Consider the following 144,179-nt stretch of genomic DNA (forward strand, 5'->3'; position numbering starts at 1 on the left):
CCAGACCCCTGGAGAAACCGGGCCCAGTAAGTAGCTGGGTTCTGGGCGGGGGTCGTGCATGGGGCACGCCAGATGGGGCCCGGGTCGCGGGACTCTGGGCCCCGGGCCGAACTGCGCATAGCACGCCAGACCCCTGGAGAAACCGGGCCCAGTAAGACGCTGGGTTCTGGGTGGGGGTCGCGCGCGGCACACACCAGCCGGGGCCCGGGTCGTGGGAACCTGGGCCCCAGGCAGAACAGGGCAGATCACTCTGGACCCATGGGGAAACCAACAGGGTTACAGTGCTACTGAGTGCCTGATCCCACTACCTCCTCAAACCACATATACTGTCTTCTCTTATTAAAAAAAGAACAGAAAAAGGAAAAGAAAAATATCGGAGAGGAGGTAAGAAAGCCGTTATGGATGCCAAGACACTGGAGATGCAGACAAAACTTATCTAAATGCACTGGAACTTATGGAAAAATTCGCTGTGAAAGAGGACTGCTATTTCTCTATATTGTTAAGAATCTTAGACATCACCTTTAAGGAGAGAGTTTAGCGGAGACCAAGGAGAAATGCGATGTTGAAAGAGTTCTCCGCGATGGTGGTGGAGACTTGTATTCAGGAGAAGCAGAAACCGGATCCTACCAACTTTATTTTTTTGGAGAAATTACACCAAATGTCAAATGCTACCATCACGCATGCTTAGGAACACTGGACAACATTCAGAGTGGAAAAAGAGCCTGGGAAGGATTTGAAATGGTGGGGGCAGTGGCAATGCCAGTGGCCAGTACTCAGGGGAGGCAGAGATCTGATACATTACACCTGGAACCTTTGAAATAATAACCACAGAAACAGTGATCAGAACCTGCTGAGGGGTTAGGCGGGCGCCGGGACCAGTGGCCAACATCGGAGCTTGCTGTGAGGCAAGGCCACTACTGAGGCCTCCGTGGCCAGGATTGGAACCTGCCGAGGGGTTAGACTGATGCTGGGGCCAGCGAGGCCAGCCTTGGGGCCTGCCATGAGGCAAGGCTTGTGCTGGGGCCTCTGAGGTTGGGTCCGGAACCTGCTGAGGGGTTAGGCCGGTGCTGGGGCCAGCGAGGCCGGCATCAGAGCCTGCCATGAGGCAAGGCCGGTACTGGGGCCTCCGAGGTCAGGATAAGAGCCTGCCGAGGGGTTAGGCCGGTGCTGGTGCCAGTGAGGCCAGCATCGGAGCCTGCCATGAGGCAATGCTGGTACTGGGGCCTCCGAGGCCGGGATAAGAGCCTGCTGAGGGTTAGGCCGGTGCTAGAGAAAATACTCAAGGAGATTAACTACAAAGAAGAATTAGGTAATACATACCAGAACCAGAGAAACAAGATTTTCCATCCAGCAGACAACTAAGCAAAAAAGAATAAACAGTATTTCAAACAAATAAAATCTTAACATGTTAGGAATTAAAAATTATCTCTCAATAATAACACTGAATGTAAATGGCCTCAATTCCCCAATAAAAAGACATAAAGTGGCAAAATGGATTAAAAACCAGAACCCATCCATCTGCTGCTTATAAGAAACACACCTTACAAGTAAAGATAGGAACAAACTCAAGGTAAAGGGCTGGATCAAGGTAATTCATGCTAACAGAACTCGAAGGCAAGCAGGAATAGCAACTATGATATCAGACAAGTTAGACTTCAAACCCAAACTTATAAGAAGAAACAAAGAAGGTCATATTTTACTGGTAAAAGGAATAATCCACCAAGAGGAAATAACAATAATCAACATTTATGCCCCAAACATAGGTACAGCTACTTTCATAAAACAAACTCTTTGTGACATGAAATCATACATAAACCCCAATACAATAATACTGGGAGACGTCAATACACCTCTCATAACATTAGACCGATCTTCTAGACAAAAGGTCAGTAAAGATGCCTCAGACCTAAAGAACACCATAAATTAAATGGACCTGTTGGGCACATATAGAATATTTCACCCACTACAGTGGAGTTTACATTTTTCTCAGCTGCTCATGGAACCTTCTCCAAAATAGATCACATCCTGGGACACAAAATGAGCACTAGCAAATTCAAAAATATGTTACATACTTCCCTGTGTCTTTTCAGACCATAATGGAATGAAACTAGAAATCAACTATAAGAAGACCCAGAGAAATAACATAAACATGTGGAGACTGAATACCACACTTCTGAATGAAGAATGGGTCATAGAAGACATAAGAGATGAAATCAAGAAATTTCTAGAAACAAATGAAAATAAAAATACAACATATCAATTCCTCTGGGACACTTTGAAGGCAGTATTAAGAGGAAAATAAATAGCACTGAGTGCTTACATAAGAAAAACAGAAAATCTTCAAATAAATAACCTAATGACACGCCTCAAAGCCCTTGAAAAACAGGAACAATCTAACCCCAAAGCCAGTAGAAGACAGGAAATTATTAAAATCAGAGCAGAAATTAATGTAGAGAATTAAAAAAGCAATACAGAAAATCAACAAAACAAAAAGCTGGTTTCTCAAAAAAAATTAACGAGATAGATAAACCACTAGCCGACCTAAATAAAAGAGAGAGAGAGAGAGAGAGAGAGAGAGAGAGAAAGAAAGAGAGAATATCAACCCAAATTATGAAGGTAAGAGTTGAAAAAGAGACATTACTACTGACAGTGTAGAAATCCAGAGAATTATCAGAAACTACTTTGAAAAACTATACTCCAACAAAATGGAAAATCTGAAGGAAACTGACAACTTCCTAAATAGATACAACCTTCCTAAACTGAGTCAAGAAGATATAGAACACTTAAACCAACCAATAACAATCAAAGAGATTGAAACAGCAATAAAGAGCTTACCATCAAAGAAAAGCCCAGGACCAGATGGTTTCCCAAGTGAATTCTATAAAACCTTTATAGAAGAGCTAACCCCAATACACCTCAAACTATTTTGTGAAATAGAAAAAAGTAGGATTCTCCCAAATACATTCTATGAAGCCAACATCACACTAATACCCAAACTGAATAAAGACAGTTCAAGGAAGGAAAACTACAGGCCTATATCTCTGATGAACTTGGATGCAAAACTATTAAACTATAAAACAAAATACTAGCAACACACATTCAAAACCACATACAGAAAATCATACACTACGACCAGGTAGGGTTCATCCCAGGAATGCAAGGCTGGTTTAACATATGAAAATCAATCCATATAATTCATCATATAAACAGAATCAAAGGCAAAAATCACATGATTATTTCAATAGATGCTGAAAAAGCATTGGATAAAATCCAACATCCATTTATGATAAAAACACTGCAGAGAATTGGAAAAGAAGGAACATACCTCAACATCATAAAGGCAATCTACAATAAGCCTACTGCCAACATCGTATTAAATTGGAAAAACTTCAAGAATTACCCCTAAAAATAAAAACAAGACAAGGATGTCCATTATCACCACTTCTCTTCAATATAGTACTACAGACTCTAGACAGAGCAATAAGGCAAGAAAAGGAAATCAAAGGAGTACAAATAGGGAAAGAAGAACTCAAACTTTCACTATTTGCAGATAACATGATACTATATTTAGAAAACCCAACAGACTCAACCAAAAGGCTTATAGAACTGATCAACAAATTCAGCAAAGTGTCTGTATACAAAATCCATCTTAAAAAATCAGAATCGTTTCTGTATTCCAACCATAAATCCACTGAAAAAGAAATTCAGAAAACACTTCCACTCAGGATCTCCCACAAAAAAGTAAAATAGAAAAATCTTCCATGTTTATGGATTTGCAGAATAAATATCATTAAAATGGCCATCCTTCCAAAAGTGATCTACAGATTCAATGCAATGCCCATTAAATTACCAAGATCATTCCTCACAGACATAGAAAAATCAGTCCTTAAATTCATTTGGAATAACAAAAAGCCCAGAATAGCCAAAGTAGTTCTCAGCAACAAAAACCATGCAGGAGGAATCACAATACCTGACTTTAAACTATACTACAAAGCTATTGTAATGAAAACAACATGGTACTGGCACAAAAACAGATACATAGACCAATGGAACCGAATAGAAGACCCAGAAACAAATCCACACACTTACAGCCAATTGATTTTTGACAAAGGAGCCAGAAACATACACCGGAAAAAAGATAGCCTGTTCAACAAATGGTGTTGGCAAAACTGGTTAACCATATGCAAAAAATTGAAAATTAATCCCACTTTCTCACCCTGCACAAGAGTCAATTCAAGATGGATCAAAGACTTGGAAATTAAACCAGAGACCTTAAAGCTCCTTGAAGAGGGCATAGGTCCAACACTGCAACACACAGGCACAGATAAACACTTTCTCAACAAGACCTCAAAGGCACAACAAATTAAAAGGTGAATCAATATGTGGGATTGCATGAAACCGAAGAGCTACTGTTCAGTAAAGGAAACTGTCAAGAACCTCAACTGAGAGCCAACAGAATGGGAGAAGATTTTTGCCACCTACACCTCTGATAGAGGACTAATATCTAGGATATAAAGAGAACTCAAGAATCTCAACACTAAAAAAACAAATAATCCAATTTAAAAAATGGGCAAGTGAACTAAATAGAAACCTCATGAAAGAAGAAATTCAAATGGCCAATAAATGCATGAAGAAATGCTCAACATCATTGGCAATCAGAGAGATGCAAATCAAAACTACCCTGAGATTTCACCTAACTTCAACTAGAATGGCCATCATTCAAAACACAAACAACAACAAATACTGGCGAGGATGTGGAGAAGTGGGAAATCTAAGACATTGTTGATGGGATTGCAAATTAGTCCAACCACTTTGGAAAACAGTATGGAGAATCCTCAGAAGAATGGGAACAAATCTACCATTTGATCCAGCAATACCACTTCTGGGTATCTACCCAAAAGAAAAGAAACCAAACTACCAAACTAATGCATGTGTATCTATGTTCGTAGCTGCACAATTCACCATAGCCAAACTATGAAACCAGCCAAGATGTCCACCAACAGATGAATGGATTACAAAACTGTGGGATATGTATGCAATGAAATTTTACTCAGGCATTAAAAAAACTCAATTACATCATTTTTAGGGAAATGGATGGAACTAGAGGACATTATGCTAAGAAAGATTAGTCAGTCACAAAAAATAAGAAATCAGATGCTTTCCCTAATATGTGAAAGCTAAAGAGAAATGGGTCATAGGAGGAACTCTAGATGAAAAAGGAAATCCTATAGAGGATCAAACAAGACAACCTAAATGAGGGGATGGGAGGGGGAAGAAGGAAAATCTCTAAAACATACAATGTACTTAAACATATTGAAGTCAACTACTAAGCCAAGCATGGGAAGGAGGGATAGGGAGGGAATGGGGTGGGAACTGTGTAGGGGCTAAATGGGTGATGTGTACATGTATGTGCACAAAAGTTTTTTTTTTACCCCAATATAATGCACCAATAAAAAATTTAAAAAATTAAAAATTAAAAAAGAAAATGTATGATCAATGAGACACGTATAGAAATCTACCTTTCAGAGAAAGATTTATTTAGGGGCAAATAGATTGAGTTAAAAACCACTGGCTGGAAAGCTGGGTGTGGTGGTGCACACTTATAATCCCAGCTTTTGGGAGGCTGAGACTGGAGGATTGTGCTTCACAGACAGCCTCAGCTACTTAGTGAGGCCCTCCTCAACTTAGTGAGACCCTTTTTCAAATTAAAGAATAAAAAATAAGGCAGGGGTTGTAGCTCGGAGGTCGAATGCCCCTGGGTTCCATCCTCATACCTGCAAAAACAAACAAACAAACAAACAAGCAAACAAAACAAATGAAACAAAAGAAAAAAAAACCACTGGCTGTCAGGCATAGTGGTGCACACTTGTAATCCCAGTCCTTGGGAGGCTAAAACAGGAGGATCCAGGTTTCTGGCTATTCTCAGGTACTTAGTGAGGCCCTCCTCAACGTAGTGAGACCCTGTTTCAAAATAAAGAATTAAAAAATAGGGCTGGGTGTGTAGCTTGAAGAGGTAGAATGTACCTTGGTTCAATCCCCAGTATGAAAGAAAGGGAAGGAAGGAGAGAGAGAGGTCGGGAGGTCCGAGCATGGCTCTGGTGCCTGGCAAGGACCTTGTGTTGCTTCATCCCATGAAGAAAGCAGAAGAGCAAGTGGGTGGGTGTGGAAGGGAGAATGTGATGTGTGGATCCCTTCCTAACAACCCACCACAGGGGTGACTAATCCAGTCCCCGAGAACTACATTCATTTCTCTTAATGGTCCCATCACCCCTGACGGCTCTTGACACTGTTACATTGGAAATCAAATTTCATCTTGGGTTTTAGAGGAGGCAAACCACAGCAAGCTACTTTCTTGGTGCCAGGCTCGGTTTGTAGAGGCTGCTGTTTCAAACTGATTCTTTCCTAATTTAAAAAGTATTTATTGAAAATGGTTTCTCCCTCACAGAGCTGACAGAATAGTGTGGGAGATGGACATTCATCCAGTCATCTTCCAGAGAAACAGCACACTGCCCTGAAAAGCAGTGCTTGCCCTGACAGCTGTGGTGAGGGGAGAGTGGCCTGAGCAGAGTCCTGTCCTCCGAGGGTTGAGAGGATGTCAGAGTGGCCGGAGCTGCGGCCTGTGGCGCTGGTCTCACAGCCTTGCTAAGGAGTTTGGTCTTTGTCTAAAGGGAGACACTGAAGGGCTCACACGGCTTGACAAAAGTGAGGCTTGCCGGGCGTGGTGGCGCACACTTGTAATCCCCGTGCTTGGGAGGCTGAGACAGGAGGATCGTGCAGGTTCGAAGCCAGGTTCAGCAACTCAGTGAAACCCTTTTTCCAAATAAAATATAAAATAGGTCTGGGAGTATAGCCTGGAGGTAGAAAGCCCCTGGGTTCCATCCCCACTACCACACACACACACACACAAAGTGAGGCTCTGGCAATGATGAAGACGGGAAATGAGTATTAGGTACACAAGCTACAATGCTTACAGAAGCTCCTTAAACGGTACCTACCCAAAACAGAACTCAGTATTTCCCACTTTCAACTCTCCCAGGCCTGCTTAGGGTTCACTGTGTCCCACCTCGCTGAGTGACCTCACCATCCATTCATCAGCTCGACCTGAACATTTAGGTGGCATCCACGATGCCACCCTCATTACCCTTCTACCCGGTAACTAACCCCTGGCCAGGTCTCTCTGTTCTACATCTTAAGTATCTCTGGAACTCACTGGGTTCTCCGTCTCCACCATCAGACTCACTTGCCTTCTGCCTTCACTCAGTAGTGTAATTTGTTCTCCACACAAAACAATATTTCAGAATGCAGATTAGCTCATGCCTTCCCTTTGCCTCAAGTCAAGAGATACAGGGTAAATTTTTTTTTTTTTTTCAGTACTGGGGGTAAAATTCAGGGAAATTCCACCTCCAAGCTATACCGCAGCCCTATTTTTTTATTCTTTATTTTGAAACAGGGTCTCTCTGGGTTGCAAAGGGCCTCACTAAGTAACAGAGGCTGTCTGAGAACCGTGATCCTCTTGCCTCAGCCTCCTGAATGCTGGGATTACAAGCAACTGCCACCATGCCCTGCTCAGGGTAAATCTTGATTAGCCCAAGCCAACCATGGCACACAGATTCTTCCAGTCTTTGATTGCTTCAGTGGTGTGGTACATGCTTGTAATCCCAGTACCTGGGAGGCTGAGACAGGAGGATCACAGGTTTGAGGACAGCCTCAACAATATAGTGAGACTCTCAACAACCTGTCTGTATTAAAACAAAACAAAAAAAATAAATAAAAATTAAAAAGGACTGGGGATGTACCTCAGAGATAGAATGTCCCTGGGTTCAATCCTAGTAAACATACACTGCTAGTTTTTCTTCTGGGAAGTTTTTGGAAGAGGTATTCTTGTACTTCACTACCTTAAGAAAAGGATATTTTTATTTGATGGACACTGGATGTGCCTGAATGGCAGCAGCCATCTGGCTACCAGCTCAGCATTGCAATTCCAGAGACTGCAAGGAAAATGGAGCTTGAAGTCCAGGGGCACCCTGGAGCCTGCTTGCTATGTAAGCCAGTCCCAGCGGGTTTCCTGGTGTGCACAGTCAGAAGCGCTTTGATACAAGTATGTGTTTTGGGCATCCAGAGCCCTGTGTGTGGCTGGGTACCTGTGTCTGAAGCTCAATGGAGAGGTCTGAGCTGGAGAACTCTGCATGAAAACTCAAGCTTGGGGGAAAGAGATAAAATCAGAAAAATCTTGGGGGAGGACAGTGAGCCCGCATAGAACACTGGAACTGGGCCAAAAGGGGGGCCTTTTTTTGTGGCCAGGGGAAAAAAAGGACATCCAGCTTTCCTTCCTTATATTTTAAGACTAATATTAAGGGCATTATAACATTCCTAAGTATATCCAAACTGGATGAAAGGAAATGGCTCAGGGCTGTTTTCAACTGGGGAGGAAGTTGGATTTGAGAACAACCCTGGGGATTAACATCAGGAGAGTCTGGCTTCCTGCCATCTAATAAGTAAGCCATTTGCCAGAATTTCACAGACAACCAAAAATGGAACAAACAAGCTGGTTGGAGATTTTCCTCAGTGTAAGATACTGAAATTAGATTGTGCCAAAGACAAAAGTCAGTGCCACTGATGAATTAGAGAAGAGGCAGAAACTGGTTGGAGACAGAGTGGCCAGGGTGTTGAGGGGTGGAGGGTCCGAGGGCTATCCCACTGGGAGGCACCAGTAAGAAAAGTCTTGGAGGCACTAAGGCCGATGGCAGCTCTTACAGAACTAGGTGGAGAGAGCATTAGGAAAGGAGATGGGGCTAAGGGAAGGAGGCTGGAATAAGGTGTGTCTTGAAAGCCAGGCCAAGTTTGGGTTTTACTAAGCGGGAAGAGGGCCCTGTGGGAGGATTTTAAACAGAAAAGGGTCACAAGAGGTATAAGGTTTCAGTCAAAGTACAACCTGGAGTTAGGGGTTTGCACGCTAGCATCTTCAAGGGAGAGGGTCTCAGACTTAGGGGTGCAGCAGATTAACAGGGGAACTTGTGATAAATGTAGGTAGATTCCTGGTGATCACCCCGCCCCCATTCGGATTCTACCAGTGGGGCCAACCGGTTCCTTTTTTTTTTTTTTTTTTTTCCGGTACTGGGGATGGAACCCAGGGGCATTCTACCTCCGAGCTACCCCTCAGCCCTATTTTTTTATTCTTTATTTTGAAATAGGGTCTCACTGAGGCTGTATGAGAACCCGGATCCTCCTGTCTCAGCCTCCCAAATGCTGGGATTACAAGTGTGGGGCACCACGCCCGGCTACTCCTAGCCTCATCCCCGCCTCTTTTTTTTTTTTTAACTTTGAAACAGGGTTTCAAGTTGTTGAGGGACTCGCTAAATTGCCGAGGCTGGCCTAGAACCTGCGATCCACCTGTCTCAGCCTCCCAAATTCTGGGATTACATGTGTGCGCCACCACGCCCGCTCCATTCAGTTTCTAAAAGCCGCGCGCTGGTGCCAAGGGATGGCTTGTTTAGCCACCTCTCCACCTCTGAGGCGGCAGTGGGCGTTTCTCAGCTTCCAGAAGGCGTTCTTCCGACTCGACAGCTCCCTCGCCCTCGGGTTCCAGCCTCTGGGACCCGGGTGGGCCTGACGTGGCGGCCCCGGCCTCGCCTGTCCAGGACCAGCGCAGCGCCGGGCTGAACAGACCTGCAGTCACAGCCCCTGAATGGCGGCGGCGGCCGGCTGGCACAAAGCTGGGGGCGGGTCTCCATGGTGACCGGCGGACGCCGTGCCCAATTGCGTCGGGTCCCTGGTTTGTTTCCTCCTCAGCCCTCCCCAGGGGCTGACACTTCCTTGACTGACAGTTCGCTCCCGGCGCTGTTACGTAAGGGGAGGGTCAAGTTCGGCCCCACCCTAGCGAAGCTGATTTGATTGGCAGGACACGGCGCCGTCGTCCCAACGCCCCCGGAAGAAGGAGCTTGATGGACAGGTGTGGCGGCCACTTGGCGCCGGGAGGCTGGGCGGAAGCGTCGGGGCAGGGGCGTGGGCAGGGGCGGGGCCCGGCTCGGAGGGCAGGGCGGGGCGGGGAGCGGGCAGGGGCCGGGCTGGCGCTGCGGCCAGAGATGCTGTCGGGCCGCCGCGGCGCTCGGCGGCGGGGAGCTCTGCACTGAAGGCCGGGGTCAGGCGCACTGTCCAGCCGACCGGTAGGTACGCAAGGGCCGAGGAGTCCGTATCCCGGGCCGCCAGCGCCCTCGGGCCCGGCGTGCGCCCGCCCTGCGGGGCGCTCGACTCCACCGCGACGGCAGCCGCGCTGGGACACGGGGGCGGGGCCGGGCACCTGTGCGCGTTTGCAGGCACCTGCTGCGCGGAGGGCTCGGAACCTCCTCTGCCTTTGGGGGCTGCGGGCGAGCTGGGCCCGGCCGGCCTGGAGGAGGGAGGCGGGCCCGGCGGGCTCGAGCGGTCCGGGGCCTGCCGTCCCAGGCCGGGCCTCTGGCCCAGCTCCGACCGAGGTGGGGGATGGAGGGTGTCCCCGAGCCCGGAGGCCTTCAGTCCCCCGCCGAGAGGCTCGCTGGGCTGGCTGCGAGGCTGGGATACAGCCCCCGCCTTGCGTCACCTCGAGACAGGTTTGTCCAGATTCCCTGCGTGCATGGAGACGGGTTTTTGCCCCCAGGCGAGGGTGCTGGTCCCAGCCAGCTGCCTGTCGCGGCTGTCCCCCAGCGAGCCTGTCCGGGGCCGGACCTATTTTCCTGGGGCCCTGCCCTGTCTCAATGTGAAATTTCTTAAGCCCCTTTCGGGCTGATGTTTTATTAAGTTAGTACCTCTGGAGGCACTGTGGTACATGGAGGGGGGGGGGATAGCAGCACCCCATCTAGTTTGGGCTCTCTTCTGTTCGGATCATTCGCATAGGCCAAAGATAGAACTTCTCAGCTGTATGAAATAAAGGAAAGCAATCATTTTGTTCTCAGAGCCGAACTAGCAGAAATACTAAAATTGCTTCGTGATGAAAAGGCTGTACCCTGCATTGTACTTCCTTCTCTGTCATCCGCATAGGAGCGTGTCATATTGCACCTGTTGTTAATTTCTGAAAAGTGTGCTACAGTTTTTCGTGATTGTGTTGATGCTGGAATTATTGGTTTTAAATCATAAAGCTAGGCAAAGCTAGGCAGCAACAAATACTTCTTAAAGACAGGAAGAACTGGGGGCATGTTTTGTAGAATTCTGAAAGGCAAAGACAGAATCATAACGTGTAATACTTAATAGGGACTTTATTGCTCTCTCCCAGTTAATTTGTAAGTCTGGGCCCACCACTGTATCCCCATGAGTGTGAGTCCTCGAGAATAGTGGAATGCTAAATCTGAAAAATCAGTGTTGTCTTCATTTGGCCCAAACAGGAATATGTGCCCCCCACTTTTTGTGTGTGTGTGTGGTACTGGATGGAACCCAGGGATGTTCTACCCCTAACCCTATTTTATTTTTTTTATTTGAAATAGTGTTTTGCCATGTTGCTAAGGCTGGCTACAAACCTGCTCTCCTCCTGTCTCAGTCTCTCAAGTAATGGGGTTACAGGTGTGCACCACCACACCCTGCTGCCCCCACACATTTTTTGAGGTGCTGGGGATGGAACCCAGGAGGTTCTACCTCTGAGAGACACCCCCAGCCCTATTTTTTATTCTTTATTTTGAAACAGGGTCTCACTGAGTTGCAAAGGGCCTAAGTAGCTGAGGCTGTCAGTGAACCATGATGCTCCTGCCTCAGCCTCCCAAATGCTGGGGTTACAAGTATGCGCCATCACATCTGGCTCCCCCCCCCATTTATGATGCCCATCTATTTTCATGTCATAGTCAACTTGAAAGGCAGAATTTGCAGAGCTATTGCTACTTATTGGTTGTAAGTCAACATGTTAGTAGAAGAACTAGGTCTTTATCCTCTGATTTAATTACTAGGTGGCCTTTATCTCTTGAAAAGCAAAACAGCAATAATAGGCACTGGCTGGACATGGTAGACCTGATACCCACCCTTGGGTATTGTAGCTCATTGGAGAGAAAAAAAATTATATATATAATTTTTTTTTTTTTTTTACGGCACTGGGGATAGAACCCAGGGACATTCTACCTCTGAGCTTCTCACTCCAGCCCTATTTTTATTCTTTATTTTGAAACAAAGGGTCTCACTAAGTTGTGGAGAGCCTCACTAAGTAGCTGAGGCTATCTAACCACGCTCCTCTGGTCTCAGCCTCCCAAATGCTGGGATTATAAGCGTGTGCCGCCACGCCCATCATAACAAATTATTTCTGATTAGGGATAATTGGAACATGATTTGCTTCTTAGGGATTTAAGACACTATTGCCAACTTTTGGCCCTTTTCACCGTCAGCCTTTTGATTGGTGCAAATAGGAATTCAGAGAATGAGTTCTGCTTTAAATACAGTGTGTGTGGGGGGGTCATCAGAGCAGAGATGTTGCTGTTCTTACAGCTAGGTTGGCTGCTTTTCCTTTGCTTCCTCATATTTTTAGTAAATGACCCACTGACTTTGTGACCTTTGAGATACGCTTTCTTATCCATGATCCGAAGCTTTGAGTGGAAGATTTGTGCTTGTGAAATGTTTCTTTTGCACTTGTCCTTGCATTTGTATGTATTGCATGATAGCTTCTTAAATGTCCAGTCACAGAGTTTCCATTTTTTGCAGCTTAAAAAATGCAGTTCTTGCTGGGCGTGGGGGCGCACGCTTGTAATCCCTGTGCTTGGGAGGCTGAGACAGGAGGATCACACTGGTTTGAAGCCAGCCTCACTGGCTTAAGAGACCCTGTTTCCAAATAAAAATATAAATAGGTCTGGGAGTGTAGCCCGGAGGTAGAAGGGTTTCCAGGAACCCCAGTACCACCAAAAGAAAAAAAAAAAATGCAGTTCTTGCTGGGCGTGGTGGCGCAGGCTTGTAATTGGGAGGCTGATACAGGAGGATCGCGCAGGTTTGAAGCCAGCCTCAGCTAGCTTAAGAGACCCTGTTTCCAAATAAAATATAAAATATAAAATAGGTCAGGGAATGTCGCCTGGAGGTAGAAGGTCCCTGGGTTCCATTCCCAGTACCACCAAAAAAAAAAAAAAAAAAAAAAAAAAAAAAATGCAGTTCTTGGGGTGATCCTGACAGAACTCAGCCCCTCCCCACACTGGGTACGCTCTGTCTTCCCCGTTTTTTATTTCCTTGGCTAAAAGTTTTGCTACAGCTCATTTAAGACACTCTTAGATGGTTGTCATTCATTCCTTTGACCCTGGAACAGTAATAGGACTTCTGTGTAGGTGGGTACGCTGCATTCTGAGTCTGGCTTTCCCATTAAAGGACTAGATTTTATGCTAGTAGCAACTGTTGTAGTCCATGTCTTCAAAATTTCTGGCATTAAAGCTGAACCGTGCCACTGAATATTCTGAATACTAGCTAGGGTCCTCATGCACAGATTCTTGTAGACATCTAAAGGTGCAAAAGAAATTTGAGCCAGAAAAGGGCATATAGAAGGAAATTACTTCTGAAGCTGCCTGAAGACACCTTAGGCTTTTATAGCTATATATTATGTAATGTATACTGTATTCCTAAAACACCAGATTTATTTTCTAACCTTTTCAGAAGTTGTAACCCCTGGCATTGGTATGTTTCTGTGTTTTCCTTTCTTGTTTTAAGGTAAAGTGAATGCTGAGGACAGAAGAGTTTGATGACACAGACCACTGCACTTCTCTGGAGTACACGTTATGAACCCTTTCTGGAGCATGTCTACAAGCTCTGTACGCAAAGTAGGTATAGTTAGTAAGCACAGTGAGGAAGCCCATTTGCTTCTTTTTCAGAAAACAGGGTCAGAATGAAGGCTGACCCATCTGTAATCTTAACACAATTACCTGGTTTGTCTAGTTTAGGTTTTAGTTTGGAGAAATAATTATTGTGCCCATTTAAGTCAGTTTCTGTGGCCAAATTGCATGTCAAGTAGAAATTCTGGTAGTGGTAATTCTAAGATTATTTTCATTTAGATTGTATTCATACATGATGGACCTTGTGATACATCACTGTAGTTGTTTCTCTATTAAATATCAAGAGTCACTCAGTGCTTAGGAAAGCTATTAGAAAGGTCAAGCAAGTATGATCAAGTCAGACTTGAAGGGTATTAATTATTTTTTTATGTGTGGTACTGGGAATGAAACCCAGGGGCATTCTTCCTCTGAGCTACACTCTCAGCCTGACTTTATTTTTTTATTTTGAAATGGTCTCACTAAGTTACAGAGGTCCTAAGTTGGTCGAGTCTGGTCTCAAACCTATGATATTCGTACCTCCACCTCCCAAATATTGGGATTAAAAGCACGAGCCACCATTGCCAGCTTAAATACAATTTTAAAAATACACTTTCAACCAGGCATGGTGGCACACACCTGTAATCTCAGTATCTGGGAGGCTGAGACAGGAAGATTGCAGGTTCAAGGCCAGCATCAGCAAGTTAGTAAAATCCGGTTTCAAAATTAAAATAGGACTGGGGGTATAGCTCAGACATAGAAGAGTCTCATTTCAATTCCCAGTTCCATAAAAAAAGCTGAACAAAAAAATCTTAGGGAAGCTTAAAATATATCAACAGCAAGAAAATAAAAATAACTCTTAATTCTAACTCTTAAGCGAAAATCATTTTCTGAGCATATGGTGTACGTTTTTTATATAGCTATTTAAACACCTTTGATTGTAGTTGAGTCAAGGAAGTACTTATAGTGGTTTAATTTCTGACTCATTTTGACCTTTTTTTCCTTCCTTTCTTTCTCTTTCTCTTTTTTTTTTTTTTTTTCCTGTACTGGGGGTTGAGCCCAGGGATATTCTATCTTTAAGCTATACCCCTATCCATTTTTATTTTTTATTTTGAAGCAGGATCCCACCAAGGTGTTAAGGATTTCTCTTGCTCTGTGTGTGTGTATGTGTGTGGTGCTGGGGATTGAACCCAGGTGCATTCTACTTTCGAGCTACACCCCAAGCATGATTTTTTATTCTTTTTATTTTTTAATTAATTATTTATTTATTTTTGATGGTACTGGGGTTCCTGGAAACCCTTCTACCTCCGGGCTATACTCCCAGACACCTGTTTTTTATATTTTTATTTGAAAACAGCGTCTCTTAAGCCAGCGAGCCTGGTTTTGAACCTGCACGATCCTCCTGTCTCCACGTGGAGATTACAAGCGTGTGCCACCACGCCCGGCCTATTTTTTTTATTTTTGAAACAGGGTCTCACTAAGTTTTGAAGGGCCCCACTAAGTAGCTGAGGCTGGCCAGGAACCTGAATTTTCCTGTCTCAGGCTCCCAAGTACTGGGATTACAAGTGTACCACTCCCCACTCAATAATAATAATTTATGCTGCTGATATTCCAAATGTAGAAATTCATCCATTATGGAAAATATCAAAATCAGACCCAAGCAAATAAAAGAATAGCTTCATTCTTTGCTTCTATCTAAGTGCTGACATCGGGTGGTGACTAATTGTAGTCATCCACCATTTTGAACTTGGTGCCTGCCCTAGTGCAGCATTTAAATGTGCACAGGGACTTTTCTACTCTTATTTGGTTGTCTGCTGGCTTAGTAACCCTTTGTCTCTTCTTGGAGCCACCAGGAGAGGCAATTTATTTCTCTGTCCCATTTAATCCTGTAAATATCAACGGTATTGTCCTTATATGATGTGGCTAATAAAAGAGTTTTCTAATGCTTGGTCTTGGTTCAGCCTTGTTCACTCTTTATATGACCTGGCCACTCAAAGAACTTTCAAAACATGTTGACTGTGGTGTTAAAATGTCCATTTGAAAGACTAATTCCAGCTTTTAGGTCATGGTGCTGATAATATTGTATTCTTGTGATTTAAAAATTATCTTAACAAATATTCTCGCAACTTCATCCTGAACAGCGATCTGATGGCGAGGAGAAGACATTAACAGGGGACGTGAAAACCAGTCCTCCACGAACTGCACCAAAAAAACAGCTGCCTTCTATTCCCAAAAATGCATTGCCCATAACTAAGCCTACATCTCCTGCCCCAGCAGCGCAGTCAGCAAATGGCACGCACGCTTCCTATGGACCTTTCTACCTGGAATACTCTCTTCTTGCAGAATTGTAAGTTATTAACAGGTTGTTTGATTCAATTCTGAATGATCCTTGAAGGTGAAGACTGAGATTTATTCTGATGGACTTATAAATTAACTTACTATTAGATCTGTTTTGGAGAGCACCAATACAAAGAAACTAAGATTTATGAAAAATGTATAGTAAATCAGCAACCCATAGTCGACTAGCAACTTTATCTTAGTCTTCCTTTACATGAGGTAAGGCATTCATCTCCTGAGAGGTTTTAGTAGAGGGAGGGACAGTGGGTAGGTGGCAGTATTTTCTTTCTTGGGTCAGACCCATCCAGAAGACTGTTCTGCTATGGTTATCATCTTTGGGAGGCATCACCTCATCTCCTGACTGAGATGGTCCTGGTAGGGAAGGGTCAGGAAGCCAGTGTAGGGATCAGCATTAAAGGAACTAGACCTGCTGGCTTGGAGAAGAGAAAACTTGAGTACTAATTAAGGTGATATCCATGTGTTTGAAGATCTCTTATTAGATGGGATTTGACGTATTTTGTATGAGCCCCAAAGGCAGGACTGGGCAGTTATAGGGATCTAAAGATCTGGGCTTCATGTAGATAAGAACTGACTTAGACACAGAAGTCTTCCCTTGCACTCTCGTTTTCCCTGTCTGTAGAGTACAGGAAGCTGTGTGCTTCTGCTGAGTGCTGCTAGTGGTGGCACAATGCTTGGCACACAGAGTGATTCAGGTGGCATTATTTTATTCATTTGTTAAAAAGGGCCACGTGTGGTGGTGCGCACCTATAACCCCAGTACTTAGGGAGGCTGAGACAGGAGGATCCCAGGTTCACTGCCAGCCTCAGCTACTTAGTGAGGCTCTCCACAACTTAGTGAGACCGTGTTTCAAAATAAAGAGTAAAAAATAGGGCTGGGCTGTAGCTCAGAGGTATAATGCCCTGAGTTCAATCCCCAGTACCGGAGGGGGAAAAAAAAGAGGTGTGGTACACACCTGTAACTCCAGTCCTTGGGAGGCTGAGACAGGAGGATCATGGGTTTGAGAACAGCCTCAGGAATTTAGTGAGACCCTCTCTCAAAATAAAAATAAAGCCAGAGCCGGGCATGGCAGTACACACTTGTAATCGCAATACTTGGGAGACTGAGACAGGAGGACTGCAGGTTCATGGCCAGCTCCAGCAATTTAGTGAGGTTCTCTGCAGTTTATTGAGACTTTGTTTCAAGCTAAAAATAAAAAAGGCTGGGGATGTAACTCAGAGGTAGAATGCCCCTGGGTTAAATCCCCAGTAACAAACAAACAAACAAACAAACAAACAAACAAACAAGAATTCCTAATGTCCAGCATTTAAAAATTCCTTTGTATATGAAGTTATTTTAAAAGCATCCCGATCCCTCCTTCAGAGTTAAAATGTTGTAAGGGTCAGAGGCTCTGCGGTCCCAGTGTAATTGGCTGGGTGTGATTTAGTAGCAGTGATCCCTTTACTTTTATAATGGAGGACTTGTTAGAGGCTAGGCAGTGGGTTGAACAAGCTTCTGTTATGGTGACTAAATCTTGTGTGTCTTAGAACACAAAATTGTGTTTTATGGCAAACCTCAGTATGGTGGATACATCTGCCAACCACGCTGCTATCGACATGCTGAATTTTAGTGACTTAAAATGGAACAGATAACTTAGAAAATGATTAAACTAAATACAGCACTTAGGTCATAACAATAAACGAAGGACCAGTAAACTACTTCTTGATAAAGTTGAGGATTGGCAGACAACCATGCATTAAGCCCTAGATGAACATTGCTCTTTCAAGCTTAGAGCTACAGACACAATCGACAGAGCAGAATGGCTTTTGATGGGGCACTGGGTCCCAGAAGAGTCAGGGGCGCGTCTGGCCCAGTGTACTTGTCTCTCCTCTTCAGTGCTTACGTGTCCAGCTCCTGAGCAAGACCCAGGGGTATAAGGGTCTGCACTGGGAGGGGGCTGTGTAGGAGCAAAGTACCGTGTGAGAGCTCACACCCAGGCCTGCCTGCTCCACGCAGCTCTGCACATCCAAACACTGCTCTCTGCCAGGTAATCTGGCAATTCAAACTCAGGACAACCAAGTGACAGTTTCACAGAATTTTAACTTCTTAATCACTTAAAATTGCATTTTAAAAAGTTTTTTAGCTGGGTGTGGTGGCACATGCTTGTAATCCCTGCACTTGGGAGGCGGAGACAGGAGGATCACAAAGGTTCAAAGCCAGCCTTGCTGGCTTAAGAGACCCTGTTTCCAAATAAAAATGTAAAAAATAGGTGTCTGGGAGTGTAGCCCGGAGGTAGAAGGGTTTCCAGGAACCCCAATACCACCAAAAAAAAAAAAAGTTTTTTAAATTGATTATCTTAGCCAGACATGGTGGTGCACGTGTGTAATCCCAGCATTTTGGGAGGCTGAGACAGGAGGATCACAGTTCGTGGACAGCCTTAGCTACTACTTAGTGAGGCCCCTTGCAACTCAGACAGACCCGTTTCAAAATAAAGAATAAAATATAGAATCTGGGCATGGTGGCATATGCTTATAAAACCAGCATTCAGGAAGCTGAGACAGGAGGATCGCAGTTCAAAGCACAGCCTCAGCTACTTAGGTCCTCTGCAACTCAGTGAGACCCTGTTTCAAAATAAAGAATAAAAAAAATCGGCCTGAGGTGTAGCTTGGAGGTAGAATGACACTGGATTCCATTCTTAGTACTGCAAAAAATATATATAAATAAATAAATAACAGGGTTGGAGATGTAGCTGGAGATGCCCCTTGGGTTCTATCCCCAGTATTGCAAAAAAAAAAAAAAGAAAAAGAAAGAAAGAAAAAGAAAAAATTATCTCATATTCTCATATCTTTTTTTTTTTTTTTTTTTTGGTGGTACTGGGATTCCTGGAAACCCTTCTACCTTTGGGCTACACTCCCAGACCTATTTTTATACTTTTTTTTTTTTCTGGAAACAGGGTGTCTTAAGCCAGTGCAGCTGGCTTCGAACCTGGCGATCAGGACTCCTGTCTTTGCCTCCCAAGCGCGGGGATTACAAGTGTGCGCCACCACGCCCAGCTTATCTCATATAACACTTTATTTGTAGCATTAGTGGTAAAAACAAATGTGTGTGGTTTTTTTTTTTTTTTTTGGTGGTACTGGGGGTGGAACTCAGAGGCTTTCTACCTCCAGGCTATACTCCCGGACCTATTTTCTTTTTTATTTGGAAACAGGGTCTCACTAAGTTGCTGAGAGCCTCACTAAGTAGCTAAGGCTGGCTTTGAACCTGTGCGATCCTCCTGTCTCAGCCTTCCAAGCGGGGGGATTACAAGCATGCGCCACCACACCCGGCAAACAAATGTGTTTTAATAGTAAAAACAAATTTAAATGTGTATGAGAGCTATTGTACTCTCATTTACCTCAAATTTAATGTCCAGAACTTAAAAAAGGTTGTAGTATTGAGAGCTACCTACAAGCTGGTTTCTAAGATGTTTCGGGAAGCTGATTTCTGACAGGAAAACTTGATTCTCTCTGTACCCGTTTGGCTTTCTTAATCTGGGCCATTTGTTGATGTGAGAATTTCTCTGACCTTGGAAGCTAGTGAGTGGGTAGTGATCAGGACGGTACTCGGGTGAGAGACTATGATGACTACACTCAAAGTCAGCTGCCTCTTGAGGAATGATTCCTACACTCGAAATGGAGTGTAAGAGGGTATCCTTGACATCGGTACAAATTAATTATTATGCTCCTTTTGTTTTAGTACCTTGGTTGTAAAGCAGAAGTTACCAGGAGTCTATGTGCAGCCATCTTATCGCTCTGCATTAAGTAAGATAAAGATTCACTCTTAATTTATAGCATATTTGGTTCCTGATACACGTTTAGGTCTTAACTGTGTTTATTTTTCCCCTAGTGTGGTTTGGAGTAATATTCATACGTCATGGACTTTATCAAGATGGTGTGTTCAAGTTTACAGTTTACATCCCTGATAACTACCCAGACGGGGACTGTCCAGTAAGTAGAAGATACAGTCTGGATTCCTCTTTGGGCTTCATTCTTCAAGAGGGAATTAAAGGGCCTGAGATTTCTCGGTGCTCTTCCTGGCCATTTGTCTTCGCAGTGGCCTTTCAGGGGGCTTTTGGTGCCTTGGTGCATCTGCTGTCATGCAGTCCTCTGCCTTTAGCTTCCTGCCTCTCTGCTCAGTGTGCACGTGAGGCTGGAGCTGTACTGCGGCACTTACGGGGTGAGTGGTGATTGTCCTGCTGCAGTGGAGGAGTGACTATCCCCCCTCACTGCAAAGTTTAGTGTTACAGGTAAATGGTACAAGTGTCCTTCTTGTGGCAGCTTTGTGGCTTTAAACAACATGACTGCTATGTTGTCCTCATGCTCCTTTTGTGACTATCTAAGGGTCTAATAAGCTCTACGTTTCCATTAAAGGACATATTTCTTTTTAAATGTAGCGCTTGGTGTTTGATATTCCCGTCTTTCACCCGCTAGTCGATCCCACCTCAGGTGAACTGGATGTGAAGAGAGCATTTGCAAAATGGAGGTTAGTACGCCAATGTTTCTTCTACTGACACAAGTCACCAAGAGCAGACTTGAGTAATCATGCCGTGTTTCCCTTTTAGGCGGAACCATAATCATATTTGGCAAGTATTAATGTATGCAAGGAGAGTTTTCTACAAGATTGACACAACAAACCCCCTAAACCCAGAGGCTGCAGTACTGTATGTGACTTTTACTGACTTTTATTCTGTTATATAAGATAAATTTTTACAGGCAGCTAAGTAGATTATGTTGGTAACTTTTTTATTTAAACTTTTAACACAGGTATGAAAAAGATGTTCAGCTTTTTAAAAGTAAAGTGGTTGACAGCGTCAAGGTGTGTAGTGCTCGTTTGTTCGACCAACCTAAAATAGAAGATCCGTATGCAATTAGGTAAGTGGAGCACTGTCTAGATGAACTGTCCTTTGCAGAACTGCACCTCTGTTTTCCAGGTGGCCTAACAATGAAGATCTAGCAGGAACTTGTCTGGTCTGTTAGCCTACAGCCTTGGTGTCAGTTCACCTTTGACTGCCTCCTGGCTCTTCCCTTAAACAAAAAACTTCACGTGGTCTGCATACTGGGCCAGCAGCAAGATAGTATTTGGCTTCCTAAGGCTTCTTTTAATGTGCTAAATCATTCAATTACGAGGGCTTTTCAGGTGGTAGTTCTAGTTGCTGCCTCCCTTAAAGTGCCGTACTCTCACCAACGCTCAGATTGAGTATGGTTCTCTAGCACAGTGATACTTGAGCTTGGATAAGAACATCGGGAAGAGTTTGGAGAACTGAAGAATTGGTAATTTAACTCTGTGAGGATTAACACTGCTAGGAAGGCAGTGTGGTATAGCTGTTAAGAGTATCGTCTTAGCAGATGAATGGTTGTACTTTTAGCTTTGGTGACCTAAAGCAATTACTTGATTTTGCTGTCTTCATCTTTAAATAATAGTATTTTAGGGGCTGTGAGGCTTAAACAGATATAATAAAGTTGTTTATATAACATCTAAAACATACATGTTGACAACTGAAGAAAGATTGCTCTTTAATAGTACTGTCAAATTTTATTAGAACTGGTTTACTTATTGAAAGTGGATGTTATACACATTTTCAAGACACCAAATATTTTTAATATGTTTCTGCCCCTTAAAAGCTTTTCTCCTTGGAATCCTTCTGTACATGATGAAGCCAGAGAAAAGATGCTGACTCAGAAAGTAAGTACATAACCATCTCTGACATGGTTTTCACGGTTTCTTTTCTAAACTGTCTTCATTGAAGATCACTAGTTAAATATAAATAACTTTTGGGGAAACAAATCTGTACAGTGCTGACCTCTCCTCATCAGTCATTTTCCTTAATGTCTGTTTTTGATTGTGCCTAGAAGAAGCCTGAAGAACAGCATAATAAAAGTGTTCATGTTGCTGGCCTGTCATGGGTAAAGCCTGGCTCAGTACAACCTTTCAGTAAAGAAGAGAAAACAGTAGCAACTTAAGAGATGGTGAATCTGGTGCACCATGCACTTTCCTGCTGGACTCTGGCCTAGTTAAAGCTGACTGATGGCAAAGGACTGCCTGAAGAGTAAACCGTGTGAACAGTAACTGGCTATCAGTGTTTTCCATGTATGTGTAGGTTCTAACAGCAGGTTTTGGAAACCTCTCTTTAAGTAATGCATTACTTCTGTCAGAAGTGTCTTAGAGTGGTTTTATCTAGTTCAGTACTCCAAATTATTGGGGACCTCGAGGCTTAAGTATTTTTCTGACTATAATGTTAAGGGTAAGTTGCATTCATTTAAAGTAACAGAGCAGTCCGAAATCAGCACTATTTAATAGTTTTTAAATCAGTGGTTTCATTGTACATACGTTAGGATATGGAGAGGACAGGTATAGAAAGAGCAGATTTTAGAGCTCAGCACTTTCAAGTGGAAGATTATTCCAGTCTTCAGCCTACTGTCTTACTGACTTATAAACTACTATCTCTGATAAACATTTTAGAAGAATGAGAGGAAATCAGATGCTTGTTTGTAGTTGGTTTTTTAAAAAGCAAATTACTTACTGTATTTTTATGGCAGGAGGGAGAAAGTGTTAAAACGGTTTCTAATGAAGTCAGATATTTAAATGACGAATGACTAATGTGTTTAGTAGAGACAAAATAAACCAATAAATGATTGTGCTTTGTCATTTATGCAGGAAACTAAATACCCTTCCTCAATATAACTAAACAAAGACTAATTTATAAATGTTTTATTGAAAAATACACTTATTTTCATATAAAGTTACAGTAGCAGTATCTTGAGAGGTTTTATAAATATTTTTGCAGAACACTATTCTATGAATAGTGTAAGTTCCATATTTCTTTTAGAGCAATCTGAAGTTACCTAGTAACTTTGTTTATACTGATTCAATTTACAATTGAATTTTCTCCCTAATAAGATTATTCAATTTGAAGACTGCTGGAACAATAGTGATTAATAAAGGTATATATAGATAATTCATTAGCTGTTAAATAACATTTTCTAATTTGTATAGATGGTACCAAGTGCTAATAAAAACCTAAATTCTCCAACCTATTTTTTTAAACTGCCAGGAACATACCCAGATACTTTACATGTTTTTGGATAACTACCTCCTGAAGAATGAGGTCATAATTTTTTCATATTAATTCCCTCAATAAAACTTGATTTAAAAATGTTTACTTAGCCAATTGATCCTTATAAACAGCAATAAAATAAAAACCTGGAGAATTAAAAAAGCATGCCCAAAATGTGGCCTCTAGGGCATTAATAGTTTTAAAAAAGTACAAAAGCATTAAAGAAAATACTGGCTTTTTAGCCTAGAAGTTTTATAATTAATTAAGTTCACATTGTAGAAAGTGCCATCACAAATATACAGCAAAATACGGGTTACAAAATCATGCATTTTACAGTCCTAAAGTGCTGCCACAGGTTCATTCAGACAGTGCACAACCAAATAGTCAAGCACTTTCCACACTGTACCACACCTGCTGGGGAAAGGGGAGAAGTGCACAAGCGGAGCAGGAGACTTGAGCTAGTGACCTGGGACCTCAGATGGGGTGATCTCCTTTGTTGTATTTCATGAGTGCCAAAACCTCATACTTCTACCAAGTGTTTTAGAACAAAATACGTAAGTTTTGTTTTACTTGTCATTAGGTCTTAGAACTTACCACAAACAGATAGGAACGAATCTGAAATACAGTTCCTCTGCTGGAGCATGGCAACAGGGACCTCTTAGTTTTACGAACATTCTGTTTCTTGAAGTATGTGTAATGGCTTTGCCAAAGAGTTAAAAATCCAGCTCTGGATTCTAAAGAGTGTTGATGGTAAGCACTAAAGGTAGGGGGAAAGGCATTGGGATAAGTAAACATATCCTAAGGATATTGGAAAGTGTCCAATTTCTCACAGAGTGTCCTTTCCTATTTCTAATAGACTCTACTTAATTGGTTAAATTAAGGAAAGGGCTCTATAATCTAGCATGCATTAAATGATGCTGCCAGACAGTTTGTGAAAAGATGGTGTTGATAGCGGAGACTGACCTCAGTGGGAGCCCCGGTCATTAGCTACATCTTGCAGACGGCGCAATAAGGCAGAATGACTTTCTGGGCAAATCCTTTTCGCAGGTGATTCACTTCCATCTTCCAAGAGAATCCCTCTCTTTTTAGTTGGTGTTTCTCCTGTCTGTATCATACTGTTAATTTCTCTCAGTCTCTACAGTAGGGAAAAAATAGAATTAAAAACTTTAAAGTGCTAGCCGGGCGTGGTGGTGCACGCTTGTAATCCCCGCGCTTGGGAGGCTGAGACAGGAGGATCGCGCAGGTTCAAAGCCAGCCTCAGCAACTTAGTGAGACCTGTCTTCAAATAAAATATAAAATGGGTTTGGGAGTATAGCCCGGAGGTAGAAAGCCTCTGGGTTCCACCCCCAGTACTACCAAAAACAAAACAAAACAAAAAAAACTTTAAAGTGCTAATATACATAATTCAGTTTTAAGTCAAAGAATCTCAGATTAGTTTACCTCTAAGAATTTAAACACCTCTACAAAGAGAAAACTAAATGCTCTAACCTTCCAACTTCTCAGCTGGCTGAGACGGATGACTTTTTGGGTAGGGACAGAATATTTCTATTTTTGACAACCTTTTTCTTTTCCTTTTTTCTTTTCTTTTTTTTTTTCAGTACTAGAGATTGAACTCAGGGGCATGCTATCTCTGAGCTATACCTCCAGCCCTGTTTTCTATACTTTATTTTGAAACAGGGTCTCTCTAAATTGCAGAGGGCCTAAGTAGCTGAGGCTGGCTGGGAGCCCGAGATACTCCTGTCTCAGCCTCCCAAGTACTGGGATTACAAAGGTACACCACCATGCCTGTGGATATACATGTTTTTACAAATTTATGGGATTGTTTTTATAGTAGCAGTAGAGCATCACACTGCTATGCCACATGTAATTACTTTTGTAGGTACACACCCACTCTCCTTTTTTAAAAACATAGCCTGACTTTATACAATATTGTGCCCTTTTTGTCAGTGTAGCAGTAGTCATCTTTTTTGCAACCCTGCTCAACCAGGATTTCAGTAGAGAAGTAAGCTTTAATTTCCTAAGGCATCCATTATTAGTAATGAATTAGTAAGTTGTAACAGTTGTAAATAATTATATATTATACTTTGGAGAGCTGAGAAAAGTTATTCAAGTTATTTTCTGCGTGTGTGGTTCAGATGGGGACCCCCGTGGAGACAGGCATTGCCAGAATGCTAGGCAGGCGAGCTCTTTTCAGGGCCGTCAGTACTGATTGATTACTCATTCTCTGGTAGTTTGCTGCTTGTAATTTTTGTTTCATGTGCTCTCTTAATACCTATATAGTATTTTGTAGTATATCTCTATGATAGAATAATCCTCTATTGATATATTTATTTCCTCCCATGTTTACTTAATTATACTACTGTAATTAAATATATAATTCTTGACTAATTCTTTAGCAAGCTGTACCAGTCTGCCAGGTGTGGTGATGCACTCAGTACAAGGGAAGTTGAGACAGGAGGATTGCACGTTCAAGAACAAGCTCAACAACTTAGCAAGACCTTCATCAATTTAGCAAGACCATGATTTCAAATAAAAAATATAAAATAAATAAGTAAAAAATTAAAAGGGCTTGGAGGTAGAATGCCCTTGGGTTTAATACCTGGTACAAAAACAAAGAAACAACAAACAAGTGTCACTAACAGTGAATCTGTCTGAACTGACTTTATGTGATACTTGATTTTCCCCTCCTGGTAATGGCAATGTTATTATAGGTTGGCTATATACCCAACCTACTACTTGCTTTGTAATATTCTCCCTTGGCCTCAGCTATCACCTATTAAGTCATGATGACAAATCTTTTTCTGCCTACCAGTCTGTCACTTATTGAAGGAACTCCCAACACTGTGCTGGGATTTCTTTTGAAATTTCCCCAGGTGATACTACTGTAGAGGCAGGATTGAAAGCACTAATCTGGGTGTTTAACCTTTTTTTAAAAACATAAAATACTGTTTTTTCCCCTTTTCTTTAAGGTTTACATACATTAAGATCTCAACATTTTTTGTTTTTCTTTCTTTTTTTTTTTTTTAGTGGTACTGGGGTTCCTGGAGGCCCTTCTACCTCCGGGCTACACTCCCAGACCTATTTTTACATTTTTATTTGGAAACAGGGTCTCCTAAGCCAGCGCGCGTGGCTGGCTTCGAACCTGCGCGATCCTCCTGTCTCTGCCTCCCAAGTGCGGGGATTACAAGCGTGCGCCACCACGCCCGGCTTTTTATTTTTTTCTACATGTTTGGACAGATACCTAATTGTATAAACACCACAACAGAGACAGAAAACATATCCTGTTCTCCAAAACTTCCCTGCATTCCTCCCTGTAGTCCACCTCTAAGCAACCACTGAGGTTTAGTGTCCCTTCAGTTTTACTTTCTCTGGAAGGACATAGAAATGCAGTCCTGTAATAAGTAGACTGCAGAGGATAGTGTCTTCAGCATTAATGCATTTGGGATTCATATATGTTGTTGAGTGTCTGTGGTTTCTTTTTTTATTGTGAAGTAATAGTTCATTATTTGCTGCACTGCAAGTTTATCCACTAACTAGCTGAAGGATATTTTGGTTGCTTTATATTTTTTTTGGTGATTAGGAATAAAGTTGCCATAACATTCACATTTATGTTCCTGTATAAATCTAAATTTTCATTTCACTTGGGTAAACACATAGAAATGAAATTACTGGTTGTATGGTAAGGGTATTCAACTTTAGCAGAAACTACCAAACTATATTCCAAGGTGGCTATACCATTCTGCATTCTCACCAGTAATACATAAAAGTTCCAATTGCAGCTGGGTGTGGTGGCACATGCTTTAATCTCAGTACTTGGGAGGCTGAGACAGGAGGATCCGGGTTCAAGGCCAGCCTGAGCTACTTAGTGAGGCCCTCCATAACTTCATGAGACCCTGTTTCAAAATAAAGAATAAAATGTAGGGCTGGGAGTGTAGCTCAGAGATAGAATGCCCCTGGGTTCAATCCCCAGCACCACACACAAAAAGTTCCAATTGCTCTACATTAGAACTTGTTATTGTCATTGTATATATTTTAGCCATTCCAAAATGCAGGTAATGGGTAAAGTATATTTAATTAAATCTTTTGCCAACCTTTGGTGATATTTTTTCCCACTAAATTTTGAGAATTTCTTGGATATTGTAGATATATAATCCTTTTATCAGATAGAGATTTGTAAATATTGTCTCTTAAGTCTGGCTTTTTTTCATTCTCTTTTAAAAAGCAGACATTTTTTGTTTTGATAGAATGTAATTTATATTTAATGGATTGTGCTTTTTGATGCATCTGAAAAATCTTTCCATAACATATTCACCAGGATTTTTTCGTTTGAGTTAGCTTTTACATGTGGAACAAGGGTATATATCCATATGGTATATAGATAACCAGTTATGTCACCATCACCTGTTGAAGTAGCTCTCCTTTCTCTAACAAACTGCCTTGGCTTGGTTAAAGATCAGTGGGACGTCGACACGTGGCTGCCTCGATGCTCCACTGATCTTGGCTCACTTTCACAAGAGCACTACACTTGTCTTGATTACCATAGCTTTAAGTCTTGAAATGAGACCTTGTGAATCCTCCAACTTTTTCAAATTTGTTTTGGTTACTGTAGTTCCTTTGCCTTTCCATATACAATTTATACAAATATATATGCTTTGAGTTTAAATTATAGATCAATTGGGAGAAAACTGGTATCCTGTTTTCCCATTCATGAACATATTTGTCTATTTTCTTAGGCTTTATTTTTTAATTTTTATTTTTTTGTGGTACTAGGAATGGAACCCCAGGGGTATTGTACCTCCGAGCTATATATACCCTCAGCCCTGTTTTTTATTCTTATTTTGAAACAGTGGCTCACTGAGCTGCAAAGGGCCTCACTAAGTTAGTAGCTAAGGCTGTCTGTAAACTGCAGTCCTCCTGTCTCAGTCTCCAGAATGCTGGGATTACAAGTGTGCGCCACCACACCTGGGTAGGCTTTAGTTTAAACAACAAGGTTTTGTAGTTTTAGGTCTCACCCCTATTTAATTTAATTAATTAATTTATTTTTTGCAGTACTGGGGATGGAACCCAGGGGCTTTCTACCTCTGAGCTCTACCCTCACTCCTATTTTTTATTCTTTATATTGAAAGATGGTCTCATGGAGTAGCAGAGGACCTCACTATATAGCTGAGGCTGCCCGCGAACTGCGATCCTCCTGTCTCAGCCTTCCCAAATGCTGACTACAAGTGTGTGCCACTACGCACGGCCCTATTTAATTTATTAAAAAATTAAAGTTAGCCGGGCGTGGTAGCACATGCTTGTAATCCCCGTGCTTGGGAGGTGGAGACAGGAGGATCGCAAAGGTTCAAAGCCAGCCACGCTGGCTTAAGAGACCCTGTTTCCAAATAAAAATATAAAAAATAGGTCTGGGAGTGTAGCCCAGAGGTAGAAGGGCTTCCAGGAACCCCAGTACTACCCCCCCTCCAAAAAAAATCAAGTTACTTATGTTGTTAATTTTTTTTACCGCTGATTGTTCATTACTAGCATTTGGAAATACATTTATGCATATTGGTTTTATAACCATCCTAATCTTATTAGTTCCAGTAACTTTTGTAGATTCTTTGTGATTTTTCTATGTACATAATCCAGTCTATATCCCTTCTTTTTTATATGCTTTTATTGGTGCATTATAGTCACATCCTAATGTAAATCATGTTGATAGTGACATACATGCACACAGTTGTATGCCTTCTTTATCTTGCTTTATTACACATGGTCTAGTATACAGTGCTGAATGGGCGAAGTAAGAGTAGGCATCCTTACCTTATTCTAAACCTTAGAAGAAAGGAAAGGCATCCACGTTTCGGTACTGGGATTAAACCCAGGCGCATTCTACCTCTGAGCTACACCCCTGGCCCTTTCTATTTTGAAACAGGCTCTTGCCAGGCTGATGTCAGCATCAAACCAGTCACCATCTTGTTTTGGCCTCCCAAGTACTAGGATTACAGGTGTATACCAGCATGCCCGGCTGGTGCTGTCTTTCACCATTTGGGGTGATGTTATCTCTAACTATTGGCAGATGTTCATTATCAGTTTCTTTCAAGAAGTTTTCAGTTTTTCATAAATGAATGCTAAATTTTGTCAAGTACTGGATTTTGTCAGATGTTCTCCTTTAATGATTAAGATAATTTATCATCCTCGGTTTTTATACTAGACAGTTTCTTTAATAGATACAGGGCTTATTGAAGCTACTTATTCTTGAGTGAGGTTTTTTTTTGAATGAGTTTTATTAGAGCTGAAATATTAGATCACTAATTTAGGACTTTTCGAATATAGATGTTTAGTGTTGATTTCCCTTTTTACATTGCTTTAGCTGTGTCTCACAAATCTGTTTTGGCTTCTCATTTTATTTAGCCCAAAATATTTTCCAGTATCTCTTATAATCTCTTCTTTGACCCATATAGAAATATACGATATGTTTCCAAAAACTAGATTTTCCAGATAGTATTTGTTAATGATTTCCAACTTAATGCCATTGTGTCTGAGAAATAAAAAAAATTATTTGAATTTTCTAAAATTTATTGAGAGGGCTGTATAGCTCAGTGGTAGAACACTTGTCTAGCATGTGGGAGTTCTCTAGCAAGAACGAAAAGTAAAATTCATTGAGATGTCTTATGGCCCATACCATGGTCTGTTTGTAAATGTTCCATGTGCAGATGATGCTGTTGGAGTGATCTATACAGGTCAGTTAGTAATTACATAGGTAATGTTCACATCTTTTATATCCTTACTGATTTCCTCTACCTACTTAATTATTAGTTATGTTGAATCTCTTTCCCCCAGTACTATGTGTGAACACAGGGCCTTGTGTATTTGCAAGACAATACACAGTGTAATGCTCTTCACTGAACTACACTCCAGCCTTGTTTATTTTGAGATAGCGTATCACTAAGTTGTCCAGGCTGACCTTGAACTTTTAAACTCCTGCCTAACCTTCCACGTAGCTGGCATACAGGCATGTGCCATCAGGCCTCTTGACTATGAACTTTTTTCCCACTGTATATCCTCTGTTAGGAAATGAATCTCTTTATCACCTAATCTACTTTCTGTTACTAATAAGAGAACTACTTTAGTTGTCTTGTGTATGTATTGAGGATTGGACTTTGGGGCACTCTACCACTGAGATATACTCCCAGCCCTTTTTATTTTGAGACAAGATCTTACTAAGTTGCCCAAGCTGGCATCAGAATTTGAGATCCTTCTGTCTCAGCCTCCCAAGTACTGGGATTACAGACATGGGCCACCACCATGCCTGGCTTTCAGGTTTAATTAGTGGTAGCGTGGTGTAATGTTTTCCATCCTAAAAAGAAAAAGCCTTTGAGATGTAATTCAAATACTATACATAATTTACCTATGTATACTGTATACAACCCATGACTTTTGATAATATTCCAAGAGTTGTAGCACCATCACAACATTCAATTTTAGGATTCTTGGCTGGGCATGGTGACATATACTTGTAATCCCAGTACTTGGGAGGCTGAAACACAAGGATCACAGGTTCAAGACCAGACTCAGCTACTTAGTGAGACTCTCTGAAACTTAGACCTTGTTTTAAAATAAAAAATAGACCTGGGAGTGTAGCCCAGAGGTAAAGTATCCCTGGGTTCCATCCCCAGTACTGGGGGAAAAAATTAGGATTCTTTTATCACCCTAGAAAGAAACATCTTGCCCATTAGCAGAAACTCTCTATTCTCTCCTAAGCAACCACTAACCTATTTTCTGCATCCACATATTTGCCCATTCTGGACATTCCATAAAACAGAATCAAACAAAACTGGCTTCTTCCATTTAATATAATGTTTTTATGGACTGTCAATATTGATGCTTCAGTACTTCAGTCCCATTGTATGAATATATATTTTATTCATTTGTTACTGGACATTTGGTTGTCATTGTTTTATTTTAAACTACTTGTCTTTACACTTAAAGCAGATTATTTACAAGCAGCATATAGTCTGGTTTTACTTTTTTTGTCCATCCTGAAAATGTCTTTTAATTGCTGTATTTAGACCCACTTACATTTATTTATTTATTTATTTATTTATTTATTTATTTATTTATTTATTTTGCGGGTCTGGGGATGGAACCCAGAGGCATTTGACCTCAGCTACATCCCCTGCCCAATTTTTTATTCTTTATTTTGAAACAGGGTCTCACTAAGTTGCAAAGGGCCTCACTAAGTAGCTGAGGCTGTCCACGAACCGTATCCTCAGGTCACAGCCTCCATCCTGAATGCTGGGATTACAAGCGTGCGCCACCACGCCAGGCTCCCACTTACTTTTCATTGCTATTTGTTTACTATTTTCCCATATATTCTTGCTTTCTTCCTCCTTTTTTGGTATTTTTCTGAATTGAGAGTTATAATTCTAATTTATCTCCTTTGTCTAATACCTGTACTTTTTTTTTTTTCAGTACTAGCGATTGAAATCAGGGGCATTCTATCTCTGAGCTATACCCCCAGCCCTATTTTTCATTCTTTTATTTTGAAACAGAATCTCACTAAGTTGCAGAAGCCCCCCCCTAAGTAGCTGAGGCTGTCAGCGAACCTTTGATCCTCTTGTCTCAGCCTATCAAGTACTGGGATTACAAGCCTGCGCCACACGCCTGGCTAATACCTACATACATTTTTATATTTAGAAAGTCTTTTTTCAGGAGGATTGCAAATTCGAAGACAGCCTCAGCAAGCAGTGAGACTTTAATCAATCTAGCAAGTCCTTGTTTAAAAATAAAAATAAAAATAAAATAGGGCTGGAGATACAGCTTGGAGGTAGAATGTCCCTGGGTTCAGTCCTTAGTGTTTCCCTCCACCCCATCCACACACAAAGTCTTTTCTTACTCTCTGATCAGAAAAGCAGCAATGTATGTTACCTTCTGGTTTTATGATTCCTTTTTTCCATTTAATTTTTCAATCTACTTGGAGTTTATCTGGTTATAGGTTAAGAGTCTAATTTTATAAAAAATAACATTAATTTCCTCCTACTCTGGTTTCCTTTTGGGGATATTATTGCCAATCTTTTTCTAGGTTTCACAATAGTTCAACTGGAAATATCATTGGAATTAGACTAAACTTATGTAATAGGTCATATTTTTAATTATGTGCTTTAGGCCTTTTTTTTTTTTTGGTGCTGAGGGTTGAACCCAGGGTCATTTCTACCTCTGAGCTATACCTCCAGCCCTATTTTTTATTCTTTATTTTGAAACAGAGTCTCACTAAGCAGCTGAGGCTGGCTGCAAACCTGCCATCCTCTTGTCTAAGCCCCCCAAATGCTGGGATTACTGGATAACTAGTGTGCACCACCACTCCTATCTTAGTTAGGCTTTATTTTCAGAAGCATTAGTACGTATTTACTTATTCCATTCTTTAATATTTTCTAATTCAAGTAAATTACTTTTCTATAAGGTAGAATGGCATTCTAAGCCATGTGATACATTTTTTTGTTTTACCCTATTAGCCAAAGATTTTCCATTCTTACTTTTTTTTTTTTTTTTTTTGGTGGTACTGGGGTTCCTGGAAGCCCTTCTACCTCCAGGCCACACTCCCAGACCTATTTTTTATTTCTGGAAACAGGATCTCTTAAACGAGCACCGCTGGCTTCGAACCTGCGCAATCCTCCTGTCTCCGCCTCCCAAGCGCGGGGATTACAAAGCGTGCGCCACCTAGCCCGGCCATTCTTACATTTTCTAAAAGGTTTTTGTTGCTTCTTTTTACATGTTTTTCTCAACTTTTTTTTTTATGTTCCTGGGGATTGAATGGAGGGGTGTCTTACCTCCAAGCTATACCCTTGCCCTTTTTTATTCTTTGATACAGGGCCTCCTTTCTCATCCTCCCAAGTCCTGTACAAGTGTGCATCACCATGCCTAGATTCAACTTTTTATTTAAAAGATTCTAAGCCTACACAAACATTCAAAGAATAGTAAATTGAATTCCCATTATCAGTTGTTAACATTTTACCATATTTGTTCTTGATATATTATGTATTTCCTTGCTGGACCTTTTGGAACTAAGTTGCTGACATTGGAATATTTCACCTCTGAAAACTTTTTTTCTTATGGTACTAGGGATAGAATCCAGGGGCATTATACCTCCCAAGCTATACACCTATAAGCCCAGGCCTATTTTATTTCTTATTTGGAAACAAGGTCTCACTAAGTTGCAGAGGGCCTCACTGAGTTGCTGAGGCTGGCCTGGAACCTCTGATCCTCCTGTCTCAGCCTCCCAAGAACTGGTATTACAAGCAAGCACCACCATGCCTGGCTTACCTCTGAATACTTTAAGCACAGTCTCCTACATAATCCATGATTGTGAATTCCAGAGAAAATCTGAAGTAAATATTACACATTTAAATTTTCCTAGTTGTCCCGATAGCAGTGTTTTCTTATGCAGGAGCCAATCTAATTCATGCATTGTTTTTGGTGGTCATGTTTCTTTATTCTCCTTTACCACTTCTATACCATTCCCCAAATAATCTAGCCTTATTACCTTACGGACGCTGTTTTCTTCCCCTCATCTGCTCCTTCCTGGGTACACTCCCACTTCAGTGATTTTCTAACTTTTTACTAATAGGCCTGCCTTCTTCCCCTACTTTTCAGACCAAGGCAGATGACACCATCTAAGCTTGTGCTCATCTGACCATCTCACTGCACTCTCCAGTTCTTCCCTTACTCAGAGAGTTCAGGGCAGACACTGCCTGTCCCTGAGATAGCAACTCAGTAATCAGTTCAGGGATCCTTATTTTCTGTTTCTAACATAAATTTGGAAAGTAAAATTTTACAAATGAAATAACACAAATCTCCAGATTTACTGCAGGATGTACAAAATGCACAAGTAGGAAGGAGAGAATAAAAATAAACCTCAATCTCTCCCTGTTTCCAACCCTAACACTCTCAGAAATCAATTGAACCAACATAGTTTTTACTCCATTGCTGGCCGCTGTTCCCAGCGCCATCACTCTAGTGAGTGCCCAAACTTACCACACGCTCTATTCTAGCATTCGAAAGCATTTTAAGGTAAATAAAAGCCAGGATTTATGTTAATCTCACCTTTGATGGACTGTTGCTGAAGTAGTAAAAAATCTTTTCTCGAGGAGAAAGCATCGTTTCATTTTTATGTGGGGAGATGTAGACAGGATGGTTTTGAGATAACTGTATTCGGCGAGGGGAGCCTGTTCTTACAAATGGATAGGGAGAGAGTGGAGGAGCATCCATCTGTTTAAAACAATCAGCAGTATTAAGATAAAATTATTTCTAAAGAGGTATTTTATTGAAAGTGATTATTTTTATTATGAGGTATAATAACCAGTAGTTTTACGAATGGTAAACAGTGATATATTAGCAATAACAATCAAACTTGAAGAAAATCACACTAATAACAAACATTTTAAAGTGCTTTAAGTGCACTGTTTTAAGCATTTAAGTGCACTGTTTTAAGCATTTTTAATCCATTATGTTATTTCATCCTCAGAACAACCCTTAAACTAAAAAAACTACTTTTTCCCCATTTTATATATGTGTGTGTGTGTGTGTGTGTGTGTGTGTGTGTGTGTATGTGGAAATGCATAGAGAATGTTAAGTAGCTTGTAAGATCACTACCACTATTAAATACTGAACATTATAAACTCTTGCAGCCATCTCTTGTACTACAGTACTTTGTAGGGAATCCAAATACAACCTTATTCTTAAGTTTTACAAATAACAGAAATCATGTTGGATTGACAGATTACTTCTGTTAAGAGGCTTCCTAGTTTTACTTAAAAATTACTTGTAAATCTAGTTTCTATACGAATAGATCAGACATAAACGATTCCTTACCCCTCTGGAGTAAAAGAAACATGAGAGTCCCTGGGAAACTTACTGCGTTTGCCTGTGAGTACTTCATGGCAAATGCTTTAATCTGTTTTATGTAGACGTTGTTGTAGAACTGAATGAGGTCTCCTCTCTCCTCCTCTTCCATGTCACTGCCGGCCCCTGTGAGGCGGGTAGGCGTGGGGGGGGCACTGCTAGGCTGCGGTACTGGCAAGGTGCTACTTGACCTCATGACAGGACTCGAGTCTCTACTGGCTGTAGTCAGGAGAACAAAAGGGTGTTCAATACTGCTAGTGTAAACTGTGTGGTGGGGGTACTGGGGCACAAGCCCAGGGGCATTCTACCTCTGAGCCCCACCCCTAGCCTTATTTTTATTTTTACTTGGAAACAGGATTTTACAGGTTGCTGAGGGCCTTCACTAAATTACTGAAGCTGGCCTCAAACCTGTGATCCTTCTGTCTCAGCCTCCCAAGTACTTGGATAATAGGTTGGTACACCATGCCAAGACAGAGTGTTTTAAAAAGAAAATTCAGCAGGAAAGAGCTGAACAGCTAATGGCACTAAGTAGGAGGTCTATTCATACCACAGAGCAAAGCTCAGATAGAGTATTAATAACTTTACTCCCATGCCATAACCAGAGCAAGGGCATATTAAGTCATACCACATTTTGTTAGGGCCTAAGCCCTGCACAGGTGCAAGTTAGCAACTAGCGATGGCCTTCCTATAGCACGGCTCCAATTCACAGGCCAGCTCTTTCTGGAAATCAGGCCCGCAGATTCCGACATAAAACTTTCTAGTCCCCCTGGAGAAAAATGTTATGCCCTATGTGCCTCAAAGCTATGTATGGAGTGAAGGACAACTTTGCCATTGGATTTAGAATTTGATTTATTGTTCAAGCAAATCCTTTACCAATGAAACACTTCCTGTAGTAGTTATTTCATTTAGTAATCCTTAGACTTCTAGGCCTAAAAAACAAAAGCTCTTAATTTTGTTTTGCAAGAGTTTATAAAAGCCAGGTTCATGCCTGTAATTCCAGTACTTGGAAGGCTGAGACAGGAGGATTGCAGGTTCTTGGCCAGCTTCTGCTACTTAGTGAGAATCTCCACAACTTAGTGAGACCCTGTTTCAAAATAATAAAAAGCAGGGCTGAGGGTGTATCTAGAAGTAGAATCCCCCCACCCCCGGGTTCAGTTGCCAGTACTGGGAAAAAGAAAAAAAAAAAAAAAAAAAAACTTGCCGGGCTTGGTGCACACTTGTAATCCCCGCGTTTGGGAGGCGGAGACAGGAGGATCGCACACGTTCAAAGCTAGCCTCGCTGGCTTAAGAGACTCTGTTTCCAAATTAAAAAAAATACACACACACACACACACAAATATATATATATATATATATATATATATAAAATAGGTCTCGGAGTGTAGCCCAGAGGTAGAAGGGTTTCCAGGAACCCCAGTACCAAAAAAAAAAATTTTTTTTTTTTTTTTTTTTTTTTTTTTTGAAAAAGGGTGAGCTGGTAACTCATAGGAAGAATGCCCCTGGGTTTAATCCCCAGTACCAAAAAACAGTGTTCATAAAGATCAACTTACTTCTATCTTTGTTTAGTTCTATTGGAGAATTCTGATGACTTCTGCAATCACTGCTGCCAGAATTTCTTCTTCTTTTTGCTTTTATCAAAACACTTCTATATACCTTTAAAGAGACAGTGAGAATGAGACAGAAATGAGTATTTGTTGAACACATCCTAGATGATGTGTTCAAGATATATTATTGTCCTCAGAGGATGTTAAGAAATATAGCCAAGTTCACAGAACTATTTAATAACAGGTCCAAAATTTATATCAGAATCTATCTAGTTTAAAATTTTAAGTACTGCTTTATAATACTTGCAGTAATACCACCAGATCATAAAATCAAGTAATTCTAAATCAGATATAAAGATCTAGCATACTTGACACTGAGATGAATTTTATTAATGGTAAAGGTTTTTTGTTGTTTTGTTTTCTATGGTACTGGGAATTGAACCCAGGGGTGTTCTATTTCTGAGCTACACTCCCTCCATCCCTTTATATTTTGACACAGGGTCTCACTAAGTTACCCAGGTTGCCCTCGAACCTATAATGCTTTTGTCTCAGCTTCCTAAGTACTGGGATTATAGGCATTTGCCACTGCACTGGTTGAGTTTTAAATTTTCATGTTATAACATTATCTTGGTTAAAGGTGCAGTAGTGTTCACTAAGGCAGACTGAAAGAACACAGAAACCAAACAACTTGTTAATTTCTGTCTATCTTGTGGTTCTCTAAGAAATATTTCATATTTTTTCCTTAAAGGAAAAGAGGACTTAACCAAAATGTGAAGTGGTTTGTCAGTGACTAAAGAAGATTAAAGTAGCAGGCTAGAGCGAGGCATGGTGGTGCATGCTTATAATCCCAGTACTTGGAAGGCTGAGATAAAAAGATTGCAGGTTCCCAGGCCAGCCTGGGCAATTTAGCAAGGATCTCAAATAAGAAATAAAATCGGGCTTGGGGTTTAGCTTGGAGGTAGAATGCCTCTGGGTTCAATCCCCAGTGCCACACAAACACACAAAAAAGAGCAGCCTCTTAGCCAGGCATGGTGATGCACACCTGTAGTTCTAGTACTTGGGAGGCTGAGACAGGAAAAACACAGGTTCAAGTCCATCTTCCACAACTTATCAAGATCTTGTTTCAAAATAAAAAATAAGCTGACGAGAGGGAGAGACAGGAGGATTACAGGTTCACAGCCAGCCTTAGCAATATTGTGAGGCCCTCAATTCAGTGAGACCCTATTTCAAATTAAAAATAAAATAGGGCTGGAAGTGTAGCTCAGAAGTAGAATACCCCTGGGTTCAATCTCCAGTACCACAAAATAAATAAGCAAGCAGGCAAGTAGGCAGTCTGTGTGTGGTGATACATACATGTAATCCCAGTACTTAGGAGGCTAAAACAGGAGGGTTACAGGTTCAAGGGCAGCCTCAGCAACTTAGTAATGCCCTCAGCTATTTAGTGAGACTATTTCAAAATAAAAATAAAATAGGGCTGGGAGGGTAGCCCAAAAGTAGAATGCTGCTGAGTTCAATCTCTGGTACTGCAAAAAAAATAAAATGAAATAAAAAAAAACCAAACATTTTTTTTTAAAACTAAAAGAGGTTGGGGTTATAGCTCAAAGGAGGAATGCCTTTGGGTTCAACCCCCAATATCACACACATACACACAGAAGTAGCAGCCTCTTTTAGAGTCTTAGCTTTTTTATCCTGAAAAAAAGGCCACAGAATCAAATATGGCTGAACTTTTGTATTCATCACAGACTTTAGGTTTTACTTTCAGCCCTGAGAGATGACATTGTTACCTGGCTCCGGGCCTGTGGCTGAGTCCTATAACAACGCATGATATTTTGGAAGGACTTATCTTCTTTTGTGACCTGACAAAGAGAGTATTCAGAGATCAGTTTCTGTCATAATAGATTAAGGAGCTTGGTGAACCTGCTGTCTACCAAAAGTGTTAGGGCATACAGCAAATGAAGAAACATCTTTACAAGAAAATCTAACATTTGTAAAAAGAGAAGGAATGTGGTGTGTGAATCAAGACCTGGAGTAGGAAAGCACAGTAACTACAGGAGGGAGACAGTTTAGGATTATCAAGCAGGAAAGAATTAAACTCGATTACAGAGATTGTGTGATCTAAAAAACAGAGAATATGAAGAAAAATAAAAGACTGTCAGAGAACTGTGGCACACCATTAGGCAGGCCAGCATCCATGCAATGATGTACCACGGGCAGAGGGAGAGAAGAAGAAAAAGAATTCAGAGAACGAGACTGAAAGCTTCCCAATTTATTTTAAAACATTAATATACATGTCTAGGAACCTCAACTAATCCATGTCAGATAAATTCAAAGAGACTCATACCCAGATATATCAGTAAAAATTCTGAAAGCCAAAGAAAGAAAATCTTGAAAACATCAAGAAAAAAGAAATTATTTCATTTTATAGGGAAACCTCAATAAAATAATGGAAACTATACAGGCTAAGATAGTGGCCGGGCGTGGTGGCGCACACTTGTAATCCCCGCGCTTGGGAGGCAGAGACAGGAGGATCATGCAGGTTCGAAGCCAGACACGCTGGCTTAAGAGACCTGGTTTCCAAAGATAAAATAGGTCTGGGAGTGTAGCCCGGAGGTAGAAGGGCTTCCAAAAACCCCAGTACCACCAAAAAAAAAAAAAAAAAAAAAAAAAAGAGAGAGATACTGGGATAATATATTCATAGTAGTCAAGGAAAAAAAAAAAAGGAGAATCCTGTATATAGCAAAGATAAATTTCAAAAATGAGAGTGAGTTGCCTGCAATCTCAGTACTTTGGAGGCTGAGACAGAAGAATCATAAGTGCAAGGCTAGTGCACAGTAACTTAGTGGGATCCTGTTTCAAAATAAAAAATGAAAAGGGCTGGGGGTGAAGCTCAGAGGTAAAACACCCCTGGGTTCAATCCCCAGTACCACCCAAATGAGTGAAACATGTCCTCAGACAGGCAAACACAAAATTTGCTACTAGAAGACACCCCTTACCAAAAATACTACAGAAAGTTTTTCAAGTTAAAAAAAAGTATCCACAGACAGTAATGCAAATACACATGGAAAAGGCCAAAAGCAATGGTAACAACATTAATTCTAAAGACAGTAAAATACCTATTTTTCTTCATGCCTGATTAAAAGCAGTTGTATAAAGCTGTGTATATGACATATTGATGGAACTATAGCATATAGAACTGTAACCAATAATAGTACCAGTAATAGTTCAAAGATGGCAGGAACAAAGCTCTGTTGGGAAAAGGGATGATTACAAATGGCAACTTGAATCCACAGGGAATACCAAGAAAAATAAGTACATTCCTTTCTCCTCTTGGCTGTGTCATGGTGGCACATGCCTGTAATCCCAGTACTTGGGAGGCTAAGACAGGAAGATTGCAAGTTTAAGGTCAGTTTCAGCAATAGCAAGACTCTTCAGCAACCTAGCAAGACCATGTTTCAAAATAAAAAGGGCTAAGGTGTAACCTGGAGGTAGAATGCCTTTGGGGTCAATCCCCAATATCACAAATAAATTTTTAAAAAAGTCATACAATTATATTTAATAATAAGGTATTGGATTTTTAGTATTTATGGATGTAATACATATATAACAATATCACCATGGAAAAGGATAAGCGGAAACAGAGTAGCAAATCTGTATCTATGGAATTAAGTTTGCATGAACCAGGCAAGGTGGCACACATTTGCAGTCTCAGCACTTGGGAGGCTGAGACAGGAGGACTGCAGGCTTAAGGACAGCCTAGACAAGTAGTGAGACTCATCAACCTAATAAGAAACCTGTTTCAAAATCAAATAGGGCTGAGGGTATAGCTTGGAGGTAGAATGCCCCTGGGTTTAATTCCCATTACCAAAAAAAGACTATGAATTAAGATATAATTATGTGTATATGTGTATTAATATGTATGTACATATTGTAAGCCTTAGAGTAGTAAGCCAACCAAGACAAAAAATATATTTAGTGGAAAAATTTCTTACTAAAATTTAAATTCTACATTAGAAAATATTCATCTAGCCGGGCGTGGTGGTGCACGCTTGTAATCCCTGGGCTTGGGAGTCTGAGACAGGAGGATCGCACAGGTTCGAAGCCAGCCTCAGCTATTAGTGAGGCTCTCAGCAACTTAGTGAGACCCTGTTTCCAAATAAAATATAAAAAAGGTCTGGGAGTATAGCCGGAGGTAGAAAGCCTCTGGGTTCCACCCCCAGTACCACCAAAAAAAAAAAAATATATATATATATATATATATATATATATATATATATATATTCATCTAATACAAAATAAAGCAATAAAGGAGAAAAAAAGGAACAAATAGAAAAACTGCCATATATGAAACATTTAGAGAACAAGTAAAATAGCAGATGTCAATTCAATTATATTGATATTTATAGTATTAAATATGAAAGGATTAAGTAACACAATCAAAAGGTAGAGATTGTCAGACTAGATAAAAAGATACAACTATATTCTGTCTACAGGAGATAATTTAGGTTTAATACAAAATACAAGTGTTTTAAAGTAAAAGACAGAAAAGATGTACTGGTAGATAGGAGCCACAAGAAAGTTAGGTGACTACACAAATACACTGAAATAGATTGTAGGAAAAAAGTTACTAAAGAAGGATATTTCGTAAATAAAAAGATTAATACATCAGGAAGCTATAATAGGAAGCAATAAATAAAAGTGCTCCTAATAATAGGGCATCAAGGCAGACGAACCAGGACTGACAGACATGAACAGGAAAACAGACAATTCAATACTACCACTTTAATACAACAATGGACAATAGATTCCAATACTTTGAATAATGGACAGTGAAGACTTATCTGGGTGTGTTGGCACACACCTGTGATCCTAGTATTTGGGAGGCTGAGACAGGAGGATCACAGGTTCTCACTACTAGCCTCAGCAATTTAGTGAGGCCCTTGGCAACTTAGTGAGACCCTGCTTCAAAATAAAAAATAAAATAGGGCTGAGGGTGTGGCTCCAAGGTAGAATGCCCCTGGGTTTAATACCCAGGACCACAAGAATAAATATATAAGTGAAAAATAAATAAGAAAGAAACTAGATTTTAGCAACACAATAAAACAACTAGACCTAACAGACATCTATGGAACACTCCACTCTCAAGGCAACAGAATACATTCTTCTCAGACATATGATGAACTTCTCCCAGATAGACCATATGCTAGGCTATAAAACAATCTTGAAAACTTCAAAGGAATAAAATAATGCAAAGTTAGTTTTTTTCAAGTTACAAGGAAATGAAACTAGAAATTAGTAATGAAAAAAAATCCAGGAAACACAAAATAATGGAAAGTACCATACTCCTAGATAACAAATGAACCAAATAGAAATCAGTAGCAAAATTCAGAAATTCTTTGAAATGAATATGCAACATCCCAAAACTTATGAGATGCAGCTCATGGAGTACTTAAATTTATAGTTGATGTGCACGTGTGCATGCGCGCGCGCACACACACACACACCAAAACCAACAGATATTAAGGCTGGGTGCAATGTTGCATGCCTGCTTGTAATCCTAGTATTTGAGAGGCTGAGACAAGAAGGCTGCAGTTTTGAGGCTTGGCCTCAGCAACTTAAGTGAGATCTTGTTCCAAAATAAAAAATAAAATAGAGCTGGGAGTATAGCTCAGTGGAAGAACCCTGCTCTGCTGAGTCTCCCCTACACGATATTAAGATATCTGAAAAGATACTAAATCAATTACCTAGCCATCTTAAGACACTTAAAAAAAAAAAAAGAAAAAAAACTAAGTTCCAAATAAATAGGAAATGATAAACTTTAGAGTGTGGATTAATGAAATAGAGAAAATAAGCCAAATAACTAGTTTTTTTTTTTTTTTTTTTTGAAACAGGGTCTCTTAAGCCAGCAAGGCTGGCTTTGAACCTGTGCAATCCTCCTGTTTCCACCTCCCAACCATGGGGATTACAAGCATGCGCCACCACACCTGGCTAACTAGTTCTTTTAAAAAATCAAAACTTTAGCCTGGCCAAGAAAATTAAGGAAGAAATCTCAAACACTACAATCATTTTTTTTCCCCTGTACTGGGGGATGAAACCCAGAAACATTCTACCTCTGCACTACACCCCCAGCCCTATTTTTTATTCTTTATTTTGAAACAGGGTCTCACTGAGTTGCAAAGGGCCTCACTAAGCAGCTGAGACTGTCTGCAAACCGCGACCCTCAGGCCTCCCAAATGCTGGGATTACAAGCGTGCACCACCACGGTCGGCTTACAATCAAATTATAAAAAGGGCTGTTGAGTATGTTGGCATATGCTTGTAATCTTACTTTGGGAGTTTGAGACAGCAATGGATTGCAGGTTTGAGAAACTTAGTAAGTTTCAGAAACTTATTAAGACACCATTTCAAAATAAAAAAATAATCCAGAGCCGGGTGTGGTGGCACACGCTTATAATCCTAGTACTTAGAAGGCTGAAACAGGAGGTTTGCAGGTTCGCAGCAGCCTCAGCTACTTAGTGAGGCCTCCATAACTTAGTGAGACCCTGTTTCAAAATAAAGAATAAAAAATAGGGCTGGGGGTGTAGCTCAGAGGTAGAATGCCTCTGGGTTCAATCTCCAGTACTGCAAACATACAATTTAGGACCTTATTAACTGACCTCAAATGTAAAAAGGACCAAAAAGAGGCTGGTGATTTAATAGCGCTTTTGTCCAACATGTACAATGCCCTAGGTTCAACCCCCAGCACTGAAAATAAATAAATGAACTGGAGGGAGTATTATGACTGGTTATATGCCAACAAATCAGATAGCTCACAGGAAACAAACTCTTAAAAAGATACATACTGCCGGGTGTGGTGGCGCACACTTGTAATCCCCGCGCTTGGGAGGCGGAGACAGGAGGATCACACAAGTTCGAAGCCAGCCGTGCTGGCTTAAGAGACCCTGTTTCCAAATAAAAGTATAAAAACTAGGTCTGGGAGTGTAGAAGGGGTTCCAGAAACCCCAATACCACCAAAAAAAAAAAAAATGATATATACTACCTAAACCTGATTCTAGAAGAAACAGGGCATGGTGATGCATGGCTATAAACAGGGTGGGTGGTGCACACTTGTAATCCTAGTACTTGGGAGGCTGAGACAGGAGAATGGCAGGTTTGCGGCCAGCCTCAACTACTTTGTGAGGCCCTCCACAACTTAGTGAGACCCTGTTTCACAATAAAGAATAAAAAATAGGGTGGGGGGTAGCTCGGAGGTAGAATTCCTCTGGGTTTAATTCCCAGTTCAAAATAATAAAAATAAAAAGCCTTTAAGAAGAAAGAAAGACCGAATCATTCATCAAAAAGTTACCCACAAAGAAAAGTCTACAGTGGCTTCACTGATCAATTATATCAACTAAAAAAAAAAAAAAATACCAAGCCAGGCATGGTGGCACACTCATATGACCCCAGCATTCGGGAGGCTGAGACAGGAGGATTGGAGTTCTCAGAAGACAACCTTAGCTACTTAGTGAGGCCCTCCATAACTCAGTGAGACCCTGTTTCAAAATAAAGAATAAAAAAAAATAGGGCTGGAGGTTTAGCTCGGAGGTAGAATGCCCCTGTGTTCCATCCCCAGTACCATAATAATAATTATTATAATAATATAATAGTAAATAAAATTTTAAAAAATAAAAAATAAATAGAATACCAAAAAAAAAACAAGAGGAAACATTTTTCTCATTTATGAAGTCAGAATTAACCTAATAACAAAACCATAACAAAACTACAAGTCAATAGCTTATTAATATATAAGACTATCTGCAAATTACTAATAAACCAAACCTAACAACATGTAAAAACTATACACCATGACCAAAGGGGATTTACACTGGGAAGGCCAGGCCGCCATGAAAATCAATGTAATACATCATTAGAGTAAATAACAAAAACATGCAATTATCTCAACACAAGAAAAAAAAAAGCTTTTAATGAAATCTAATACTTTTTCATGGTAAAAATAACAAACTAAGATTATAAACATAAACATATAAATATCCTCAATCTGATAAAGGGCATCCAAACAAACAAAAAACATAGTGTCTCCCATACTTCAATGGTGACAGAGCAAATGTTTTTCTCAAGATTAGGAAGAAGACAAAGATTTTTTGCTTTCAACATTTCTATTCAACATTGTACTGGAGGTTCCAGCAAGGAAAGTTAAGAAAGAAAAATAAAAGATACCTAATTTGGACATGAAGATGCAAAATTATAAGCAAATTATATAATCTTATACATAAAAATGCCTAATGAATCCACTAAAGCTTCTGGAACTTGTAAGTTCAGCAAGGTTCCTAGATATTGGATCAATACACAAAAATCAATGTATTTCTAGACACATGCAGTAAACAACAACAACGACAAAAAGAAACAGCTGCATTACAGTGGCACCAAAAAGAATAAGAATGTTACAAAAAGGCAAAAGTTATACCCTGAAAAGTACAAAACATTTTTGAAAGACATATATACATCGATCAGAAGAAATTGAGCCAGGTCTAATGGTACATACCTGTAACCCCAAGGACTTGGGAGGCCGAGACTGGAGAACCACAGGTTCAAGGCCAGCCCCAGCAACTTAGACTCTCAGCAACCTAGCAAGACACTGTTTCAAAATAAAATATAAAAAGGAAAAATAAAATAAATAAAAAGGGTTGGGGTTGTAGCTCAGAGGTAGAATGCCCCTGGGTTCAACTTCCAGCTTCATACACACAGATGTACACACAGAAGACTTAAAATTGTTGACTGCAAAACTCCCTACACTGATCTACAGATTCAGTGTAACTTATCAGAATCCCAGATGACTCCTTTGTAAGTATGACAACTCATTTCTAAAATTCATACGGAATTTCAAGGGACTTACATAGCCAAAATAACTGAAGGGAAAAAAGTAGGATGACTTGCATTGCCTACTTTCAAGAGTTAGAAAAAAGCAACAGTCATCAAAAGAGTATGATACTGCATAAGGATAAACATAGATATCAATGAAATAGAACTGACAGTCTAGACATAAACACACTGCCTATGATCAACTGCAAAGGTGTCAAGATTATTCAGTGATTTAACAATGGCACTAGGGCAACTTGAAAGCCACATACAAAAGAATGAAACTGGACTTCTTTCTCATACCATATATAAAATTACAAAAATGGGTAAAAAGCCTAACTGTAAAAGACAAAAGTATGAAATTCAGAAGAAAAAATAGGGATAAAGCCTCATGATAGGGTTTTTAGATCTTTCAGTGGATTATGAGATATAGCAATAAGTCAAGAATTTGGAAATTGGACTTCAAAATTAAAAACTTATGCTTCAAAAGTAAGTGGAAAATGAAATAAAATGTGTAAAAGATTTTTGTGTATCTGTGGTACTGAGGATGAAACCCAGGGGCATTCTACCTCTGAGCTATACCCTCAATCCTATTTTATTCTTTTAACACAGGGTTTTATTCTTTTTAAACAGGTTTTTTTGTGGAGGGCTTAAGTTGTTGGAGCTGGCTGGGAATTTGCGATTGTCCTCTCTCAGCGTTCCAGGTACTGGGATTTACAAACGTGTGCTACCATGCCTGACTGAGACTAGTAAGGAAATAAAAAGATGTTTGACATCATTAATCATTACACAAATGCAAAATAATCAAACCCACAATGAGATAGCACTTCACACCTGTCAGAATGGCTAGAATAAAAAATTCATATATAAAGACCACCAGGACACAATAAACGATGCTCAATATCATTAATTATTAAACAAAATGCAAATCAAAATCACAGTGGGATACCACTTAATACCGCTGGTATGACTGCAGCTTAAATAACATGAAGCCGGGCATGGTGGCGCACGCTCGTAATCCCCGCACTTGGGAGGCGGGGACAGGAGGATCGCACAGGTTCTAAACCAGCCACACTGGCTTAAGAGACCCTGTTTCCAAATAAAAAGTATAAAAATAGGTCTGGGAGTGTAGCCCCGAGGTAGAAGGGTTTCCAGGAACCCCAGTACCACCAAAAAATAAAAATAAAAAAATAAAATGAAAAGTAAAGTAAGTTGGCAGTGATATAGAGAAACTGAAACTCTCCTGCACTATAGGTACAAATGTAAAATGGCGGGTCCTCAAAATGTTAAACATTACCATATAACCCTGCAATTTCGCTTCTAGGTATAAACTCAAAAAAATTGAAAACAGGCACTCAAACAAGCACATGTACATGCATATTCAATTCACAAAAGCACTATTCACAACATCTGAAGGTTGGAAACAGCCCGGTGTCCATCAGTGGCTCAGTGGATGAACTGATGTTTCTTTACAGAAGACTATCACTTGCCTGATAAGGTATGGAGTACTGATACATGCGACGACATGGAGACACCTTGAAAGCATTATCCTAAGTGAAAGAAGCACTACCATCCTGTTTATATGAAATACTAAAAACAGATAAATCCACAGAGCCAGAACACAGATCACTGGTTACCAGGGAACATGGAGGCTCAATGGGAAGAAACTATTTAATAGGTAAGGGTTCTACTTTGCAAGGATGGAAATGCCTTGGAACTAGATAGAGGTAGTGGGTTGTATGACACTGTGAATATACTAAGTATCATTGGATCACGCACTTTAAAATGATCACCTTTATGAGAATTTCAATTCAGTAAATTAAAATATTTTAAAAAGACAATAAAAGCACTGATGTGAAAATAGTAAAATTAAGACCTTCCTATATTGCTTGTAGGAATGTAAAATGGTATAAGACTTCGGAAAACAGTCTGATAGTTCCTCAAATGGTTAAACATAGTTTATGACCATATGACCCACTGATCCATTCCTAGGTATGTATACTAGAAAAAGGAAAGTATATGTACCCACACAAAAGTCATACAGAAATGCTATTTTGCAGTGTTATCTAAAATAGCCAGAGTATAAACAACTCTAATGTCCATCATTTGATGGATAGATAAAAATACTGCTGTTGATCTACACAAGAAATATTCTAAAACTGTGAAGATTGCACATATATGTGAATATACTTCCATTAAGTTGTATTTTTAAGATGAATGGATAATATCTTAGTGAAGCTGTTGAAAAGGTGTTCTAAGCCAGATGTGATGGTGCATACCTGTAATCCCAGGACTTGAGAGGCTGAGAAGGAGGATTGCAGGTTTGAGGCTTGCCTCAGCAACTTAGCAACACCCTCAGCAACTTAATGAGACCCTGTTTGAAAATAAAAAATAAAAAGGGCTGGGGTGTAGTTTTGAGGTAGAACTCTCCTGTGTTCAATCCCGAGTACTTCCCCCCAGTAAAAAGTTCTGAGTAACAAAGTAACATATTAGCCCTTGCTTTTCAGTTCCAAAAGGTACTCACCTTTGCCATCACATAAATGGCACACATTAACAACTGGTCCAGATGTCTGTCCATCATAAGTTCTGGACACTGAATTATGGAAAATTCAAAGCAGGTCCAGATTTTTTTCCTCAGTTCATCTGAAATATCTAGTTTAGCACAAAGATCCCGAAGGCGGACACCTGCTAAGTGGTAAACCTAATAGATAAACAAGAATACTTCAAGTTGTGTTTGACACTTAAATGTCTCAAGCTTATGCTCTGCTAAGGATATGTGAAAACCTACCTTTCTACAGAAAAGTGATAAAGAGCTGGTCTTCCTGGGTCTGGCACTGCTGCTGGTCAAAGATTGTCCTTGTTTCTGTTGTTGTCCACCTGGGGAAATCTGTTGAACGGCCACTTGACCAGGGACTTGCAAAGTTGTTCCTGTCACCTGTTGAGAGCTCACACTTCCTGCCAGGGCCTGAGCACTGAGGGGCTGGATGGAGCCAGTCACAGCCTGTGCCTGCCCTCCCACATTCACCTGGACTGGGAAGAATGTTATCCCTCCATTTTCATTGGCAATACCTACAGTTTGTTACAGAAGGGGGTGGGGACAAAAAGGAAATGTTAAAAATAGAAGGCTTTCCTGACAGAGGTTTCCATTTCTCTTCAACCCCCTCTCCCCATGATTCTCCATTCCAAATAATCATGATAAGTCTCAGGTAATGCTCCAGTAAGTGCCAGAGAACTCAATATCCGTCTCTGCCTTCCTTACCTTGTACAGGAATAGTTACTGTCTGTCCATTGTTGGCTGTGACAGTGGCTGTTGCCATGGTGACTAAGGTCTGTCCAGGAACTGGCGTGACAGAAACAGCCTCCCCAGATACATTCTGCACTGGGACAGCATTGACTAGGGACTGTGGGGGAATTCGCCCAGGGGTCCCTCCATCAGAAGGGCCATCATTCTCAACAAATAGCCGCCTTCTGGTAGTACTGGCTGTTGGGGAGCTGTACCGATCATATAATGTGGTTGGAGATGTTATGCCTAGGGTCAAAACATATCAAACAAATGATTTAACACAAGGAGATAGATCTGACTTCTATCCAAGCTCTTATGTTTAAAAATAACTAGGGTATTTGAAATACTTCATAATTTAAAAAGCAAACAAAAATTATAGAAGTCATATTATACGCACATGCAACTAATGAAAATTCAACCGAATTATATAGAAAGCAAAATTTTATAAAGGAATTTTTCTGTTTTTCCCACAATATTCCCTCTCTCCACTCTAGTTTCTCCTAAATCAAACTAGGCTTTGTAATTTAATAAAAGGACCTCATGACATAGAGGCAATTTAAGGAGAATTTTTCTGTTTTTCTATGCAATTTTTTCTATACTCAAATTCTAATATTCATATATAATGTTATTTCACTGCAACCACTTGATAACAGGACGTAATGGTAGTATATCATCTCGTAGCATTTTCTCCCCAGTTTTTAAGAATTTTTATCTATGTCTTTTGCACATACAGAAATGATAAAACTCAATAATGTTATTTAGCAAGGTATATGGATTAGAGTCAGTTAAACTTACTAACAACTTTACTGAGATATGGTTCATGTGCTACCTATTTTACATATTTCGGTTGTATAAACCAATGGGTTTTGATATGTTAACTTTTTTTTAAACTGGAATTATATAATACACACACACACACACACACACACACACACACACGACTATTTCCAAAACATTTTTATTATTCCAAAACTTCTAACCATATGTTTTTTTTGGGGGGGGGGTTCCTGGAAACCCTTCTACCTCTGGGCTACACTCCCAGACCTATTTTTATACTTTTTTATTTGGAAACGGTCTCTTAAGCCAGCGCTGCTGGCTTCAAACCTGCGTGATCCTCCTGTCTCCGCCTCCCAAGCGCGGGGATTACAAACATGTGCTACCACACCCGGCTGGTTTTATTTTTTTTAAGTGTTTATACCTGTGTTTGAATTTTTGAGAAGTGAGCATTTTTTTGCCTCTTCCAAGTCCACTATAAAAACTGCATTAGTATGTTTTTTACGTTTACAAATATATATAGGGAGATCATACAAAAGTAAATCCTAAAATACTAGCTGGCAAACTGTGGCTCAACACTGCCTGATTACATAAAAATAAACTTACTACATTTGCATTTGGTATACCAATGCAGAATCAAAATTAATGCATAAACCAGGCATGGTGGTGCACGCTGATAATCTCAGTACTTTGGAGGCTGAGACAGGAGGATCGTAGTTTGCAGCCAGCCTTAGCTACTTAGTGAGGCCCTCCACAACTTAGTGAGACCCTGTTTCAAAATAAAGAATAAAAAATCGGGCTGAGGATGTAGCTTGGAAGTAGAATGCCCCTGGGTTCAATACTCAGCACCACACACACACACACAAAAGTAGAAAATATTAAAAGAATTCAGAAAGCAGGGCAAGGTAGTGCACATCTGTAATCCCAGTACTTGGGAGACCAAAACAGGAGGATCACAGGTTCAAGGACAGCCTTGGTAACTTAGTGAGCCTCTCAGCAACCTAGTGAGACCTTGTTTCCAAACAAAAAATATAAAGGGCTGTGGGTACCACTTGGAGGTAGAATGTCCCTGTGTTTAATCCCTAGTACCATACATACATACATACATACATACATACATACATACATAAGTAAATGGCTCAGGATGTAGCTCATTTGTAAAGTGTTGTTGGGCTCAATCCCTAGTACTGCTTAAAAAAGAAAAGTAGTTGTGGGGCTGAGGGTTTCAGTGGTAGGGTACATACTTACCATGTACACAACACAGCCCTGGGTTCTATCTATTCTATCCGTAGCACCAAGGAAAACAAAAGTTTTTTCTGATGTGTAAACTTAAATCTTGTACCTGGTAGATAATACAAGGAGCTGCCTAAAATATAAACCAGATGCATAGCAACCTGGCCCTTTCTATACTTCTCAGGCCTGCACTGCTATCACATTAACCCTGGTAGCACAGCTCAAGTGACAGACGAAGCTAGACATGTTCAGAGTGCCCTTGAGTTCCTCACCGGCGTATGTGAGCCTACCTGGATCTGCTTTTACAGAGTCTATTTGCCTTAAAACAAAATTCTAGAAATCACCAGGAATTCGATTATCCAATAATAACTAATGTTAAGAGTTCGGTTTTTCCATTTCTGCCTTTTTTTAATGCTTAGAGGTAATATTCACTTAAAAAGAAGGATCACAGTAGCTGGGCTTGGTGGTGCATACTTGTAATCCCAGTACTTGGGAGGCTTAGACAGAAGATCGCAGGTTTGTAGCCAGCCTCAGCTACCTTAGTGAGGGCCTCCATAACGTAGTGAGACCCTGTTTCAAAATAAAGAATAATAAAATAAAATAGGGCTGAGGGTGTGGTTGAGAGGTAGAATCCCCCTGGGTTTCATCTCTAATACTGCCCCCACCAAAAAAAAAACAAGGATCATGCATGTTAAACACATAGAATTTTTTTCTTTTTGAAAGATACTTGTGGGCTGAGGATGTGGCTAAATGTTAAAGAGTGCTTGCTTAGCATGTGTGAAGTCCTGGTTCAATCCCTAGCATTGAAAACAAATAAACACACCAAAAATCAAACAAAAAGATACTTGTTCTATCATACACTTTCTTGTGTTCTTCTATGTTCTATAAAAGCATTGTTTTTAAGTGATCCATAAAGCACTGAACTGCACAGAATATTTCCTTTCCCATATACCCTATTAACTTCACTTGTAGATTTAGATGAAATTTAAATATCTACATACAAGGCTCCAAAATATTCCTCCTAGCATTTTAAACTTACTTCTTCCAAGTCCTCCAGTATCAGTACGAACTTCACTCACCCTTCTGGGAGTCAAAGGGGAGCCAGCACTACAAATTTCATCCGCTCTTTCCAGGTTCTGAGGTGGCATGACCTATAATGAATAGTTTGCATAAAATGGTAATATGCAAAAAAGCATTTTCATACTCCAAGACAGTAGTAAAACTCTATCTTTGCTCATTTGTTATTCCACCTTGGTAAAGTCAGCTCCTTCCATTTTCATAGTAAAGCACTCTGGCAGTCTTAAAAAGTTCCAAAAATAGCCGGGAGTGGTGGCGCACACTTGTAATCCCAGCATTTGGGAGGCCGAGACAAGAGGATCATGGTTCGTGGTCAGCCTCAGCTTCTTAGTGAGGCCGATTGCAACTCAGTGAGACCCTGTTTCAAAATAAAGAATAAAAAATAGGGCTTGGGGTGTAGCTCAGAGGTTGAATGCCTCTGGGTTCCATCCCAAGTACTGCAAAAAAAAAAAAAAAAGAAAGTTCCAAACCTGATAACTGGATACTAAACATAAATCAACCTTCATAATTGATTTGGAATTAGTTAGAATGGCAATTGTGCTAAGAAATAGAAATTGATCAAGAAAAAAAACTGAATTTTTTTACTCTGTCACCAAAATCTTGAGGGAATCACAAATTATTCCTGAATCTTGTTCTTTTTGATATAGAGGTAAAATATTAACTCCCATTGCCAGCCTCTTGCCCTCTTAAAGGGTAACCACTAAGTTTAACTGCTCTCTGGTAAAAAGAGATTATGAGTAGAATAGACATTAATGTACTTTTCTTATCGAAAGATGTTATTTTCACAAACCTCTTCACACGTAGGAATTCTGTTTTCATTATCTCTAATTCTGTCCCAGAGTGGGGATTCTGATTTCCAAGCCAAATGGTCTAAGATTTGTTCTTCAATCTGATTAAGGTGTTTTACCACCTCTCTACAAAGACCATCTTCTGCTCTAATGAACACTTCTATCACCTGAAGTAAAGAAAAATGCCTGGGTTCATATAATAATAATAATAATAATAATAATAATACTCTAGTTTTCAAATATTTTATTAAGTACAAAAACAAAGTGGATACATCTATTTAAATACTTAGAAAAAAATTTATCAAAAATTACAAATTTAGTGCCGGGCGTGGTGGTGCACGCTTGTAATCCCCGCGCTTGGGAGGCAGAGACAGGAGGATCGCGCAGGTTCGAAGCCAGCCGCGCGCACTGGCTTAGGAGACCCTGTTTCCAAATAAAAATGTAAAAATAGGTCTGGGAGTGTAGCCCAAAGGTAGAAGGGTTTCCAGGAACCCCAGTACCAACAAAAAAAAAGAGAAAAGAAAAGAAAAAAGGGCTGGGGATGTAGTTCAGAGGTAGAGCATTCCAGGGTTCAATCCCTAGTATCAACAAACAAGCAAATAATAAAATTGTAAATTTAACAAATAGTACTTTTTGAAACAAGTGCTTTTCCTTTTACTATTTCTGTAAATAATTACTATATACATATGAATTATATAAAACAGTTTTCATAGTGGCATATTTCAAAATTTATCAATTAGAAAATATTGAGTTTAAACACATTATTCTTAATATTTCAGCCAGGCGTGGTGGCTCATACTTGTAATCCCAGCAATTGGGAGGCTGAGACAGGAGGATCGCGTAGACTCGAAGCCAGTGTTAGCTACTTAGTGAGGCTCTCAGCAACTTCGTGAGATCCTGTTTTCAAATAAAATATAAAATAAATCTGGAGTATAGATAGCCCAGAGGTAGAATGCCCCTGGGTTCCAGCCCCAGGACCGAGAAAAAAAAAAAAAAGATTTCATACTAAGGGGCTTGGTGTATAGTTTAGCACAAGGCCCTAGGTTCAATCTCCAGGCCCCCTCAAAAAGTTCAAATAAAAAACATCTAAACAAGCCGGGCATGGTGGCGCACGCTTGTAATCCCAGCATTCAGGAGGCTGAGACCGCAGGATAGCAGTTCACGGACAGCCTCAGCTACTACTTAGTGAAGCCCTCTGTAACTTAGGGAGACCCTGTTTCAAAATAAATAAAAAATAGGGCAGGGGGTGTAGCTTGAAGGTTCCATCCCCAAACCTGAAAAAAAAAAATCTAAACATTCAATCTATGATAACTATAGATACTAATTTTTTTCCTTTTTTGAGTAATGGGGACTTAACCCAGGGCACTCTACTTCTGATCTATAACCCCCCTTTTATTTTTTATTTTGAAAGAGGGTCTCAGTAGGTTACTGAGGCCGGCCTTGAACCTGGGATCCTCCTGTCTCAGACTCCCAAGTACTGGGATTACAGGCATAGGCCACCACACCCAGCTGAAAGAAATGAATTTTGATGATTTTGTGTGTGTGTGTGTGTGTGTGTGTGTGTGGTACTGGGGGTGGAACCCAGGGGTTTTCTACCTCCAGGCTATACTCCCAGACCTTTTTTTTTTTTTTTTTTTTTTTTTTCGTGGTACTGGGGTTCCTGGAAGCCCTTCTACCTCAGGGCTACACTCCCAGACTATATATATATTATATATTTTATATTTATATATATATAAAATATATATATTATATATTTTATTTATTTATTTATTTATTTTAATTTGGAAACAGGTTCTCTTAAGCCAGCATGCTGGCTGGCTTCGAACCAGCATGATCCTCCTGTCTCTGCCTCCCAAGCGCAGGGATTACAAGCACACGCCACCACGCCTTGCAGACCTATTTTATACTTTATTTGGAAATAAGGTCACTAAGTTGCTAAGAGCCTCACTAAGTAGCTGAGTGTAGCTGAGTCTGGCTTTGAACCTTGTCTCATTTTTGATGATTTAAAGAGTCAATATCAGGAAGGAGCCAGAAACTGGGTGTGGTAGTGCACGCCTGTAATCCTAATACTTAGGAGGCTGAGAAAGGAGAATCAAAGGTTAAAGGACAGCCTCAGCAACTTACTAAGACCCTGTTTATAATTTAAAAAAATAGGAAGTTTAAAGGGCTGTGGGTACTTGGAGGTAGAATACCCTAGGGTTCAATTCACAGTAACAACAGTAAAAAAAAAAGGAGCCAGGCATGCTTGTAATCCCAGGTACTCAGGAGGCTTAAATCAGGAGGATCACAGATTTGAGGACACATAGCAACTTTATGGCTAAGTATATAGCTCAGTGGTAAAGCACTCCTGAATTTAATCTGTAGTACCTACCAGTGGCTAGGAGGTTATGCACAGCTACTGAATTAATGCTGTAACTCTATTCCTTTTTATAAAATGTGATAGATCAGGATGCTCTCAGTATTAACTTCCATAAAATAAAAAAAAAGGCTGTTGTACAAGATTAGCTAATGACATGTGTGCTGCTTTTTAAAGCCACCTTGGCTTCTAAAATCACAGTATTCTAAAATCCTTTAACAGCCAGGCATGGTAGTGCACACCCGTAATCCCAGCTCCTCAGGAGACTGAGGCCCGCCTGGGTAACTCAGTGAGATCCTTAGTAGAGCGCTAACAGCCTCACGTGTGCTTACCAGGCTTGAAGCTCTGGGTTCAATCCTAGTACCTCCCCCCCCCCACACACACACACACACAAGCTGGATTACTAACAGCAGGAAGTTGGTCTCATCCACATTCAACAATACCATATTTTTAAAAAATACCTTATAAAAGTGATAAAGTGGTATATCAAATATTTCAGTAACAAGTGGAAAATTCCCAGGAGGTTTATAAGAAAATGTGACGACCTCAAGACAGCAGGCCAAGAGTGATCTATGGAATGCATCTTGTTCCAGAATTCCCTACAAAACAAAGTTAATAGCATTCAGAAACATTAGCCTGCTCTACAAGACACTTCATAGTCAGTTAAATAAAAATATCAGAGAAAGTCTTATTTTCTCAGTGAAAGAACATGCCTACTTTCTTACCAAATGTTTTGGAATTTTATAAATACACTCATGTTTAATAAAAAATATAAATGGAATATGCAAGAACTTTTAAAAACCTTACCTATTATGGAATATATGTAATAAGAGAGATGACATGCCTAACCAAAATGTACACATGTTCTGATGCTAAGAAAAATGATATGGAAAAATGTTACAATACAGTTTTTACTCTAAGAGACTACTGTCATAAAGATAGCTAGAAGGCAGGCAAGCAGGTGATTAGCTTGGTGACGGTGTACCAAAAGCTAACATAATTATTGCAGGGTGACACTTGTGATTAACAGGTGAGTTTTATTTCGTCTTTTGGATGTTTAGTTGCCCAGAATTGTATATAAATGTTATTTTTTAATTATAGCTACTCAGGCACCAAAAGCACAGGCAACAAAACAAAATATAAATTTGATTTCATAAAAATATAAGAATTGTGCATAAAATGGAACTACTATCAAAGGGAAAAGAAAACCAAAAGAATATATTTATAAATCATATGTCTGATAAGGGATTAAGACCTAAAATGTACTTAAAAACTTCTACAGTTTGACAACAAAATAGCAAACACACCAATTCAAAAAGGTACAGAGCAGCCCGGCATGGTGGCACACCTGTAATTCTAGTAGTTGGGAGGCTAAGAAAGGAAGACTGCAGGTTTAAGACCAGCCTTAGCAATTTAGTAAGACTCTGAGCAACCTAGTGATATCCTGGCTTAACTCAAGAGATAAACTTTGTGAGACCTTGTTTCAAAATACAGAATAAAAAATAGAGCTGAGGGTGTAGCTCAGAGGTAGAACGCCCCTGGGTTCAGTCCCCAATAACACATATGCATGCCCACATACAAAAAAGTAGAGTGAACCAAAATATACATTTTTTTTTTTTTCTTTTTGGTGGTACTGGAGTTCCTGGAAGCCCTTCTACCTCTGGGCTACACTCCCAGACCTATTTTATATTTTTTATTTAGAAAAAGAGTCTCTTAAACCAGCAAGGCCGGTTCTGAACCAGCGCAGTCCTCCTGTCTCCGCCTCCCAAGCGCGGGGATTATAAGCATGCGCCACCACGCCCGGTGATCAAAATATACATTTTTTAAAAGATGATAAACAAAAGAGCCAATAAGCAAAAGAAAAGACACTGAACATCACTAGTTATTAGTGAAATGTAAATCAAAAGCACCATGAGATACCACTTCATATCTATCAAGATGGCTGTTATTTTAAAAAATGAAAAATAAATGTTTGAGCCGGGCGTGGTGGCGCACGCTTGTAATCCCCGCGCTTGGGAGGCAGAGACGGGAGGATCGCGCAGGTTCGAAGCCAGCCGCGTGCGCTGGCTTAGGAGACCCTGTTTCTAAATAAAAATATAAAATAGGTCTGGGAGTGTAGCCCGGAGGTAGAAGGGCTTCCAGGAACCCCAGTACTACCAAAAAAATAAATAAATAAATAAATAAAAATAAATGTTTGAGGATATAAGGAAACTGAAACTCCTGTGTATTGCCGGTGGGAAGAGAAAATGATATAGCTGCTGTGGAAAACTAAATTGTAAACTTAAAGATGGTTAAAATTCTGTTTTGATAAGTATATTTTACACTTAAAAATGTTTTTTCTCCTTTTGGTATTGGAGATTGACCTCAGGGGCATATTACCTCGAAGCTAAACACCCCAGCCCTATTTTACTCTTATTTTGAAACTATTATTTCTCACTACTTGCTGAGGCTGTCCTTGAACCTGTGTTCCTTCTATCTCAGCCTCAAAGGACTAGGATTAAAAACATATGCCACCATGTCTGGCTAAAATATAAGTTACTTAGATGAACAGACAGCTATCTACCTGATATTAGTCCCTAAACTGTAGCTATATTTCATATACCCCTTCAATATGTACCTTTCAAAAAAAAGTCATAAAACAGCCCTTTGAATTCCAACAGTCACAGAGCTATTATTATATATATTTATAAATATAAGGAATTAGAATAATCATTGGTCAGGAAAATATTATAAATTATTTAATTTTTTAAAAATTATTTTCTTTTTAATTAACATGTAATAAATGTAAATATATATGGAGCGCAATGTCATATTTCCATACATGTATCAAGTTTCACAAGTTTTATGTTCTTAGCTTGACCTCATAAATTGATGTCTTTTAGCTTTTCCTGGAGTTTCATCTTTATTTTAAATTTAGTTTTCAAATGACACATTAAAATTATACACAATTAAGCCAAGCCTGGTGGCACACACCTGTAATCCCAGTACTTGAGAGGCTGAGACAGGAGGATAACAGGTTCAAGGCCAGCCTCAGCAACTTAGACCCTGTTTCAAAATAAAAAATATATAAAGGGCTGGGGGTGTAGCTTGAAGATGGGTTTCACTATCAAGAAAAAAAAAAAGTAAGTGTACTTACAGAAAAATATATTTACATGTCTTAACTAGTAAAATTTAGGGAAAATAATCTTAGCCAAAGAGTATATTTCATCCAGGCATGGTGGCACACGCCTATAATTCCAGTACGTGGGAGGCTGAGACAGGAGTACAGCAGGTTCAAAGACAGCCTCAGCAAATAGTGAGTCTCTCAGCAACCTAGAGAGACCCTATTTCAAAATTAAAATGAATAAATGGGGATGTAGCCGGGCGTGGTGGCGCACGCTTGTAATCCCCGCGCTTGGGAGACTGAGACAGGAGGATTGCACGGGTTCGAAGCCAGCCTCAGCTACTTAGTGAGGCTCTCAGCAACTTAGTGAGACCCTGTTTCCAAAATAAAATATATATATTTAAAAAAAAGGCCTGGGAGTATAGCCCAGAGGTAGAAAGCCTCTGGGTTCCACCCCCAGTACCACCAAAAAAAAAAAAAGGGGGTGGGGGGAGATGAGATAGAATGCCCTTAGGTTCAATCCTCAGTATTCCCCAAGTACACACACAAAAATAGAGGATATTTAGATATTTATATTATTAAAGTTCCATTCAGTCAGTACTCAATTTATTCTTGCTGTATAAGGCTTGAATAAAAATTCGATGTTATTTAGCAATTCAATTAAGGATAAGCCGGGCATAGTGGTGCACATTTGTAATCCCAGCATTTGGAAGGCTGAGGAGGACTGTGGTTCGTGGTCAGCCTCAGCTACTTAGGCCCTTTGCAACTCAGTGAGACCCTGTTTCAAAATAAATGATAAAAAATAGGGCTGGGTATGTAGCTCAGAGGTAGAATGCCCCTGGGTTTCGCCCTCAGTATTGTACAAAAAATAAAAATAAAAAATTTAAAGGTAAGCCTGAATGTTTTCATTTTAATCACAGTCTTTCTACCCCAGATAGTATGTTATAATCCATGACCTGCAGCAATGAGCATCACTAATTTCTTCTACTATTCATCATATATTCTAGGATGGTGAGAGGGCTCAGAACACAAGGTTCCCTAGGTGCCATAAACTGTTTCTTAAGAATGGTTTTTTGCTGGGTGTGGTGGCACATGCTTGTAATCCCAGCATTTGGGAGGCTGAGACAGGAGAATTGCAGGTTTAAGGCCAGCCTCAGTAACTCAGTGAGACCCTGTTTCAAAATAAAGAATTAAAAATAAGGCTAGGGGTATCACTTGGAGGTAGAATGTCCCTGGGTTCCATCCCCAGTACCAAAAAAAGGCTCTTTTTTAGGGGTGGAGAAGGCTGTAGAAGAAGGAAACTGTTTTGCTCTACTGATTAACACATTAGTTATTTTACTCACAGATAAATCCATGTCTCCCAGTCTTTTTTGTTCCTGCTCAATAACAGATTCTAATACTTTATAGTAAAGCATCTCTGCAAAACGAAAATGTTTGCAGGCAATTTCTGTAGGAATAATTTTAAAAATACAAATATTAAATACAAAGAAAATAAACAACACAGAAAATTAAGGCTCATTGCTCCCTCTCCACCCACAAAATAAAATTTAAAAACCAAACCCAAACATCAGATATGTGCCCTTTCTTCATTTGCTGTTTCAGTTATCCCTAAGATTCTTTATATTTTTAAGGTAATATTCATATATTTATAAAATTTTAGAATGATAGCCAGGCGTGGTGGCACACACTTGTTATCCCAGCGTTTGGGAGGCTGAGACAGGAGGATCACGGTTTGCAGACAGCCTCAGCTACTACTTAGTGAGACCCTCCGCAACTCAGTGAGACTCTTTTCAAAATAAAGAATAAAAAAATAGGGCTGAGAGTGTGTAGCTTGGAGGTAGAATGCTCCTGGGTTCCATCCATACCGCAAAAATAAATAATAAAATTGTAAAATGAAATGTACATATAAAGAGCTATAATATAACTGGAAGTAGTTGCACACACCCATGATCATAGTACTTAGGAGGCTGAAGCAGGAAGATCACCGGTTTGAAGCCGACCTCAGCAACTTAGCAAGGCCCTCTGCAACTTAGCAAGATCTTTTCAAAATAAAAACTAAAATAGGGTTGGGGGTATAGCTCAGAGACAGAATGTCCCTGGATTCAATCTCCAGCACAAAAAATAAAAAGGAAAATGAAATAAAGGAAAAGAAAAAGAAAAGGAGTAGTTCACCAGGAGTGGTGGCAAACACTTGAAATTCTAGTACTTGGGAGGCTGGGATCACAGGTTTGTGGCCAGCCTAGGGTACTTTGTGAAGTCCTCTGTAATGTAATGAGGCTGTTTCAAAATTTAAAAAGAGAGAGAGACAGACTGACAGCAGGTGGAGGGGGGACTAGAGAGGTCTTGCTATGTGGTTGCAGGGAACAGCAGGTGTCCGGCTTCTGCTTCTGGCTAGTGGAGCACATGGCTCCAATGCTCCAATCCAGGGGAGACATCCAGGCTTTGACTGAGGAGGAGACCCGAGTGATGTTTAAGAAAACTGCAAAATACATGGAGGAAACTCTTCAGCTGCTGGTGGACAGGCCGGACAGCACCTACTGTTTCAAGCTACATAAAGACCGAGTGTACTACATGAGTGAGAAGACCTTGAAGCTGGCCACCAATATCTCCGTGGTCAAGCTGGTGTCGCTGGGGACCTGCTTTGGAAAATTCACTAAGACCCACAAGTTCCGGTTGCATGTTACAGCTCTGGATTACCTCATTCCCTATGCCAAGCATAAAGTGTGGGTAAAGCCTGAAGCAGATCAGTCCTTCCTGTATGGAAATCACTTTTTGAAATCTGGTCTTGGTCGAATCACTGAAAACACTCCTCGGTACCAGGGAGTGGTGGAATACTCCATGGCAGACATCCCTTTGGGTTTTGGGGTGGCAGCAAAGTCTACACAAGACTACAGGAAAGTAGACTCCATGGCGGTTGTGGTGTTCTATCAAGCTGACATCGAGGAACATGCACGACATGAAGAGACGCTGACTTACAACGAAGTCATCGCGAGAACTCGGGGCTCTGGGGAAGGGCCTTGCTTCATCTCCTGTGCCTGTGCAGATGCCTCATCATGTTGAATTTTGTCAGCACTCTGGGACCACTCCAGGGATTTCCTGGTTTAATATTCTCCCTGACAAATGCAGGCTGGATCTTACTACACAGAAATGGCTCAAAAGTGGAATTTCAGACCCTTGTGTTTGTAACTAAATAGAATATTCTTATATTCGGGTCATCCTTATATTTTAATCAGAGGGCTTCTTGTTCTGAGTAATAGGTTCTAAATCCTTGAGACTGAGGAGAAGAGTAGCTTATTGTTATCTGTGATAACACTTTGTTTTCCAGACTCATGGTAACACAGTGAACCTGTTATTTATTAGTTATCATGAAAGATATTACTGTTTAAGAATAGTAGGCCAGCTGGCTGTGGTGGCACATGCCTGTAATCCCAGCACTTGGGAGGCTGAGGCACAGGAGGATCACAAATTTAAGGCCAGCCTCAGCAACCTAGTGAGAACCTGTTTCAAACTAAAAAAATAAAATAGGACTAGGAGTGTAGCTCAGCGGTAGAGCTACACTCCTAGTAGACTGACCCCCTAGGTTCAATTCCCAGTATCATAAATACACACAAAAAATTGTGGGCCATATCTGAGATTTTACAAATGAATTTGTCTAAGATATTCAAGGCAGTTTATTTTGCCATTTTTCTATACATAACACTGTATGGTATGGAAGAAAAACTTGTTTTCAAACCCTAGTCCTGCCACCTACTAGCTCTGTGGCTTTGAATGAGTCATTTGGCAGTTAGTTTAACAATCTTAATTTTCAAACCCACAAAGCTAAAACCTAGCTATAATGATCAGCCTGAAAGTGGTTTTCAGAGTTAGAGATCATGATTGGAAAGCATCGAGCCTGGCGCCTGGCAAATAACAGGTGTTTAGTAAATGGTTAGGATTGTTTTAGGTAGCAGGGCATTGTGGTCCACACTGTAACCCCAGAATCTGGAGACTGTGACAGCAGGACATAAATCTGAGACCCACTTCAATTCAGAATTATTTTTACTTTACATCTTTCTATTACAAAGTAGAAAGAATTTTTTAAAATAGGTTTGGGGATATAGCTTAGAGGTAGAATGCCCCTGAGTTCAATTCCCAGTAGCACAAAGAGAGAGAGAGAGAGAGAGAGAGAGAGAGAGAGAGAGAGAGAGAGAGAGAGAGAGAAAGAAGAAGAAGAAGAAGAAGGAGGAGGAGGAGGAGGAGGAGGAGGAGGAGGAGGAGGAGGAGGAGAAAAGAAAAGAGAGTGAGTTCTATGCTGCTATAGTTTGGGTGCTGAATGTCCTCCAGAGTTCCCACAATGGCACTACTAGAAGCAGTGGGACCTTCAAGAGGTGCGGCCTAGCGGAAGGTACTTGAGTCACCTAAAGCACGCCCTCCAGTGGGACTGTGAGAACACCGTCCCTGGCCTTGCTGTTTGCTTCCTGGTTCGTGATATAAGTATGCCCTACCATATTCTCTCTGATAGTGTCTTCCAGCACCCCCATGAAAGGCCCAAAGTAACAGGGATACCAGATCATGAATGAGAACCTCTAAAACCTTCAGCTGAATAAACCTTAGAGAAGTCAATACTCTCAGGTATTTTGTTACAGAAAGAGAAATCTGACTAATATATATGATGAGAGGTATGTAACTGATTCCCTAGTCCACCAATACTTGGCTCCAATTTATGACATTAAACATCTCCCAGGCCAGGTTTGGGCATGTACCAGTTATAGGTTGAGCATCCCTCAATGTGTAACTCTGAAATCCAGAATGTTCCAAAATCTGAAACATTTTAAGCACCAACATGAACTCAGAAGCTAAAATTTCAATATCAGATCTGATGTGATAGGTAACAGCTAAACACACATGCACTAAAAATACTGTATAAAAATTATTGCTAAGCTGGGTGAGGTGGTGCACACTTGTAATCCCAGTACTTGGGAGGCTGAGACAGGAGGATTGCAGGTTCTCAGACAGCCTCAGTTACTTGGTAAGGCCCTCTCCAACTTAGTGAGACCCCATTTCAAAATAAAATTGGGCTGAGCCGGGCATGGTGGTACACGCTTGTAATCCCCGCGCTTGGGAGGCTGAGACAGGAGGATTGCATGGGTTCAAAGCCAGCCTCAGCTACTTAGCGAGGCTTTCAGCAACCTAGTGAGACCCTGTTTCCAAATAAAATATAAAAAAGGTCCGGGAGTATAGCCCAGAGGTAGAAAGCCTCTGGGTTCTACCCCCAGTACCACCAAAAATAAAAATAAAAATAAAAAAATAAAATAAAATTGGGCTGGTGGTGTAGCTTGGAGATAGAATGTCTCTAGGGTCAATCCCTGGTATTGCAAAAATATAAAAAAAAATAATTATGCTATGTGTATAATGTGTATATGAACATGAATTGTGTGTTTAAATTCATGTCCCATCCCCAAGATATTTCATTTTGTATACAATATTCTAAAATATGAAATCAGAAATACTCTGGTCCCATACATTTCAGATAAGGGATATTCAACTTGTACATCTTCTGTTCTTGTTCTTACTATGTTGAAGAATTTAATTTCCAGTTTACAAATGAAAACTAAAGAATTTACCCAAAAAAGTACCAAAAGTCCGGCACTGTAGTCCAAAATTTCTCTCTGAGAAGGTTCAAGAAACCACTTGGGTGATAGAAAAAAATGGACAGCCACATGGTAGGCCTCAGTTTAGTTATAAATCTTTCCCTCACGATTCTAACTCAGTTACCCGAAGCGGGCTCATGTAGTTAAATACCAAAGGCAAGAGCAGTACAAATAATACTGAACATTACCTTTAGCACAATTACTCAAATCGTCATCTGGCTGGGAAGGCTGAGAATATATTTCACACATTTCTTTTAATCTGTTAGCAATTGCCTGAGTTGGATCTCTGGAACATGTCCTAAAAAAGTAATGTTATTTAATGTAAATGACTTACTAAGTTATAAAGGGATAAAATGTTTACAACTCTGTAATTTCATGAACATGTAAATATAAAATACTTTAAAAGGATGGGTATAGCAAGGCATGGTGGCCCACATTTGTAATCCCAGTACTTGGGAGGCTGGGACAGGAGGATCCCAGGTTTTAATTTTATTTATGAACACATATCTATCATGAAGTTGTCACTTCTTTCCTTCACTAACCAATCTCCCACTTCCCTAAAATCCTAGAAGAGTGTGGTACTTTATTATAACAAGATTAATGTTAGTTATAGTCTCCTGTACCACGTTAATGAAATCTGAGCTAAGATGATCTTCTATGTATACATTTTTTTGGGGTTTTTTTTTTTTTTTTTTTTTTGGTACTGGGGGTTGAAACCAGAGGGCTTCTACCCCTGAGCCCTGTTTTTAAATTTTTTATTTTGAAATAAGGTCTAAGTTGCAGAGGGCCTCACTTGATAGCCACAAATCTGTGATCCTCCTGTCTTAGCCTCCCAAGTCCTGGGATTATAGCGTGAGCCACCATGCCGGACTTTACTTATATATCTTATATTGCTACATTCTGACAGAAGGATGGGGGATGCAACTGATATAAATATACTAATAGGCAAATTAAGGCACTGACAGTGGAAAATTAAAAATATAGGAAACTAGGAAATAGTCAACAACCAAATCTTGGAAATGTAGACAGTGCTCAAACTTACCTGAGAATCTGTTCCAATTTTTCACTGGGTGCGTTCTTGAGACCTGTCAGCATGGTGTGAAGACGACTCAAGCTATGTGTGGCTGTAGAAACGGGGGTCACACAAGGACTGTTCTCCTTAATGTACCTCACACCAGTAAGTGGTGTGGAGATTCTAAGTGCTTTAGACTAGTGGAGAAAAATTAAGTAGAATTTTTAAAAAAACATTATAGAGGTTAGAATGACTTTAATTCACAAATATGAATTCAAGCCAATCTCCACAACATCAATAAAATTTTAGCAACGTAAATATCACCATTCCTGAAATTTAAACATAAGACCTCTAAGAATCATCACTATACATATAAAGACAATACTGTGGTGGCACATGCCTATAATCCCGGGACTTGGGAAACTGAGACATGAGGATCACAAGTTTGAGGACAGAATTAGAAATTTAGCATAGCCCTCAGCAACTTAGTGAGACCTTGTTTCAAAATAAAAAAATAAGGTAGGGCTGGGGGTGTAGCTCAGGGGTAGAATCTCTAGTACCAAAAAAATTATATAAGACAATATTTATTTTAGCCAACTAATAGTTTGTACTTTTAAAAGCTAAACCTTGAGCTGGGCATGGTGGCGCACGCTTATAATCCCCGCGCTTGGGAGGCTGAGGCAGGAGGATCACACAGGTTCGAAGCCAGCCTCAGCTACTTAGTGAGGCTCTCAGCAACTGAGACCCTGTTTCCAAATAAAAATATAAAATAGGTCTGGGAATATAGCCCAGAGGTAGAAGGCCTCTGATTTTCACCCCCAGTACCACCAAAATAAATAAATAAAATAAAATAAAAGCTAAACCTTTAGGATAAGGTACATCTTATTATCTCTCCTTCAAAACTAAAACTCTTTGCAAAAACATGCATTATAATGTAAAAAGTTAAGAATAGCACTCTCACCTGGCATGGAGGTACAAGCCTGTAATCCCAGTACTTAGGAAGCTGAGGAAGGAGCATCTCAAGTTCAAGACCAGCCTCAGCAATTTAATGAGACTCTCAGCAACCTAGTGAGACTCTGTTTCAAAAACAAAATAAAAAGGTTGGTGGGGCTGGGCGTGGTGGCACACGCTTGTAATCCCAGCATTTGGGAAGCTAAGACAGGAGGATTGTGGTTTGCAGACTGCCTCAGTTACTTAGGCCCTTTGCCACTCAGTGAGACCCTGTTTCAAAATAAAGAATAAAACTAAGAGGACTGGCGGTGCCTCTTGGATGCCCCTAGGTTCCATCCCAGTACCACACACACAAAAAAAGGTGGTGTGGTGGGGTATAGCTCAAAGGTAGAAAGACCCTGGGTTCAATTTCCAGTACCACCACCACCATTAAAACAAAACAAAACAAAACAAAAACCTCATCTCTGAAAAACAGAATTTCACAGTTCACATCCATCACTATGCTTGCAAACACTCTACATTGAGGCCCTCTGCACTTTACTGAGACCCTGTTTCTAAACGAAAAGAATAAGGCTAAAGAGTGTAGCTCAGAGGTAGAATGCCTCTTGGTTCCATTCTCAGTACCACAAAAATAAATAAGTAAATATGAAAAAGATAAGACTTAGTGACTAGTTTAAATGTGAGTACATAGGCTAATAATAAATTTTTCATATAAACCCTAAAAAGGGTGATTATTTGTGGTATTAGGGATTGAACCCAGGGGCATTCTGCCTATGAGCTACAACTGCAGTTCTTTTTGTTTTTCCTTTTTTTAAAAAAACAGAGTCTTGCTGGGCGTGGTAGCGCACGCTTGTAATCCCCGCACTTGGGAGGCAGAGACAGGAGGATCGCGCAGGTTCGAAGCCAGCCGCGTGCACTGGCTTAGGAGACCCTGTTTCCAAAATAAAAATGTAAAAATAGGTCTGGGAGTGTAGCCCGGGGGTTGAAGGGCTTCCAGGAACCCCAGTACCACCAAAAAAAAAAAAAAAAGAGTCTTGCTAGGTTGCTGAATCTTGCTAAATTGCTGAAGCTGATCTTGAACCAGCAATCCTTCTGTCTCAGCCTCCCAAGTACTGGAATTATAGGAATGTGCCACCATGGCTGTATTTATTTATTTTTATTTATTTATTTATTTATTTACTTATTTACTTATTTATTTACTTATCGGTGGTACTGGAGATCAAACTCAAGGCCTCATGCATGTCTGGCAAATGTTCTACTACTGAGCCCAGTAGTCCCCAAAAGTGTTTTAGTATTCAAGCCACATTTCTTTGAATATTAAATGTATTTACTCTAGAGAGAGTTTTAGAATCACCTACCAGAGCCAGGTGTGATGGCGCAGGCTTGTAATCCCAGTCCCTGGGAGGCTGAGACAGGAGGATCGAGGTTTACAGCCAGCCTCAGCTACATAGTGAGCCCCTCTGCAACTTAGTGAGACCCTGTTTCAAAATAAAAAATAAAAAACAGGGCCGAGGGTTAGCTCAGAGGTAGAATGCTCCTGGGTGCAAGCTCCAGTACCACAAAACAAAACAAACAAAAAAACTACCTACCAGAAGTTTCACCTTGCAAGAAAACAAAGTATTCAATTCTCACTAGATATAGAAAAGCACAGAAATTCAACATAAGGAAAAAAACCTATATGCTTTTTTATTAAATCTATATGCTGTATGTATTTCTTAAATAGCAGAACTAAGACCTTCATTTAATTTCAAGAAAATTGTATCATTTTTTTAAACTTTATAACATGACCTGATAGGCCAACTGCCTTAGGTCTCTTGCAGCCAACTTCCTCACTGTGTGTGAACCAGGGACTGGCTGGGGAGAGAGAAACACCTTGTGCAGGTAAAGAATCAGCAGCATAGCCATGCATGGTGACAGATACCTCTAATTCCAGACATGGAAGGCTAAGAAAGGCGGATTGCAGGTTTGAGACCAGCATATGGTAACTTAGCAAGACTCTCCACCCTGAAGGTGTAGCACAGATAGAATACCCCTGGGTTCAATTCCAGTACCCCCAAAACATCAGTGTCAGTGAGCAGCATATAACTACATCTTCTTCAAGAAGCAGTAGTTTCATGGAGGGCAACCACAGCTTCCAGCCCACTGCCTTCAAAAGCTCCTGTCTGCAATCCCAGTACTTGGGACACTGAGACAGGGTTGCAGTTTCACAGCCAGCCTCAACAACTTAACAAGGCCCTCTGCAACTTAGTAAGATCCTGTTTCAAAAAAAAAAAAAAATAGAGCTGTGGATGTAGCTCAGAGGTAGAATGTCCCTAACATTCAATCCTCAGTAATACAAAACAAACAAAAAACCCAACTCCCTGTGCTTTCTGGTAAGAGGAATCTTTAATTCAGGTATAAAATTTGTTTTTATTTGCAGTACTGGGGATTGAACCCAGGGACATTCTACCTCCGAGCTAGACCCCCTAGCCCTACTTTTTATTCTTTTTTGTTGTTGTTGTTGTTTTGGTGGGTCTGGGGATGGACCCCAGAGGCATTAGATCTCCGAGCTACACCTTCTGCCCTACTTTTTATTCTTTATTTTAAAACAGGGTCTCACTAAGTTGTGGAGGGCCTCACTATGTAGCTGAGGCTGTCCACGAACCACGATCCTCTGGTCTCAGCCTCCCAAATGCTGGGATTACAAGCGTGCGCCACCACACCCAACTTATTCTTTATTTTGAAGCAGGGACTCAAGTTGCAGAGGGCCTATGTTGGCTGGGAACCTACAAACCTCCTGTTTCAGCTTCCCAAATCCTGGGATTACAAGTGTGCACCACCATGGCCAGCTCTATTTATTTTTATTCTGAACCAGGGTCTTGCTAACTTGCTAGGGCTGTCCTTGAACCTGACATCCTCTTCTCTCAGCCTCCCAAGTACTGGGATTATAGGCCTGGGTCACCATGCTCAGCTTTGAAGTTGCTATTTTCTGCTACCAGGCTCAATGACACCTGCATGTAATACTAGGTATTCAAGAGGCTGAGGAAGAAGTATTGCAAATTAGAGGCAGACCTGGGCAACTCAGTGAGACCTTGTGTAAAAATAAAAAATAAAAAGTGTTGGGGTGGTGCATGCCGGTAAACTTAATACTTGAGAGGCTGAGACAGCAGGGTCACAGGTTTATGGCCAGCATCAGCACCTTATGACACACTCTGCAACATATTGAAACCCTGTTTTAAAGTATGAAATAAAATATGGATGGGAGGCGGGGGGCATGTAGCAGAGGCTGAATGACCCTGGGTTCAATCTCTAGTGCCACAAATTTAAAAAAAGGAGGGGAGGGCTGGGAATATAGCTCAGTGGCAGCATACCTTTGGGTTTAATCGTAGTATGGAAAAATAAAACAATGACAAAACATAAAAAACAAAAAATAAAACAATGACAAAAGCCCTAGAATGTTCCTTTTCCAAGTGAAGACTTAAAAATTTTGGAGTGCCTCTATCCTTATATCTCTTTTATTCTCTTATCAATTCATACTGCTAAGTAAATCTCTTCATTCTATGACTTTAAAAGCCATCCACATCCTGATGACTCTAGAATTAAATGTGTGTGTGTGTGTGTGTGTGTGTGTGTGTGTGTGTGTGTAAGGATATATCTATATCTATATCTATATATATCCCTAAACTCTGCTGTGAACTCCAGTGATGGATTTTTAAAGTGCCAGGAAAATGACTACCAAGATGCCTAAAAGATATCTCAAAAAAAATGTTAATACCAAAGTTTACATCAAGTATTTTTTAAAAACAAACAATGGCATCTGCTTTGAATTCTGATACCACTATGGGGTGAAGATCTACAGAGAAATTAAGCTTTAGGCTGACACCTGTGGTATTCCACAAAATGGGAAATTCTCTAACAGATATCACAGTCAGCAGTTCGAGCTCAAAGCTGCTAACTACTACCTTAAATGCATTTTAAACACAGAGCACAGTTTTTTGGGAAACATTTCTTTTAGGACAAACACAGAAGATACTCTTTAAATAAATTAAAACTGCAACATATAAATCATTCTTGAAATAATCAAGGCATATTACTTTCCAGCTTCTTATAAAGACTGACTTCAGGAAATTATAGGTTAGTTCTGCTTTGTATCTTATGGGGTTACTAAGCTCCTATTAATACCATGCCTTTTTTAAAAGCTTCTTATCTTCTTTCAATTTAAATAGGCCAATCTCATTTTCTTCAAAGATTTATATTTTTAGACCCACACCCTCCTTAGTGCATGTGCTGACACCTCTCCAGATAAGCCCTGAATTTTACATAATGCCATGTCTTCATAACCTCAGCTCACTCCTCACAAAACATTCATAGCAAGTTGTTTAATCGCAGATGTTCATACTAATAAGTATGTAAGTTTGTTCAAATGTTTTTTCAAACCAATATACTTATCCGGATTTAATACAAAAAATGTTCCAATTTAATGCACAATAATTTAGCTTTTTTTTTTTTTTGGATTTAACCCTGGGGCATTCTACCTCTGAGCTATACCTCCCCCCAGCCCTATTTTTTTTTTTTAAACAGTCTCACTGAGTTGCAAGGGGCCTCACCAAGTAGCTGAGGCTGTCCTCCTGTCTTAGCCTCCCAAATGCTGGGATTACAAGCGCTACCCACCACGCCCAGCTTCAACCCTTTTTTGTGTGTGTGTGTGTGGTACTAGGGGTGGAACCCAGAGGCTTTCTACCTCCAGGCTATACTCCCAGACTTTTTTTATATTTTATTTGGAAACAGGGTCTCACTAAGTTGCTGAAAGCCTCACTAAGTAGCTGAGGCTGGGTTTGAACCAGTGCAATCCTCCTGTCTCAGCCTCCCAAGCGCAGAGATTACGAGCCTGTGCCACCACACCGGCTTTAATTCATTTTTGAAACAGGGTCTCACCAAGTTGTGGAGAGCCTCACTAAGTAGCTAAGCCTGACAGTGAACCTATGATCCTCCTCTCTCAGACTCCCAAGTACTGGGATTACAAACCTGTGGCAGTACCACGCCTGCTAATTTGGTATTTAAAATTCAACCAAACTGGGAATGGTGGCTCACACTTGTATTCCCAGTACTTGGGAGGCTGAAACAGGAGGATCTTACAGGTGGTTCAAAGCCAGTATCAGCTTAGTGAGGCTCTCAGCAACTTAGTGAGACCTTGTTTCCAAATAAAAGATACAAATAGGTCTGAGTGTAGCCCTAGGTAGAAAGCCCCTGGATTCCATCTCCAGCATATATATATGTTTTTATGCTGGATATATATCACACACACACACACACACACACACACACACACACACACACACACACACATAAAATAAAATCCAACCAAAAGGATAAAAGTAATTCGTTGCCTGAGGGAAACTAGTTCCTTCACTATTGTTGACATATAATTAAACCTGATATGCTAGAAGAATATTGCAGCAATAAATATACAAAAGGTGGGGTGGGGCATAGTATTTAAACGAAAACAAGACTGACCAAGCAAGAGAAGCTAAAATCACAGGACTATAGCTGGCGGAGGATGAGAGCATCCCCGGCTGAAATGAAAAGGGGCGTCTCACAAGATTGCAGCCTACCAGGAGGCCACAGGTATTGTGTAGGCAAAAACACTGACTTTCCATGCTGAAAACTTAGGATGGACAGATCCCATGCTCATTGTCCAAAATAAGCAAAATTATTCGACTGCTGCTTCATTATGGGCTAGATTTGGAGGAGGGATGAGGATATTTTCATCTGGCTTAATTATACTCAAAATAGAATCTGAAAAAATTTCAAAACTCACAGTAAAGTATTTTTAAGTTTCTGCTTTTATCCTCAACAAACTATGATTGTTCTGGTGATCATAATGGCATCTCAGTGCTGAAATCCAGCATCCAGCATATATAATCACTAATGTTTACAGAGTGACAGCCAACACAGGTTCTTGTCTTTAGGTATGCACAAGACTTTTACCACCAAGAAAAGGTACAAAAGCATTTGTGAACTTAAATCTCCAATTTCAGGATATGTCTCAGCTAGATCACTATTCTGAATTTATATCTATAAAATTTCATTTCACCCTATGCACTGAAAAGAACAAACAGTGGGAGATGTATTACTAAAGAAGAGAAGGGGTATCTCAAACTTAATGTGCTAATAATTCTACCTCCTTTTTTCTTATTTTTGCAGTACTGGGATGGAACCCAGAGGCATTCTACCTCTGAGCTATACCCCCAGCCCTATTTTTTATTCTTTATTTTTGAAACAGGGTCTCACTGAGTTGTAAAGGGCCTCACTAAGTAGCTGAGGCTGTCCATGAACCATGATCCTCCTGTGTCAGCCTCCCAAATGCTGGGATTAGAAGATGTACCACCATACCCAGCCTAACTCTTAACTCTTGATTCCCACCACAAAGATTTGCTCCTCCCTCTCAAGAAATAGCAACAGATATATACATATATATATATATATATATATATATATATATATATATGTATGCCTACCATATAATGAACACTACATAATATTGGTCACAGCCCTCCTAACACTTGTATTTGTGTGTGTGTGTGTGTGTGTGTGTGTGTGTGTGTGTGTGTGTGTCATACTGGGGATTGAACCTAGGGACATTCTACCTCCAAGCTATACCCTCAGCCCTATTTTTATTTTTTAGTTTGAAACAGACTCACTAAGTTAAGGAGGCCCTCACTAAGTTGCTGAGGCTGGCCACAATCCTGCCATCCTCCTATCTTAGCCTCCCAAGTACTGGGATTACAATAAAGCCTTTATTCTAATTCAGGAAAACACATTATTGTCAGTGATAAATACTAACAGGGCAGCATCAGCAGAGTAAAGAGGAAAGGAAGTCCTGACAGTTGGGGGATAATCGTGGCTGTTATTTTGCATATAGTGAAGTAATCAGAGACCAGCAGGAAATGAGGAAGTAAGAAAATAAACCACATGAGTATCTTGAAGAAACACATTTTAGGCAGAGGAAACGGCAAGGGCAAAGGCTTATTAGCATTGGCAGCATGCTTGGCATTTCTGAAGAATGAAAAGGAACTAATGTGGCATGAGTGGAGTGGGTACGGAGCAAAACAGCAGATGAACTCAGAGAGGCAACGGGCTCGACAACTTAGGACCAACAGGCATCCGTAAGGACTTCAGCTTTTATACTGTTCACCCAATGTCACCACAGTTTTCTCTTTCTGTCATGCCCTAATCCAAAACATTAGTCAAACCCGTAGAGTTCTACATTAAATTGATATGCTTTCTGCGTGTCTTACATAGCAGGAGAATGATACCCATAATGTGGCCCAAATATAAGCATTTCTTTGAATCAAGCCACCAGAACTATCACCAGAATCATTGCAATAACCTGTTAACTCCCCACTTTCACACTTGCCAGACTTCTCCATAAGAACTGTAAGAAGGTTAGCTGGACCACTTAGGAGTTGATCTTCTCAAAACCACCCTCTTAAAAGCTTGCCTCTGGGCGGGCGTGGCGGCGCACGCTTGTAATCCCCGCGCTTGGGAGGCTGAGACAGGAGGATCGCACAGGTTCAAAGCCAGCCTCAGCTACTTAGTGAGACCCTGTTTCCAAATAAAATATAAAATAGGTCTGGGAGTATAGGCCAGAGGTAGAAAGCCCCTGGATTCCACCCCCAGTATCCCCCCCCACACACACACACACAGGCTTGCCTTGCCTCTGTAGCCAGGTATGGTGGTGCATATTTGTAGTTCCAATACTTGAGAGACTGAGACAGGAGGATTTTGGTTCAGAGACAGCCTCAGCTACTTAGTGAGACCCTCCGCAACTTAGTGAGATCTTGTTTCAAAATAAACACTAAAAAATAGGTCTGGAAGTGTAGCTCCAAAGTAGAATGGTCCGGGGTTCATTTCCCAGTACAAATAAATAAATAAGTCCTTAAAATGGCTTCCAGAGCACATGTGATCTGTCCATCCTTTGTCCTCCTACCTCCACTTCTTACCAGTCTTGCCCTCACTCCCTTTATTCCTACCAACAAAAAGTCAATCACATTCGTATCTCATAGCTTTGCATACACTATTCTGGCTTCAGACTGGTCTCCCCTGCTATTCCCATGGCTCACATCCTGACTTACTTCAGGTCTCTGTTAGTACCATCTCCTCAGAGACACCTTAGCACCACCTTATCGACAACAGCCCAAGGCCCATCCATTCGCCCCTGGCCTCATATCTATTACAAATCTATCCTATTTTTCTTCATATGTCATTCCAGTACACTTTATCTATTGTCCCTCTCCCCATCCTAGCATATACGCTTCTTTAGAGTGGTGTATCCAGGCTATTTTATTCACTGCTGCAGGACATAATCTAGCAAATAAAATACCTTTAGAATATTAAAATGAATAAGCAAAACAATCTCAAGGCTGAAGCAACTCACTTAAAGAGAAAACCAAAGTCTTCATCATCCTAAGTGTCTGCTTGAAATAACACCATAACACCATACAATCCTGAAACTCAGTTTAACATTATTATTATAATTTTTTTTTTTTTGGTGGTACTGGGGTTCCTGGAAGCCCTTTTACCTCCGGGCTACACTCCCAGACCTATTTTTTATTTTTAGAAACAGGGTCTCTTAAGCCAGCACTGCTGGCTTCGAACCTACGCGATCCTCTTGTCTCTGCCTCCCAAGCGCAGGGATTATAAGCATGCGCCACCACGCCCGGCATTAACATAATTTTTTTTGTGTGTGTGGTACTAGGGATGGAACCCAGGGGCATTCTACCCCTGAGGGATAACCCCAGCCCTATTTTTTATTCTTTATTTTGAAACAGGGTCTCGTTGATTTGCAAGGGCCTCACAAATAGCTGAGGCTTCTGTGAACCACAATCCTCCTGTTTCAGCCTCCCAAATGCTGGGATTACAAATATGCTCTACCACACCTAGCTTAACATAATTTTTTTAAAGACTATAGAGTCTCAGTTTTTCCAGTCTCTTAAGTAAAGTCCCAGCCATGTGTGGTGGTGTATGCATGTAATCACAGCACTTGGGAGGCTAAGATAGGAGGATTGCAGGTTCACAACCAGCCTCAGCAATTTAGTGAGACCCTGTTTCAAAAGAAAAAATAAACAGGTCGACATGATACACACTTATAATCCCAGTACTTTGGAGGCAGAGACAGGAAGATAGCAGGTTCAAGGACACCTTCAGCAAGTAGTGAGACTAGGAAGACCCTGTTAAGAAATAAAATTGGGGGGTTTAGCTTGAAGGTTGAATGCCTCTGGGTTCAATGCCCAGGACCACACAAATAAAATTTATAATAAATTCCATAACTTAGTGAGACCCTGTTTCAAAATAAAGAATAAAAAATAGGGCTGGGGGTATAGCTCAGAGGTAGACTGCCCATGGGTTCAATCCCTAATACCGCAAAAAAAAAAAAATCTTTTTTCTCAGACCTAACTGAAATCTTTCAAAGTTGATATTAAAAAAAAAAATGTAAATCAGCCTGGCATGGTGGTGCATGCTTGTAATCTCAGCATTCATGTGGCTGAAACAGAAGGATCTCAGTTTGTGGACAATCTCAGCTACTTAGTGAGGCCATTTGCAACTCAGTGAGACCCTGTTCCGAAATAAAGAATAAATATAGGGCTGCTGGTGTCTCTCAGAGGCAGAATGCACCTAGGTTCCATGCCCAGTACCAAAAATATATATTTTTTTTAATATAAAGAAGGATAATGGCAGGCGTGGTGGCACAGGCTTGTAATCCCAGTACTCTGGAGGCTGAGACAGGATGATTGTAGGTTTGCTGTGAGCCTCGTCTACTTAGTGAGGTCCTCTGCAACTTAGTAAGATCCTGTTTCAAAATAAAGAATAAAAAACAGGGCCAAGGGTGTAGCTCGGAGATAGAATGCCTCTGGGTTTAATCCCTGGCACCACAAAAATTAAAACAAAAAAAAAACCAGAAGGATGATAGCTAGGCATGGTGGCACACACTTGTAATCCTAGTACTTGGGGAGGCTGAGACAGGAGGATCACAGGTTCGAAGCCAGCCTTAGCAACTTAGTGAGGCTCTGAGCAATTTAGTGAGACCCTGTTTCCAAATATAAAACAAAATAGATTAGGGGGTAGCCCAGAGGTAGAAGGCCTCTGGGTTCCATCCTCAGTATCACACACACACAAAAAAAGGATTTTTCTTTTTCATACTGAAAGCAGGCAAGTAACACACACACACACACACACACACACACACACACACACACTTACAAAAATGAAACATAACCTTCTACTCCTGTATTTCTACTCTTCTGGCATGACTCAGCTCACCTTGTCAAAGTGCTGCTGCAAGATGTTTTTCATCTGCACTCTTTCAGCACTCTCTGTTCCTGAACCAGTGTTCAGACACCTTGAGAGAGTTCCAATTTCTTCCTCAGCATCCTCTCCAAGAAATATCCGTTCATCTAAGTTCCCAACAGATAAAACATACTCTTCATAGGCCTTATTGATGGCTTTACTATAAGGGAAAAACATACAGATGAAATGTACTCTCTCAAAGAACTGCCATATCAGAAACGTAATGCTTCAGGCCACTTAGTATCTTATTTATTTACTAAAAATTCTAATAATTTTTGAAAGTTAAACTTCATTGAAATCATTGTTAATTATAAAAAAAAAAGAGTAAAATGTACGTTTGCTACACAATGTGCATCCACAGCTAACAGTGTTTCGGGGTGGGAACCCTGTACCGATCTCCTGGTATCTGTAGCTGCTAGTGAGGGGCTTGGATATCTTATGTGCCTGCTGTAGATACTTTTGAAGACCTCAGCATTTCCACATTGTCATTTTTCACCCATAAAGTTACAAAAATTTTCTTTAATTTAAAATTTTGAATACAAGTGCTTGGCTAATCAAGCTTTAAAGAACAATCTTCACTAAATTTAAAAAGATAGCCAGGCGTGGTGGCACACGCTTGTAATCCTAGTATTTGGTAGGCTGAGACAGGAGGATTGGGGTTTGAGGTTACCCTCAGCTATTTAGTGAGGCCCTCCACAAATTAGTGAGACCCTGTTTCAAAACAGAGAATAAAAAAATGGGGCTGGGAGTATCATTTGGAGGTAGAATGCCCTGGGTTCTATCCCCAATACCAAAAAAAAAAAAAAAGAACTTTTATTGCTCCTCTATATTCTCCCATAAAGCTTTCTAAACTTCCAGAGAACAAACAATAAAAACATTGATCTCTGAAGTTCTCTAGGCACAAAATTTTTAAATATTAACACAATTTATTATAGAAGTACTCACAAACTTTCTCCAAAGTTCCCAGGTTCTAGAAACCCTGTAAGATTTTCCTCCTTTCCCCTGAGGAGCTATGATGAAAGAAAAGAGTCTTAAATCATCATAAGAAAGCAGGTCCATCCAGAAAACATTTTCATGTCATTTCTGTTACTCACAAACCTTTTTTTCATAAAGTTTCCTAATATAGGGTTTCCAGAAATGTTCCTTTATTCCCTTTGCTTCCAAAACAAGGCCATCATGTAAGGAGCAGAGTTTCTCTATGACACAAGGTGGGTCTGAGGAAGGTTTAGAATCCTTAGGGTGAAAATCTTCACACAGGCCTTTGCATAGGATCATAAGGAACAAAAATAAACTTTCACACAGAATCATAAAAAACGGAGACATCAACACGCAAAATACAAAGCTGTAATATACTGAGCCATAAATAATAGTTTAATCAAGATATGAGTAGCAAATAGATGTACAGGAAATAGTTTATACAAGCCTAATTTAACTCTATTTAAATATACTAAACAATGGAAACAGAGATAAAGTATATCACAAATCAAAAGATTTCAGTCATTCAGTCAGCTATCAGGAGCAGCATGCAGTGACACACACCTATAAACCAGGACTTGGGTGGCTGAGGCAGGAGGGTGACTAAATCTAAGGCCTTGTGCATACTAGGCAAGTACTCTAACATTGAGATACATACCTACCCCTAAATCTGAAACATTTTGAGCATGTCTCAAAAAGTTTCACATTTTAGAGAAGGTCAAGTTTTGGATATTCAAATTAGGAATACTCAGCCTATTCAAGGAACATTCATTTATCAAACCAAAAGCAACTGAATTAACTAACTCATTAGTGTGGAAATCTTTAACTCTATAGATACTTTTAATATTTTAATATTTAACATTTAAATCATAATTTGGGCTCTGAACTATAATTTAATGGATATTACAAACCTTAAATCATACTAAACATGTTGCCAAAAGAATGAACATCTCCTGTTATACATCTGTCGGTTTAGGAGATGAAATCTCATTTTACTTATTTTAAAAACATAACTATTCTTTTGATTGAATATTTGAATGAAGATTATCTCAGTAAATCCTTTTTGTCTCCTACACAGTGTATTAGCACAAAGTTTGTCAAAATGCCAGCTTTAATGTCAGCTAACTGCCTTCTCCTTATTTTTCTTTTTTCTTTCTTTTTTTTTTTTTTTTTTTTTTTGCGGTACTGGGGATTTAACTCAGGGGCATTCTACCTCTGAGTTATACTCCCAGCTCTATTTTTTATTCTTTTTTTGGGGGGAGAGGAGGTTCCTGGAAGCCCTTCTACCTCCGGGCTATACTCCCAGACCTATTTTTACATTTTTATTTTGGAAACAGGGTCTCCTAAGCCAGTGTACGTGGCTGGCTTCGAACCTGCGCGATCCTCCTGTCTCTGCCTCCCAAGCGTGGGGATTACAAGCGTGCGTCACCACGCCCGGCTTTATTCTTCATTTTGAAACAGGGTCTCAGTAAGTTGCAAGCATGAGTGTGGACTCAGCCTTATTCTGCCTTCTTTCTGAGTTTCTGCCTTCTCGTTACCGAGTACGTATTTCAGAAATTTCTAAAGTTGTCATTTAAACTTTGTGATATTTCAGCCGGGCGTGGTGGTACACGCTTGTAATCCCCGCGCTTGGGAGGCAGAGACAGGAGGATCGCGCAGGTTCGAAGCCAGCCATGCGTGCTGGCTTAGGAGACCCTGTTTCCAAATAAAATTGTAAAAATAAGACTGGGAGAAGGGCTTCCAGGAACCCCAGTACCATAAATAAATAAATAAATAAATAAACAAACAAACAAACAAACAAACAAACTCTGTGAAATTTCTATTTGTTTTTAGCAAAAAATTATAGGATTTGACTCATTATAAATGTCCTGGACACCAGGTGTACGACACATGCCTATAATTCCAGTACTTGAGACAGAAAGACCACAGGTTTGAGACCAGCCTCATCAACCTACAGAGACTCTCAGCAACCTAGTGAGACTCTGTTTCAAGACAAAAAATCAAAAGGGCTGAGGGTATAGAGATAGAATGCCCCTGGATTCAATCTCTAGTACCACACACATGCAAAAAAGAAAGTGCCCTGGACATCTATGATGATGGAAGCTTTTCAAATACTCATGCTCTCTGATGTCAGAAAACCTGTTGTATGTACACAACTCTAAAGAGTAAACATAATATAGAAATGTGGGTTGTTGCCAGGCGTGGTGGTCCACACTGGTAATCCCCGCACTTCGGAGGCTGAGACAGGAGGCTCACACAGTTTCGAAGCCAGCCTCAGCTACTGAGTGAGGCTCTTGGCAACTTAGTGATATCCTGTTTTCAAATAAAATATAAACAAGGTTTGGTAGAAAGCCCCTGGGTTCCATCCCAGTACCACAAACACACACACAAAAAATGGGGGTTGTCTGAAAATATTTTATGTAAAAGCTTACCTTTAAAATTAGGGTTTACAAGTTCTTTACGATTGGAACATTGTAGGGCATTGCCATAAACTAAGTCCAAAGCACACAGCAGAAGGTGGTAAGAATTGACCAAATCATCACTGATCATAGGGAAATTACCTGTAGGATTATAGACAGTCACAGAGCTAAAGTAGTATCAACTTTACAATATTTTAAAAACAATTTTCTTTTAACTATAATAATATTATACAACCACTGTAATCGAGATGTACATTAAGTGTTGTGGTAAATTTACATTTTGAGACATTACTCATTTTAATATACATCTAAGAGTTTCATGGAAATCTAAAACTTCACTAAGAAAGCTATGTATTCATGCAATATTTATTAAATAAAAATTTGTTAAGTACCTAGGAACTGATTCAAATTTTATTATCATTGATCTTTTTGAAAAATCTGAATAAAAATATTATAAACTATCTCAAACTGAAAGCAAGTTTTACATGAAAATACTTTTGTCATGAAAATTATTAGAATTACTTAAAAGGGGACAGCCAAAAAAATAATTCATTATAATAATTTTCCTCATGTATATATTTTAAAAAGATCAGAACCTTTCATCAGAGCCCTAATAGTAACATTGTAAATACATAATAATCTAAACTCAAACCAGACACAGTGGTACACTCCTGTAATTCTGGTACTGGGGAGGCTGACAGGAGGATGGCAGATTCTAGGCCAGTCTCAGCAACTTTTTTTTTTTTTGCAGTACTGGGGATGGAACCCAGTGGTATTCTACCTCTGAGCTACATGTCTAGCACTTATCTTACTTTGCTATTTTGAAACAAGGTCTAACTAAGTAGCTGAGGCTGGCAAAAAAAAAACCCTGTGATCCTCCTGTCTCGCCTCCCAAGTAATGGGATTGTAAGCCTGGGTCTCCACACCTGGCTCAATGTGTGTTCTTTCTACACTGAATGTAACTGGAAAATGTAGTTAAATATTTAATGTATTAAATAGTTTAGTTATTCTTAGAAATTAATATTTCTAGTTTTTTTCTCCCCCAACTTCAAGTCTGTCCCTTTTTGGTTAAAAATGGCATAGATATAGTTCATGTTGACTTTACCTTATTATATCAGATAAATTCAATTTAAATACCTAATCTATATCTGAAGAACTGAGATGGGGACAAAGGCAAATGTACTCCTGGACCTTATCCCATAGCTTGTTAGCTATTCAGAGTTTGGTATGTGCATATCAGCTTCAACACCAAGTATGTCATCAGGAGCAAGATGCTAGATATTACAGATCAACAAACAACATACGCAAGAGTGAGTTACTTTATACAGCACACTTCCAGGGCCCTGACTTGTCAATAGCCATGATTTATGCTGTCTTCTATCTCTACCTCTATGCTGTCTTAGCCACCACAGAACTTAACCTTATCACAAAACAGACATTTTTATGCAGGATATGGCATCAATATGGAAAGCTGATTTGGCTTGGCCTTGCTTTTCTCAACAGCTAAAATGCCCTCACAGGAGGAGGAAGAGAAGGCCGGGGAGGAGAAGGATGAGGAGGAAGATCAGGAAGAGGAGGAGGAGGAGAAAGAAGAAAGAAGAAAGCACCTTTTAAAATGCATCTATCCAGCTACAACACTCCTGGATGTCTTCAATGGGACTGAAATCATAATATTATAGTAATATATGCATATCCAAGTTTATAGCGGCACAATTCACAATAGCAAAATTATGGAACCAACCTAGGTATCCATCAACAGATGAATGGGTTATAAAATTATGGGATAAACACACGATGGAACTGTACTCAGCAATAAAGGACAAAATAATGCCATTTGCAGGGAACTGGGTGGACCTGGAGAATATTATGCTAAATGATAGTATCCCGTCACAGAAAGTGAAAAGTCATATGTTTTCTCTCATGTGCAGAAGCTAAGGAATGATGAGGATACAGAATGATTTCAGATAGTGGAGGAGGAACTTCAGTGGAGCCAGGGGGTGGTCTAGGGGAAGGAGGGAGGGAATCAATGAAGGAATCACTACATCGACATTATGTATATACACGAGGATACCAGTGTCAATCTCAATACCCGGGAGGGGGGAAGGGGGGAAGGGGGGAGCCTGGGGAAAGCCCACAAGTGTTGTATGCATGTATGCCACTATGACTATGAACTGCATTGTGATGTGAGACTACAATATACCAATAAAAGAATAAAAAATTGAAATAAAAAATTTAAAAAATTAAATGTACCTAAAACTAATTAACATTCCTAAACCCTAGCAACCCTGCTCATGCGAATCAAAACTATTTCCCTCCTTGTGCTGGGAGCCAGCCAATCCTTTGTCTTGGTTAGTGTTATGCCTCCTTTCTGCTGGAGCAAGAAGCCCCAATAAGAACCTGTTCCCATTACAGTTGTCTTTGATTCTTCTGATGGAGAGCATGTGGACCCACCAGTCAGGCATCAGAATTATTTCCAAACTCCAGCATTTTTATACTTAATGCCTATCCAAAAAGCATATGTGTACATGCGCGCACACGAGCACACACGAGCACACACACACACACACACACACACACACACACACACACACTTTGTTTCACTTTTTTCCCCCTATCCGTTCTTTCTTACCTCAATGTATCATCAGGATATGCAATTTTCCATATAGATGGAAACCTTCAACAAATCAACTTAAATGAATTAAAGAGGAAGAAAATAACCTTCTCTTGCCAGAAAGCAAATGATTATTAACAGATTAAATTCTACACTGATATAACTGAACTAACTTTCTTGGCTCTAAAGAGGTTTAATATTAAAATATACTCAGTTCTTCATATATAAAAGAGAAGTGATGCCTTTGTAGTTTTAAGCTACAAAGCACATCACACTGACAAGCCTAAACTTGTCATTCGTGTACTTGCCATAGAAAGAAAACCCAGCAGTACTGTAACTTCTAACAAAAAGCTGAAATGCCCCTGAATATCAGTTTCCAATTTAAATTCCAGAACTTTCCCAATATGATGTACTTTCTTTTTTTCTCTCTCTGGTACTGGTGATTGAACCTAGTGGCATTCTACCTCTAGGCTATGCCTCCAGGCCAATTTTATTTATTTGGAAACAGGGTCTCATTAGGTTTCTGAGAGCTTCCCTACATTGGCAAGGCGCCAAATAGACCAAAACTGGAGGCAAATGGCACATTGAGCATCAAACCAGAAGCCAGGATAACAGGGTCCAAAGCCTACCTCTGTTCCTAGTAGGTAGTCTCTGGACCTCAGATGCCTAATCTTTAGAGTGAGTTGAGATACTGGATCTAATAATGGGCAGCTCTTTTACAGTAACCCTCCCTCACCCATGGTTTTACTTTCTGAGGTTTCAGTTACTTTCAGTCAACTGCAGTATAAAAATATTAAATGATGATGCCAGGCATGTTGGCACATGACTGTAATCCCAGTACTTGGGAGGCTGAGACAGGAGGATAGCTCAGGTTCAAAGCCAGCCTCAGCTATTTAGTGAGGCTCTAAGCAGCTTAGTGAGACTCTGTTTCCAAACAAAATATAAAATAGGTCTGAGAGTGTAGCCCTGAGGTAGAAGGCTCCTGGGTTCCATCTCAAGTAACACAAAAAATTTAAATTGAAGATTACAGAAATTAGCAATGTATAAGTTTTAAATTGCATACTATTAGCTGGGCGTGGTGGTACACGCTTGTAATCCCCGCGCTTGGGAGGCGGAGACAGGAGGATCGCGCAGGTTCAAAGCCAGCCGCGCTGGTGTAAGAGACCCTGTTTCAAAAATATAAAATAGGTTTGGGAGTGTAGCCTGGAGGTAAAAGGGCTTTCAGGAACCCCAGTACCACCAAATAAAATAAAATAAAATAAAATAAAATAAAATAAAATAAAATAAAATAAAATAAAAATAAATAAAAATAAATTGCATACTGTTTTACGTAGTTTGATGCAATCTCCTACTATTCTGCTCTGTCCAGCTCTGTCCTGCCCATAATATGAAGCATTCCTTTGTCTGGTGTACCCATGCTGTATACCCTACCCATCTCTTCGTCACTTAGTAGTTCTTGGTCATAGGATCTACTGTCATGGTATAGTAATACTTTTGTTCAATAACCGTCCCCCTCTTTTTTTTTTTTTATCCCAAAGAGCAAAAGGAATGATGCCAGCAATTTGAATATTCCAGAGTGGAGTCCAAAAGTGCTTCCTTTAAGTAAAAACATAAAAGTTTTTGACTTAAGGAAAGAAAAAAACAAAGAAAAAACTGTATGTTGAACCAGGTATGGTGGCACACACTTGTAATGAATGCCAGTTCTTGGGAGGCTGAGACAGGAAGATTATAGGTTCATGGTGAGCCTCAGCCACCACCTAAGGCCATCCACAACTTAGTAAGACCCCGTTTCAAAATAAAAAATAAAAATAGGGCTGGGAGTGTAGTTTGAAGGTAGAATGCCCATGAGTTTCATCCCCAGTACTGCAAAAAATAAGTAAAAAAACAATCATAGAGTTAGAAGGAGTTTCATTGACCCAGTAGTTCCTTTTATCAGTGGGGGATACATCCAAAGACCTCCAGTGGATGCCTTAAACCATGGACAGTTGAACCGCATATATTCTGTTTTTCTTATACATGCCTATAAAGATTAATTTATAAATTAACGAAAACTGATAATAAAGTAGAATAATTTATATTAATATGCTATATAAAGGTTAGGTGATTGTGGTCTCTCTCAAAATATTTTATTGTAATGCCGGGCATGGTGGTGGCGCACCCTTGTAATCCCCATGTTTGGGAGGCGGAGACAGGAGGATCGCACAGGTTCTAAGACAGCCTCGCTGGCTTAAGAGATCCTGTTTCCAAATAAAATATAAAATAGGTCTGAGAGTGTAGCCTGGAGTTAGAAGGGTTCCATCCCCAGTACCACCAAAAAATATATATATATCTCTATATATTTTATTGTATACTAGATATTACTAGATATTAGCAACAATACACAGTATTTTTTTTGTTTTGTTTTGTCATTCTGTTGTTGTTTTATTTGGCACAGGAGATTCAGCCCAGGACATTTCTGCCTTTGAGCTATACCCCAGCCCTATTTCTTTTCTTTATTTCCAAACAAGGTCTCACTAAGTTGGGGAGAGCCTCACTAAGTAGCTGGGGCTGGTCACAAACCTGTAATCCTCCTGTCTCTATCTCCTAAGTACTGGGATTACAAGTGTGCGCCACCACACTTTACATTATAACTTTACATTTTAGTTGCAAAGATATACCACATAATCTATAAGGGGAAAAAAGCTATATATACCTATAATCCCAGTACTTGGAGGCTGAAACAGGATGATCACAGGTTCAAGGCTAGCCTCAGCAATGCAGCAAAACTCTGATTCAAAAATAAAAAGATCTAGGGTATGTAGCTTAGAGGTAGAATACCCCTGACTTCAATCCCCAATGCCAAAAAGAAAAAGAAAAGGCTATGTAAGTAATATAACTGTACTTTCTTTTCTCCTGTAGATTTTTTTTTTTTTTGGTAGTACTAGGGATAGAAACCAGGAGCATTTTACATCTGATCTATTCCCTCCAGCCTTATTTTTTTATTCTTCCTTTTGAAACAAGGTCTCACTAAGTTGTGGAGGGCCTCACTAAGTATCTGAGGCTGTCGGTGAACCATGATCTTCCTATCTCAGCCTCCCAAGTATTGGGATAACAAGCATGCGCTATACCAGTATTGGGAATGGCCTAGGAAGATTTGAGAAAGCTATGATTATTAATATATTCATTCCAAAAATTGGATGAGGGGCAAATCTGTGAAAGGACTTGGTTTCTGCCTAGAAGCAGGCAATTATTCCAATGTAAATTAACCTAGCTAAAGGTAATTAGCAGGTCTATAGGAGAGGGGACCTAGGACTCTCTCATCCTCATTCTAAAGACTGGTTTACATAATATTTGGATAATCTAGCTAGGATGGGAGGAGGGGTGACCTTCCTGAAAGGAGACACCTCACCACAACTTGCAGGGAGAGGAACCTTACAGGGACGTTTACTACGCCAGAATTACGTAAACAAGATGGAGGTCATGGATATAAAAAGTCCGGTCCACATGTTGTATATTTGTGGGGCATTCATTTGAACCCCCCCCATGCCATTCGGGCATGGGGCTGTAACTATCCTCTGTATTTCTATCTTTTTAATAAACTTCTTTAAATCTTCAGCAACAGTCCGGGCTAATGTGTATTTATACTTAGCTCAGGACAAGAACCCACGCTTTTTCTCTTTTTTTGGGGTTTTGTTGTGGTTTGAGGGAAATTGTGTCCGGGACCCTAACAGGGGTCCCCAGGGACAGTTTCCCCAAAACCATAACATTCCCAAACCGTAACGCGCCACCACACCTGGCTCCTTCTGTAGATTTCTAAGAATTATTCCTATATAGAAATAAAGAGAGCTGGGTGTAGTGGCAAACGCTTGTAATCCCAATATTCGGGAGGATGAGACAGGAGGATTGTGGTTCATGGACAGCTTCAGCTAGTTAGTGAGGCCTTCCACAACTTAGTGAGACCCTGTTTCAAAATAAAGGATAAAAAATAGGGCAGGGGGTGTAGTTCAGAGGTCAAATGCCCCTGGGTTCCATCCCCAGATCCGCAAAAGAGAAAAGAAAAAAAAAAAAGAAAGAAAGAAAGAAAGAAAGAAAGAAAGAAAGAAAGAAAGAAAGAAAGAAAGAAAGAAAGAAAGAGGGCAGGCCGGGTGTGGTGGCACACGCTTGTAATCCCAGTACTTGGGAAGCTGTGTCAGGAGTATCACAGATTGCAGCCAGCCTCAGCTACTTAGTGAGGCCCTTCACAGCTTAGTGAGCCCTTGTTTCAAAATAAAAAATAAAATAGGACTGAGGGTAGCTCAGGGGTAGAATGCCCCTGGGTTCAGTCCTTAGTACTGAAAAAAGATATACAGAAGACAAAAAATAATATAGATGTAGTCCTTCAGTGAATGCAGATTTTGGACACATTAAATAGGATGAGAAAGAAGAGAAAATAAATTGTATCTAAGGCATTTGATTAAGTATATTTATCTGATGAAGATGCATAAAGTAATTACTTCCTGTCTTATTTCTTCCACCAAATAAGACGTCTCAAAAAATACAGCAAAAAAAAAAAAAAAAGAAAGGAAGGAAGGAAGGAAGGAAGAAAGAAAAAGGCTCTCTCCCTCTTGAGATGGCCTGTGTTCTCCCCTTCTTGAGGTGGTCCATGTTCTCCCTTGAACATGTACCCCCACCCTCCTAAATAAACCTCTGTCTTTGTCTCTGACTGGTGCATGCTGAAATTCTTTTCTGCCTCGGAAGTCAAGGACCTCTCTGATTTTGAGCTTCTGAGGTGAGGAATGAACTCCCCAAGCCCCCCACCCTGACATTTCTAGCATTTAATGTGGGGTTTCAGAGACAATGACCTTGATTTTTTAAGTCCATAAAAGGAAAAATTCCTATTTCTATAAGATTCCCACAGCAATTACAATACCATCAAAATCATATGAATGGCTTTGTTGACAAAATAACCAGGCTTGTGAACAAACAAGAGTTTCAGGAACTTTAAAAAAAAACCACCTATTGATCCTCCAGGGGCTGTGTCCCTCAGTGATGTTAGCTTCTGATCTGACTGTAAAGAACCCAACTCAATAACTGAGGCCAGTTTCTCTCTCTCCTTTAAGTCAATAGGAGACTTCTAATCCGTGGCAAGGCACTAAACCCTTCAACCCATAATATTAAGAGATTCAAGTCTCACAGAGGGAAAATAAGATAGGATAGTAAAAATAAAAATAAAAATAAAATAAGAGAGGATAGTAAAAATAAAAATAAAAATAATAGGTAAGCCAAACATGGTGGTGGTACATGCTTGTAATCCTAGTATTTGGGAAGCTGAAACAAGAGGATTGCAGGTTTGAGGACAGCCTCAACAAGTAGTGAAATTGTCATCAACCTAGCTGCTGTACCAGTATTGGGAATGGCCTAAGAAGACTGGAGAAAGCTCTGATTATTAATAAATATATTTCAAAAATTGGGTGAGGGGCAGATCTGTGAAAGGACTTGGTTTCTGCCAAGAAGCAAGTAACTATTCCAATGTAAATTAACCTAGCTAAAGGTAATTAACAGGTCTATAGGAGAGGGGAACTAGGACTTCCTCACTCTGAAGGCAGGTTTATATAATAATTGGATAATCCAGCTAGGATGGGAGGAGGGGGTCGACCTTCCTGAAAGGAGACAACTGGGTGTAAGCTAAGAGTTCAGCAGGAAAGTAAGGGGAGGAACTTTTACTACATCAGAATTATGTAAAACAAGATGGAGGATGTCATGTGTATAAAAAGTCTCTTCCATGTTTTGTACTTTGGTGATTTCGTTCGAAGCACCCCCTCTAACATGAGGCTGTAACTGTCTTCTATGTTTCTATCTTTTTAATAAACTTCTTTAACAAGAACCCGCGCTTTTTGTGTTTGAGGGGAATTATTCCCAGGGTTATAACAAAGGTCCCTGGGGATAGTTCCCCCAGACCATAACATAGTCCAAAACCATAATACTAGCACGACTGTTTCCAAATAAAAATAAAATAGGGTTGAGGGTGCAGCTCAGGGGTAGAATCCCCAGTGTCACACACACACACACACACACACACCCCAAAAATAGGTAAAAAAGTAGATAACTGGGAAGGAAAAGTATAGTTTTAAAATCTAGAACCTTCATAATCTTTATCTTTACCCTACAGAGCCTGATTCTTTCTTGGGCAAAAATCTTCAGCAGGCCCAACCCCATAATCATAACGGCCCCTCTCCCTACCTGAGATTCCTGAGATGCTTAGTGAACAAAGGGTCTGGAATCTGAGGATTCTGAGGAAGTCCAGACTGGAGCTCTACCCCTGGTGTGAGCCCCTACCCACCCCCTCATGGGGTCCCTATAAAATGAGAACTGTAAAGACCTCAAATAGCTCTCTCCCCCTTGAGATTGCTTGTATTCTCCCTTGAATGTGTATCCCTCGCTCTTCTAAATAAACCTGTGTTTGTCTCTGGAAAAACAACCCTGAAGAAAATTTTCAGTGAGAATCTCTTCTTGATACATATTATAAGATGATAAATTCATACCTGAAATTGTAAAAAAGCTAATTAATATCTAAATAAATATTACTTTTTCCTTACCTTTTGCATATATAAAAAGCACCCAACAAAAATGGAAAATTTCAGACACAGTACAGGGCTGTCGCCTTTGAGGGAGGAAAAAAAAAGTCATGAGACAACAGAAGAATTAGAAGATGACATCCCAAACTACTGCAAATTAGGTGTGAAACAAACCAACAGTTAGGAGTGACACCAGACTTAGCTTCACAGGGAAAACACGCCAGAAGTTCTATTGCAACCAAACACTGGAGGGAAGAGCTGAGGGCCAAATAAGCCCATCTCAGGAAGAAATAAATTCTAGAGAATTCTTAAAGTTTATGAGGTCAAGATACATAAAATGAGGCTGGAAATGGTGGCTCATACGTGTAATCCAGTACATGGGAGGATGAGACAGGAGGATCCCAGGTTTGCAGCCAGCCTCAGCTACTTGGTGAGACCCTCTGCAGCTTAGTGAGATCCCGTTCAAAATAAAGAATATACGACAGGGCTGAGGTACAGCTCTGAGGTAGAATGACTCTAGGCTCAATCTCCAGTAAAACACACACACACACACACACACATACACACATAGACACACACAGACACACACATACACACACATACACACATATACACACACAGACACACACACAGACACACACATATACACACACAAACACATACACACACACACAGAGACACACACATACACAGAGACACACACATAGACACACACAGACACACATATACACACACAGACACACACACAGACACATACACACACAGATACACACACAGACACACACATATACACACACAGACAAACACATACACACACACACACACACACACACACACACACCCTGTAGGCAGGTTCCAGGATAGCGTCAGCAAGTTGTGAGACTCATCAACCTATCAACACTCTGTAGCTTGGAGATAGACTGCCCCTGGGTTCAATCCCCAGTACCACACCAAAAAAGGTTCCCTGTAGGCAATCAGATATTTCCCCATTTTTCTGCCTTCTATCATAGATAAGGAGTTGTAACCCTCTCTACCTAAAGATATCCCAGATTATGTCAAATCATGAAAGGCCTTTTAAAAGTAAACTCTGGCCTTCCTATAATCCTTTATACTTCTATCCATTAAAAGTGCCTGTGTGTTTTGTCAAATTGTCTGCTAAAGAGAATTTCAGACTTGCTTTAAGCTTGACTTCTGCCAATGTTTAAACAAGACATCTGTGGTCTCTACATTCCGACAGCCTTATTCTAACAGAGTGCCAAGAAAAGCCAAATATCCTGGAGAAGACCAGAAACTTAGTTTAGCTCCAGCATTCTCATGAGTGAGGTACGCTTGTTCTTCCTGGGTCAGAAATCCTGCTTCTCTTACCTGTTGCATTCATGTGACTTTTGTAATACCTTCTTCACTAAACTACACTACAAACTCTCAGAGACTATGGGCTTCTGTTTATGGATACTTATGTTCTGCTTAATATCTGTCAAAGTACTTCCTTTCAATGCATGTTGATAAACAGTAACAAATCTGCAAACTATACTACGTGTGGGATTATACAGCATTCAACTGTGGTGAAGCACAGGGTTCTGCAGTCAGACTATCTTAATTCAGTAGTAGCTACACATTCATCAGTTGTGTGAATTTGGCCAAATTACTTAATCTTCTAGGGGCTTTTCCCTCTCTATAACAACAGTATCAGCCTCACAGGTCATCACAGAGACTAACTGAAATAATAAAAGGTAACATCTCAGAAGAGTCCCTGACCCATAATAAATGCTCCATGTTATATATTATTACTATGACTGCTGCTGTTGTTGTTAATAGAAAATCCTAATAAAAAGTATAGTCATATAGGGCTGGGATTATAACTCGGTGATGCATGAAGTCCTAGGATCAATCTCAAATATCAAAAAAAGTGACATAATATGCAATTTTTAAATAGCCAGGCAAAGTAGTACATACCTGTAATCCCAGGTTCAAGACTATGCTGGGCAATTTAGTGAGACTTCCTGCCTCAAAATAAAAAATAAAAAGGGCCGGGGATGTAGCTAAATGGTTGCGTGCCTCGGGGCTCAATCCCTAGAAACACACATATTCACCTAAAAAAAAATTGTGTGTGTGTGTGTGTGTGTGTGTGTGTGTGTGAGTGACACTAGGGATTGAACCCAGGTGAATCTGAGCCCCCAGACCTATTTTATTTTTATTTTGAAACAGGGTCTTGCTAAGTTACCATTCTCATCTGGAACCCACAATCCTCCCAGTCTCAGCTTCCCAAGTCCAGAGACTGTAGGCATGTACCACCACACCCACCTTTCTACTTCTATTTTTTCTATTATTTTCTTTCCTTCTTTCTTTCTTTCTTTCTTTCTTTCTTTCTTTCTTTCTTTCTTTCTTTCTTCCTCTCTCTCTTTTTCTCTCTCTTTCTCTCTGTTTTTTGTGGTATTAGGGTTAGAACCCAGAGGCATTCTACCCCGCCCTATGTTATTTTTTATTCTGAAAGAGTTTCACTAAGTTGCTAAGGGCCTCACTAAATTGCTGAGGTTGGCCTTGAACCTGCTATCCTCCTTCTCAGCCTCCCATGCCCTGGGATTACAGTGATGAGCCACCACATATGGCTTTCTAGTTCTATCTCAAGAACAAATTTCCATTTTATTTAATGGGAAAAAAAACCTTCCCATGTTAATGGAGAATTTGTATCTCATAATTGTTCTTAACTATAAGGAAAGACAGAACTGAACCAGAGTAAGTTACTGACTTTACAGACCTGATCAGAAAGCACAAATTCATAATAGTTTCAGTTCCTTTAGCTTTCTTTCTCCAATATAGTTTCTTTACTCTTGCTTGACTATAAGCATCAAAATATGTAGAGGAAGCATTTTAGGAGGATTACTTATTACTCAGTTTGACATAAAAGTCAAATAATAGAAAAAGTCTATATAGTCAGTGAAAGTGGTCAATATGTGGTCTATACCATGGATATCTAATTGGCTAAAATTATTAAGGTATGAAGTGTGCAGCCTGCACTTTTGGTTACTTAAATAAAAAGGGAACGTTCATACAAACAAAGACTCCATACATTTTCCAACACAAAAGAAGCCAAACTCTTTACAGCTTACACACAATGAAAAAGCAAAAATAGAAACAATTATTTAAAAAATCCTTGGGGAAAAGATTATATATAAAATCATAGGTTTTTTTGTTGTTTGTATGTGGGTGGGGTATACTGAGAACTGAACCCAGGGGCCCTCTACCTCTGAGCTACGTCCCTGTCCCTTTATTTTAAAACAAGGTCTCATTAACTTCTCACACACTGGCCACCTTGAGCCTGCGATCCTCCTGTTTCAGCCTCCCAAGGACTGGGTTACAAGCGTGCGTCACTACACCCAGCTACATTTCTTTTTTTGTTTGTTTAGTTTTTTTGCAGTACTGGGGATAGAACCCAGGGGCATTCTACCTCTGAACTACACCCCCAGCCCTCCTTTTTATTCTTTATTTGAAACAGGGTCTCACTGAGTTGCAAAGGGCCTCACTAAGTAGCTGCAGTTTTCCACTGACCTGGATCCTCCTGTTTCAGCCTCCCAAATGCTGGGATTACAAACATGTGCCGCCATGCCAGGCTTACGTTTCATTTATAAAACTATCAAAATTAAATGAGGGGTCAAAACTGTGGTACAGATAGACAAGTGTTTATCCCCGAGAAACAAATATAAAACATACCTCTGTTTTCTTCCTCGTTGTTGACGAGGTTGTTCTTCTTGGGGATATTTAAAAACGTCTTGAAAAATGGGTTCATACTTCTTAAAAATGACAGCAGAAACAGTGAAGTTTCTTTCTAATCTCTCAGTACGTTCTCTGAAATGTGGGGGTAGATTTGCCATGTCTTCCCATTTCTTCATCTTGTTAAAAAATTCAATTAAGCTGATATTAAAGACAAAAATAAGATATTTTTATAACTAATATAAAGTACTCCAATATAAATAGTTAAAAGTTAATCAAAAGTATCTCATTAAATTATATTACAGCCAGGAGTGGTGGCACATACCTGTAATATGGGTACTTGGGAGCCTAAGACAAGAGGACTGCAGATTCAAGGTCAGCCTCAGCAACTTTAGCAAAACTCTGCTTTAAATAAAAGGGCTGAGGGTGTGCTTTAGTGGTAGAGTGTCCCTGTGCTCAATTCCCAGGACCAAACACACACACACACACACACACACACACACACGTTTAGACAGTGATATAAAATCACAATTCACATCTTTAACTTTATCTGTTACAGATTGGTTTATTCTTTTTTTTTTTTTTTTTTTTTTTTTTTTTTTGGTGGTACTGGGGTGCCTGGAAACCCTTCTACCTCCAGGCTACACTCTCAGACCTATTTTTATATTTTTATTTGGAAACAGGGTCTCTTAAGCCAGCGAGGCTGACTTGGAACCTGTGTGATCCTCCTGTCTCCGCCTCCCAAGCGTAGGGATTACAAGCGTGCACCACCACGCCCGGCGTTATTCTCTAATTTTTTAGTGTGTGTGTGTGTGTGTGTGTGTGTGTGTTACTGGGTATGGAACCCAGGGGTATTCTACCTCCAAGCCATACCTCCCCAGCCCTATTTTTTATTCATTATTTTGAAGTTTTTTATTGGGGAGGGGAATACTAGAAATTGATCCCAGGACCTCTTAAATGCTAGGCATGGACTCTACCACTAAATGCACCATTCCCAGCCCATTTTTACTTTAAAATTTTTATTTCTTTTTTCATGGATTGATGCCAGAGTTGTTCTACCACTGAACTAAAACCTCTATCCCATTGCTAAGCTACCACTGACTTCAAACCTGCAATTCTTTCTCATCCTCCCACATACTAGGATTACAGCATGCATGTGGCCATCACACCCAGCTCCAAGCCCTTTTCTTTTTCTTTTTCTTTTTTTTTTTTTTTTTTTTTGCGGATCTGGGGATGGAACTTGGGCATTCGGCCTCCAAGCTACGCCCCTTTCCCTAATTTTTATTCTTTATTTTGAAACAGGGTCTCACTGAGTTGCAGAGGGCCTCACTAAGAAGCTGAGGCTGTCCATGAACCGCGATCCTCTGGTCTCAGTCTCCCGAATGCTGGGATTACAAGCGTGTGCCACCACGCCCGGCTTTCTTTTTTCTTTTTTTTAGTACCGGGGATTGAGCCCCAGGAACACTGTACCTCAGAGTTATACCCCCATCAGCCCTTTTTACTTTGAAATAGGTTTCATTAACTTGCTGAGGGTTTTTCTAAATTACTGAGGCTATCACAAACCTTCCCTCCTCCTCTCCTGTGTCTGGAGCTGGGATTAAAGATGTGCACAATCACACCTGGTCTCCCACCCCTTTTTCAAAAAGTTTTGAGACAGGAACTCCCTTAAATTGACTGGCCTTGACCTTGCCGTCCTCCTGCCTCGGTCTCCCAAGTAGCTGGGATTAAAGCATGTGCCATCATTCCCAGCTAATTTATGAAACACTTTTAATATAAACCAACATGAGCTGGAAATGGTGGTATATCCCTGTAATTTCAATATTTAGAAGATTAAAACAGGAGGATTGCAGGTTCAAAGCCAGCCTCAGCAATTTAGTGAGACCCTCAGTAATTGAGTGATACCCTGTTACAAAATAAAAAATTAAAAGGGCTGAAATGTTCCTGGGTTCAATCTATAGCCCCTTCCAAATGTGTATATGTGTATATGTATGTATGTATGTATGTGTATACATATATTATATTCAAAAAATTAACAAGAGTAATATAACTGACACACATGTACCCATCAACCAGGATTAAGAAATATTAACATATTTGCCTTTAAAAAAATTTGTTTTGGTACTGAGGAATGAACCCAGGGTGTGTTTTACTCTGAGCTTTTTATTTTTTAGTTTAAACAGGGTCTTACTAAGTTGCTGAGAATCTCATTAAGTTGCCAAGGCTGGCCTCAAACCTGTGATCTTCCTGTTTTAGCTTCCCAAGTACAGGCATGCGCCACACCATACCTGACTTGCTTCAGATTTTTTTTAGGAACTCAGCACACAATAGCAAAAACTCCTATTTTCACTCCTCAGTCTAATTCTCTATTTTTCTGCCCCCAAAATTACCACCATTAATCTGATTTTTTTTTTTTTTTTTTTTTTTGTGGGTCTGGGGATGGAACCTGGGGGCATCCGACCTCTGAGCTATACCCCCTGCCCTGTTTTTCTTTATTTTGAAACCAGGTCTCACTGAGTGGCACAGGGCCTCACTAAGTAGCTGAGGCTGTCCGCGAACCGCAATCCTCTGGTCTCAGCCTCCCAAATGCTGGGATTACAAGCGTGCACCACCACGCCAGGCTTAATCTGATTCTTACCCATTCATGTTTTTATACTTTATATATATATGTATGTATAAACAATAAGTAGAATCTTGTGCATGTTGGGTGTTTTCCCATTTTATATAAAAGATATTGTAAGCAGTATACTATTCATTAATGTTAATACATATAAATCTAATTCATTTATTTAATTTCTAAAAATATTCCTGAATATACCATGAGTTTCTGCATTTATTCGCCAACCAATGGAAATTTAGATTGTTTCTAAAATTTCTTAACAATTATTTATTTATTTATTTATTTATTTATTTATTTATTTATTTTTGCAGTACTAGGGATGGAACCTAGGGTCATTCTACCTCTGAGCTACATCCCCAGCCCTATTTTTTTTTTTTTTTTTTTTTTTTTTACTCTTTATTTTGAAACAGAGTCTCGCTGAGCTGCAAAGGACCTCACTAAGTAACTGAGCTGGCTGCAAACCACAATCCTCCTGTCTCAGCCTCTCGAATGCTGTGATTACAAGCATGAGCAACCCCACTCATGTCAAAAAATGTTTTAATAAACACATCCTTGTATATGTATGTAGAAATTTCTTTAAGGACTACACAGGGAAGTGGAGTCAGAGAAAGTGTAACTTCAATTTTACTACATAGTCTATATATACTAAGACAGTAGCTGAGCATGATGGCACACAACTGTAATCCCAGTACTTGGGAAGCTGAGAAAGGAGGATCGCAAGTTCAAGGCCAGCCTCAGCAATCTCGTAAGACCCTCTTTCAAAATAAAAAAATAAAAAGGGGTTGTGGCTTGAAGGTAGAATGCTCATGGGTTCAATTCCCAATACCCCCACACACAAAAAATAAATATACACGTATATAAAGATACAAATCCTATACACATAGTTCTAAGCACAATACCATATACAATTATTTTATTTACCTACGGTATTTCCTAAAGTATCTTAATATCCTTTTTTAGATTACTCCCAATATTACATATGATGACTTATAAACTCTAAAAGTAAAATCTTCCATACGTGCCTACTACATTAAATGCAAATATTTTTACCAATTTAATAGATACAATGGCTATTAACCCTGAAGTAGTAAAGAAAAACCATGACCTAGTTTCTGACTCAGCAATCTGTAGGTACAAATGCTGAGAAAACAAGGAACAAAGAGAAATTTTGTTATTGCTATGAAATATGAGCTTTTATACTTGCTATACTCTATTTGAATTTCAAACTCTAATATAATTACCTCTGCTCTGAACATCTCAGGATTCTAGTTAAAGACACATAGTTTCCTTCAACAGTCCCTCTGCTTACAGTTGGCACAGATTTTCTGCAAGCCACGTATAAGGCACATGCTAACCAGTGCAGATCATTTCCCTGGAAAATAAAATGGATTTTTAGTTAAAAAAAATATATATATATATTATAAAAACAGAAAATACTATGAAATATTAAAATATGCTGATGTTTTATATATATTTTTGGACTGGGGACTAAATGGGAGGGGCACAATCTCTCTCTGAGCTATTTCTCTAGCCCCTTTGTGTGTGGAGGGGCACTGGGGATTCAATTCAGGGGCATTCTACCTCCAAGTTATACCCCCAGCCCTATTTTATTTTTCTTGTGGAAACAGGGTTTCACTAAGTTGCTGAGGGTGGCCTTGAACCTGCGATCTTCCAGTCTCAGCCTCCTAAGTACTGACATTATAAGTGTGCACCACTACATCTGGCAAAAATCAATTAGAATTATTTTTTCTTTGTGGTACTAAAAATTGAACACAGGGCGTGTGCATTCTAAACAAGTGCTCTACCACTGAGCTACGTACCCAGACCCTTGTCGTTTTTAAATTTTTTATTATTAGTAGTAGTATTAGTATTAGGGGTTTTGTTTGTTTGTTTGTTTTGGTGGTACTGGGGGTGGAACCCAGGGGCTTTCTACCTCTGGGCTATACTCCCAAACCTATTTTTATATTTTATTTGGAAACAGGGTCTCACTAAGTTGCTGAGAGCCTCACTAAGTAGCTGAGGCTGGCTTCGAACCCGTGTGATCCTCCTGTCTCAGCCTCCCAAGCGTGGGGATTACAAGTATGCGCCACCATGCCCGGCTTAAAATTTTTATTATTATTATTTTTTTGAGCCACTAAGTTACTGAGGCCAGCCTAGAACACTGACCCTCCTGTCTCAGTCTCTCAAGTACTGAGATTATAGGCGTAGGCCACTGCACTCAGCTGCTGAACTATAGATATTTCAACATAAAAATTACTATGTTTAAATTGAAAATGTTGTTTATATGTTTATAGGAAACTATATTTTTCTTTTTCTTTTTTTTTTTTTGTGGTACTGGGGATGAAACCCAGGGGCATTCCACCTCCGAACTACACCTCCAGCCCTATTTTTTATTTATTTTATTTTTTATTTTTGGTGGTACTGGTATTCCTGGAAACCCTTCTACCTCCGGGCTACACTCCCAGACACCTGTTTTTAATATCTTTATTTGGAAACAGGGTCTCTTAAGCCAGCAAGGCTGGTTTCGAACCTGCGTGATCCTCCTGTCTCTGCCTCCCAAGTGCGGGGATTACAAGCGTGCGCCACCACGCCTGGCTTTTATTCTTTATTTTGAAACAGGGTCTCAATGAGTTGCAAAGGGTCTAAGTAGCTGAGGCTGTCCACGAATTGCCATCCTCCTGTCTCAGCCTCCCAAATGCTGCGATTACAAGCGTGTGCCACCACGCCCAGCACAGGAAACTATACTTCCAGTGATGGCCCTCTCCCATGTTCTCTTCATATAATATGACACTGGCATTCTTCCATGAGACGTGGGGAGTCTGCGTCCCCCACCTTGAACCGGGGCAGGGGTGTGTGTTACCTTTACACTGATTATTTGTCTCAACTAATAACACAGGTGCAAGTATTGCCGTATCATTTCAAAGATGCTGAAAGAGAATATAAATTCTGCTTGGACTTTTCTTTCAGGATATGTGCGCCTTGGGAGTCCCGTTCATGTTAGAAGTCTGCCTACCTGAGTCACTATGCTAGCTGTGGTCAGGCACAGAGAGAGAGAGAGAGAGAAGCCCAAGGAGCCCCAGCTGTGCCCATCGCTAGCTACTCTGATTTTCCAGGTGAGGGGCCAGTCATTTGAATCAGAAACATGGAATCCCTATTGTTCCCTGACTGAATTGTTGACCCACAGAATCTGTGGGCAAAATTGTTTTATGCCACTAATTTCTCTAAATAGAAATGAGAAAAACTGAAAACTCCATTTTTCACATTTACACACAGACTAGCTTAAAACTCAACTATAGCTGGGTGTGGTGGTGCATGCTTTAATCCCAGTACTTGGGAGGCTGAGACAGGAGGATTGCAAATTTGAGGCCAGCCTAAGCTACTTAGTGAGGCCCTGTGCAACTTAGTGAGACCCTGTATGAAAAATAAAGAATAAAAGGCTGTACCTCAGAGGTAGAATGCCCTTGGGTTCAATCTCTAGCACCACAAAAAAACAAAACAAAACAAAAAAACAACAACAAAAATAACTATAACTTGGGTGTGGTGGTCCATTCCTGTAATTTCAGTACTTAGGAGGCTGAGTCAGGAGGATCACAGGTTTGAGGCCAGCCTTAGCAATTTAGCAAAACCCTCAACCACTTAGTAAGACCCTGTTTCAAAAAATAAAAAGGATTGAGCCGGGCGTGGTGGCGCACGCTTGTAATCCCCGCGCTTGGGAGGCAGAGACAGGAGGATCGCGCAGGTTCGAAGCCAGCCACGCGTGCTGGCTTAGGAGACCCTGTTTCCAAAATAAAAATGTAAAAATAGGTCTGGGAGTGTAGCCCGGAGGTACAAGGGCTTCCAGGAACCCCAGTACCACCAAAAAAAAAATAAAAAAAAATAAAATAAAAAAAAAAAATAAAAAATAAAAAGGATTGAGAGTGTAGCCTGGAGAAAGAATGTCCCTGAGTTCAATGCCCAGCACCAAAAACAAACAAAACCCAAAAACTCAAAATAAAACAAAAAACTCAACTATAATTATTTTTTTTTCCTTTTCTTTCTCCTGTTCTGGGGTGTAGCTCAGTAAAATGCCCCTGGGTTCATATCAGAGTAACCACACACACACATACACCAGCCATATATTAGCAACAACACTATAGATACATTCGTTTCAAACGCTCCATTTTCTTAGATGAGGACTGTGAAAACTAAGAGAACTTCAATAAAGAAAAGAAAATATAAGAGCTGGGCGTGGTGGCGCACGCTTGTAATCCCAGCATTTGGGAGGCTGAGACCGGAGGATCGCGGTTCGCGGACAGCCTCAGCTACTTAGTGAGGCCCTCTGCAACTCAGTGAGACCCTGTTTCAAAATAAAGAATAAAAAATAGGGCAGGGGGTGTAGCTCGGAGGTAGAATGCCCCTGGGTTCTGTCCCCAGACCTGCCAAAAAAAAAAAAAAAGAAAGAAAATATAAAAAAGATAAAAATTCTATAACCAGTATGCTGTATTAAATGCCATATGTGTTTCATTTTCTATTGTATAATTTCATGAGACTACCGTTCCATGGTATCTTACAGCATGCCTGACTATAAGCACCAAAAGGGCAGGGGTTTTTACATTTTTTTTTCACTACTTTATCCCCAGCACCTAGAATATTGTGATAAATAACAGATACTTCAGAAATATTTGAAAGCCAGGTATAGTGGTACAACCTGTAATCCCAGTACTTGGCTGGCTGAGACAGGAAAATGCAGAGTCGACGCCAGTCTCAGCAACTTAGCAAGAATCTGTTTCAAAATTAAAAAAAAAAAAAAAAAAAAAAAAAGGCTGGGCATGGTGGAGCACATTTGTAATCACAGTACTTGGGAGGCTGAGACAGGAGGATTACAGGATTATGGCCAGCCTCAGCTACTTAGTGAGGCCCTCTGCAACTTAGACTTTGTTTCAAAATGAAGAATAAAAAATAGGGCTGGGGTGTGGCTTGGAGGTAAAATGCCCCTGGGTTCCATTACCAGTACCAAAAATTTTTTTTAAAAATTAAAATAAATTTAAAAAATTGGACTGGGAGTGTAGCTTGGAGGTAGAATGTCCCTGGGTTCAATCCCTACCCCCTCATAAAAGTAGCTAATCAAATATACATTTTAAAAAATAATTTACTAAATTGTGCATAGTAGCACACACCTGCTATTAGAGATACTGGGGAGACTGAGGCAGAAAGATTACAAGTTCAGGCCAAACTGGGCGACTTAACCAGATACTAACAAAATAATACTTTTTTTTTTTTTTTTTTTTTTGGTGGTACTGGGGATGTAACCCAGGGGCCTTCTACCTCCGGGCTACACTTCCAAACCTATTTTATATTTTATTTGGAAACAGGGTCTCTTACACCAGCTGAGGCTAGTTTCGAACCTACACAATCCTCCTGTCTCAGCCTCCCAAGCACACAGGGATTACAAGCGTGCGCCACCATGCCCAGCTTAAATTTTATTTTTTTTAAATTTTGAAACAGGGTCTCATTAGGTTGATAAGCCTCACTAACTTGCTGAGGCTGTCCTTGAACCTGCAATCCTCTCTCAATTGTCCAATTATTGGGATTACAAGCCTGCTGCACCATGCCTGACTTTACATGGCAATATTTATTAATTTAAATATCTAAACTGAACTGGGCAAAGTGGTGCATGCCTGTAATCCCAGTACTTGGGAGGCTGACACATGAGGATTACAGGTTTGAGGCCAGCCTCAGTAACGTAGTAAGACCCTCAGCAATTTAGTGAAACCCTGTCTCAAAAAAAATTAAAAACTTAAAAATAAGGTCTGGATCGGTCGTAGTGGTGCATGCTTATAATCCCAGTACTTGGGGGAGGGCTGAGACAGGAGGATCCAGGTTCAAAACCAGCCTCAACAGCTTAGTGAGGCTCTTCGCCTCACCAAGATCCTATTTTCAAATATATAAAATAGGTCTGGGGGTGTGGCCTGGAGGTAGAAGGCCCCTGGATTCCATTCCAGTATCAAAAAACAAAAATAAATTTGGCTAGGGAAGTAGCTGAGATAGAATGTGTGTGTGTGTGTGTGCGCGCACGCGCGTGCGCCAGTCTTCAGTACAAGAAAAAAAAAGAAAATATGTATAAGCTGTATGGTAATAATGATAGCTTTATATAACTTTTAATATTACCTTGAAGGTAAAATAAATTGTTTTGTTTTTGGCTTTTGTCTTTTGGAGGTACATATGCCCTTCAAACCAAGAGTCTCTTTTGCCTGACTACAAGAAAACACTGAGATAGAGAAGAGGCTGAAACAGGAGCATTAGAGGTTTTGAGGTCAGCCTCAGCAACTTAGCAGGGCCCAGTTGAAAACTAAAAAAAACTAAAAAAAAAAAAAAAAAAAAACTTAAAAAAAAATTGGGTTGGGGATGTAGCTCAGAGGTAAAATGTCCCTGGGTTCAATCTCCAATAATACACATACAGAAAGAAAAAAAAAAAAAAAAAGGAAAAAAAATCAACAGAAAGACACACAGGCATAAAAGGGCAGGCTACAGTTAAATAATACCTCGATTAGGCGTTCGCATCCTGCGCCGATTTGCCCTACTCTTTCCGCAAGCTATATATAAAACTACTTGGGCAAATCATGGCCTCGGGTTTAAATGCCACACACACAGGCAAAGGCTGATAAACAATCCGGACTTCCGCGTCCCTTCCCATTGGCCCATGGAGGGGAGGTGCCTACAGAGTTGACAATCACTGGCTACAATAGCCATTTTTCTCGTCCACTTTCGGTCGTCTTTAGAAAAGGCACGTAACAAGCCTGCATCACCGCGACCACCCCAAAGGTGGTCGAGGAAGTGGCAGCCCCGATTCCTAGCAACACGTGGGGGCGAACGTGGGGGGCAGAAAGTGCACTCCCTCGGCGGGCCGACAGGAGCCTTCACCTGTTTACACACTCACGCACAGGCCGGACCTCGCCGCCGCGCTCACTCCGGCCACACCTGGCCAAGGACCCGGCCGCTCCCAGGTCCCAGACCCCGGGGGCCTGGGGCCCGCGCCCCCGGCCGCCGCTCCCCGCGTCCAGACGCTACACCTGCCCGCCCACCGCCCGGGCGGGGGGATTTAAATGGCCAGCTGGCCGCCCCGCGGCCGAGAGCCCGGAGCCGCCGGGGCGCGGGGCGGCCAGGGGCGGCGGGGAGGCGGGCCTCGGCGCACCTCCAGCGTGTAGCTCTCGCTCATGCTGCGGTAGCTGGCCCAGGCCTCGGCCCGCGCCGCCTCGTCCATGTTGAGGCGGCTGCACAGCTCCTCGAACCGCTGCTGGATCTGAGGGGTCGGCGACCCGGCCGGCGGCGCGGCGTCCTCCGCCTCGCCGTCCTCCTCCTCCTCCTCCTCGTCCGAGGCTGCCGCGGCCGGAGGAGGCGGCGGCGGCGGCGGCGACTGGTCGCCTCCAGACGGCATCGCACACCCCTGGCAACCGGTCCTCAAGTGAGCTGAGGGCCAGGGCCCGCAGCCATTCAAACCGCGAAGCGCCCGCCCGTCCGCCGCCTGTACTGCGACTGCGCGGCCGCCGCCGCTCCCGGCCTCCTGCCGGCACCCGTAGGGCTGAGCGCGGCCTGCTGGGAAATGTAGTCCAGGCCGGAAACCCATGGGGGCCAAACATTAGAGGGAAAAACAGCCTAATGTGTCATGTGCGATGAAATAAAAGCTATATCTCTGCATTTTAAGTATCCTTCCCCATAGTGAGATCATTCAGAAAACTTTTCTTTTCTTTCTTCTTCTTCTTCTTGTTCTTAGCTTACTCTTTTTTTGGCCAGGGTGGAGTCTTTTTTTTTCTCTTTGGAACTGGAAATTGAACCCAGCAATCAACTTGCAAAGTAAGCGCTTTCCTACTGATCTACATTCAAGCCCCAGAAAGATGACCTGAAGAAAAAAGGTCCAAGAAGGACTAAATGTGAAGCTGGGGGGTTTGTTTGTTTGTTTGTTTGTTGGTTTTGGTTTTGGTTTTGGTAGTACTGGGGGTGGAACTCAGAGGCTATACTCCCAGACCCATTTTATATTTTGTTTGGAAACAGTGTCTCACTAAGTTGCTGAGAGCATCACTAAGTAGCTGAGGCTGGCTTCGAACCTGCTGATCCTCCTGTCTCAGCCTCCCAAGCAATGTGAAGCTGTTTATCCAATGTTTCCCAAGAAGACTACTTCCTCTTTGCCTAGATGTAAGGAAGGCTTGTCTCCTAAATGCAACATGGGTACTAATCTCTAGTTCTTTTCTGTTTTAATGTTAACTGAGCCTTTCAAGTAATTATTAGCTTTTTTAAAATGCAAAAACACTTTTCTTTCTTTACCCTCCATACAACAAATATACGTCAATACGACATATTTGTACTTTTCAAAATCCACTCTGTTGCTTTAACATTATTCCTTATATATTTTTATGGTTTGGTTCCCTCTTCAGATGCTTGCATAGAAAGGTGAGAAAGTACAAATTTTTACGTATTTAAGGAAACATACAAAATAAAGACAGAAATACTAAGCTCTATCCTGTTGTACTTACTCAGGAACATCTGCAGTCATAAGTAAAAAGGCACTGCTTATGGCAAAGCCAACCCAAGTCTCCAACATATTATTGCTTTGGTGTGTGTGTATGGGTGGGTATACTGGGAATTGAAACCAGGGGTGCTCTACCACTGAGATACCCTCCTAGCCCCCCAACTAACCCTAACCCCCACTATTCTTCCCCCTTCCCTGACTTATTTTATTTTATTTTATTTTCTTGGTGGTCCTGGGGTTCCTGGAAGCCCTTCTACCTCCGGGCTACACTCCCAGACATATATATATATATATATATATATATATATATATATATATATATATATATATATTTTTTTTTTTTTTTTTTTTTTTTTTTTTAATTTGGAAACAGGGTCTCTTAAGTCAGCGAGGCTGGCTTCGAACCTGCGCGATCCTCCTGTCTCTGCCTCCCAAGTGCGGGGATTACAAGCGTGCGCCACCATGCCTGGCAAAAAGTCAAGATATTTTTAAAATGATAAAAAGTCCTATTTGTGAAAAAAAAATCCAGGCCACTATAAAACTTAAACAGATATATGATATTATTTTCTTTCTTGATGTGTTATAAAATATAATTTTGAAGCCAGGCATGGTGGCAATTGCTGTAATTTCATTACTTGGGAAGCAGAGACAGGATAGTAGTTTGTGATCAGCCTCAGCTACTAAGTGAGGCCCTCTGCAACTTAGTAAAACCCTGTTTCAAAATAAATAAGCCCAGCGTGGCGGCGCACGCTTGTAATCGCCACGGTTGGGAGGTGGAGACAGGAGGATTGCGCAGGTTCCAAGCCAGCCGCGGTGGTGTTAAGAGACCCTGTTTCCAAAATATAAAATAGGTCTGGGAGTGTAGCCCGGAAGTAGAAGGGCTTCCAGGAACCCCAGTACCACAGAAAGAAAAGAAAAGAAAAGAAAAGAAAAGAAAAGAAAAGAAAAGAAAAGAAAAGAAAGAGAAGCTGGGGATGTAGCTTGAAAGTAGAATATCCCTGGGTTCCATTTCCAGTATTGTATATATATATGTATATATATGTATTGTATGTATATGTATATGTATATGTATATACACACACACACATACACACACATTGACCTCTCTATCTCTGTTTTCATTGAGAAAAAACAATTTATCTAAATATAGAAATTTTATGAGAATTTTTTTCCATTTGTAAATTTAAGGAAGGAATTAAGGCAGAAACAAACTAGTATGTAGGTATGAGAGAGATGTGAAGAAAGTACATGAATATAAGGGTTTGGGGTAAGGAAGGTTAAAAAGAAAAGAGAATATTTGGGGAATAAGAAAAGATCTTGTATGGTAAAATTTATACTAAAGATTGTACCAAATGGGAAAGGGAAAACTAAAGTAAAAATTGGTTGAAAGCAAGTCACAAGCTGGCCATGGTGGCAAATGCTTGTAATCCCAGTACTTGGGAAGATGAAACAGAAAGATCACATGTTCATGGGCAGCCTCAGCAACACAAGGCCCTCTGCAACTTAGTGAGACCCTGTTTCAAAAATAAATGATAAATAGGACTTGGAGTATAGCTCAGAGGTGGAATACCCTTGGGTTCAATCCCTAGTAAGACACACACGCACAGCAGGTTTGAGTAAGTTGCAGAATGTTTGTGGAGGATAAAGCTTATACACACACACACACACACACACACACACACACACACACACACACACCATATATATATATATGGTGTGTGTGTGTGTGTGTGTGTGTGTGTGTGTGTGTGTGTGTGGTACTGGGGATTCAACCCAGGCAAATTCTACCTCTGAGCTATATCCCATCCCTATTTTAGGCTTATTTTTAAACAGGGTCTCACTAGGTTAATGAGAAGAATCTCACAACTTGCTGAGGCTATTGTCAAAACTGTGATCTTGTGATCTTTTGCTTCAGCCTCCCAAGTACTGGGATTATAAGTGTGTGCCACCATGCCCAGTTTATGAAAGAAATTTTGCATGTGTGATAAATTTGGTTATATTTTTAAAATAATATTTAAGAGCCAGGTGTGGCAATGCACACTTGTAATCCCAGCATTTAGGAGGCTGAGATAGGAGGATCACTGTTTGTGGACAGCCTTAGCTACTTAGTGAGGCCCTCTGCAACTCAGTGAGACCCCGTTTTATAATAAAGAATAAAAATTAGGACTGATGGTGTAGCTCATAAGCAGAATGCCCCTGGGTTCCATCCCTAGTACCGCAAATAAATAAATAAATAAATAAATAAATAAATAAATAAATAATTTTAAAAATAATAATATTTAAGGGTTTACAGTGAGATTTTATTAAGATAATTTCCTGTGTTTTCTACTGTCATTATTTTCTATAGTCATAGTACTGAGCCATGGACTTTAAATTTTCACTTCAAAAGTAAGAGTTAAGCCAGGCATGATTGTTCACCTTATAATCACAATACTTAGAAGGCTAAGATAGGACAATCATAGGTTTTGGGTGGCATCAGCAATTTAGTCAGGCCCTCCATAACTTAGTGAGACCCTGTTTAAAAAAAAAAAGCCAGTCAGATATGGTATCACAAGCTTGTACTCCCAGCATTTGGGAGGCTGAGACCAGAGAATTGCGGTTCGTGGACAGCCTCAGCTACTTAGTGAGGCCCTCCACAACTTAGTGAGACCCTGTTTCAAAATAAAAATTAAAAAACCAGGCTGGGTTTATACCTCAGAGGCAGAATACCCTTGGGTTTAATCCCCAGCACCATAAAAAAAAAAAGAGAAGAGAAAAGAAATTGTATGCTGTGCTCCAGGCTTTGGGCCACTGGAACTTTTTACAAATATATCTCTCAATCATGATCTGTTGCCAATGTGTTGATATGTGCCTTCCAATTTGGAATGCTAATAGGTAGGTGGCCCATGGAAAAGAGTTGTAGGGAAAAAAAACATTGACAAGGTATCTGGGTCAATGCTTATATAATGTATGAATGTGTAAGGGTTTTGTTCTTTTTAAAATTTGTATGCAAATGCCCACTACAACTGCCCAGTTGAACATTTAAGTTTGAACACTTAGGAAAAAGCTACCCATGGACCATCATGTTCCTGGGACCATGTTCTACAGTGATGTTAACTTGTAACCCAACTGCCATCAAGTTACAGATGATTATGAAAATGGAAACATACAGAAGCAATTCATCTTCTGTGGTCCCCTAGATCACCCAGCTCTGATGAGACTTTAACTCTTGCAGCCCTACTACACCCTCTCTCTCTGCAGGAAGTAACTCTAAATGGTCATTCACCTATTTCTCTAATGACAGTTAAGGATACCTCATTGGTGGAGGGGGAAGGAAGAGTTAGATCCTGGATAGGCATTAAGAAAACAGGATCCTGGGAGACAAAGGCGAGGAGGGGAAAAGGAGAAGAGGAGGAGAAAGAGAAAACCCCTACATAAAACAGCCAGGCCTCCCTAAGGAAAAAAACCAGTAATTGTTTCTTCCAAGATCATCCTCAGATGAAATGCACAGGACTCTTCCAAGTTCCTGTAATCATCCTTGTTGTTATTTGCAGTACTGGGGATGGAACCTAGGGGCATTCTACCTCCAAGGACACCCCCAGCCCTATTTTTTATTCTTTATTTTGAAACAGGGGCTCACTGAGTTTCAAAGAACGTCACTAGGAGAAGCACCTGGAGAAGCCCAAGAAGAAGCTGGAGGAGCACCGGCTGACGGAGGAGCGCAGGAGGGCAGCAGTGGAGGAGAAGCGGAGGCAATGGCTGGAGGAGGACAAGGAACGCCATGAAGCTGTCGTATATATACGATGTACAATGGAAAGGAGCCAGAAGCCCAGACAGAAGTATAACAGGTGGTCAGGGGGCGGCCCTCTCCACGGGAGCCCCAGCATCCACAGTGCAGATCCAGACAGGTGGTCAGTTTCCACCATGAATCTTATGAAACATGTCAATCCAGTCATTAGCAAGCAGCTCTCCTCCTCATCTGCAACTTTGCTAAATTCTCCAGATAGAGCTCACTGCCTGCAGCTCAGCCCCTGGGAAATCAGCATTGTTAACAGACTCCTGACGCCTACACATTTGTTCCTGGCCAGAAGTAAAAGCACAGCTGCCTTGTCTGGAGATGCAGCATCTTGCAGCCCCATCATCATGCCCTTCAAAGCTGCACACTCTAGAAATCCAATGGACCGGCCAAAACTCTTTGTAACTCCACCCAAGGGTGCTGCACGCAGGAGGACCATTCACGGCACCGTGGGCTATAAAAGAGGGAGAGAGAGTGCTGGAGCCAGCTGGCAAAAGTACGGATTCCAAAGAGAGGAGTGAGGATTAAAGAACTCAAGCATGGGAGGGTCGCCAGACTCTACTGGGCCGACTCTCTTCTTTTTTTTATTGTTATTATTATTTTTTATTTATCTGTCTTTATTATTGGTGCATTGTAATCATACATCACATTGGAATACAAGACTTGAGAGGATATACAAGCATACATCATCCAATTAGCCTTCATCCACTCCCCATCCCATTCCCTCCCCCTCCCTCGATCCCATGCTTGTTTGGTGATTAACTTTGATACATTTGTTTATGTACCTCCTGAGTTTTAAAGAGTTTCCATTCTCCCCTATCCCATACACTCTGATTGGCACCTTAATTGCTTCGCTATAGGGCCCTTTCTATACCTCGACCTCTTCCTGTTACCCCTTTCCTCCTAGTTATTACTGATTAGGGGAAGCATCTGGTTTTTATTTTCTGCGATATTTCTCTGTACATGCCGCGTTGCAAGTACCGATCCCATGCTTGACGGCCCCAGTAGTGGCCTGGCTGCCGGGTGGACTGATCCAAATCTCACTAGCTCAGGCAGCAGCCTTGCCTCATGGGAGGCCCCAATTCTGGCTTCGCTGGCCCTGTCACCGGCCTACCCCTCGGCAGGCTCCGATCCTGGCCTCGGAGTGGGCCGGCTCTCTTCTGGTATTTATACAGTCTCTATCTTCAGGTTACACAACAATACAAGAAAGGTGGGTAGAAAATACATAATCTTGTGGGCAAGCCAATCAATACCCTGGTATAACACACCCTAATCTTAATTGCGTGACAACACACCTTGTTGACTCTGGGCCAAGGACAGTCAGAAGGACTCTTTTAGTAAAGATAAGGGGAAGACCTTAATGGTTCCCCACAAGAGACAGAAAATGTACCCTTGCACCTTACGTCTGGTATCTGAAGGGCTCTGTCTCCATCTAATCCCAAAACAAGGTCTCCAGTTTCCTCCCGACTTTGGTTCCCATGCAAGTCCTTTTCTCATTTGCCTGGCACACCCAGGGCGGGTCCTCCTTGCCTCCTGGCTCCACCAAAGCCGCTCCTGCTCAGGCCTGGCAGCCCTGCCCAAGAGAGAGGTCAGAGTGGAACCCGAGAAGAGGGACCCCAAGAAGGAGCCTCAGAAGGCCGCCCACGAGCCCTCACTGAAGGGCAGAACTGCTTTAGTGAAGGCAGAAGAGGCCACAGTTGAAGAAGGGACCCCTGTGGTTCCAGCCACGGCAGGGCTCAGGCCGGGCTCCAGCCCTGGCTCCTGCTCCAGCCTCAGCCCCTGTCCCAGCCCTGGCCCTGTGGCCCACTGTCACTGCCAGCACTGCTCCAAGACACAAGAGAGAGGAATCGGCCCCAAGGGGGGCTGAAGAGCGAACTCGCAGGGAGGAGGAATCCCGCCGCCTGGAAGCTGAGCAAGGCCGCGAGAAAGAGGAGCACCTGTGCGGGCTAGCAGAGGAGCCGAGCGCGAGGAGATGGAGGCCCAGAAGCAGGAAGAAGAAGCTCGTGTTCGTGAAGAAGCAGAGAGGGTCCTGCAGGAGCGCGAGGAGCATTTCCAGAGTGAGGAGCAGGAGCGCCCAGAAAGGAAGAAGCGACTCGAGGAAATTACGAAAAGAACCAGGAGGACAGAAGCTGCAGATAAGAAAGCCATTGATCAGAGAAACGGTGACATTGCCGAGGGCTCACTCACCAGAGGAACAGAGGTATCTGCACTCCCAGGTGCAACAAACTCCCCAGGAGGTGGGGAACCAGCAGCCAGCCCACATGGGGCCACTTCACACCAACCAAAAGTGACCCTGGACAGCACTGCCAGTTGGGAAAAACAACCAAGTGAAAATGGTGTATCTGTTCAGAATGAAAATTCTGAAGAAATTATAAACTTACCCACTGGGTCAAAACCATCCAGATTAGATGTCACCAACAGTGAGAACCCAGAAATTCCTTTGAATCCAGTTTTGGCCTTTGACAATGAAGGGACACTCGGCCTCCTGCCTCAGGTAGATGGTGTTCAGACACAACAGACTGCAGAAGTTATATGAGTATTTCTTCTGAAGGACCAAAGCAGAAATTTAATAAGAATTTCTACAATTAATGGGATTCCTTTCATGCTACAAAGGAAATCCCCCTCCTTCATTTTCTAAGATTTCTTGACTATCATTTTGAAAGGACTTTATTAAAACCAGCTAAGGAAAACAGACCGGATAGCTTTTCTAATAATTTTCACCAACAGGAAGAAAGAAATGCTTCTTATTCTTCAGTACATTAAAATGGTTTTTTTTCCAGTGTGTTTTTCTTATTAGCAAATCAATATTTTTCTGCATTCTTTAAAAGACAAGAGCATTTGTCTATAAAAGAAATGGGCTGTCTAGGCATGATTTTTCACATAGATATTTTGGTCTTAAAAGCTTAACATATAAAACTGGCAAAAAAATACCTTTTACAATATAATACTTGAAAAAATAAGTACCTCTTTGCTCTACAAGTAGAGTGAAAAGGTAAGGTGTTAGCTTGTTTGTTTCAATATTAATGCAGAAAGCTCTATTTGTAGAGGCAAAATATAGGCATCTTACCAGGTTCTTGTAAATGCAACTTGTACATGGACATTCTGCAAACCCAGCTGTCACATCTTCTAGCAACTCCTTTTACAAGAGCATAGTAATGAGTTTAAAATGTGAAAAAAGAACGTTATTTTTTTCAGAGCAAGAAAACAACTTACGTCCCTCTTAAATAATGTATTGATAAAGTTTTCCATATAAATCAAATAATTGAAAACAAGGTGACAACACTGCAAATTTGCTTTCTTAGATGTGTCCCCTCCATGTTATCGTGAGAGAATGTTACTGATGATTCAGGGCTATTTCTGAAGTTTGTATATTGCTGCTGCCTCCCGATATGGTGGGACTTACTTTTGCCTTATCTGATCACAAGCGATGTGGGAGGAGAATAAAGATTTAATATTTTTTAAAGTGGGAAAAAAAAGAAAGAAAGAATTTGGTTTTGCTCGTTTCAGAACAATGAAAAAGTGACGGCATGCTGCCCGTGGCGCACGGGGCGAGGACCTCCGCGGGCGCCTGGCCCTGCACACCACCCATCAGCTCACCGCTTCATTGTCGTCCTTCACCTTTACTGCTGAGCCTCGCTGTACAAACCTGCACTTTTGTTTGTTGATATAAATTCAACTTTATTTTCCCATTTGAGAGACAATTGACAACTAAGTGTCAAAAGAGCGGGAACACGTGTTTTTATGTGGAATGTTAAAAAAAAAGATCATACAGTATAATGTGCTGGTTTTATAAAAAGGATTGGTTAATCTGTTAGAGTGGATGAGAGACTCTTCACCTATTGGGCTATTTCTTTTCAATCCAAGCATATAATCTTTAACAACAGCTTGTAATTTGTTGACACATTAATTTAGGGGTTTTCCCTATTCTGTGTTGTCCATGTACACATTATCATTGTATTAAAAAATCCTGTTCAAAAAAAAAAAAAAAAAAGAACTTCACTAAGTAGCTGAGGCTGTCTGAACCACAACCCTCCTGTCTCCGCCTCCCAAATGCAAGGATGAAAGTCTGTGCCAGCACACCCGGCTCATCCTAGTTATTATTGTCCTTGGATATGTGTCTTTTCAAACTCCTCTGTTGCACCAATGCCCTAGAGGTCCAGGAAGAAAAATGGCAACAGTGGGTAAATACCTTTCATTCTAAGAATCCCTCTGGATTGACAGTGGGGAAAATATAGATATTGACAGTGGGGAAAATGTTACAGGGACATGTTTCAAAAGGTGACATTTTTCCTCCTTAGTTTTCTCCCTTCCTTTGCCCTGTTAAAGTTATAAAGACAAATAACATGTCCTTATCCCTTTACAGGTGGAAAGGGACTTGGTGCCTGTGGATCTGAATAAGAACTAGTTCAAAGAGGACTTAAACATGAATTGTGTCTCCTCTGATAACCGCACCAGCATGACCCTGGCTTATGGATCTGAACTGACTCAAGGATGACTTAGCATTCCTCCTGATAAGACAACAGCATGACCCTAAAGAGCTAACTTTTTGTGTGTGTGACACTGGGAATTGAACCTAGGGCATTCTACCTCTGAACTATACACCTAGCCCTATTTTGCTTTTATTTTATTTCATTTATTTATTTATTTATTTATTTATTTATTTACTTTGCGGGTCTGGGGATGGAACCCAGGGGTATTCTACCTCCGAGCTACACCCCCTGCCCTATTTTTTTAATTCTTTTTTTTTTTTTTGGTGGTGGTATTGGGGTGGAACCCAAAGGCTTTCTACCTCTGGGCTATACTCCCAGACCTTTTTTATATTTTATATGGAAACAGGGTCTCACAAAGTTGCTGAGAGCCTCACTAAGTAGCTGAGGCTGGCTTCGAACCTGTGCAATCCTCCTGTCTCAGCCTCCCAAGCGCGGGGATTACAAGTGTGCGCCACCACGCCCGGCTTTTATTCTTTATTTTGGAACCGGGTCTCACTAAGTAGCTGAGGCTGTCCGCGAACCATGATCCTCCAGGTCTCAGCCTCTCGAATGCTGGGATTACAAGTGTGCGCCACCACGCCCGGTGTCTATTTTGCTTTTAATTTGAAACAGGGTCTTGCTAGGTTGATGAGAGTCCCACTACTTTCTGAGACTGTTCTCAAACCTGTGATCCTCCTGTTCAGCTTCCCAAGTACTGGGATTACAAGTGTGTGCCACCACACCTGGTAAAAAGCTAACTTAAAAGAGATTTGATTCCTTTATTTAGGGAAAATCTGGGGCGTGTTCCTGAACTCTCAAGTTTATTGGTTTATCCAATTTTCTAGCAAATTAATAAATTTCTTTGTTTCTTCTTCCCAAAGCCTGGTCCCAATTAGTTGATCCAACAAACTGGGGTAGGTAACAGGATTCAGTTACATAATCTGAACAATTTAGGAAGCTGAGAGAGGAAGATTGTAAATTGGAGGCCAGTCTCATCAATTTATGATACCTTGGTTTAAAATAAAAAATAGTGCTGGGGATGTAGCTCAGAGGTAACGTCCCTGGGTTCAATCCCCAGTAAAACACACACACACACACACACACACACACACACACACACTCAACAAATGGTCAGGTGCAGTGGTGCACACCTGTAATCCTTGTACTTGGGAGACTGAACCAAGAGGATCGCAGGTTCAATGCCAGCCTCAGCAACTTAGTGAGGCCATCTGCAACTTAGAGAGACCCTGTTTCAATATAAAAATAGAAAAAAGGGCTGGGGGTGTAGCTCAGAGGGAGAATGCCCCTGGGTTCAATCCCAGGTACCAAATTAATTAATCAGTTAATTAAAATTTAAAACGAGCTCTTGCCTAGCATGTGTCAGACCTTGGATTCACCCTTAATACTGCAAAACTGTATTTTTTTTTTGTGGGTCTGGGGATAGAACCCAGGGGCATTATACCTCCGAGCTATACCCCTAGCCCTATTTTTTATTCTTTATTATGAAACAGTGTCCAGCCCTATTTTTTATTCTTTATTTTGAAACAGTGTCTCACTGAGTTGCAACGGGCCTCACTAAGTAGCTAAGGCTGTTGGCGAACCATGATCCTCCCGTCACAGCCTCCTGAATGTGCAAAATTGTTTTTTAAAGGAGAGGTTTAATATGTTCCTAGTGTATATTTAGTACTTCACCAGACACTGAGGATATAAGAGTGAATGAGAACAGCACAATCCCTGCACTCACAGAGCTTGTGGTTTTGTGCAGAAAACAGACCTAGAACAAGAACAGGTGACTACAAATGTATTTTAAAAGAGAAATTCAGAGCCGGGAGTGGTGGCATATGCTTGTAATCCCAGTACTTGGGTGGCTGAGACAGAAGGATTTCACAGATTTGAAGCCAGCCTCAGCTACTTAGTGAGGCTCTCAGCAACTTAGACCCTGTTTCCAAATAAAATATAAAATAGGTCTGGGAGTGTAATCCAGAGGTAGAAGGCTCCTGGGTTTCATCCCCAGTACCCCCCCCCAAAAAAAAAGAATAAGAAGAAAGGAAGGAAGGAAGGAAGGAAGGAAGGAAGGAAGGAAGGAAAATTCAAAGAGCTAGGCTGAGTGTGGTGGCACATGCTTGTAATCCCAGCATTTGGGAGGCTGAGACAGGAGGATCGTGGTTCTCAGACAGCCTCAGCTACTGAGTGAGGCCCTCGCAACTTAGTGAGACCCTGTTTCAAAATAAAGAATAAAAAATTGGGCTGGGGGTGTAGCATGGAGGCAGAATGCCCATATGCCCCTGGGTTCCATCACAGTACTGCAAGAGAGAGAGAGAGAGAGAGAGAGAGAGAGAGAGAGAGAGAGAGAGAGAGAGAGAGAGAGAGAGAAATTCAGAGAGCTATAGAAGTGAATCATGAAGATCTTTTTTTGGGGGGGTAGTACTGGGGGTGGAACCCAGGGGCTTTCACCTCTGGGCTATCCTCCCAGCCCTTTTTTAATATTTTATTTGGAAACAGGGTCTCACAAAGTTGCTGAGAGCCTCACTAAGTAGCTGAGGCTGGCTTCGAACCTGCGCGATCCTCCTGTCTCAGCCTCCCAAGCGCGGGGATAACAGGTGTGCTCCACCACGCCCGGCTCTGAAGATCTTAATTGTGTATGCTTGCATGAGAGGATAGAGAGCAAAGAGCAGGGAGCAGAGGTAGGGAGAGGAGACTGGGTGGCCTGGACAAAGGCTGATCTTCCTTCCCCTTCACTGTGATTGTATTTTTGTTTTTGAGTACTGGGATTGAACTCAAGGGGTATACCATTAAGCTATACCCCAAGCCCTTTTTACTTTTTATTTTTGTTATTAATGACTGAACCCAGAGGCAGTCTACCTCTGAGCTACATCTCTAGACCTTTTTTCTATTTTTATTTTGAAATAGGGTATTGTTAAATTGTTCAGGGTCTCACTAAATTGCTGAGATCCTCCCAAGTACTGGGATTACAGGTAATTGCCACCATGGCCAGCCCTTTTTACTTTTTTATTTTGAGACAAGTTCTCACTAAATTGCCAAGGATGGCATCTAACTTGCGATGCTCTGGCCTCAGCATCCCAAGTAGCTGGGATTACAGGAGTGCCCCATCTTACCTGGCTAAATATGGATTATTTTTATTTTATTTTATTTTATTTTATTTTATTTTATTTTTGCAGGTTTGGGGATGGAACCCAGGGGCATTCGAACTCTGAGCTACACCCCCTGCCCTATTTTTTATTCTTTATTTAGAAACTGGGTCTCACTGAGTTGCAGAGGGCCTCACTAAGTAATAGAGGCTGTCTGCGAACCACGATCCTCTGGATCTCAGCCTCCCAAATGCTGGGATTACAAGCATGCACCACCACGCCTGACTTTAAAAAATAATATTAGTAATATTATTATTATTTTAATAATTATAATTATTTAATAATAATTATTATTATTATTATTATTTGGTGATACTGGGGTTCCTGGAAACCCTTCTACCTATGGGCTACACTCCCAGACCTATTTTTATTTTTATACTTTTTTATTTGGAAACAGGGTCTCTTAAACCAGCACGGCTGGCTTCGAACCTGTGCCATCCTCCTGTCTCTACCTCCCAAACGCGGGGATTACAAGCGCGCGCCACCACGCCCGGCTGCTAAATATGGTTTTAATCTAATTTCCTAGTCAAGCTGCTAAATTCTGGAACTAGAAGCAGGAAAAGCTATTTTTTCCAGGAACAGTTTCTCTGAGGAGAAATCTGAAAATCATAGCTGAAGACAGGAAAGAAAGATTCATTCCAGGTTGAAGAAAAACCTTATGCAAAGGAAAAAGAATTGTTATTTCCAGGAGGTGAAGAAATATGAATGTGGTATAAGTACAAGAAGTGACAGAAAAAGGCACAAGGCATGGACAGAGAGGAAGTCAGAGTCTAGTAAAGATACCAGACCTGGCCAGATGGAGTGGCACACACCTGTAATCTCAGTACTTGGGAAGCTGAAACAGGAGGATCACAGATCTTAGGCTAGCCTCAACAATTTAGTGAGACCCTGTTTCCAAATTAAAAAATAAATAAATAAAATGTCTGGGGTTGTAACTCAGAGGTAAGAATGCTTCTGGATTCAATTTCCAGAACCAAGGGTGGGACATAATTGGAGCTTGACTTCTAGGCCACAGCTGAATTCTGAGACACAGTGCTCCTAAGGCCAAATCTACCACATGAGTAAGACTGATTTTCTTAGTCTTTATTCAGAAAATAAGTCCTGCCAGCCTTTTCTCTGAGTGATCTCAGTGGAGATGCAATCTCCCTGTCCTTTACTATCCACCCATCCTTGCACAGTGTACTCTGGAAGCCCAGCTCATTTCTTTATATCCCACAGGCTTCAAGGCCAGGACCTGTGTTCTTTCTGCTGCCTACTATATGTGTTATATCTTTTACCCTTATTATCCCTATTCATCTTTATTCAGAAAGAGTAACATCATTCTTCCAGGTTCAGACCAAAAAGTTTGGAGTCATCCTTGATTCTTCTTTCTCCTACTTTGCATAATTCAGCTGTCATTTCTGACAGCTCAGTCTTCAAACCATCTGACCAGCTTTCGTCTCCTCTATTACCCTTTAATCCAAACTACCATCATTGCTCACCAGAATTACTGCTATTTTCCCCCCATCTGGTCTCCCTGCATCTCTTCTTTCTCACACTGTTTTCTTCTCAACGTAGAAGTCATTATTAATGTTGTGCATCAACTTGGCTGAGCCACAGTGCCCTGATATTTGGTCAAACATCATTCTGATGTTGTTGAGTAGTTGTTTTTTTATGAGATTTATAAAATAAGTAGAGCTTGAGTAAAGAAGATTGCCCCCAAAAATGTGGCTAGACACATTCAATTACTTAGAAATTTGACTAGAACAAGAAACTGAACTGGAGAGAGATGTGGGGTTGGAAAATTTGTATTTGGTTGTTGTTTTGTTTTTGCTGTTGTATTAACACAGGAGAAACAATCATACTTTTTTTTTTTTTTTTTTTTTTGCAGTACTGGAGATGGAACCCAGGGCCATTCTACCTTGAGCTACACCGCCAGCCTGACTTTTTATTCTTTATTTTGAAACAGGATCTCACTGAATTGCAAAGGGCCTCAGTAAGTAGCTGAGGTAATCTGCGCACTGCCATCCTCCTGTGTCAGCCTCCCAAATGCTGGGATTATAAGCGTGTGCCACCACTCATGGATCAGAAACAATGATACTTATGATGCTGATATAAATTAGTCAGACCAGATAAGTGTGGTGGTGCACAACTATAACCCCAGAAATTGGGGACAGGAGTAGCTGAGGCAGGAGAATTGCAAGTTTGAGGCCAGCCTAAGCAACTTAGTGAGATCCTGTGTCAAAATATAATAAAAATATTTGTTATATATATAATAAAGATGACTGTGATTTCACTCAGCTATAAAGTGCTTGCCTAGCAAGTTTAAGTCCCTGAGTTTAGTCTTTAGTGGGGTGGGGGAAGAGGCTCAGACCCTTCTTGATTCTGGCCTTTTCTGCTTCATGTCCTCTTTAATTGGATCATAATATTCCCTTATGATTCTTTATATTTTTTAATGTTGGTAGGTATGTCCTCTTTCAGTGTGTGTGTGTGTGTGTGTGTGTGTGTGTGTGTGTGTGTGTGAGAGAGAGAGAGAGAGAGAGAGAGAGAGAGAGAGAGAGAGAGAGAGAGGCGCACTGGGGATTGAACTCATGAGTATTCTATTTCAGAGCTAGCCCCACAGACCTATTTTGTAGTTTGAAACAGGGTCTCCAAGTTGCAGAGGGCCTTGTTGATGCAGGATACAACCTGTGACCCTGTCTCAGCCTCCCAAGTACTGCGATTACAAGTGAGTGTCACAACACACCTGGCTTCCTTTTTATTTTATTTTCCAGGATACTGGGGATTGAACCCAAGGACATTCTATCTCTGAACTACACCTTCAGCCCTATTTTTTTTTTTTTTTTTTGGTACTGGGGACTGAACCCAGAGGTATCCTATCTCTGAGCTACACCCCCAGACTGATTTTATTTCTTATTTGGAAACAGGGTCTTGCTAGGTTGATGAGAATCTCACTACTTGCTAAGGCTGTCCTCGAACCTGAGATCATCCTGTCTCAGCCTTCCAACTACTAGGATTACAAGTGAGCCCCACCATGCTTGGTTAGCTCTATTTTTTTTTTTTTTTTTTGGTGGTACTGGGGTTCCTGAAAGCACTTCTACCTCTGGACTACACTCCTAGACCTATTTTATACTTTTTATTTGGGAACAGGGTCTCTTAAGCCAGCGAGGCTGGCTTCGAACCTGCAGGATCCTCCTGTCTCCATCTCCTAAGCGCGGGGATTACAAGCGTGCGCCACCACGCCCGGTGTTATTCTTTGTTTTTACAATTGCAGAGAGCCTAAGTAGTTGAGGCTGGCTCCAAACCTGCAATCCTCCTGTCTCAATCTCCCAAATACTGGAAATACAAGCATGGGTCACCACACCTGGCCGCCTGCCTGCCTGCCTTCCTTCTGCCTTTATTTTTGTGTGTGTGATACTGAAATTGAACCTAAAGACATTCTACCTTCAAACTACACCCCCAGCCCAATTTTATTTATTTGGAAATGGGGTCTCCCTAGGTTGATGTCTCACTCAGCCTCCCAAGTACTGGGATTACTGGCATACACCATTCCCTGCTTCCTCTTTCATTTTTGATTCTAGTAATGAGTCTTCTCTTTCTTCATCAGTCTATTAAAGTTTTATCAACTTGCATGTCTCTTATTAATTTTTATTTTTGTGGTACTGTGGATGATCCTTCTGCCTCAGTCTCCTGAGTAGCTTATAGGTGTGCACCACCATGCCCAGCTCTCACTGATCTTGTAATAGGACCAACTTTTAGTTTCATTAAATTTCTCTATTATTTTTCTATTCTATATGGTGACACATACCTGTAATCTCAGTATTTGGGAGGCTGAGACAGGTTTGAGACCAGCCTCAGCAATTTAGCAAGACTCTCAGTAACCTAATGAGACACTGTTTGCGGGGACTGGGGGAGCAAAAGTGGGTGGTGGTGGTGGTGCACATGTGTAATTCCAGTACTTGGGAGGCAGAATGGGGGATTACAGGTTTGAGGCCAGCCATGGCTACTTAGTAAGGCCCTATGCAATTTAGTGAGAGGCCCTGTCTCAAAACAGAGAATAAAAAATAGGGCTGGGGTATAACTTGGAGGTAGAATGTCCTGGGTTCAATCCTCAGTACTGAAAAAATATCAGGCTGGTTGGAGCGTAGCTCAGAGGTAGAGTTCTCCCCCTGGATTCAATCCCCAGTACCAACAAACACAACAACAACAATAACAACAACAAACCTGGGGTTTCATAATTAAAGTTCTAAAAAAAAACTTTTCAGTTAGGTGTGGTGGTGCATGACTGTAGTCATAGAATTAAGGAGGGAGATTTAGGAGGACTATAGGTTCAAGGACATCTTAGAAACTTAGTGAGGCCCACCACAACTTGGACCCTGTTTTAAAACAAAAAATAAGATAGGGCAAAGTCCCTGGCATCCACCCCCAGCACCACAAAACAAAGACAAAAACCCTGTGCATTTTTTTCTTTTATTGCAATCATTGATATCAACGGGCCAAAAATTAAATAAAAATGAAAAGTTGCCACATTTAAAATGCTATTAAAGAAATAAAAAATGTTCTAAGCTGGGTGTGGTGGTGCATACTTGTAATCCCAACATTTGGGAGGCTGAGACAGGAGGATCATGGTTCCCGGACAGCCTAAGCTACTTAAGAAGGCCCTTTGCAATTCAGTGAGACCCTGTTTCAAAATAAAAAATAAAACATAGGGCTGGGGGTGTAGTTCTAAGATACAATGTCCCTGGGCCCCATCCCCAGTACTGCAAAAAAAAAAAAGAAAAAAATTCTTCTAGCCAGGCATGGTGGTGCACAACTATAATCCCAGTATTTGGGAGGCTGAAAGGGAATGCAGGCTGTGCCTAGCCTTAGCACTTAGTGAGGCTCTCACCAACTTAGTGAAACTGTTTCCATATAAAAACAGGGTTGGAGGTGAACCTTGGAATGGCGCCTCTCCGGCTTCTCTTCCGGATTGTGCTGGCTACCTCATAGCCAGCCAAAGGGGCCACAGGATGCCCAACAACCAGTCTTCTGATAACACACTCACTGGGGTATGAACCATCCAATCAGTAAACGCCAGAGAGTGCGATCTTCCGCTGTGAGCGTAAGCCCCCTCCTCTCAGCTGTCTGATATAAAAGGGAGCTGGGGTGTCTTAATAAAGCTTTTGCTTGCTTGCTTGCTTGCTTGCTTGCTTATCTCCGATGGCTGGCCTTGGGTCTTTCCTGCGCCGACCCCCCTTCATTGGTGCCGAGATCCAGGAGGGAGACCCCTCTATCTAGAGGACTCCCTCCTCCTGACTCTCCCCCGGCCGGCCGGCCTCGTCCTCCTTTTTGGGCACTCGCTCTCCGCACCCACCACCACCGGCCATCCCGACCATCTCTGTCACTCCGCCAGCTGGGTAAGTCCCCCTTAGGCTATCTGCCTGAGTCTGGCTATAGCAGGGTATCTGACCGTGATTGTCCGGCTCTACCCTGATGCCAGGTTTGGGGGGAGACTGTACCCCACCACGGCCTTCAAGGTTACGGTGGACTCCCATGATAGTCTACTGCTTCATTTAATTACGAGATAACGGGAAGGAAGAATAGGTCCTGCTATTCTTTCCACTCTCGTCCCTTCCTCCTCCTAACACTCTCCATTCTGATAACATTCTGATACCCTCGTCCAACTGACTACCCTCCAACTGATAAAATCTGACTACCATCTTAACTGATAAAGTCCGACTACCATCTGTCTGAAAATCCTGGCGCTAGGTGTTCCGTGAACTCCGGCTCCGGCCCAGGCAGACTGTTTTCGGGTGATGACCTGAGGACGTCTTCAGCCTATCCAACCCTACTGGGTTCCGGGAGTAATCGGCCATCTGGGGATGCCCATTTTGATTCCTTTACCTGTCCGGGACTTGCTGTTTTCTCTCACCCACACCTCAAACACCGGAACTCTCCGTTCTCGTTCTCTCTCTCTCTCTCTCTCTCTCTCTCCCTCATCCTTACCTAACTCTCTCTTTTAACCTCTCCCTCTTTCATAACCTTTTACCATGGGAGCCTCTTCTTCCATCGCGGATACTGCCCCTTTAAGGTGTCTACTTAATGATTTAAGCTGTCTGTCCCCTATTCTAGACATTAAACCTAAATTGGCCTCATTACTCTCTGGACAATAACAACCATTGACCCCCCTGAGGGATCCCTTGACCCTCTACTCCTCCGTGATTTGTTTAATTACTGGGAGCACGCAAAAGGGTGGAAGGAGATCTACACTCTTACCCTGATCTGTGTTCTTCCCGTACCTCCCAGTAAGTCCTTTTAGCCTTCAAACCCGCTGCATTTCCCTCTAAACAAAACCTTCCTCTGATATTCTCCCTGAGTCAGACATTACTGCCTTTGACCCAGCAAATAACCACCCCCCCCCCCACTTATAGGTGTGCGCTTTCAGTACAAGTGTCTTTTCTCAGCCGCCTTGCCTTCCCACAACCCCCACGCTCGCCACAAATTCCTCCAGCGTGCTTATCTCTTTCTCCGTGTTCTGCTCTCCCACAGACCTTATTCCCTTCTTCACAAACCTCAACCCCTCCTGGGCACCTTTATCTTCTTGTCTCTATACCCCCCCCCCCCGTTTCTCAGATTTCTCCCCAAACAGCCTTTAGTCCTCCGTTAACAAGATCTTGTGCTCAATCTCACTCCCCCTCGGCCACCCTGTGTCTTCGGTCATGGCTCCTCTCCGTGAGGTGGCTGGGACCAAGGGCATAATCAGCATTCACATCCCCTTCTCCATGGCAGATTTGTCCCAGATTCACACCAAGCTAGGCTCCTACACATCCAACCCTGACATCTATATCAGAAAATTCTGTTATATCACTCAAGCCTATAGCCTCACTTGGCATAAACTTTAAAAGTGCCACTGTTTGTCTTTTAACATTCGGAGTTCAACTGAGATAACAGCCAACTTTTAGCTGACCAAGGTCAACACTGGCTGAAGCTCTTGGCTATCAGAAGTTTACTCTTATTACATATTAGTTCATGTGGCTTAAATTTTTAAAGGTTTAAGTTTATTAAAAATTTCAAAATTGTCACTAAAGATTAATACACTTTGTTTTCTTCAGGTTAAGACAACTACCATTGGCTTCCTGGTAATAGATGTTTAAATTGCAATATCATTCTGAGAATTTATTTTGTTTAAGTGATGGTTTAATCTATTGGCTGATTATTAAGCATCAGAGGAGACAAACGCAAACACAGGGACAAGCCCATTTAATAGCCCTGCATTGGGTAATAAGTCTTTGCCCCCTCAGAGATACCAAAGGCTTCTCATACAGAGAGAGAAAGGGGCTAATGGCTTGGCACCTGCTGGTACAACGGTGCCTGATTTCCTCCACTCCTGAAAGGAGTCCATCTGCATCTGGGCTGTGCCGTCTCTGTAAAGAGAAAAATACTGGAAAGCATGTTGCCCTCACCTCTGAAGGAAAGTGAGGTAATCTGCTCCCATTATGGCTGAAGACTGAAGACATTAATACTGAAGACTGAAGATGCTCTAGGCTTGACAAGGCCCCTCTGATCAGCCCTCTAACCAGCAAGAGAAAGCATGGGTAACTCTTTTTTGTGTGTGTGGTACTGGAGGTGGAACCCAGAGGCTTTCTACCTCTGGGCTATACTCCCAGACCTTTTTTTATATTTTATTTGGAAACAGGGTCTCACTAAGTTGCTGAGAGCCTCACTAAGTAGCTGAGGCTGGCTTCGAACCTGTGCAATCCTCCTGTCTCAGCCTCCCAAGCGCGGGGATTACAAGCGTGCGCCACCATGCCTGGCTTGTGATGATTATGTACGTTTTTTTTTTTTTTTTTTTTTTTGGTGGTGGTGGTACTGGGGTTCCTGGAAACCCTTCAACCTCCAGGCTACACTCCTAGACTATTTTTATATTTTTGTTTGGAAACAGGGTCTCTTAAGCCAGCAAGGCTGGCTTCGAACCTGCAGAATCCTCCTGTCTCCACCTCCCAAGCACAGGGATTACAAGGGTGCGCCACCACGCCCGGCATTCCCTTTTGTTTTTAAAATATAAATAAAAATGATAAATTAGTTTACATTATATACATCATATACTGTTGATGGGAATTAAGAAAATGGGTCTCTTAGATGCATGCCTATAATTCCAGTGACTTGGGAGACTGAGGCAGGAGGATCAAAAGTTCAAGGCCAGGCTGGGCAAATAAACAATACCCTAATCAAAATAAAAAAAAAATAAAAAGGACTGAGGATGTAGCTCAGTAGTAGAATGTTCCTGGCTTTCATTCTCAGTACAAAGAAAAGAGGGGGAGGAGGGAGGAAGAGGGAGAGGGAGAAGAAGAGGAGGAGGAGGAGGAGGAAGAGGAGAAAAACTAGAAAAAAACACGAGGGTGGTGGCACATTCTTGTAATTCCAGTACTTGGGAGGCTGGGACTGGAGGATTGCAGGTTTGAAGACAGCCTCAGCTACTTAGTGAGAACTTGCTTCAAAATAAAGAATAAAAAATAGGGCTGGGGGTGTGGCTCAGAGGTAGAATGCCCAAATGTCCCCGAGTTCCATTCCCAGTACCAAAAAAGAAAAAGAAAAAGAGGAGGAGGAGGAAGAAGTCACTGTGTTTAGGAGTTAGAAACCATATTCAACAAAGAATGGAAACAAGCGTTCATAATACAGCATTATTGTGAGGAACTGCTGACAGGATTAGCTATTTCTTCTTTTGTGTGGTGTTGGGGATTGAACCCAGTGGCATTCTACTTCTAAGCCACACCCCCAACTCTATTTTATTTTTTTAAATTTAGAAATAGGGTCTCACTAGCCAGGCGTGGTGGTGCACACTTGTAATCCCTGCGCTTGGGAGGCAGAGACAGGAGGATCGCGCAAGTTCGAAGCCAGCCGCGCGCGCTGGCTTAGGAGACCCTGTTTCCAAATAAAAATGTAAAAATAGGTCTGGGAGTGTAGCCCGGAGGTAGAAGGGCTTCCAAGCCTGGGTAACTCTTGAGATATCAGACAAAATATTGATTTTTTTGATACAGGGCTTAGTTCTCTGCTTGCTTTGTCTCTCATAGAGTTATCTTCTATGGAGACCTATTTTGTTAAAATTTATGCGGAATCATTTCAAAATGTAAATTCAATAAGGGAATTATGGCAGAAAGGAACCAGTATGTAGGGATGAGACAAAGACATAAAGAAGGGAAATTTTGGTAAGGAAGGACAAAAGGAAAGGAAAAAGGTTTATCCTAAGATTGTTCCAAAAGGGAAAGGAAAAGATAAGATAATATCAGAAAGCTAAAAGCAAGTCGCAAAAGGTCTGAGCATGTTAAAAATGATTGTGTAGAATTAAGTTTATGTAAGGAATACTGCATGTGATAAAGATGGTTATATTTTTAAATTATTCAAAAGGTCTATAGTGAAATTAAGATAATTTCCTATGTTTCTGTTTTCTATGGTTATCTATATATAAATCAGTATTAAAACAAGACCACAAGAAGCTTATCCAGACTCTCCTAGTTCCCAACACAAAAAATGAAATTCTTTCCTTCCTGGGTCTTGCTGGTTATTTTCGGGCCTGGATTCCCAACTATTTCCTTCTTGCCAAACCCCTGTATGATCTGGCCAAGGGCCCCCTCCATGAACCCCTGGCCTCCTCCCCTTCACATGCTTTTCATCTCCTACAAAAGGCGTTACTCTTAGCCCCAGCTTTACACCAGCCAGACCTAAAGAAACCCTTTATTCTATATATACATGAAAGGGGAAGCCAGGGCCTCGGAGTTCTTGGCCAACATCATGGACCCACCTTTGCCCCAGTCGCATACCTGTCCAAACAACCAGATTCCACAGTCAAGGATTGGGCACCTTGTCTTCGTGCCCTAGCAGCAGGCCACCTTCTACAAAAGGAAGCTCACAAACTTACTCTCGGAACACCCTTGACCATTTTATCTCCACATCACCTTCGAGACTTGCTTGCCTATAAAGGCTTACAGACCTTACCTCCCTCCAGAATCTTATCTCTCTTAGTCTCATTCCTCCAAAATCTGTCCCTTTCTTTTGAGGCCTGCCCACCCCTAAATCCTGCCTCTTTGTTACCAAAAACCACAAGTAACCATCCTTCTCCCATACATAATTGTGATATTCTGGAAGCCTTTCTCCCTTGTTCCTCAACCTCATGATTAACAGATCCTGATTTTACTTGGTTCATTGATGGGAGTTCATTCCTTCTGGATGGGATACGGAGGGCAGGTTATGCCATAGTCTCATCCACCGAGACAATTGAGGCCCATCCTCTTCCTGTTAATACCACCAACAGGCCAAGCTAATGGCGGCTATCAGAGCCTGTACATTAGTGGCACAGAAAACTCTCACCCCGTACACAGACTCAAAATATGTTTACCATATCTTAGTTTCACATGCTGCAACTTGGAGGGAATGTGGTCTTTTCAATCCTAAGGGATCAGCCACTATTAATTCTAAACCGATAGCCAAACTCCTCCAAGCTTCTATCCTCTCACAGCAGTTAGGTATTGTTCACTGCAAGTCTCATCAGACTGACTCATCCCCAATAACTCAGGGAAAATCTAGGGCTGACCAGGTGGCAAGGGAGGCAGCCCAAAAAATTTATCAACCCCTTCCCTTCTTATTGTTATTACAGGATGCTGACAACACTCCCTCACTGACTCCTAATACCTCCGACTCCCCCTTTGATTCCCACCATTCCCATTCTGACCTTCTGCAGTATCTACATTCCTTATTTCATTCAAACCCACAAAGCCTTGAGTTATTCTTACAATTGTTCTTTGTTCTCACACCCAAGGACAAAAAAAAATCTTCATCAGATTATATCTAATTGTATCATTTGCCAAAGAACAAACCCAACCACTCCCCTTAGACCTCAGGCCTTTCCGGCCCACCAGGCAAGGGGACATACTCCAGCTGCTGATTGGCAAGTAAAGTATACCAATATGCCCAGGGTTAAGAGATTCAAATACCTTCTTGTCTTCGTTGACACTTTCTCAGGATGGATCCAGTGCCGGAGCCTGCCGGCAAAAGTATGGGTTCTGAAGAGAGGAGTGAGGATGAAAAGAATTTTATTCAATGAATTTTATTCATAGAATACTTCATTCTCTCATGGAAGGATCGGCAGTACACTCCCGGGTCGATATCTCTACTGACCGATACTGGTTTTATCGCTCTCGTCCTATTTGTACCGCTCCCGGTCAGCCAACCCTCATGACGTCACCACCTGTGCGCTTAACGGTCAAACCAATCAATTCCACCTGAGCTTCTCTCAGACGTTGAACTTTCCATGACCCCAAACCTTATTGGCTCTGGGCAAAGGACAGTCAGAAGTATTCTTAAAGGGGAAAACCTTAATGGCTCCCCACAGTTCCCCCTTTCTTATTATATTCAAAAGAAGACTGTGCCTGTCTTAGGTTGTTTCCTTCAGGTATCAAGGATTACCCGTCTTTGGATAATACAGAGCTAAGCTGTATATCCTGTCTTAGGTTTCCTTGTCCCAAGGAAATCTTACCCATCATTGACTACCAGCCTCTTAAATGGGGGTACTTTTTAGATGTAGATCATGTACTTCTGCTGAATAAAAATGTTCTCACTTCATCCAAGGTCACACTTTGTCCCAAGCCCCTAATAAACAAGGTATTGGGTATATCATGAAAAATGGGTATTTCAGTTAAGACATTTCTTCCAATTAACACTAGGATTTCCACATGTTAAATTAGTTTAACAGGGTAAACAAGTTACTCTCAGTCTTTGTACTTGTCTGCAATACGATGGGCATCAACTGCAGACATCCCATCTTTTTGACATTTTTAGGAAAACATAAGAGTGTACCAGTTCTTTGTCCAAAATAACCAAAAGTTCCAATTCTTTGTCCAAAATAATTAAAAGTTTCTGTAATGGGTGTAAAGTTCAAAGCAAGAAGTCCCAGCAATCGTGAGTTGTCACTGAAGACAGTGATCTCCCGTTGTTCCCAAACAGCTGGATGAATATGGGATGCTCTGGAACGTAAGCCCATGTTTCATTCAACATTGAAGCTAGGAGCCTCATCAGCATTGATCTGAGAACCTTCCATTTTTGCTTGATCCATATGTCGCACCAGCCGCTCAGGTATCCACCGTGCATTATCTTCATCCTGTGAAAAAACACAAACATGCCCTCTCCCCCATATTACTACAGGGTCAGGACCTTTCCAAATTCCTGTGCAAGGATCTTTCCATTTTACTAGAACAAAATTGTTTTTGGGGGATGGATGCCAATATCTATCTGCTGCTGTGCGACCAGTTTTGTCAGCATTTAAGAAATTAAGAATGAAAAGAGCATGATTTAAAGAGTTCTGTGGTGAATGGGGATATAACTCCCCCTTTTTATTTATTTTCAAAAGTGTTGTTTTTAAAGAATTGTGGGCAAGTTCTACAATACTCTGTCCTTGAGGATTATAGGGTATACCTGTAATATGCTGAATAGTGTATGTATTGCAAAATTGTTTAAAAGCCATACTCGTAAATCCTGAACCATTGTCACTTTTAATGCAGGTAGGAAGACCTGAGAAAGCAAAACATTTCAAACAATGGGAAATCACATGCTTAGTGGCCTCCCCAGTTTGGGCTGTAGCCATAATAAATCCTGAAAAAGTATCAATAGACACATGGACATACTTTTGTTTACCAAAGGCAGAAATGTGTGTAACATCTATTTGCCACAAATTATTGGGAACCAATCCCCATGGATTTACACCTAAATGAGGAATAGGTAAATAGTCTGGATATATAGGATATTGTTTAACAATTTGTTGTGCTGCTTCTCGAGTAATTTGAAACTGTTTGCGCAGACCAGCACTATTTTGATGATGTGAAGAATGTGATCGCTGAGCTTGTTCTAACCGAGAGGGGCAGACAAATTTTGTAGCATCGTCAGCAATTTGATTACCTTCTGCTAAAGGACCAGGCAGGGCAGAATGTGCTCTTATGTGCCCAATAAAACAAGGATGCTGGCGTGATAAGATCTGAGTTTGAATTTGAAAAAATAAATTACCTATCAATTTATTATGCGTATCAATATATGGTACAGTTTGTAATGTTTGAAGGGCATTAGCTATATATAAACTATCAGTATATAAATTAAAAGGCGTATCAGATAGATATTGAAAAACAGCCGCTACTGCATGCAAGTCTACAACTTGAGCAGATGTAAAAGCTGTTTGAATGATAGTACTATGTTTATTAATTACATAAGATGCCTTACCATTTGATGAGCCATCAGTAAATACCAAGACCGCTTGAGATATGGGAGTAGCATGAATTATCTTAGGAAATATAAGAGCATGTTTATTAACAAACTGTAATAATTTATTATGAGGTAAATGATTGTCAATTTCTCCAATAAAAGATGCAAAAGCAATAGCCCATGAATCAGCATTTTGAAAAAGCCATTGTACTTGTTGTTTAGTAAAAGGAACACTAATAAGTGAAGGTTCTTTACCAAAATATTTTATAGATTCTGATCTGACAGAACACACCAAGCAGGCAACTAATTCCCAGTATGGCATTAAAACTCTGCTTGGAGTAGTAGGTAAATGTATCCACATTAACGGTCCATCCTGCCACAAAACAGCAGTAGGTATATGTGCCGATGTCAATATATAAGCAGCCCATTCTTTAGCATAATCAATGTACTGTTTTCTTTGACATTCAATAGCCAATTCAACTTTTTAAAGAGCAGCACATCCTTCCTCTGTTAAGATCCGAGAAGAAGTTGGGTGTGAGTCACCTTTTAAAATATCAAATAAAGGTTTTAATTCTCCAGTAGTAATATTTAAAGATGGTCTTAGCCAATTAATATCTCCTAAAAGTTTTTGAAAATCATTTAAGGTTTTTAAAATATCTTTACGTAATTGAATTTGTTTTTTTTTTTTTTTTTTTTGGTGGTACTGGGGTTCCTGGGAAGCCCTTCTACCTCCGGGCTACACTCCCAGACCTATTTTTACATTTTTATTTGGAAACAGGGTCTCCTAAGCCAGCATGCACGGCTGGCTTCGAACCTGCGCGATCCTCCTGTCTCTGCCTCCCAAGCCCGGGGACAAGCGTGCGCCATCGTGCCCAGCCACAAGCTATTTTTAATTCTTTTAATTGTTTGAAAGGAAAGGGTCTATGTCCTCTAATCACACCTCCTCGGCCATCAGGTTCTTCAGTAACGGGGAAAACTCTAAATCCCCTAGTATCTTCTCCGTTTTCTGCAGCCCGATATATAGCCGCTTGAAGCAGTGATATTAAAGATAAGGGTCGGTGTTTTTCAATGCTTTGTTTAGCAAATGCTACAGTGGGAGAATTTTGAAGGTTTGTATTGCTGATAATAGAAGAATATTGTTGAGGTCCTTCTTTTTCACTATTTGAAGGAGCTATCTGATCTAATCGTTTAGTTAAAGTCTCTAAGGCTACTTGTAATTGTTTTATACAAAAAGTGGGCTCCAGAGTTTCTGGAATATCTGGATAAGCCCCTAACTCATTTCTATGGAAATGAGCAGCAGTTTCCTCAAGCCGCTCCTCCTCTTCAGTTTCCTCATCTTCCTGAGGAAGTGAAGGCAAAGCACCTTTGTGTTCTATCTTAGTTTTCCTAACACTAAGCATATCTCTTAACAGCTGTACAAAAAACAAAAGACCAATTTTTAGACCCATTGTATATTACAACTTCCACGTTACTCCGCCACCACGAGCCTTTGGGCGCGCTCCTTTTTTATTCAGCGGTGTCCTTCACTGGGTCCTCAGTTTCAGAATCTCCCCGTACGGGCCACCACCTGCCGGAGCCAGCCGGCAAAAGTATGGGTTCTGAAGAGAGGAGTGAGGATGAAAAGAATTTTATTCAATGAATTTTATTCATAGAATACTTCATTCTCTCATGGAAGGATCGGCAGTACACTCCCGGGTCGATATCTCTACTGACCGATCCCGGTTTTATCGCTCTCGTCCTATTTGTACCGCTCCCGGTCAACTAACCCTCGTAACGTGATGTCACCACTTATGCGCATAACGGTCAAACCAATCAAGCCTGTGCCGTCACCATCTGTGCGCTTAACGGTCAAACCAATCAATTCCACCTGAGATTCTCTCAGACATTGAACTTTCCATGACCCCAAACCTTATTGGCTCTGGGCAAAGAACAGTCAGAAGTATTCTTAAAGGGGAAAACCTTAATGGCTCCCCACAATCCAGGCCTTCCCAACCTCCAATAAAAGGGCTTCTACAGTATCTGATCTCCTAATTTCTCAAATTATCCCCCACATTGGCATGCCTTCCTCTTTACAATCTGATAATGGCCCTGAGTTCACTTCCCAAATAACTCAATCTGTAGCCTGAGCTCTATCTCTGCCTTGGCATTTTCATTGCCCACACCATCCTCAAGCATCAACAAAGGTAGAACATCCAAATCGCACCCTCAAAGAAGTGCTCACAAACCTGTCTCTAGAAACACATTTAGATTGGATAAAATTACTTCCCCTGGCTCTTTTATGCGTTTGAGCCTTACCAAAAAAAACCAAAAACCAAAAAACAAAACAAAAAAACCCTCCCTTTTATCTCCCTTTGAGATTATGTTTGGCTGCCCCTTTATTCCCCCCAGGAATTTCTCCTCATTCCAATGTCTTTCCTCCACAAATAGCCTTTCCTCTCTTATCCCATCTCAGATCAGAACTCTGGAAATATCAAGACTGGCTACTCCCTGACCCCAAGCAGGCACCCACCATCTCCTCCTTAACTATAGGACAACAGGTCTATTTCAACCCCCCGGGAGACAAACCTATCTTACAACCAAAATGGGATGGCCCGGCTCAGGTTATCCTATGTACGCCTACTGCTGCAAAACTTAAATTAAATAATAACCAATATACTCCCTGGATTCATATATTCTAGGCTCAAACTGGCTCCAGAGCATATCCGACCACCTGATTCAGCAGCTTCACACACACACACACAAAAAACCCGGACGCCTTAAGATAATAGACCAACTTATATGTCCACTAACTCCCCTCATAATCCTCTCAAACTCCAAGTATCTCGACTTTGCTTGGATTCTCCCATACCTGAAAATGAATAACTACCTTTTTGTATTCACTAGTTTCATATGCTTTCCTGTAACCTTTTTCTCACCTTTGGTCTGGAGATTCTAGGTTCAGCAAACCTACACTGAAAACAATACAATGGTCACTGAACTAGCTACAATGGCTGATTGCCCCCAGATGGGATGTTCTCATAGTATACAATTAGCCTTCTCTCCTACCATTAAGCCATTCCATCAAGCTATCTGCCCTTACCTTTGTTTTCTTTTTGACCAAACAAAGTTTTTGCTGCAACTCAAATTGGGATAATGTATATGGTGGATGCCCATACTGGTCATGCAAAATCCACGATGCCTATCTAGGACAACTAGGATCAGGAAATTTTAAATTCAACCCCAAAACTAAAACCTACATTTATACTATTCCTGACCCTTGTGATCCAAGATGGGCTTCTGGAGTTACAGCCAAGGTTTACTGTAACGGATATGCCTCTACCCTTTGCAGTTCACTTTATTTCTTCTGTGAATATATATATCCACTGGCACCCAAATTTCACAAGTTTCCACGGATATCCAACACTCAGCTCAGGTGGTACTTAATTCTCTCCGAAAAGTCTCAAACTCTGCTCCGTCTTCCTTTGCATATACATGGTTTCAGTTAATTACCCAAACTCTATGGGTTCTAAATCTCACCTCTCCTGCCTTGAGCCCCTCAAACTGTTTCCTTTGAGCATCACTTGCCTGGCCCTTGTGAGCTGCAGTGCCTATAAACGCCTCTCAGTATGCCTTCGCCTCTCAAACTGATTCATTTCATATTCTCCAAAATATTCCCTTATGGGAACCCAATGACGACAGTATCACCCAGCCAAACAGAGTTTACATTTCTGTGACATCACCTTCCTCCTGAGATCCCACTTGTCAGTGCATTATCACTCTTGCCAGTCCCAGTTATACCCAACCAGGCCATTTCTTCTGGTGCAACGGGACTCTCAGCAACGTCATATATCCCAACTCCACCACTCCCTGTTTCTTGGTCACAGTGGTCCCACAACTGACTCTCTACAGCTATGCCGAACTACAATATCTGATTACCCCACCCAAGCTTACAAAAAGAACTGCTTTTCTCCCTATTCTGGTTGGGGTATCCTTAACCTCCTCCCTCATTGAAAATGGACTTGCAGGAGGGGCCCTGGCTATGCCTTATGGGCCACTGATGATTTAGGCAATAAACTTGAAAGTGCCCTCACATCAACTGCCAAATCACTCTGAGCATTACAGGAACAGGTTACATTCCTGGCCCAGGTAACATGTCAAAACCATAGGGCCCTTGATCTCTTGACAGCTGAAAAGGATGGAACCTGTGTTTTCTTACAGGAAGAGTGTTGCTATTATGTTAATGAATCAGGCATAGTAGAGCAAAATATACTCAGGCTTAATGAGCTAACAATAAGATTTAAAGGATACTTACATGGATATGGCCCATCCTGGGTCCACTTTTCATTATATTTGTTGCCTGCATGTTCTTACTCTGCATAACTAAGCTCATACAAAACCAGGTAAATAAAATATCTAATCATACTTTTAACCAGCTTCTCCTTAGAAACTACCAGCTTCGAAACTCAGAAGATGCCGATTCCCAGGGACGACTGACAGCATACAGAGATGGATTCCTTCGCGATGGAGACTTATGACACAAGCCCTCCTGGAAGATAGCTGGATGATACCTCCTATCCACCGTCCTGATGACTGGCTCATGTCCCTGTGGGATCTGCATCTTCAGGGAACATTCGTCAACTTTTGCCCCGATGAAATTTACTTTTTATGGCATGGACTTGGAGGCTGCTTTCCCTACTCCTCCTGGCCCCTTCCCATCGCTGCCCCCTCTCAACAGGAAGTAGTCAAAATGATTATCCGATGCCCCCTGCCCCTAAAAAACCAAAAAGGGAGGAATGTTAGGATAAACAGCCCAGTCATGCCAAAGATGGCGTCTCTCCGGCTTCTCTTCCGGATTGTGCTGGCTACCTCATAGCCAAAGGGGCCACAGGATGCCCAACAATCAGTCCCCTGATAACACACTCACTGGGGTATGAACCATCCAATCAGTAAACGTCCCGTACCCCTCCTCCCAGCTGCCTGATATAAAAGGGAGCTGGGCTGTCTTAATAAAGTTTTTGCTTGCTTGCTTATCTCTGATGGCTGGCCTTGGGTCTTTCCTGCGCGCCGACCCTTCACTTTCCTCTTAAAGATTTATGACTACGGGGCTGGGTGTGGTGGCACACATCTGTAATCCCAGTACTTGAGTGGCTGAGATCAGAGAATCAAGACTAGTTTCAGCAACTTGGTGAGGCTCTTGTTTCAAAACAAAGTATAAAAAGGGCTGTGGGTAATCTCCGTGCTTGGGAGGCTGAGTCAGGAGGATTGCACAGGTTCGAAGCCAGCCTCAGCTACTTAGTGAGGCTTTCAGCAACTTAGTGAGACCCTGTTTCCAAATAAAATATAAAAAAGGTCTGGGAGTATAGCCTGGAGGTAGAAAGCCTCTGGGTTCCACCCCAAGTACCACACACACACACACACACACACACACAAAAGGGCTATGGGTGGAGCTTGGAGGTAGAATGCCCCTATGTTGGCTCCTCAATGCCACACCCAGACACACACCCAGAGACACACACCATGACAAGCTGGGCATAGTGGCATATTATTATAATCCCAGTAGTTGGAAGGTCAAGACAGGAGGACCCCAGTTTGAAGACAGCTTTAGCAGTGTAGAAAGACACTAAGCAACCTAGTGAGCCTTTGTCTCAAAACAAAAATAAAAAGGGCTGGGGAAATCTGAGGGCTAGGGAAAATTGAGTGTGGAGGTTCATGCTTGTAATCTCAGACCTTGGAAAGCTGAGACAGGAGGATGGCAGGTTCAAAGTCAGCCTTGGCAACATAGCAAGGCTCTCAGAAACCTAGTGAGGCCCTATTTCCAAATAAAGAAAGAAAATTGGGCTGAGGATAACTTGGAGGTAGAAGGCCTTTAGGTTCAATCCCTAGACAGACAGACAGACAGACAGACACACACACACACACACACGCACGCACGCACGCACACACATGGCTGTGGCTTCTTCCAAAACTAGAATACATATAAAATGCAGTTTAAAAAGTACTGTCATGTACAGAGACTGACATCATGGGTAGTCAAAGAATATGTTTAATAAAAAATAATTAAACTTCCATTTGCTCTATAGAACATCATAGAAAGTAATTTAATAAATTACAAATGACTTTTAAGACGTTTGCTCAACTACAGAAAGCAAATTCAGACTACACAAAACACAACTGGTAAATATTGCAAATGTCCAAAAGAAAAATTGGACTAAGACTTGAATCATGAAACCTGAAACAAGGGCTATAAATACAAGGCAATAACAGCTATAATTCTTTTAGTAACTACCAACACATACTTGGATATCCTTTCAACTGCAACTTTAGTATTATGTAACTCTACTGATTTTTTTCCTTATAACCCTTAACACAATGATATTTGCATGTCTGTTTGTTTTTTTAGCTGATAGCTGGACAACTTTCCCCCAATCAATATTACATAGAAATGTCTAGAAACCCAAGAGAATGTTTAAAGTTAACATAGCTTTAATGCTTTGAAAACTGTAATTGCCTTATTACATACAAAGAGAATCACTAGGATGTTAACCAAATTCATTTGACCATAATTAGGAAAATACTTTATCTCATAGATTTGATATAAATTAGATTTTAGTGACAAGATCTAGGTATTTCAATTTTTTTTAAACTGAGAAAGAAAGGAATAAAGATCATGTGGGTAGAACTGGAGGGAAATATGAATGCTGTTGAAATACTCCACTGGCAAACTAAGTTAATTGTGTTTGAAAAACTTTGGCTATCTCATAGGTGTACTCTATTCAAACAAAAGTGCAATACTGCAAAGGGAAGATACTAAATATGTAATATATCATTTTCATGATGAAAAATTACTACCCACTTCTCCTGGATGGGCATAATAGTGACTATTGCTAAGACATTGCATAAAGGACTATCAAATCAAAGTACTAGTTTGGGAAAATACAAAAATCAATACAATCTCAATGGAACTTATATCATTTTGTAAATACAAATAACACTGTCTAATAAGGGTTAGTTATTTTACATACAGAAACATAATTTACTGGTAAAGGTCTTGGAAAACCTAATATAATTACTTCATTCGTGACAAAACGACAGTTCTATCAAAACATACTGAGTTATTTTTTCTGTAGGAATGAATCGGGGTACTTCTTCCCCCCAAGTTAATCCCCTTAAAAATTTTATCACTGATTTGTTTGGGTACCAGAAAAAATGCTAACATTTATCTCTCCTTAGGTTGTAAATATTTTTATATCCAATTCAGTTCTAATTGTTTTCAATGTATATGAAGGTAAAACCTGGACCTCTACCTTGTCAGAAAAATAGCAGCTTTAGCAGGAAAAATTGTATTACAAATTAAATATCAGACACATTTTACATGGTAAAGGATTCTAAGAAATTGAACAGAAGCCTTGGGCTTCATTTTTGTGGTTTATAGGTATAACTTGTACATCTTTTTGAGATTATTCAAAGTGCATTTTCAAAGTGGGCAGCTCAGTATATTTAATATAAACTGATAACCCAACACTGATTCTGAGCAACATTTAGTCTGCTTATACCTAGAAACTGAAAATAAATTTAGGCTATCTGCATATTACTTTACCACTATTATCTGCTATTTTGGAATATTTCCATGACATAAAACACAAAGAGAAATCTACACAAATAAAGCAAACAAACAATTTCTTTTACATGAAATATGCTGTGCTGAAAGTCTTTTCAGTGGCATTTCATGAGTTTGCCTTTTCTGAATCCTGGAAACAGACACTACTTTTCTGAGACATAATTATTTCTAATAGGCCAAGCTTTGAAAAGTTAAATCTAACTATGTCTATAGGGTGCCAAAGTCACATGACACAGGATTATTTCATGACTTAATTTTACTGATTCCCGAGTTAAGCTCAGCAAAAAGCAAGTCATATTCCTTGCCAGATTAACATGATATATAGGATGTGTTTAAAAAACCCCTGAAAACAAGTACAGAATTAGAAACGAATGTAAACGTCCTAAACTAACTCAGCTGAGGTAACAGGTAGCCAGTTAAACTGGCTGGTTGGGAAACTTATTTCTTCTTTAAAACATACGTGTACCTGAATTGGAAACATCAGCAGTGCATCACACACTAGAGCATTTTCATGTAATTAAAGCAATGGATGGTGATGTAGATTCTACAGCTTTCATGACATTCATTAGCTGCCCAAATTATTGCTGAGTTTTGATCTGTAAATTATAGGTGTCAAGGAGGCTGTAAAACTATATTCAAATTAAATCAGTAATATGCATAAAGTATTCTGTGTTCACTGCAAATATATTAAATATACAACTCTGATTGAGTATAATTTTCATAAAATTAACCCCCAACAAAATTATAATGCCTTTTGTTGTAATTTTATACCTTTATGTATTTGATAGTACATACGAGTTCAGAAACTTATGAATCTTAAGAAATATTACATGCAAAACGTCTCTGAAAGCAGTTTGCACTTCTAAACAAATAACTGAAATGTTCGGTCAGTAAGTTATTGATGCACTCAACACTGGGATATTTACAATTAATAATTAAAGTAAAATTCAAAATCAGTTCATAATTTAAGTGCAGAGTCTGGAACTCAGTCTTCATTACTAGAATCTGAATCCTCAGATGATGATGATGTACTATCAGATCCAGATGAAGCATCCGCTTTCTCTGAACCGTCATCTGTGCTGTTTTCATTGAGAGGACTAGGTTCAGTTCCCTCTTTGTCTTCCTGATCTTTAACTCTGGAGTCTTCTTTGACTTCTACAGACTTAGATGAGCCCAAGTCACTGTTTTTGTTTTTCTGTACATCAAAAGTATTGGACTGGGATAAAGTTGGAATCTGAAGATTAAGGCCTGGAGTGAGAAGCATCCCTGGATAAAGTATATTAGATAGTAAGAGTGGATTAAGAGCTAAGGGGTTGGCAGCTGCAGCTGAATTTAATGCAGCAGTAGAAGAAGTTGAAGGAGAATTTGTTACAGAGTTTTCTCCACCATTCTCTGAACTTTGGCTCTCTGTCCTTTCTTTTTTTCCTTCCAGTTCCTTAGAGTCTTTTCCCTTTTTCTCTTCTGCCCCAGATTCTGCAGGCTTGGTCAGGACTCCTCCCATGCCCAACAGATTTGGTAATCCAGCCATTCCTGACAGCAGCATGGGGAACATAGCAGCCATGTTTTTAGCTTCTCCTCCAGAAGAAAGGCCAGCAGGCATTCCCATCAGCCCTGCAGTTACTTGCAGTGACTGCAAGTTTTGAAGATTTTGTTGTAAGGCCTGAAGAGTTGTGAGATCCACACCTGGAAGTAACCCATTGGCTAATAGAGGATTGCCTGGAACACTGATGGCAGTTGCAGCTGCCGCTGCTGTGGCTTTTGCAATTCCACTTTTAGGCCGTCTCCCCCGCCTGCTGACTTCCTCTCTCACAACAGGGCCAGTGAGAATGCGTTCATACATACTTTCTGGAAGAAACCCCTGGAAGAAATATATATATACTTCTTAGTATTTATTTATTAGTAATAGCTACATGAAAATAAAATCAATAGCAATTAGATTATCATACAAGTAGCCAATTAAAATACAACTAGCCTATTAAAATAATTACTTATAAACTGTAGCCTATTAAATAGAAGTAGCCTATTAAAAAATTACTTATAAACTGTATTGATATGAAATAATCCATTATTATAGAGATAACCTAACCTCAGCAAAGCTGACATGAAGGGTAGGAGAGGAAGAAGGCTGAGGTTGATTAATGGAGGAACTACATTCAAATATGTGTAAAAGTATGAATGTAGCATGGTCAACCTGGACACTCATTGCTGGGAGGGGGGAAGGGGAAGTGGTGGATGGGAGAGGGCACCAAGCACAGTCTGGATGTATGCCATTTTCAATATGATCCACATAAATATAAAATAAAAAAGAAAAAATAAAGAGATAGCCTAATTTTATTGTTATAAAATTTTGACTGAAACGGCCCTTTCACTTCTCAGGTTATTATAGGAAAAGAGAGTAGAAAGGTCTTTAGCCTTCTTTCATATTATGAGGCACAAGTTTTTAAGACAGAAAAAGTAAGGTCCACTGAGATTTTCAAATAGGTACTACTTTCATAACTCTTACATAATCATTTATTTTACAAGACCAAAGATGTGGCCTAATCTGGAAGAACAATAAGGAAAGGATAAGGGAAGTAAGTAAAAGGCTAAAGTTAAAATGAGATGCACTATATGAATCTCATTGATTATCACTTTGGGAAGTAGAGAGAGCCAAGAAGAAAAAGATTTTCAAGCTGGGCATGGTGGCACATGCTTTTAATCCCAGTACTTGGGTTCACGGCCAGCCTCAGCTACTTAGTGAGGCCCTCCGCAACTTAGTGAGACCCTGTTTTAAAATAAAGAATAAAAAATAGGGCAGGGGGTGTAGCTCGGAGGTACAATCCCCCTGGGTTAAAAAAAAAAAAAAAAAGGATCTTCAAAAAGATCACATGGCTCAGGACAGCGGCGGCAGCTGCAGACTGGAAACCATAAAATCTAGAATAATGAAGAATCTATGCTGTTTTCATGTAATTCTTCCATTATTTTCTGGGGGTATAAAACTTTTACCAGTGAATATTTTACACTGGACACATTTTAATAAAGACCAGCCATATTTCAAGTGCTTAATAATATATGCCTAGCAGCTACAATCTGTGATAATATAGCTCTAGATAGTGGTTTAAGGAAAGACTCTAGTGGGACTCTTTCTACCACTGAACTACATTCCCAGGCTTTTCATTTTGTATTTTGAGACACGATGTGCCTAAACTGTCAAGGTTATTCTTAAATATGTGATCCTCCTGTTTCAGATTCCCAAGTAGCTGGGATTATCGGTATGTGCCACCATACCCTGTTTGATTATCTATCTATAGATCTACTATCTATCATCTTTTCAGTACTAGGGATTGAAACCCAGGACCTTATATATGCTATATAAGCACTTTATCTCTGAGCTACATCACCAACTCTGATCAACTGACTTTTTACGAATACATTAGGGCTCACTGCAGAAATCATGACAACAATAAGTAAAAAGAAAAAAATCATTTTAATTTTATCACTGATAACCACTGCTAACATTTCAGGACATGTTTTCCATTTTTACCCTATGCACTTAAACTAATTCTACAATTCTCACTTCCTCTTCTATATAAAAAAAAACAGGATCATACTAAATCTAGTTTTACAGCCTGTCATTTTCATTTGGATATCTGTAGAAAGAGTAGTTATTATTTATTCACATTTACCATATGGTTAGGCCTTAATAGTCTAAGATCTTAACGATTATCATATTTAACATACTGTAAATATTTTCTCCCTTATCATTAGGTGTCCTTTTAAGATACAACTTTTAAAATAGTTGAATAAATTTCAAATATATGGATGGCTCACTGGTTTATTCCCAAATTCTTAGTATGATACAAACCATTATTTATTTGTCGGTTTGTTTGTTTGTTTATTTATTTATTTATTTATTTTTGTGATATGGGAGATTGAACCCAGGGTCTCTTTACCAGTAAGCCCATCCATCCATCCATTTATGTAGTAGTATTGGGGGATGAACAGAGTCTTGCTAGGTTACTAAAAGTCTTGCTAAAATTCTGAGACTGGTCTGAAACCTGGGATTCTCCTGTCTCAGCCTCCAAGTACTGGTATTACAGGTATGTCACTATACCTGTCTTTTTTTAAATTTTGAGACAGAGTTTTTCTAAGTTGTCCTGGCTGGCCTTGGATGGGATTACAGGCATATACCACTGTGCCCAACTTGGTTTTACATTCTAATTCAATAGGCATTTAAGAAATTTGCAAATGTTCTTAAAAGTAAAAAATTTGAATTACTACTCGGGAGGCTGAGGCAGGAGGATCGCAAATCTGAGGCCAGACTGAGCAACTCAGAGATATTATCTCAAAATAAAAAGAGCTGGGGATGTAGCTCACTGGTAGAGTTCCACTGAAATCAATCCTCAGTAGCACAACACAGAACAAAACAAAACAAACAGGTGAATTAAAAAGTTACTAATACACGCTCAAGAGATATTTAACTAATTCTTTTTTTGTGTGTGGTACTGGGGATGGAACCCAGAGTCCTTCTACCTCCGGACTACACTCCCAGACCTATTTTATATTTTATTTGGAAACATGGTCTAAGTTGCTGAGAGCCTCACCAAGTAGCTGAGGCCGGCTTTGAACCTGCGCGCTCCTCTTGTCTCAGCCTCCCAAGTGTGGGGATTACAAGCCTGCGCCACCACGCCTGGCTTAACTAATTCTTAACTGAAAGTTTAATCTAAGATATAATTAAATGACATCTAATTTTTAAAATGATGAATTGGCATTTTTGAAATACTCACAGATTGCCTAACAACATCTCCCCATTCAGGAGCTACTCCATATTCTGAATTTTCTTTTAGGAATCTACATAAGTCTTTCAAAGGGGGAGCAAATGCACCTCCAACCTGTAAATGAAAAATAGATTGTTTAGATGTGTAACACATTATATGCAAAACAATTTTTTTTTGGTTTTATTCTGTGCTGCAGTTTTCTTTGAAATACGTACTTTCCGAACCATCTTTAACAATCTTTACAATTATATTGATTATATTAAAAAGGACCATCACAATCCATATGAACTATTGATAAAATATACAAACACACTGTAATGTAATTTTAAATGTTTTAAGTAGAATAACTACAACAGTCAAGTGAAGAGCTACTACTTACTGTGCACTCACTACGCTGGATGGGCAGTATAGCCTGGTTAAGAACAGCCTTTGGAGTCAGACTTACCAGCTATGTCAACTTGAGCAAATCAGTAAATCACTTTGGGCCTCAGTTTTCTGATTTGTAAAACAGGATAACAAAAATACTTCCCTCATGGGGTTTTATGAAGATAAAATGAGACAATTCAAGTGCCTTACAGTAACGTTTAGCATATAATAAGCATTACTATTATATGCCAAGTATTATGTTAAGAATTTTATTTTCCTTTTTGTGGTTATGGAGATGGAACTCAGAGGCCTTCTACCTCCAGGATACACCACCAGCCCTATTTAATTTCTTATTTGGAAACAAGGTCTCACTAAATTGCTGAAAGTCTCACTAAGTTGCTGAGGCTTACTTTGAACCTGCAATCCCTGTCTCAGACTCCCAAGTACTAAGATTACAGAAATGCAACACTATGCCCAGCTAAGGATTTTAAATGTATAATTTTAGTTATCACAACATCCTTTGGAGACAGTATCCATCTTTCCTTCCTTTTTTTCTGGGGAAGGGGAGAAGAGGTGGATTACTGGGGATTGAACCCAGGGACATTCTACCTCTAAGCTACACTCCCAGCCCTATTTTACTTTTATTTTTTATTTTATTTATTTATTTATTTATTTATTTTATTTTATTGGTGCACTGTATTCATACATCATAGTGGGATACAAACTTTTGTAGACATACATGCACACATTGCCCAGTCAGCCCCCACCCGATCCCCACCCCGTTCCCTCCCCATCCCTCCTTCCCATGCTTGGCTTAGTGGTTGACATCTAGTATTATAGCAAATTATCCAAAATTAAAAATGATAATCTCATGTAACAGTTTCATTTGTCTGATACCAAGCTTTTGATGACTTAAAGATAACATTTCAATATTTCCTTTTACTTTCTTTCTTACCAGAGAATATTTTTTTCTATTTTTTTTAGGTGAAACTATCATATATTTATATATTAATTTTTCAGAAAAAATCTATCCTAATATGGAATATGGACTCTAGGTACCCAAAACGATCTTGAAAAAGAACAAAGCTAGAAGATATATATTTTCTGATTTCAAACCATATAAAGCTACAATAATTGAAACAGTGTAGTACTATTCTAAAGGCAGATATATAAACCATTGGAGTTAAATAAAAGCCTAGAGCTAAATTCTTCCCTATATTGTCAAGTTATTTTTGACAAGGTTTCCACGAACATTTGGTGGTGGAAATGATAATCTTTTAACTAAATATTCCAACTCGAAATCCTAAAAATTAACAACAATAAAGGCAAACGATACCATTTAGAGATAGGTAAAAGACTAACATAAATAATGAATCTCCACAGATAACCAATCTTAATTGTCTGTTGGATGGAAACTCTTGTTTCTCTGGTTCTGGTGTGTGTTACCTATTTCTTCTTTGTAGTTAATCTCTTTGAGTATTTTCTCTAGTGCTGGTTTTGAAGACATAAATTCCTTCAGTTTCTGTTTGTCATGGAAGCTTCTTATTTCTCCATCTAATTTGATAGAAAGTTTTGCTGGGTAGGAAATTTTTGGCTGGAAGTTGTTTTCTTTCAGAGTTTGGAATATGTTACTCCAAGCCCTTCTGGCTCTCATGACTTGGTTTGGGAAGTCTGGAGTGATTCTAATTGGCTTGCCTCTGAATGTCACTTGGCCCTTTGCTTTTGTTGCCTTTAAGATTCTCTGCTTGGCTTCCACATTGGTCATTTTGACAATTATGTGGCGTGGGGATCCTCTTCTCCGATCCTGTCTAAAGGGAGTTCTATAAGTTTCCTGGACCTTTGTATCAACCTCTTTGCTCTATGTTTGGAAAATTTTTCTGCTATTACTTCCTTGAAGAGATTGTTGATCCCTTTGGTTTCACTTTCTTTTCCCTCCTCTATTCCAATAATTCTTAGGTTAGCTCTCTTAAAATGGGCCCATATTTCTTCAATATCAGATTCCTGCTGTCGGATATTTTTTTCTAGATTAGAAACTATGATTTCATTTTTGGATTGCTTATCTTCTAAGAGCGAGATTCTGTTCTCCATGTGTTCTAATCGGTTTGAATTGAGGCCTTTACTTCATTAATTGCATCCTTTATCTCTTTTTGGCTCTCTCTGAGTTCTTTTCGAAGCACCTCTATTATTTCTACAGTTATTTTCCTGATTTGATCTTCTAGAAATCTCTGATTTTCTGTTTTATCGGGTTCTGATGTTGTGGGGTTGTGGGCATTCATTGCTCCAGTATTATTCCTCTTTCCCATGATTTCGGATGTTTGTGCCTTCTCTGGGTTCTTCCCTTGGGTCACTATGACTTCCCTTAAGGTGTTCTGGATCTCGAGTCAGTAGTATCTCAGACCCCACTACTCCTTTACTGGGTTTTATCACAGAGTCTCCGACCCAGAGAGTCGATAGAGGCTGCCTTAGACTGTGGGGGGTGCCAGGTTGCGCGTTCTCCTATGGTGTGACATCTCGGCCACCGCCCCTTCCCCACTGGGTCAAGTCCCAGGGATTACTCCTCTGTGGCCCGCAATTTGACTCACTGTTCTTGAGTACGCAGATGTAGCTGTACTGGCCTCGCTGAATTCGCTGCTGCTGCTGCCGGTAGCAATATGGCACCGCTGCTACACCCTCGGCTGTGGGGCTGGCGTTTTTCTTCTTGATTTTGATTTCCACTCTGAATCCCTGCAGCGTGTGCTGAGCTCGGCCACTGGGAGCTGTAGATGCTCTCTGCGCGGAGAAATCCCGCCTAGCTGTTCCTCAGTGGCTCACCTCGGCTTGCTCTGGCCGTCCGGTGAACTCGCCGCTGCCGCCGGCAGCATGGCGCTTCTGCCGTCTGCCGCGTCCTCGGGCGCAAGGCCGGTGTATCTCCTCTGTGGCTCTGTTCTCAGTCCGCTTTCTCTCTGGAGCCTGGTGATTCTTTGTTTCACTGGCGATGGTGCTTTCTGGCTATGAAAGGCGCTGATTTTGTGGCAATGGATATTTGTTGTTAGCGGAGCTCCCAAGCCCCGCCTTTCTCGGTCGCCATCTTCCCGGAAGTCCCCTTATTTATTTATTTATTGGTGGTACTGGGGTTCCTGGAAGCCCTTCTATCTCCGGACTACACTCCCAGACCTATTTTTACATTTTTATTTGGAAACAGGGTCTCCTAAGCCAGCACGCGCGCAGCTGGCTTCGAACCTGCGCGATCCTCCTGTCTCTGCCTCCCAAGCGCGGGGATTACAAGCGTGCGCCACCACGCCCGGCCTTTACTTTTATTTTGAAACAGGATTTCATTAGGTTGCTAAGAGTCTCAGTACTTGCTAAAGCTGTCCTTGAACCTGTGTCCTTCCTGTCTCAGCCTCCCAAGTACTGGGATTATAGCCGTGTGCCACCATGTCCAGATTATACAGTATTATTTCTATTTTCCTAAGAAAGGAGCTGAGCTTCAGAGAAGTTATATAATTTGTCTAACTTAAAGTATGATATGATACATGTCTTGTATATGTGAAAAGTGATGT

The 144,179-nt window shown here is 40.8% G+C and overlaps 4 protein-coding genes and 1 pseudogene across 16 annotated transcripts in view; 3 read left to right on the plus strand and 2 right to left on the minus strand.

Annotated features, from left to right (window-relative positions):
* Positions 1–13,697: 13,697 nt before the first annotated feature.
* On the plus strand, positions 13,698–22,060 carry AKTIP (AKT interacting protein; the record flags this gene model as incomplete). Of its 2 annotated transcripts, none has more annotated exons than XM_080702522.1 (9): positions 13,698–13,739; positions 15,869–16,074; positions 19,797–19,861; positions 19,947–20,047; positions 20,494–20,582; positions 20,662–20,760; positions 20,864–20,971; positions 21,722–21,782; positions 21,950–22,060. In XM_080702522.1, the coding sequence occupies 9 exons, from the start codon at positions 13,698–13,700 to the stop codon at positions 22,058–22,060; spliced, it is 882 nt and encodes a 293-aa protein (XP_080558648.1). The 2 variants fall into 2 exon arrangements, with proteins under 2 accessions (XP_080558648.1, XP_080558649.1); XM_080702523.1 differs by having other exon boundaries at positions 21,953–22,060.
* Positions 22,061–24,118: 2,058 nt separating this feature from the next.
* RBL2 (RB transcriptional corepressor like 2) lies at positions 24,119–102,238 on the minus strand (the record flags this gene model as incomplete). 5 transcript variants are annotated; one of them, XM_080702518.1, is made up of 22 exons in its annotated part: positions 24,119–24,289; positions 34,234–34,398; positions 35,048–35,250; positions 36,582–36,684; positions 38,360–38,431; positions 47,952–48,128; positions 48,363–48,496; positions 48,687–48,956; positions 51,757–51,868; positions 52,585–52,749; positions 55,400–55,537; positions 59,385–59,488; positions 63,860–63,969; positions 64,714–64,880; positions 75,934–76,120; positions 76,906–76,970; positions 77,059–77,219; positions 79,368–79,496; positions 88,521–88,585; positions 92,208–92,408; positions 96,066–96,196; positions 101,996–102,238. In XM_080702518.1, 22 exons carry the CDS (start codon positions 102,236–102,238, stop codon positions 24,119–24,121), a joined length of 3,273 nt encoding a protein of 1,090 aa, XP_080558644.1. The 5 variants fall into 5 exon arrangements, with proteins under 5 accessions (XP_080558644.1, XP_080558641.1, XP_080558640.1 ...); XM_080702515.1 differs by having other exon boundaries at positions 48,216–48,496; XM_080702514.1 differs by having other exon boundaries at positions 35,045–35,250; positions 48,216–48,496.
* LOC308267864 (60S ribosome subunit biogenesis protein NIP7 homolog) lies at positions 60,445–61,101 on the plus strand (the record flags this gene model as incomplete). The annotated part of the gene is made up of 1 exon (XM_080702827.1): positions 60,445–61,101. One exon carries the CDS (start codon positions 60,445–60,447, stop codon positions 61,099–61,101), a length of 657 nt encoding a protein of 218 aa, XP_080558953.1.
* A 4,141-nt stretch (positions 102,239–106,379) lies between the features above and the next one.
* LOC308268394 (ensconsin-like) lies at positions 106,380–109,638 on the plus strand (annotated as a pseudogene). Its single transcript has 3 exons — positions 106,380–106,418; positions 106,970–107,576; positions 108,484–109,638. The product of its transcript is annotated as an ensconsin-like (transcript).
* Positions 109,639–136,502: 26,864 nt separating this feature from the next.
* The window catches only part of CHD9 (chromodomain helicase DNA binding protein 9), a gene marked incomplete at both ends in the record, with an annotated part of 198,204 nt that continues 190,527 nt past the window's right edge, over positions 136,503–144,179 (minus strand). For all 7 annotated transcript variants that reach the window (XM_080702508.1, XM_080702507.1, XM_080702506.1 and 4 more), the window contains 2 exons: positions 136,503–137,375; positions 140,284–140,388. In XM_080702508.1, the coding sequence (XP_080558634.1) occupies positions 136,503–137,375; positions 140,284–140,388 (978 nt within the window). The remainder of the gene's footprint in view (positions 137,376–140,283; positions 140,389–144,179) is intronic.

Source organism: Muscardinus avellanarius (assembly GCF_963383645.1).
Source record: "Muscardinus avellanarius genome assembly, chromosome: 10".
In the NCBI taxonomy this organism is placed as follows: Eukaryota; Metazoa; Chordata; class Mammalia; order Rodentia; family Gliridae; genus Muscardinus; species Muscardinus avellanarius.